Source organism: Meriones unguiculatus, chromosome 9 (assembly GCF_030254825.1).
Source record: "Meriones unguiculatus strain TT.TT164.6M chromosome 9, Bangor_MerUng_6.1, whole genome shotgun sequence".
Classification (NCBI taxonomy): domain Eukaryota; kingdom Metazoa; phylum Chordata; class Mammalia; order Rodentia; family Muridae; genus Meriones; species Meriones unguiculatus.
Genome location: NC_083357.1, coordinates 72,518,462 through 72,636,332, shown reverse-complemented (window position 1 = coordinate 72,636,332; position 117,871 = coordinate 72,518,462). Strand labels below are relative to the sequence as shown.

The 117,871-nt window shown below is 43.7% G+C and overlaps 2 protein-coding genes and 1 pseudogene across 3 annotated transcripts; 1 reads left to right on the top strand and 2 right to left on the bottom strand.

Annotated features, from left to right (window-relative positions):
- Positions 1 to 16,186: 16,186 nt before the first annotated feature.
- Nufip1 (nuclear FMR1 interacting protein 1) lies at positions 16,187 to 48,194 on the bottom strand. Of its 2 annotated transcripts, XM_060391462.1 has the most exons (11): positions 47,734 to 48,194; positions 47,123 to 47,205; positions 45,412 to 45,510; positions 44,665 to 44,727; positions 43,818 to 43,894; positions 34,497 to 34,589; positions 32,034 to 32,227; positions 24,414 to 24,530; positions 19,275 to 19,322; positions 18,023 to 18,252; positions 16,187 to 16,488 (listed from the first exon to the last, which is right to left on the bottom strand). In XM_060391462.1, exons 1-11 carry the CDS (start codon positions 48,125 to 48,127, stop codon positions 16,372 to 16,374), a joined length of 1,515 nt encoding a protein of 504 aa, XP_060247445.1. In that variant the 5' UTR covers positions 48,128 to 48,194; the 3' UTR covers positions 16,187 to 16,371. The 2 variants fall into 2 exon arrangements, with proteins under 2 accessions (XP_060247445.1, XP_021490736.1); XM_021635061.2 differs by lacking the exon at positions 19,275 to 19,322 and having other exon boundaries at positions 47,734 to 48,193.
- Positions 48,195 to 48,226: 32 nt separating this feature from the next.
- Positions 48,227 to 64,893, top strand: Gpalpp1 (GPALPP motifs containing 1). Its single transcript, XM_021635060.2, has 8 exons — positions 48,227 to 48,438; positions 51,256 to 51,367; positions 52,388 to 52,495; positions 55,943 to 56,048; positions 58,891 to 59,022; positions 59,692 to 59,856; positions 63,111 to 63,209; positions 64,539 to 64,893. Exons 1-8 carry the CDS (start codon positions 48,351 to 48,353, stop codon positions 64,755 to 64,757), a joined length of 1,029 nt encoding a protein of 342 aa, XP_021490735.1. The 5' UTR covers positions 48,227 to 48,350; the 3' UTR covers positions 64,758 to 64,893.
- Positions 64,894 to 104,377: 39,484 nt separating this feature from the next.
- On the bottom strand, positions 104,378 to 117,402 carry LOC110547473 (small ribosomal subunit protein uS8-like; annotated as a pseudogene).
- Positions 117,403 to 117,871: the final 469 nt, after the last annotated feature.

Here is a 117,871-nt window from a genome sequence, read left to right as displayed (position 1 = left end):
AGCTGTCCCTGCAAACCTACTGTGCACGGGAGACGCCTCTTCCCGTTCTCCCGTCCGCCCACCGCCGGCGGTCTGCTATTGTAGCTCTGAAGTTCTCTGTTTTCAATCCGTAAAGCAGCTGCTTTCGCTTTTGGTTAGACCCGTTTGGGAACACCCAGAACCCCGTCCAAAGCCGACCCTCCCACCTACAGAGTAGGGCTGCAGACCATTTCTGAATTTAGGGGGTGCAGCGGGCAGGGGTTTTTATGTTTACTTTCCGATTTTTTAGTCCCTTGGGATAATAATTATGACCTTCAGGTATCTTACAGTTTCAGGGATACAAATCACCAGTGCTAGCTACCCATTCACTGAGTGGGCACCATCAAATGCAAGTTTACTTTTTCTTTTTAAAAAAAAAAAAACAAAACAAAAAACAAGAGCTTCACTACACAGACCAGGCTGGCCTGTAGCACCCTAAGATTGGCTGCAACTTTTAAACAGTTTACTTTTTAAACGTTTCTATTAGTATATATTAACTGCGCACAATAACGCGTTTCCCTGTGACATGAACTCTCATTTTCATACATGCACAATGTATTTTGATCATATTCCTGAGAGCCCATCCTTGCAGGTCCTCTCCCTCTTTCCTACTAGTGTTTTGCGTGTGTGTGTGTGTGTGTGTGTGTGTACCATTGAGTTTAGGGTTAGTTGGACTGAGAAAAGATTTACAAACACGTGGTCACCTTGCCGGTGGCTCCGCCAGCAGCCATTAACCCAATAGTTCCTCTGGAGTCTCATTACTCCCTAAACTGAAACGCCATTTTCGTTTTAACCACTGAACAGAAACTACCAGAAAGCTTCAGGGCTCTGTAACTAACAAAGCACAGTCAGGATAACGCATGGTTCAGAAGCTCAGTCCTTAAGGTAGCGACCTCTCCTACCTCTCCCCCATTCCCTGCTTGGGAGCAATTGTTGGCTTATACAGCTTCTCAAGGCTTGTGTGGGTTACTCTTCCTGACTCTGAGGCGAGACATTACTTTGGTAGCTGGAGATGGCCACACTGAGACCACGGAAACCAGTAAATGTCACAACGCTGGACTCCTTTCCTGGAGGAGCAGGCGAACTATATTAAGAACTAGTGACGTGCTGGTTAAATCCCACATCAGGAGCAGGCAGCCACTTCTCACTTCTTCCCCGTGGCCTTTCTCCTTTGGGCGAGCCAGGGCATGAGGGAGAGCTGGAGAAAGGAGAGACGCAGATGCAGCCCAGACTCACTGCTCTCGAGCCTGTGCTTGCTTTAGGTCTCACCCTGCTCAGCCCGAGAGACAGGGCCTCACACGGAGGCTGGAAGACAAGACTTTCCCAGTGACTTTATTAGCAGACTGGGAATGTTAGCTTCCGTCGTGGCCTCAGAGTTTGAGACTCACCAAAGTATAGGACTAAGCTGTCTTTTGTATCTGAAAGTATGGGGCTGATGAAGGCCAGAGACTCGGGGCCCATGTCCACTTCTGGTTGCCAGTAAATTCCAAATTTCCCAACCAAGCCTTCTCGGCGTTCCATACCACCCATGCCCTGGTATAGCCAGCTCCCAACCATCCAGAGGACAGCCTGCCTGCTCCACCCTGCTGGTCCCTCTGCCAGGCAAGCCTCTGTTTTCCACCCTGAGCCAACCCTGAGGCCAGCCCGGCTCCAGGAAACCGCCTCAGGTCTCTCCATCACAAGGCACTCCCATTTTCTCTGAGTCCCAAAACACAAGCCTTTAAAAGGATTGCATAGAGGCCAATCCCTCACCACCCTTCAGTTATTCAACAAGAGGGTTCAGGAGTTAGAACCAGGTTCCCTAATACCCCTGCGAACCTAATCCTGGACTCAATCATTCCGCTCGGTAGTCTCTCCCGAGTAGTCTTTATCTAACTTAAACACTTCCTGCCATACTTCTATGTGAAAGTTTCCACCTTTTAACCAGCAGCAAGAACAAAATGTTCCCTAGGAGAAGAAAACAGACACACAGACAAAGCTTTCTTGTTGACGACACAGGAACAGTTATTTCTGTCCCCGTGAATACAAGGCTGATTCCCTCCTGGGCCCCTCTCCTGTTTTATCCCTCACTTGATCCTGGGGGGAAGCCCCACACATATTGTTCTTGCCAGATACTAAAGTAGTGGAGGGATGTGGGTGTGGTTACCGGTGGCTTAGGAGTGGAGATGGTTTTCGTGGGGGCGGAGAGTTAGCTTTTAGGAGTGCACCAGAAATAACACAGCTGTTAACCCTGCTCTGCAAGGAACGCCTCTGCCAGGGACTCAGGCTGGACTGAGCCTTAGCCTTGGAGGTCTTTGGGGTGATAGCCCCTCCCATGCCCAGCACCAGGCCTGGTTCATCTCTACAGCCCGACAGCAGGCCCAGTTTCTAAGACTGGGGTCTGATCCCAAAAGGCCGCTGAGATGACAAAGCTTCCCCAGTGACAGGTTCAGATCATGGAACTCCGCCCCTCGCCTCTGCTCTGAAATCTAGCAACTTCTCCATTGCCCCAGCTGCTCCACAATGCTTCATCTCCACAGTCCCTAACGGGTCCGTCTTCTCATCTAGATGTCTTTGAAGATTTTCCAGTAACAGCTGCTTTTCCCCAAGATCAACCATAACACACACACACACACAGACACACACACACACACACACACACACGTCTATCTCCATCCTCAGATGCACCTATGTCCACAGCGTGGCATCCTTCTTATCTATTAGGCGGGTTATCCCATCTCAAATGATCCAGTCAAGAAAATCACTCGCAGGTGTACCAGCTGCTGGGTTTGAAGTAAGTCAAGCAGTACTCACGTTGACAACCGAGGTTAGCCATCCCAAGTCCACTCCTTGGTGTCTGAGTGATCAGTCTTTTCACTTATTCACACATCAGTCTCCGAGAAACAGTCTTGGCTTTCATTCACATATGAACATCTAGAGAAGAGGTGTCCACCCCTGAGAATGCATGACTGCACAGCTTTGAATGAGACCCCGGGTAAAACAGAAACCATAAACTTAAAGGGTGAGAACAACTTTAGGTGTTTTGGGGTGGAGGGGGCAGTTCAGGTGTGTAGTTCTCTGGAGTCAACTTACAGGTGGTGTCGTGAAAAATAAGTATACAAAAACTCTTGCTGTTTACACAAAATGGTTTCAGCTTCATGGTGGGAGGGGCTTCCAATGCTCTCTCCACGGGCAGTTGAACTGGCAGCATCAGATGCCACATTTGCTGTAGGTGACTTGGCAAGACAAACATCAATTCTTAGTGAGGTTTTACCACCATATTGCAAATGACAGGAAGCTAATGTTGTTTAGAAGATGGGACAATAGTCTTATTTGATTGTTAAGGGCATCTCCACACCTCTGTGGGACCTCACACATTCTCCACTGCACTTTGCAATCAATTTTCATAATAAAAGTAAATATAGTCCTTCTATTGCTATGTCTTAATCCCAGTATGGTTTCTGCAACATCTCTTAAAAAACAAAACAGAACCCCAAATGAAGACTTTTTTTTTTTTTTTTGGTCAAGGCAAAGGATAAGATTCTCTGTTTAACCTTCAGGAATCTGTAGAAGACTGATTGAAAAGGCATTATGTAGAAAAGCATGCTGTCAGATTCCAGGCAGACCAAAAATTGTTACAAGGACAAACTGGCAGAGCTGAGAAACAATCTGTCTTTGGAACAAAACAATGTACCTGTTTTGTAAAGATTTATATGTATCTGTATCTGAATGTGCCTTTATGCTGCTGTATAGGGAGTCCAGGTTCCCTGGAGCTGTAGTTAGGGGAAATTGTGAACTGCCTGGTCTGGCCAGGCCTGGATACTGGGAACTGAACTTGAGTCCTCTGGAAAAGTGGCAATCGTTTTTAACCTCTGACCTATCACTCTACCCTCTTCACAAAAATTTTTGTAATATTAAAACTGAGATGGATTCTGGTATAAAAGTTATTTATGTAGGAGCATATTTTATGGCAAGGAAGGCCATTTATTGATAGTGAATTTATTAAGCAATATATATTAGAGAGAAGGATAGATAGATATAATATGCCTTGAATGGATAAAGGGGATGTTTTTTAAAATGAGTTGTCTCACTGGACAATAGCCAAACAAATTAAAGAATCTAGAAAATCCATTCAAAGAACTTTGGAGAACAGAACCACTAATTTTAAATTTACTCTTTGGTGATGGTTGACAGCATGGATACTACAAAAAATAGCTCCATTTGCCACCCTAATTAGTGGCATTGCTGATGAATATGATGCCACTGGAAATGGCTCCAAGAGATTTCCATGAAGAAATAAGAACGCATGCTCATGTGATTGTCTTTGCCTGCTGTCAACATACCTGGTACAGTTACTGATGGTGTCCTGGTGATGGTAGGTAAAAGAGGGGGACTTAGAAAATTAATAAAGGCAGTGCAATTGCTACCCTAAACTCAAATCATGCAAATCATCATCTCCAAGACCATGACTACCAGAGGGGGCCAAGAGACTAAACATTGCCAATCCAGGGGCTTCTTAAAAGAGCCGGTACTGACTTGAGGTCAAATGTTGAAATTCTATACTACCAACTCATTTATGGTCTCAAAACCAAAATTCATGCCAGAACTTGGTGATTAAAACTGCCTTACAGGCTTAGCATTTTAGTGGCTCTAACTGCTTATTTAAATGAGTTGGAACATGTGTCTTCAAAGTGAAAATCGTGTTAGCAATACAATGTTTCAAATCACAGCAATATTACAAACAAATATGAAATCACAGCATGCTTTGACTAAGGCAAACAGTATTACGCATTTGGACTCTTGTCTAAATCCAACCCAGCCCTGTGAACAGAGAAAAAACATAGGTTTGCTTTTCAATTTGACACAAGAATTTTAAAACATTTCTGGGAAAATAATAGCATATTTGCAACTACATTTTCTGTTTTTATAAATAACCTCCCAATTTTTAAATCTGATTTAAACTTTTTTTTTTTTTGACATCATGCTTGTAGACCATGTGCTTTGGCTACATTCTCACAGCACCGCCTTCTCATCCCCTCCACTTCCACCCAACCCCTTCTTACCAAGCTCGCCCTCCTCTTAACCCTCCTCTTTTTTCCTTCTTAGAAATGCCTGTCTCAGGTTTGCTTGTGTTTTAGCTGCATGTACGTATGTTTGTCACATGTGTGGAAGGGCCCAAGAGGTCAGAAGAGGGTATCAGATTCCCTGAAATGAGGGTTATGGATGGCTGTGAGGAAACATACTGGGAACTGAACCCTCTGGAAGGGCAACCATCTCTCCCATCTCATACTCATTCTCCCTCTCTCTGGACCCCAGGGCTAGTGATGTAGACACCCTGTTGGGGCCAGGCACTCAGCAGTCACTAATTTTCAGCACTTTAACCAGTCTTGAGCCCCTAGTGTGACCTGCCCACTGCAAAAAGAGGCTTCCCCGACCAAGGCTCCATTAGTCTCTGGATACAAACATAAATGTTTAAAAGGAGGTTTCACGACATGTCCACGCAGCTTGCTAATTTTCCAAGGGAATTCACAGAGCTACAGTCTGATGTTCAACTTAAAATTTGTTCATGACTTCTTACTCGACTTTAAACCCTGTCTTTCCAAAGAGAGAAATCCCTTGCTTACGGTCACACCTCCTTATCTCATCACTTTTTGGCAGCACCTACTATCGTGAGCAATCTTTTCTGAAAAAAAAAAAAAAAAAAAGACACAGAGAGTAAACTCTGAACCCACATATCTGAGGATGAGCCTGATAAATTACTGGAATTAAAACGCTCTTGTCAAACCAGCATTTGATGCATTCTTGTCTTTGAAGCAATGTGAAATATCCTGCTAGTTTTATCTTCAGTCTCATTCCCAGGAGCATCAGCCCAGATTCCAGTGGCTGTTCAGCGATGCACACTCCTGCCTTGACAAGAACAGGAATTTTAAATGGACTAGATGGTTGAGGGGCAGAGACCTGGAAATCAGTAGGACCAGGCATGGTCTTGGTTCTCAGGCAATTCTAGAAGGGAGTTCTGATTTCTGGTCTCCTACGTGAGCAGTTACCCAGAAGCTGTACTTGAGGGCATGACGGAAACTCCAGTCACACCTTACCTCATCACTTCTCATCTTTCTAGTGACCAGCTTTAGAACTGGATCTCTAGATTTCCTTGGTTAAAGTGAATTAGATCTATTTCCCAATTTCAGTTCCTCTCCTGTGATTGTAGCATTACCTCTTCAGGGAGAGGATGCTACAGTAGTAACCCTCATGCCTGCTCTGTGGAGGCCAATTAGGGAAAGCTATTTCTCTAGCCTGGGAATACACCTAACATTCCAAGCTACCTGGCTTGTAAATGTTAATCCAGTTGAGTAGGTCAACCGCCAGGCTAAGAGACTGTGCCTCAGGAAGACTGTTTCACCTCAGCCATGGTAAAGGCATGGGGGGTGGAAGGGATAATTACCCTTTAATGACATAATGTATTTTTCCTTCCCAGAGAACTCACCCCTGGTGCAGTTTCTGCTCCTTTTGTCTGTTGACCAGAGTCTAAGCATACTTTCTCTGGTACTTTGGGATTTTTTATGCTTTTCCTCTGAAGGGAATCTGTGTCCTCCTCATGCCTTCCCTGACATGTGGTCGCTTGTACATAGTATAGTTCTTTCTCATCATGATCCTCTGGGCAGCTGTTGAGGTTTACAGCTTGCCTGTCACGAACTTCTGATCCTGCCACCTCAGTCTCCCCAGTGCCAGTTTATGTGATGCTGGTGACTGAACCCAGGGCTTCATATATGCTAGGCCATCACTAACGAGTGAGCAGCCTCCCTAGCCTCGTGTTTATCATTCTTTATGTAACAGTTGTTCTCTTAATGTTGGGAGGTAATCCCACAAGAGACCACCCATAGACCCTCTGACTGCCAGGTGTGGTGGTGCACACCTTCAATCCCAGCGCTCTGGAGGCAGGGGCAGGCAGATGTCTGTAAGTTCAAGGCCAGCCTGGTCTAAGTTAGCTGGATCTACCTAGTGAGAACCTGTCTCCAACAAACAAACAAGCCCAAAGGAAGTCTTTATTGTTGGGCAGCAGCTGTATGAGAAACACGCCCAAATCATGCAGCACAGAACCTTACAGCTCTGTTGTTTATGCACAAAAACCATATCCCGGTTGTCACACTTCATTTAGCAAGAAGAGGAACTACAGAAGCCAAAAAGCAAGGTTTGTACATTAAGGGACTTTCCTGGAGCTATGGACTAGGTCTTTGATGGATTAGGTCTTTGTTCTCATTTTGGCAGGCATTGGGGCCGCCGTTCTGTGTTTTAAGGTCAGATTGATGCCTCTAACGTAGTCTCAGTTGTGCTAAGGTCTGGGGGCTGTTACATTCCCCACTGCTTCTATGGATATGAATCAAATCATGGACTCTCTTGAAGCAGCAGCTTGTATCATCCACTCAGCATCAAGAATGTAAAAGAATCCACTCTCTGCTTTCCATGGTTAAGTAGACAGTTCAGCAAGCAGGGCCCTACAGAGAGGGCCAGGGACAAAAGGATCAATCAATGGCCCAGCAACGGCCATGAGTACTTGGGGTGGGGTGGGGGAGCAGGGCAGGAGGACAAGGGTTGGTACCAGTTGTAGATTCTTGGCATCTTTTTCCTTAAGGTTATTTCAGACAACTTTCTCTAATTATCCCTGACTGGTTAGCTAATGGGGGTTAGTAACCATTCCCATACAGGGAGAGAGAGAGAGAGAGAGAGAGAGCGAGAGAGAGAGAGAGAGAGAGAGAGAAAGATTTGAGGAGGAAATGGTTAGTAATCCCCATCTAGTGAACACCTTTTAGCCTAGGGAGGAAGGTCTCCCAAACATAATTTCAAATGGGATGAAACCTTTTTGATATGGGGTGCACCTGGTCCATAGGATGGTAAATGGTAAGAGGTTGGCCCAACTTTCTCCAGTCTCAAGGACACATTTAAAGTTTCCTTTAAGGTCCTATTTATCCATTCTGTCTTTGTGGCCTATAGACACAATGTAGTTTCCAATCAACATTTTTTAAGACCTTTGTCAGATTTTGGTAAACTCTGAGCATGAAGGCCCAGCCACTGTTGGACCCCAGAAAGAAGGGAAATCCAAACCTAGGAGTCAACTCTTGGAGGAATTTCTTGGTGATGATGGAGGCTGTCTTCAACTGAGTAGGATAGGCTTCCAGCCATCCAGAGATGGTGTCTGTGGAAACTAATACACACTTATACCCAAGAACTATGGGTTTGATCTCTGTAAAGAAGTTAGAGGGGTGAGAGTGGGGGTGGGGGCTGAAGAGATGGCTCAGAGGTTAAGAGCACTGCTTGCTCTTCCAGAGGTCCTGAGTTCAATTCCCAGCAACCACATGGTGGCTCACAACCATCTATAATGAAATTTGGTGCCCTCTTCTGGCATTCAGGTATACATGCAGCTAGAACATTGTATACATAATTAAATAAATCTTCAAAAAAAAAAGTTAGAAGGGTTTGAGGGGTACAAATATGTCCCAATTACTGGAGACTGCTCAAAGGTTTATAATCACCATGACTCTGTAGAGACAAACAGAACAAAAAGACTGATCTGAGCAGTGGCAATAGCGCTCAGGGAGATGGAGAAGAGATCCCAGAGATGAAAGCCAGAGACACTGGAAAGGATGAGGTGGCCACCCTCTGCTGCAAAGGGCATCACACCAGGATTCCCTAGAGACCTAAGGCCACAGGGCAGTATACTCTGGGCCCAGAAGGCAACCTGAGAACCAGTGTGGCCTCTCCAGCTCTTGGTTACGCTGCCAGAACTGGATCTGGCAAAATCAAAACCACTTCCCAGTGTCCTCCAGAGGTGCCTCCTGGGCGTGGATTCCTTCTGGGTCTTTTCTTCCCCCCTTGGGGTTCACATGTGCACAGGTGGTGCACCTGGACACGATGTCTTTAACTGTGTAGCTGAGGGGTGTAACATCTGGGTGGCCCTAGGGGGGTGCCCTGGTAGAGAGTGACTGAGGAACTCACCTGAGCCCAACCTCAGGCCTCCACAAGCATGCACACACATATGCACCAGCCATAGACACATGCAGAAACAAACAAACAACAAAAAACCCCAGATAGGCAAGTAGTGTGCCACTGAGCTATACCTGTGGCTTTTCTCTCTTTTTAATCTTTTTTTTAACCTGTTTTGGTTGCATATGTGTCTGTGCTCCATTTGTATGCAGGAAGGAGGTGTCAGATCCCCTAGAACTGAGGTTACAAAAGGTTGTAAGCTGCCATGTAGGTTTAGGGAACTGTATCCAGGTCCTCTGGAAGAGTGGCCAGTGCTCTCTTAACAGCCAAGCCATCTCTCCTGCACCGACTTTTTTTCCTTCTTTTTTTTTTTTTTTTAGATTTGCTGCTCTTTAATGTGTATGACTGTTTTGCCTGTATATATGTACGCATGTATTATGTATGTATGAGCACCACGTGTCCAGTGCCAAAGGAGGCCAGAAGAGGGTGTCATATTACCTGTAATTGGCATTATATAGACAGGAGTGTAGCTGGTGTAGTGGCAAAAGTGTCGAGACCCAGCACGTGGGAGGCTTACGCTGAAAGATCCAAAGTTCTCAGGGACCAGCCTAGGCTATACAGCAGTATCCCACCTAACGAAAGCAAAAGGGAAAAGTCCTCCCATTTTAAAGGCTCTAAACAGTGGGTATAAGAACCCCAGTAGCCTTGAGAACTCCTCACTTTTCAGGATTGCTGCCCCTGACCCCCGTGGTATCAGTGTTACAAACCACTCCCCAACTCTCTGGAACAGAATTTACAGTCCCCAGCTCTGGAAGGGTGGCCCTGCAGTCTAACACACAGCTTCCTCTCCAGGGACTTCCCTGTAAGACAGTTAAAAAGCACTGTAAAGCTGAGCCCGCTGACAAGGGGCAAGAGAAAAAGCATCATCCTAGACTAGCCTGGGAGATGAAGAAGAAGCAGTTCAGAGCTGTGCTAGGATCAGTCAGCAAGATGACAGAAAACAGGGAGAGCCCTACCATTCCCTCTCCAAAGCCCAGCAGTGGATGGGTTCAGTCAAGAGCCTGGTCCTGGGGAGGAAAGGGCCCTTGTTTCATGAAAGGTACAATTCTCCAGAAGAAAGGTCTGGAGTGGTAGAATAAATCATAAACGCTCCATGTCGACAAACACATGTTGGTGAAATCTTAGGGCTCCAAACACGCCACACACAGACACACAGACACACACACACACACCCTAAAAGTTTTCATGACAGAAGAAGAGGTTATTTTTTAACCAATAAATAACTAATCAGATTGGTGTCTGACAAACAGTCAGGGTACGGTAAGCAATTAGAAGACAGAAAAATGCCTTCAAAATTCTGAAGGAAAATTATTTTAGTCTGAAACAAGATTTCAGAGCATTAGGACTCAAACTTGATTACTTGAATATAAGTTGCAATACACTAAAAAACTAGTGCTGAGATGAAAGAAAAAGCAACAAAGGCAAAGAGGAGGAGGAGGAACAGAAGGAAAAGGAGCAGGGGGTCTAGAAGATAAGGAAGTGAGGGAGAAGAGGAGAAAAAAACACAAAAGAAAAAAGGCCGATAAGAAGGAAAGATTACAACCCAGCTAATAAATATTTATGTAAATCATAACACACAAAAGGTACAAGATTACAGAGCTTGGAGGTCTACACTTTTAGTCTGATATTTTAGGAGGTGGAGGCAGGCGGATCTCTGTGAGTTCGAGACCAGCTTGGTCTACACAGTGAGTTGTAGGACAGCCAGGATTACATAGAGGAAACCCTGTCTCAAGCAAACAAAGTAACAGATTATCTTCTGAATATATCAGAAGAGGTCAAGAGAGGGAAATGAAAAAGTGTGGTTGATGGAGGAATGGATGTGGCAACTGAGTTAACACTCAGAAAAGATAACCAAGGAATTGAGTAGAATAAATACAAATTGTAATCCCAGCACTTGAAAGATGGAAGCAGGAGGATCAGGAATTCAGGACCAGACTCAACCACACAGTGAGTCTGATGCCAACCAAATCAACAATAAAAATAAGAAAAAGCACCCAGCCTGGTGACACATGCCTTTAATCCCAGCACTTGGGAGGCAGAAGCAGGAGGATCTCTGTGAGTTCAAGCCCAGCCTGGTCCTACAAAGTGAGTTCCAGGACAGCCAGGGCTACACATACAGAGAAACTTTGTCTCAAAACAAACAAACAAATAAACAAACAAAAACAAAAAAAAAAAAAGAAAGAAAAGAGAAACAAAGAAAAAGCAGTACTTCACCAATCTAAGAAAACGCTAGAATGGAAACAAGGTAACAAGGTCTTTTCCCTTTCTGTGGTGTGAGTCAGAGCCTCCTCTCAGCCTTGCACAAGGCCTGCAGGAAACGCTTCCAGGAAGCAGAGCAGGAACCAGGGCTTTTGGAAACAGAGCTACAGATCTTGAACTATGACTTTGAAAAGGACAAGGGCTTCCGGAGCACTGGAATCATTAAGTCCACAGCCTGCTGCAAGTAAGTTCTCCAATGTGTTCTGAGAACTAGCAAATGTCAAGATGAAGGCTGTGGATTATCCCCCAAGGACAGAAGGGCCTGAAGAAACTGGCCAAGAACAAAGGCAAAGAGAAGGGGCAGAATTGGAATGAATACAATTGACCCTTATTCATTCAAATGCTGATTTCTCTATCCCACTATCTGGTTTCAATCTGGACATTGCATTGAGATGCTTATTCTAAGCATCACCTGTCTCAAATTTGTGTAAACATGCCACCATTTATTCTCTCTATTATCAAACAATCAGCCCCAATGCTGAGCACTGAAGAGGATAGGGTGGGATATCCTGGTCAGAAAGGGAGAGAGGGAGGAAGAGGAGGAAGGAACAGAGAGGTCTTGTAACCACATGGAGAGATGGACCGGACCTAAGATATGATTAAAAGCAAGTATAATGGGTGAAATCTGAAACTATGCGGGCTTGGAAGTTTAGGATGGAGTAACTATTGCCCAGCATTGCGCTGCGGGTTAATTAAATAGATCCCAGTCTGTGTGGAGATTTGGGTATACAGCTGGTTTAGGACTAACTGCTGCTTAACTAAAACCCACAACAGGCGTCTTAAATAAAGCAGCTCTCACAACCCTGTGTGCAGGCCCACAGAAGGCTGCACATACTGACACATGCAGCCAAGGTGACTGAAGGCCACGCGAAGGCGGGCAGGAGAGTGTTAGGCCTGTCCAAGCACTGGCAGGATGTGCGGCTCTAAGTATCGAGTGCTGCGGGCAAGCCTCAGTGACTGAGGCAGTACATCTTAGTGCCAGCAAAAGACAAAGGGAAAAGCAAACAGGAAAGCAGAACATACAGAAAATACAAAGCAGTATGATGGGGAAACATTTCAAGAATTACAGTTAATGCTGGCAGATGGAATCCCCCCGGCTCTTAAAGCCGTTTGTGGCTCAGCAGTTAAGGGCGCTTGCTGTTCTCCTAGAGACCCAAGTTCTGTTCCCAAGCCAAGCAGCTCACAACCATCTGGAAATCCAACTCCAGGGATCCGGCGTAGATCCTTCTGGCCTCCAGACACATTGGCATATGCTCACATACACTTAAATAAAAAAGTAAAAAAACAACTCTGTTTTATTATATTAATTGGAGAAGAGGGTTTTAAAGTATTAAAGATACTGATGACAAAGAAGAGTATTTCACTTCATAGATATGGAAGGAACAATTTGCCAAGTCATACAATGCTCTCAGAAATCAAGGTTAAATGAGAAACTATAGAAATAGTTTTGAATAATTAGCAAACAAAATACCAAAATCCTTGTATACAGAAATGGACAAAGCTCAAGTACTTACAAATATTTAACATTTATTCCACAAGGAAAAATATACAGGCTGTGTTCTGTCCATTTGCAAATTTCAAGCATACTTTAAAATAGTTTTTGTTTCAAGTAAGGGCAACTGGCAGAGATGGATGGGTAGCTTAGAGTGCTGACTGTACAGCATTACAACCCAAGTTCAGATCCCCACAAAGAAGATAAAAAGCTGGACACACTCATGCCTGGAAAACCAGTGCAGTGGTGGAGCAGACACGAGGACCCCTGACCAACAGGTCTGCTCCAGGCTCAGTGTGAGATCCTGTCTCAAAGGGTGAGTCGGGAGCAGGACGCCTGAGCCCTCCTCTGGACTCTGTAAGTGCTCACAATCACACACAGCCACACACAGCCACACACACACACACACACGCACACGCGCACATGCACACACGCACGCGCACATGCACACACGCACACTCGCAGAACATAACCAATCTGTAATCCTCACTGGAACAGACAACAGATTCTACATCAAAAGCTGGACAGACACAGGTAAGTCAGAACTCAGAAGAATGGCTTCAGTCTTATACACACCTATTAAAAAAAATACAAATGAGTTGAGCACGATGGCACACACTTTTTATTCCGCACTTGGAAGGCAGGGCACATCTCTGTGAGTTCCAGATTAGATAAGGCTACACAGTGAGACCCTATTTCAAAAAAAAAAAAGAAAAGAAAAGAAAAAGAGAAAGAAGAAGAAATGGTGAAGGTAAGACGATTCAGCTCCAGTTAGAGTAATCCTTTGAAGTATGGCAATCCAGGCACTAGCGCAGGCAGCTGTGAATCCATTCATAGACTCTAAGCCTGGGGAATTTAAGTGCTAACTGGTGGTAAGCCCCTGACTCACTGTACGTAGGGATTAAGTTTGTAACGGGTTACTTCTTAGGAAGATGAACTGGGCTGAGAAGCACACCACTGAACATTTGGAAGAGCTAAGCAGCTTCTTGTTCAGGAAGGCGGGCTTGCTTCCGAACCGCACAAGCACGGTGGGCATGCAGGTAAGCACTCAGTACAATCACCTGAGTCCGGCCGGGCAGTTAGCTTTCCAAAGTAAGGTCAAGTCTTAGCCGGAGAAAGGGCTGGACAGGCTGGGGAACTGACTGATCCTCGATCTTTTTCTTTTTCTTGGTTTTTCGAGACAGAGTTCCTCTGTGTACCCTTGGCAGCCTGGAACTTGTTCAGTAGCCCAGGCTGGCACTGAACTCCTAGTCTCTGCCTCCCAAGTGCTGGGATTAAAGGCGTGCACCCCACTCTCCCCCCTGTGAACCTACAGCTTTATGTGGGATCTGTGATTTCCCCAGTGCTGCAAGTCAGACATTCTAGGGTCCTAGATTGGCCACGACCAACACAAAGGAGTCTTTCCTTCTATCTGGCAAGCGAGACCCACAAACTTCAATAACCCAATGTCAGATAAAATTAATCTTCAACTATAACAACAGACTGGTTTCTCAGAGTCCCAGCCTCTTTTAGCTCCTCATCTAAAGGTAGAAGTGGGAGCTGGAAAGATAGCTCAGTGGTTAAGAGCATTGGCTGCTCTTCCTAGAGGACCTGGGTTCAATTCCCAGCAACCACAAGATGGCTCACAACTGTCCATAACTCCAGGATGTCCAAGGACCTCGCCTGCTCTTTGCAAACACCAGACACATGCATGGGGCACAGAAATGCAGCTAGAGCACCCATGCACAGAAAATAAATAACTTTAAAAAAAATATAATGGCTCTAGCTCAATGCTAGAGTGGAAGATTCAATTAATTCCCTAATATCACATATCACAGAAGGCAAAAACTCAGTAGCCTTTGTTTACTTTAAAACATTTACAGGGAACGAGAGAGAGAGAGAGAGAGAGAGAGAGAAAGAGAGAAGGAAGACATGATATGAAAATGGGGGGAATTTGGGGGCACAGAGGGCAGGCAGAATTGGGAAAGTCAGCATGATAAAATGTCAAGTGGAAGCCAAGACTTCCTGATTATATTGATTTGATGTTTATTTTTGGATTTTTATTTATCATCATGTGTGTGTGTGTGTGTGTGTGTGTGTGTGTGTGTGTGAGAGAGAGAGAGAGAGAGAGAGAGAGAGAGAGAGAGACAGAGCAATCACGGAGGTCAAGAGGACAACTCTGTCCCTTTGATTCCCTCTCTTTTTATGTAGGCTCCAGGGCTAGAACTCAGGTATCAGGCTTGCATGGCAAGTGCTTACCCACTGAGCCATTCTGACAACCTCTGTAAAGGCAGCGACCCTTTGCCACTGTTAAAATGCAGCTCTCTTTTGCATTAAAACAAAATGTATCTCCTCACTTAAAGGTGTCTAGCTAAATGAGGAGCTTAAAAAAAGTGTTCCCCGATACTGCCCAGGACCTTCACTTCTTAATTAACCCAACCAGTCTTCCTTCCTTACATGGCAGCAATACGGGGAAATATGGAAATGAAGGTTCTCCCAGCAAATGCCACACACCCAGCTCCTTCAGCTGTGGGTGTGCACCACTGAGTGTGCCAACAGGGAAAGGTACAGATGCACAATGACCACACAAAATTCAAAATGTAATGAATCCAAAGTGTTTCTGGCTGTCCACACCAGTGTGGTGTCATGTGACTTCACTGTGGTTCTAATTCTGAACACACACTTTGCACTGTGCTTACTATCATGCCATAGAAACAAGTGTCACCTCAAACCTCAGCTCAGATTCCAGACAGCTGTTGGTTTGTGAACTGCAGTGTTTCTTCCTATGAATACAGTTTTCTGCTCTTATAGTTAGCTACAGAGAACAAAGACGTCTAAGATTTTTCTATTGTTAGGCCTCACATGTTCGTATAAAATTAGTCTATCATTAGGTTGTATGGTGTTTGATTTTAAAAACTGTTTGCATTGAGCTTCATAAAAAAAATCCTTAGGTGGATTTTAGCTTGAGATTAGGACAGAATTTCCAACAATTTCTGAAACGGCAGTCTATATAATTCTGCCACTTTGTACTACATATTTGTGCAAAACAGCGTTTCAGCATTAACAATTACAAAATCAAAATATTAATCACTCTGGAAAACGCTGAAGACTTTCTATACCCTGGAACATCAAATACTCAGCCAAGATGTAATTCTTGTATAAAACAGACACCAACCTCATTGGTATGCGAATACACTTCTCTTCAGGGAATGATGAAATTATATGCACACCACAGACCTATTTTAAAACAGTTTCCTGTATGGCTCTCTATCAGTGATATTTGAGTTGCACACCTGTCTTGTGTACTTACCTAAGTCTCGGGTCACATAAAGAGTCCTTGGGCAAAAAGCTGTCACGATGGGAAGCTTAAGAAGCCCTCTCTGTTACCCCTACACACACCCCAATAACACAGAAACACTCTTTAAAAAGACCAGCTGTGCATTTATTTGCATAAAGCCAAAAGACAGACTTAAAATCCAATGTAGCATCCCACTTGTCTTACAGTTTAATTTCTGATCCTGTCTTTAGAAGTTGTTGGTTTCCTCTGTTTACTCAAGGACGGAGCTCTCTCACAGCTTCACTTGCTGTGCAGAAACACGAGGCATTTACACATCTTCAGCTTTCACAGAATTAGTGTTAAGTCCAAAAAAGTCTTTTTTGATGATATATCGAACACACTGCAAAATCACATTTCTTTCATGTCGAATGTCTGGAGCTAGAAGCTAAAACATAAGTTAAAAAGATTAGCCGGTTAAAAAAAAATGTCCAAGAAGCACAACCTAAAATGCTACGTGTCCCACCCTAACAGGAAGAGGACAGAACTGTAGGACAGACAGATTTGTCAGAACACAATATAAACACAGTTCCCTGTCCATTTAACCAGCGAGACTGCGTCCTCTCTAAGCAGCACACATGCTCACATTTGGCTCCTCTCTAGAGAATACAGGAAAGAGCAAGAAGGCAGATTTAAAAGTCATAATCTTTCCTCTGAAAGTCACGCCATTCCCTCACTGGGTCAGGGCATTCCCGTGCACACGTGGCTCCTTGGGACAAGGGCACCACTTCAGCACAGGAAGCTTTTAAGTCAGTAAGAAATAATGAGGAGGACGTCCCAAATCTAAGTCCATAAGTGATAGAAATGAAGTGTGTTAAATACAGTAAGGGCTGAAACTAGCTCTTAAAAACACCTCCATGCCCCTCAATTTTCATATTTTCCCATTTCTGTAAGCACAACTGAAAGAAAGCTAAGATTCCCTGGAATCCAGAAAAGTATACGACCAAAGAGTACTGTTATTTGCCAAAAAGGATTTCTACTTCATTGAATGTTTTACTGGTGCGTATAATACATATTAGAAGCATCACTCAGTGACCTTTAACTTAGCATCAGGTAAACATCTCAAAAATGCAACTGGCTCTATCTAGTAATCATCACACCATAGAGTATATTCTAGATCCAATTAATGGGACAGACAGGACACTCCGGCTCCAGCAGAAACACTCACACGAGGGAAGAGACTTCCCGCCAGGCTATCACTGCTTCCCTTAGACAGGATCATTACCTCTGAACAGCACCATTCCCATCACTCAGCAGCAAGACACACCGCTCCTTTCTTACAGCTTGAAGCGCTTAGCAAATGTGTGAATACACAATGCTGGTAAAACCATTACAACCTAAGACACACACACAGGGCCAGGAGAAGGGCAAATTCAGGCTGTGCTGACAGGAAATGAGATTTAGCTCAGGCTGCTTCAGGACTTGTCTTACCATATGGGCTTTCTCAAAGGCATTTAAAGAAAGAATTATTAGTTTTATTTCATCTATCTGGGTGTTTTGCCTGCATGTATGTATGTGTACCCGGTGCCTGTGAGGCCAGAAGTGGACACTGGATCCCCTGGAATAGGAGTCACACAGTGGTGACCAACATGTTGGTGCGAGGAACTGAACCTGGGTTCTTTGGAAGAGCAGCCAAATTCTGAGCCACCTCTCCGTAGCCTTCAATAGGCATTTGTATTTTAAAATGATTTTCTTTTGCTTCAGCTTGCCATTATATTTAGCTGTGCTTCCAATGAAAATTTTAACCTCAACACATACTTCCTAATCAACAGTTAAACCTATACTTAAATGCACTGGTGTTAAGCAGTGATGAAAACTGCCGTTGTCCTGCATGTACTCAATACGAGCTATATGCCAAATGTAGTGTTAGAGGTAAGAAATCACAGAACCGAGTCTCCATGGCACCAAGAAAAACCACTCACCATTTCCAGGAGATACGGGTGGTGTGTTCTTGGCTCAAATAATGGGTGGTGATGACCCTTTTTCCGCTTCAGGACTATCTTTCTGAAACCATTCCTCTGGTGGTCCCCCCACCTGGCTCTTGAGACAGTTCTGCCAGGAGATTTGACACTTTGTCTTGGGCTCTTGGGGGGGCTGCTCTGAAGAACCTGCTGTTCTTGCAGAACATCTGCTTCAGTCTTGATGGGCGTTTCTAAGATTAAACAACAAACAAAAATAAAAAGCAGGTAAAGAATCTAAAAACAACCAGAAGAGGGACAATAACCCTCCCAGACATAATATTAGTTACCCAGGAACTCTTTTTTTCTTCTTTTAGTTTTTTGAGACAGGGTTTCTTTGTGTAGCCTGGGCTATCCTAGAACTCACTTTGTAGACCAGGCTGGCCTTGAACTCCCACTGCCTCCTGAGTGCTGGTATAAAAGTTGTATGCCTCTACCACCCAGATTAATCCTTTTTTGTTTTGTTTTGTTTTTTAATTTCCCAGTAACTTATTTTATAACAAAGTCCCCACCCCACCAATACAAAACAAAACAAAAACCCAGGAGCTTAAACTGCCAAGAATTAAGGAGATTGCATCAGCGAGTACAGAAAGTACTCACACAGGACAGAAGATTAGAGTTACTCAAAAGAATAATGAGTACCAGGGTATTGGAAATGTGTGGATAAACATAAAGACAGATGCTATCAGGTGGAATCTCCAATGAGAAAGGGAGAAAATGTAAGCGCATTGCCACACACCTCAAACTTTAGCAACAGGCAGCTATATATGAATGGTCTGAACACCTCATTTAAAAGACAGAGACGGTCAGATCAGAATGCGAACAAGACCCAGTTGTTTGACTAAGAAAATGAACCAAAATGCAGACACTCTGCCTTACAGTCTGAACTGACACTAAACCGACAGATTGTGTGTAGAAAGTAACACATTACAGGTAGAGGATGGAAGAAGATGCAACACGCATGCCCATCAGAAGAATGCTGCACAGGTTCCAGTGTCAGAAACAGACTTCAAGACAATGGCTAGTGCCCAGGGTAAAAGGACAGCTTGAAGGGCTAAGTTTGTGATGAATGTGAAACAAACCAGCCCTGGAGAAGACAGGCAGGAAACTGCTGGTTCTAGCCTTGCTTGCAAGAAGTGCTGTCTCAGAACACAAAAACAAACACACACACACCTCATAAAATATCAAGTCTTAGGCCCATTTTGGTGGCACACACCTTTAATCCCAGGCAGGCAGATCTTTGTGAGTTCGAAGCCAGCTAGATCTACAAAGAGAGTCCAGGACAGTCAGGGTTATTACACAGAGAAATCCTGTCTTGAAAAACCAAAGAAATAAATTATTATTTATAAACCTTTGGGGTGTATGTGTGTGTGTGACAGAAAGAGAGAGAGAGAGAGAGAGAGAGAGAGAGAGAGAGAGAGAGAGACCTCTCCTCTCACCGTAGGTTCCAGCAATTAAGTCAGGTCTTTAGGCTTGTTAGTGCTTTTGTCCACTGAGCCATCTCACTGGCTCCAAAAGAACTGATTTTTCTCACAACTTCATGAAACTGAAGGAAGCAATACAAGGGCCAGCAAAATGACTAGGTGTCTCTAATCCTGATATGAGCTCAGTCTCCAGGGTTGACACAGTGGAAGGAGAGAGAGGATTTCTGAAAACTGTTTTACTTACTTACTTACACTTACACACACACACACACACACACACACACACACAGAGTCGATGATGATAATAATAGTAATAATAATAAACTATACAATGCCACCTGAGAGAAGGAGGCGCCACCTCTCAGTCAGACAGATATGAAGGAAGTGGAGGTAAGAGGTCTGCCACCAACACTAAACTCTGCCAAAGGACTTTCAATCCAGTGTGTAGTCTTGTCAAGTTCACTGGCTACAGTTAAGTCGTGAGAATGCCTCACTAAACTGAAAAAACTAAATGTATTTAAGTAATAGTTTTGACTACAATAGTCAAATAAAACTAACGAACAGGAAACTAGGTAGAGACAATAATATTTGAAAACTAAACAATATTTCTAAATGAGTGCTATTATAAGACATACCCCTCCCATTTCCTGTTATGCAACAGCTACAATTCTTGAAATCTACTGTCTTCTGTACACTACTGAGCTGATTGATGGCCGGTGGCCCCTAAGCAACTTCAAGAGGGGTTTGGGGTAGAGGACTAGCTCAATGAAAAGATCAGGTCTTTCGGCCCACCCTCCATCCCCCAGGAGGAGAGGACTGAAGGCTAAGTTGATGCCTACGTAATAGAACTTCTGCAGAAAACTCAAAAGGCCAGAGATTTCTAAGAATGCAGAAAGCCACAGCTGTTAATTCCAGGGGGTGAAGAGCCTGGAGAGGGCATGGACGCACACTGTTCCTCCTCCACCCTTGCCCTGTAGAGTGCTTTATTGGCGTACATCCTGGTATTCTTTGTAATATTCTTTCTCTTACGCGAACCCTGCGTATTGCCAGTCACAATCAGATGTGCAGGTACCTAGGACTTGCCACTGGCACCAGGGAGGGGCAGTGGTGGATGGAGTCTGCAGCATGTGTTTTTGGGATTCAACACTCCCTCCAGGTAGTGTCGGAAATGAACTGAAGCTGTGCAAACTCAGTGGTCTGCTGCAGACCGCGGGCTTGCTTGTGTGGGGAATCTCTCCCTTATGATGGCTTAGTAGTCTGTTCTGGTTACCGAATAAATACACAGAACAAGCTGAGTTTGACTTTCTTTTTTCATCTTCAGAATAACCTAAATACTAAATTTCCTAAATTAGGAAGTATTTTAGAATGAAATGTAATATATTAAGTTTGTAGGATTCAGCTAAGGCAACACATGAGGGCAAATTATGGCTTTGATATTAATGTTAGAGATTGAGTCTACAGTATTTTGACAGTGACGCACAAAGGGGAAAAGAAAAAAACTGAATTTGAGTGAATACCACTGAAAAATAATGAAAAACAAACTGATGAAGCCAGAGTGAGTTCTTTGAAAAGATAAATGCAGTAAGTACCCAGCAAGACAAATAAGATAAATGGGGCATGAGGATAATCATGGACTACATGGAAAGTGAAAACATTACTATAATATCACAAAGAACACTACAAGTGACTAATTTCATATCAGTAAGTTCAACTCAGAACAAATAAGAAACCTAATAATACTCTATGAAGAAAATTTAATTCGTAAATTTAAAACCTTCCCAAAAGAAAAATGCTATGTTCAGATAGCTTCACTGCTGAATTCTTAAAAAACAAAACAAAACAAAACAAAACAAAAGTTGAAAAAGGAAGAAATCTTCCTCAAAGGAAACGTATCCCAAACCATGCCAAGTCCACTACAGTAAAGGATGGACCAGTCAGTGTCCCGTAGGAGCAGAACAAACCTCTAACGACACGTCAGAAAACCAAGACCATCAACACACTCAAAGCTCACTACACCAAAACCAAGTAGATTCTATCCCATAAACACAGGTTCACCTGACACCTGACTTCAAGATATGACCGCAACAGTGAAGGGGAAACATAAACGCTGACAATTCACAAGCTCTAACATAGAATTTCTACCCCTCCCCTCCACCCGCGACTGCATATCTATTCACTATGAATCAATATGGTGTGATACTCTCCGTACTCAAGTTTGATGCAGAACCAAACGTGCAGCTAAATCTCTCAAGCATGGACCTGGGTGTTGGAGTGTTGGGCTTAAATCAACATCACTCAGGAGTCTCCTGGCAAGCATGTATCTCTGCTTACACGTCCTCGCTTACAGTGGAAACACACAGTGGTACCTAGGTTATGAGGTAGTTGTGAGGAAAGCACACAGAACAGGCCTGGCCTGGAGCGAGCACGACATGAGTATCTGCTATGACCACACAAAGGATACTTCTTTGGTGATGAGGAAAAAGGAAAACGAGACCCACAACCGTAAAACAGAAGAGTTAAGAATCCTTGAAGGAGAGCTCAGCGCAATGGACACAGCGATCAAAGCCACAGGATCACTCTGCTGTTCCTTCACCTTCAAGTATTGATCTATCAACCAAGAAACACGAAGGTCGAACGAGTCAGAGCTTACGCAGTCAATTTCCTGATCAGGAATCAGGACATGAAGCCATTTATATTTTTCTCTTAACATCTTTCAGCTGGCTGTCATATATTAATGCGATGTTCATCCATTCAAATCAGTTTTAACTACCAACTCAAATCAGTTTTAACACTGTTTGCTTTGTGGCATTTTAAATCAGTTCTCAGTTTGGGGCTCTAATCATGGCTAAACCAGTTTTGTTTTGTTTTTTTAAGGGGGGGCAGCTAAAGGGAGCTGTACAAAGCCAGACAAAGCAGCGGAATGAGGCACTTGAAAGCCTCCTTAACCCTAATTCTAGTTGCCCCAGACCAAGCACACCCTCTGCACTGCTGGAGGGGCCCTCCTCTAGCCACGCCTGTAACATGGAGCGTTCTCTATTCTGGCAGCTGTTAAAGGTGAGTGAACTGCTTGAGGGTTGCTCTTTTAACCCATCCTAGAAGACAATTAACACTGGACATCTGGTAGCAGCTGGATGGCCTGAGGAAGCTGAATTCAAACTACACAAAATACTTGAGATCTAAGAGTACTGAACAAAGTCTTTCTCCCTAAAGCAGAGACTTTAGTTGAAATAAATTCACATAAAAATCTGACACATGCCTGCTGCTACTATAAAAAAAGCTATTCCTCCCCATCCTGTTCAGAAAGACAGCAAATGACATGCAGGCAGGGGCTACAAGGGAATGTGATATATGTGATATAGTAAGTCTCTGAACCTAGATTTTTACATAGGTTCTCTTACAGACTACTGTTAACTCACTCACTCTAAGCCTGATGCCCCAGTGAGACTTCAGAGATTCCTACTTTCTTTTTTTCCTTCCAACTTAAAAATGGTGGCAGCCTCAAACTGAAGACCTGAGCATGCAAAGCATTTTTAAGTGTTTCATATTCAGAGGCAAAGAAGAAAACATTAGTTCACCTTGCTTTTATGGGATTCAGTAATCTGTTAACAGTTTTCTTCCTTATCACATTATAAATACAGCTGAAACATAATATGTGTTTAAAGAATAATTCCATCTTCCTATCAGTATACTGGAAACAGGAGTAGAGTAAGAAATAAATACTGTTTTTCTTAAAATTACAAAAAGACAATTATCTATTAAGGTATACGCTGATAAAGCCAAAATAGCTTATATTTCAAAATTCAGGTAGCTTTTACAACTACCAGAATAGCCCATAGCCCATAAACAGCAAAAAGCACCCATGGAACACAAAGGTAAACAAACATCAAGTTTCGTATTTAAGGCCTTCTCTTCCTTGGTCTACACAAACACCAGCTAGCTCAAAGAACTGCTAACTTCATCCACCCCACCCCCTTCACTCTCCCAGCAACTACTCTGATCACACACCTTCTCCATAACAAACACATGAACTCTCTCACAGTAGGGAAATGTCTAAAGGCAATTACCATGCAGGTTCAGGTTTTGCCAATCGTGGACCACTGGCTTATTCAATAAGCGCATACATTATTGATGCAAACCCTGGAGTAAAACTATACTGTATCAGATCAACAGCTGATCCAGCTTGAGTATGTGGCCCTAAAAGAGATGCAATAGGAGGGTGAACTGGCTCATCACAGCAAAGCCACACATACATCTGTGACTCATCTTTAAAGTAAAACATATCTCCTGGGCATCACTAACTTCTCAGACAGATTCTTGAAAGGATTACATTTCTTCAGTTCTTTACAACAAACAGGCGAGGGCTGGCAAGTGGCTCAGGAGGTAAAGTGCCTGCCACACAGGCCTGAGGACCTGAGCTCTGACCTTCAGGAAACAGCTGGGTGTGGTGACATGTGCTGCCCAGCAGGGACGGGGGATTTCCTAAAGCTGACTGGCCAGCCAGCCTGGCTGAACTGCTAGGCTCTGGGTTCAGTGAGAGATCCTATCTAAAAAGTAAGGTAGAGAGCACTTTAGCAAGACAGCCAATGTGGGCCTTTGGCCTCTGCACACTCATCCATGTACATATACCCAAATGCACGCACAACACACACACACAAATATAATAATGAAAACTAAAGCAATGGGCTGATATAAGCACAAATTCAGGGCCACCATGCATTCCAAGTAAGATAACTTGCCCAGGCTGGCCACTAGCTCACTATAAACCTGAAGATGATCATAAACATTTGATCTTCCTGGGTGCTGGGATCACTATTCATTTGCCAGGTGCTTGTGACAAGGGTCCTTGAAATGGGGCATATTGCATGCCAGATGCTACCACTGCCCAGCATGAACCAAAGGCAAAAACAACAAGGAGCCGCGCCCTGCCTTACCTTCTGGTTCACTCTCTGACCCGGAAACACTGCCGTAGCTGCTCATCAGCGAACATAAGGCTGGCGTCACCTCCTTAGGCACTATAGTCCTTTGTGGTTTCTCTTCCTTATCAGACTCTACAACAGAAGGAGAGAGAAAAGTGACTCTAAGACCATAGCCCAGGACATCTGCCACAATGGAAAAGAAAGCTGATTTCTCATCTGTAAGGGAAAGAAGAAAAAGTAATTTCTGATGATTTCTTTAATCTTTCCCAAAATTCCAGGAGGGCTGATAACTTTGTCCTTCTTTTAAATCTTAAGCTAAGAAATTCTCTACTTTATGGGAGACAGACAAATTTAACATGCACAGCCTAGCTAATTTACCATCTTTGCAGGTTATAGAATTTGGCCTCTCATAAAATAACTTAATTACACAATCTCTTCAATTAACTCACAGGTAGTGGGAAAAAAGTCAAAACATTCATTCAGAGTTATTGTGCCACGATCATTAACTCTGAAAATTAGATGTAGGAATAAACATAAACATTCTACTTTTACTGTTTTGTATTTAAATAAATCAAATATTTAAAGCAGTCTATGGAGTCTGTCAAAGAGTTCATTGAAATGACTCTGCCCAGAATTTCTAAGAATCTAATTCAACAAGTCCATCTAAGAATTTGGCAAGTACTGAAGAGCCTGCCTAAGCTAAAGGGTTTGATGGTACCCAGATAGCGTCTCGGTAGCCCCAGGACACCACCTATTACACTCATTTCTGGCACTTAGCTCTGATCTAGATGAGCCATAAAAACAGGCTAGATTGAAGACAGTAAGTAACTTGTCTATTTCATGAACTAATTCAGCCCACAACCAACGTGAAGTATTTTAAGACCAAGCTTTCAATGTTCACCAGGCCAGTCTAGGGAAACCAAATATGTCACTAGGAAAGGCAGGTTTATCTTCATGTGAACACTGCCTTGCATCTTCACATGAGGTGCACATGGGGGATGAAGGCAGAGCCACCAGATGCTAACTGATGTGCTCACGATGTCTCATGATTCTTCTTGCAAGCCAGATGATCACCTCGTCTTTTTATTGATTAGAAGGAAAACATGCATTTCTATATGCACAGTGTGAGAACACTAAGCCACTCCACCACAAGGTAGTACCCAGTCTGTTCCTCCACTGTCTGAACGAGCAAGACCAGACAACAGAAACTCTTCCAGGGCCTAAAGGAAGATAGCAAACATGGAACAGTCAAATGCTATATTCTTTAAAAGCATGATCTCACTAGAAAGATGGCTCAGAGGTGAAGAGCACTGGCTGTTCTTCTGGAGGACCTGATTCAGTTCCCAGCACCCACATGGTGGCTCACCACTCTCCGTAACTCCAGTTCCAGGGGATCCAACACTCTCTTCTGACTGCCTCAGATACAGGCAGGCAGAACACATAGATGTTAGATAGATAGATAGATAGATAGATGTTTGATAGATAGATCGATAGGTATTATTTAAAAGGGTGCAGGAGATGGCTCAGTGGCTAAGAGCACTGGTTGTTCTTCCAAAGGACCTAGGTTCAATTCCCAGCACCCACATGGCAGCTCACCACTGTCTGTAACTCCAGTTCCAGGAGTTCTGATACCTCCACAGAGACGCACATATAGGCAAAACACCAATGCACACAAAATAAAAATCAATAAGTAAACTAAAAAAATAAAAGTATGATCAATCTCACTTAGGTCTTATTAACTGAGATATTATATGGCTTTTACAATTCTGCCTCAGTTTCCTAAGTTCTAGGATTCCAGGAACAGAGCCCCCTAACCACAGTTGTTTGGTTTATTGCCAACTATCAAAAAGCATAAGTCCCTTGGGGCTCACCAGAGGTCCGTGACAGCACTGACTTATCACTAATGATGTTTACTGACTGCTCAGTGATCCATCCAGTTTCTCTACTTTTAAAGCATTAGGCTTTCCTTCTTCATTACTCCATTCGTTGAAATGAGCTACTAGTCCACAAATATGAGCAGCCACTCAAGCAAAAGGTATCAAATAACTTTTGAGACATTTAAAAAGCACCGTAATAAAGAAGCACCTGAGTACCCGAGGAACAGGTGAAGCGATGTAATTCTTTTAAAACAGTAATTATGAAGGCACTGTAGTGGTTATTTTGTGTTTCTCTCATTTTTTCTCCTATATATATATACTGTCATTATTCACTTTAAAGAGCTGTCCTTTGGGCTAGAGATATGGCTCAGAGGTTGACACTTGGTTAAGAACACTTGAGATCTGGTTCCCAGTACCCATATAAGGTGGCTCACAACTGCCTGTAATTCCAGTCCCAGGGGATCCAACAACCTCTTCTGGCCTTTGTGGGCTGGGCACATGCGTCTGAATGTGTGCACACAAACACACACTTTTTAAAAAGTATCTATCCCATTTTTTCATATTTATTTATTCAAATACGTATTAAAACAGTATATTTAAATCATGGATATTTACTTTCGGGAGGGATGGACATAACTATTACTTATTTTGTCATTGTCCCAACTTCAGTCCCTGAAATCCTTTACAGCACCCTCTGTCTCGTCCCACTGAGTCCTATGCTGTCTTATTATTGAAGACAAGGCCTTACTGTATAACCCAGGCCCCAGCCTCCTGAGTGTTGGGATCACAGGGACATGCTACCACACCTGCCTGGTATACTTTCGTGTTTTCTAGAAAATGTTATGACACAATGAGCTACTCCAGGCTGACCCTGTGCCTTTTGGCCTTGGACTGCCATTTCTCTAGAAGATTCTGGTTTCAGGAGAAAAGTATTTGAAATTCACAACTTGAGTGTTGGATGAACCAGGAAGGCCACAAAGCTCACCACACCTGACCACTCCCCGGAAGAATAGGGGTGGAAGCTGTTGTGCAGACAACTCCTGTTCCCTCTCACTCATTTAAGGTGCACACTACTAGTAACAGCACAGGAAAGTATACCAGGCATAGTGGTGCATGTGTGTGAGTCCAGCACTCAGGAGGCTGAGGCAGGAGAACTGTGAGTTCAAGGACACCCTGGACTACAGAATAGGAAACACTCTCTCAAAAAACAAACTACCCCTCCCAATCTTCTACAATGACATTATCTCAAAAATAAGACATCGAGGGCTTGCGAGGTGCTATTCCCCAAAGCCATGGGACCTGCTAATCAGTTCTCATAGAAATCTTTAGCACCCAACCTGAAGACTGTCAAGGCACCGCACCAACAGATAAAATGCTCAAGAAATAATGACCTGCCCTAGAAACATATAAAGCAGCTAACCTCTGTTCTTGAAATAAAAAATACAGGAAAAACACATTACCAACCAAGATCATGAAATCACATTGCAGGGTTAGCACACAATACTGACTGAAACAATCTTATTGTTAAAGCATTAATACCTTTTTGGAGTAAAACATATTCTCACTGACAAAAAAAGAAAAAAAAAATTTTTTGAATACAATTAGACCAGTAGTCCGTCATCAATGCCTGCCTGATTCTCTCTCACACACCAGCTTATTATCAGACACACAGTCGAAGGGACATGAAACACCCATGCTCTTTCCTGACACTCTTTCTGAAACTGCCACATGTTCAGCTCTCTGCACTCTGTCCTATTAGATGTTCAGGCTCTGTTGTACAAGCATGGGTCACGGACTGACTACTGGGGAGTAACTCAACTTTCAGCATCTCTCCCCTCCCTGGAGGTCAAGGTGAGCAGCTCCCATTCTGAAGCTACTCTGGGCTGCTGGCACCTCAAACTCAGAAAGCACTTTCCTGAAAACATGGACAGGGTTCTTTAAGATCCCTACTTTTGTGTCTTCAACTATAGTGCTGGCAAGCAAAGGCCCCACAGGCCCCTCTCTCCCTTTAAAGATAACCTGTCTTGTCTTCATATATATATGTACGCCACATGCACGGCTGGTGCCCAGGCGCCTGAAAACAAACTTGGGCTGCCTGCAAGAGCAGCAATCACTTTTATGCATGTTTACTAAGCACCTCTCCAGCCTCCCGTAAATCCCCTTTGACATGAAAATAGAAACATTTTTCTTGACTAGTATGTCATAATTTCACCTCGCAGATCCCATCTGGTTTCTTTCTACAGCTCCTTTCTATGCATGGTGCTCAGCATCCTACTTGACATTGCTTCTAGAAGCAAAACTACCACTCTCTAGCCCCAAGATTTATAATTAAGTTGGCTAAGGAAAATGAAAGGATGTAGCTCAGTGGTAGATTATGCATGCACGCGTAAGGCCTTGAGTTGATCACCATAGAGGGAAAAAGCATTATATTAAAAAAAAAAAAAAGCCCGCACATAGCACTTCATGTGGGAACTTTGCTTCACTTGCATATTCTCAAGAAAGAAATTTAAGAATGAGCCCTGCATTAGTTACTTTTCTGTTGCTGTACTAAAACACCATGACAAATCAAACTTATGAAAGGAAGCATTTAATTGGGCTTACAGAGGATTAGAGTCCATGATGGTGGAATGAAGGCATGGCTGCAGGAAAGGCTGAGAGCACAAATTTCAAACCACGAGCATAAGGCAGAAAGAACTGGGAATGGGAGAAAGAGAAAGTTTGAAACCTCAAAGCCCACACCCAGCAGTATACCACCTCCAATAAGGCCATATCCAGTCCTTCCCAAACAGTCCCACCAACCGGAGACCAAGTACTGAAACAAATGAGCCTCAGGGACCTCAGGGACCATTCTCATTCAAACCTTATGACTTTAACATCTACCTTTTACAGAACGAAGTCAACCTAATTTATGCCAGTGGCAGGATTGCTGTCCCAGCACTCTATGGTAATAGTTGTATCTGTAAAACAAAAGACAGGTTAGGGTGTCTGTGTTTTAGACAACACGTTTTCTGGGTACAGAAGTTGAAGACCACTTTACTGACAGCTACTTTCACACAATGTATAAATAAATAAAACTATGTATTTTACAAAACTTAAAACAAATTGGGTCCTAACTAGTGGATTAAATGAGATGTCCCCATAAGTCTCAGAAATTTGAATACTTAATCCCCAGTTGTTGGTTGTTTGGGGATGATGAGGTAATTGACCTTGCTGCGAAGGGCTTGAGGTTTCAAAAGATTCATGGCATTTGAAATAAGTTAGGTCTTCCTGCCTCGTGTTTGTTCCAAATGTGAGCTCTCAGCTGCTGCTCCTGCCACCTACTACCTCCACTCTGGACCTATCCATTCGGAACTGTAAGTGCGCATGCGCAGACGCAGACACACAGACACAAAAACCCTTCCTTCTGTAAGTTGCCTTGGATGTGCTGTTTTACCACAACAGAAAAGTAAATAATACAAACGTTGGTAGCAGGCAATGGGCCACCACTGCGAAAGACCTAACCATATGGCTTTCCGGAGGAATGCAGAAGGCTTTGCAGCTCTGGACTGGAAAGCAGCTGAAGAGTGTAAACAGAGGTTAGTAGGCCATCCTGGGAGGAGCTTGAAGGACAGCAATGCTGAGACTGAATGTCTTTGGGAACTTCTAAAGTTGGACTCCATAAATTTTGTATTATGTGGCCACAGTAAACTGTGGCCAGGCAGTAGAATGATGGTTTGAATGAGATGTTCTTAAGTCTTGGGCATCTGAATTCTTGGTCCTTAGCTGGCTGGAGAATTAGGAGGTATTGCTTTGCTGAGGGTGGCCTCTGAAGTTTCAAAAGACTCTTGCCATTATTGAGTTAAGTCTCCTTGACTCATGCCTGTGATCTGAGATATGAGCTTTCAGTGGCTTCTCTTGCCACCTGCTATCTCTGCTCTGGAATCATGAACCCTAATTCTGTGGAGCTGTAGGCCCCAAATCTCCTTCCTTCTATAAGTTGCCTTGGTCATGGCATTTTATCACAGCAAAAGAAATATGAATACCACAAAGAGACTGAAATAAGAACAGGACCTCAAGTAGACTAGTAAGTGGAATATACAAGGAAATCAGAGAGCATGGAGTTGACATAGTAAAAGCTGATAAATCTGGAGACCCCAATGACTGAAATAATGCTGTCACCTAGTCCAGAACAGCTACCGAGAGCACACACAGCACTGGTGAATTAGGCAGTGATTCCCCAGGCAAGATCTGAGACCAGAACTACCACCTTGTTTAAAATATGAGCAATGATGTTCAGATTACGTTCCCATGCAGAAAAAGGAAAAGATGGAAGAAAGTGGGTGAACCTTATTCTCACTTTTCTGTTGTTGTTCAACATTAAGGTTATTTTTTTAAAGATTTATTTACTTATTATGTATACAATGTTCTGTCTGCATGTACACCTGCACACCAGAAGAGGGTGCCAGATCTCATTATACATTGTTGTGAGCTACCATGTGGTTGCTGGGAATTGAACTCAAGACCTCTGGAAGAGCAGCCTGTGCTCTTAACCTCTAAGCCATCTCTCCTGCCCCATTAAGGTTATTTTTATAAAACTGTGTTCATTTCTCAGTTTTTCTCTTAACCCAGCTATCACAGAAATAACTGAGACTCTATTATATTTGTTTAATAAGCTTCACAACACAATAACTGAGCTGATAAATCTGGAGACTCCAATGACTGAAACGATGCTTTCAAGTGCAAGTGTCTCTGGGATGTACGCTGGGAGGAAGCCAAATTAGCCTTCTCAGCACAAGGCTTGCAACCAGATACAGAGGACACAGAAATCAGTATTTGAATTACACAATAACCTGAGGCCTACAATTTAAAAATGTTCTTTCTATTTCTGTTTTTGGAGACGGGGTCCCACTGGGTAGTTCTAATTGGCCTGGAACTCCCTATATGGACCAGGCTAGTCAAGACCCACCTGCCTCTGCTTCCTGAGTCAGGATTAAAGGCATGTGCCACCCTGAGTGGCTCTGGACTGTGCTATCTCCATGTCAACACCACTGACAACTGGAACAGTCAGATACCAAAGCTGGGCTGCTCCCACATAGGTGGAGGGGCTCTCCCTGTAATCTCAGCTCTTAAAAGCTAAGGAAGAGGATCACTCCAAATTCTGAGGCCATTCTGGTCCACACAGTTAAGAGCCTGCCTTAAATAAAAACGAAACAAAATCAAACAAACAAAAAACTGCCTTCCTTTTGTCTTATCAAAGATGAGAAAGAGTGTTTGTTTTACTTTTATCTGGGTTGGAAGGGCTGACCCAGGCCTTTGCACAAGAGAAACAAACAAGCACTCCTCCCCCGAGCTACAGCCAACCCCCCCCATCTTCACCCACCTACACTCACAGCGTTCTTCAGATAAACTCAGCCCTTACACCTCGAGTACAAGTACAATAATAGTGCTGAGCTAGGAGTCAGACTCCTAGGGGCAAGTTCTGGCTCTGCACCAGCTGGCAGTGTGACAACAAACTGTTTAGTGTCTGTGTTCTCATCTCCAGATGGAAGTCATAACACCACGTGCACCAAAGGTCCTTGCACAGGAAAGAGTTAATATACACAAAGCTCATGGAGCATGGCAAGTGCCTTACTCAGTAAGTATTAGTTGGGCTTAAATTTATAATAACCATTCTTCCTAAATTTTATCCCATTATAGTTAACCCAATACTGCAAGATCTTTTTCCAATCTAGCTCAACACACAAACGTATGTGTTTATGCTATTTCCTATTTAGCTTACCAGAGTCACTGTGTATCAAAGCACTGAGAGGGTCTACAATAACCTTGGATGGAGCTTCAGGCTTTGACTCTCTGGCACGATTGCCTAGTCCAATGACTGCTCTCTGTCTAGCCCCAGCACTTTTCCATTTATGATGTTTACCAGGACTTCTGATCTTGGCCATCTGTGAATGCCTGGACATGCCCTTCATTTTGCTGGAGTAAGAAGAAAAAAAAAAATGGAACAAAAGAAACAAATGTTAATTTGGCCAGTTAGACCCTAAGACATTAAAGGAACCATAAAAGAAATACCCAAAGATAAGAGACATCTACAGTGGAACTTTAAAGGCCCACACTGCTCAGCATAAATCTCATTCATTTCCAGCTGTGAGTGTCCACGAGTATTCTGAGCCCTGAAACAGGGTTGTGTTGTGCCATCATTGGCAGGTCAACTCAGCTGGCGGCATTCTCATACTGCACACAAAGCACAGTTCTTAGTAATTAAAAAGCACTCATTTTTAAGGTGCTTCAAGGTTTGCAAAAACATTTACAAGTATGAGCCTCCTTCAGCAGACCCTCTGCTGGAAACATTCAAGGACGCCCTGTGAGCAGGAAGAAAATGGCGTCTGAGGAATGGATACAAAAGTGCAGAGCACCTAAATAGCAAGCATTTAGGGACTGCAGCCATTAGCACCCAGTCCTGAACCATACTGAGCAGATGTGCCTGACACCAACCTGACCCCCAAACGCTGGTGACAAGTACTTCCTGTTTTTTTCTTTTTAAAGGGCACCATTAAGAACACAAAGGCAAGAAAAATTAAGAAGTGCCTCTATAATGCATACAAGCCACTCCAAGACAATATGCGTGCAACCGAGTATATAATCCCTGAAAATCAAGGACAGCAAGCCTTCGAGACTGGAGAGGAGGCTTAGTGGTTAGGAGCACCTGCTCCCCTTCCTGAGGACTGGGCTTCAGTTCCCACTACCCACACTGGGATCTTATACCCTCTTATAGCCTCCTCAGGCACTACACTTATATACACAATTCAGCCCTCCCCCCATAAATTAGAAAAAAATAATAAAACAAAAACAAACACACACACACACACACAAAAAACAATTAGAAATAGTCAAACACTTGAGGTGGTATTTCAATGAAAGAATAGCCACCTTAATAAGATGATCAATATTGTCAGTGACTTTACCACGCACCGTGGGACAGAGAAATCAGAAGCAATGAGCAGAATCAGTTCAACATTTGTTAAACTATTAAGCTAATCATATAGAGAACCTATAATGTACCATGTTAAGAAAATGAACATTAATGTTCACAAGAGACACGTGCAAGAAATGTTTATAGGAATTTGAACCATAACACCCAAACTGAAAAGAAGCCTTTATTTACCAATAGAATACCTATGTCTTGCCACAATCGATTTCTATGTAATAGTATGAATGAATTTACAACTGTATATAACATGGATGTATCTCACAAAATAATTCTGAGACACAGAAATCAAATTTATTCAACAATGCAAAGTGTATCATTTCATTTACATAATTTTAAGAACAGAAATAATTTATGATAATAAAAACCCAAAACAGGGTTAACATTTATGGGGAAAAACTGAACAGGATAGGACTTAAGGGAGCCTGGTGAAATAAAGGCTTCCTGTGTATCAAACCATGTGGTAGCATGTGGATATGAATAGTGTGTGTGTGTTTATGAGAGAGAGAGAGAGAGAGATTGATTTGTATAACTGAACTGTAAGGCCAGTAAAAATAAAATAGAAAATTCTGAGCAAAAAGTGAGAGTAGGGGGAAAGGAGAGCCCAGCTTGCAGACAGGAGAGCACGGGTCAGCGTGTATGCAGATCCACTCTTCATTAGTAAGCAACTGGCTAGCTGCTTGAATGCCGACAGGGAACTGACTGAACAAGCCTGTGGGACATCCTTGACTATGCTTCCTACACATCCACAAAACGAGCAATCTCCAGGTAAGATTTCGGTTGTCTGAAGAAGCAGAGGGCAGCCCCGTGTGACCCATGGTGGACACTGTCCTCTCATCCCTGTGCTGTAAAGAAGGATCTTAGGGAAAACTGCATGAAGACAAGGACTGGAAGGGCTTGTTCAGAACAGGTCACATGTGTAGAAGGTAACAGTATTTTAAGACACAACTTAAACTTTTTTTTTTTTTGAGACAAGAATTTTCTGTGTAGCCCTGGCTGTCTTGGAATCCACTCTGTAGATCAGGCTGGGTTTAAACTCAGAGATGCACCTTCCTCTGCCTCCAGAGTGTTGGGATTACAGGCAAGCACCACCACACCTGGCCTTAAAATTTTTTTTAAGGTAAAAATTCTAGAAGGAGATTTGAGAATGGGTGATACAGGAATCTGAAGACACTAGCATGTCTCCTTTCTTACCCGGAAGCACGTGCTTTTAAAGAGCACTGAGAATGCCTACGCAAACAACTTCAAGGAACTCACCCATACTGTGTCGTTGTCAACACTTCTCCTCTTTTCTCCTTTTCGAGTTGTAACTTTTTCTTCCTTTCAATATTGGCCAAAGTTGGGTAGTTTCTAGGAAAAAAACAAAAAACAAAAATTATTAGAAACTTTCAACTACTTCTCTAATTTGAGAAAAATTCAGTTTATGAGTCAATGTTACAGCTGTCAACACAAGTTTGCAATCAGGTTTCATACAGCACCTGCAAACTTCTCTCCATCTCTTTATTGTGTACCACACATAAAGAAACAACCTTCCCAGCCAATTACTTTTGCAGATATATGCCATGCACACACAAGGTCACCAGGGTAAGAGAGAGTTCTCAAACAACAGTCTACTGAGGAGGCTAGAGAAAGCTTAAGGAATAGCTGTACCTAAGACAAAAGAGAGTTAAGTACCCAGGAGAGTGCATTTTTTTCTTGGGTGGGACAAGATATTTCAACATGAAATCCACAAAGAAAGGGACCTGAAACCAAGTGGTCTGAAATGGTGCTAGCAGACAGCACTCAGGTGGAAGCTTTGGAGTTTGCTCTAAGTAAACCAAGTAATACCAACAACTCAAGTTCACAGAAAGATGCGGGGATTATTCTGTATGGAACATAATTTAACTACAGGAAACTGAACTACTAGAGGAGGCTCAACCCAAGATGTGCCTACAAAGTTTGTACACAATCCAATAGGTGAAAGCAAACCACAGAAAAGTTCTAGAGGGCTGGAGAGACTGCTTAGTAGTTAAGAGCACTGACTGTTCTTCAAAGGACCCAGGTTCAATTCCCAGTATTCACCTAGAGGCTCACAACTATCAAACTCTATTTTTCAAAAGACCTAACACCCTCTTCTGACCTCCCTGGGCAAAAGGTACACACATGGTACAGAGACATACATGCAAGCAAGACATTCAAGCACATGAAATAAATCAATTTGCTGGATACAGTGGCACACACCTTTAATCCCAGCATTCAGGAGGCAGAGGCAGACAGATCTCTGAGTTTGAGGCAAGCTTGGTTTACATAGTGAGCTCCAAACACAGCCAGGGCTATACAGAGATACCCTGTCTGAAAAAAAGAAAGAAAGAAAAAAGAAAAAAAAAGTTCCAGACATGCACATGGCTATGAGTAAGATTATATCAGTTTCTTGGCACATGACGTACAGAGATGCCAGTCCTAAAATCAGGCAATGAGAGACACAAACCTTTATAGCATACAAAACATGAAAGGGGAACACGGCTCTCGCCACTCAGGCTGGGACTCACCAGGAGTAGGAAAAAAAAGTCCTGCCACGTTTTCCAAGGTACTTCTTTCTCTACTGGACTGGGGCTATCGCTCGGAGGGAGAACGCACATGCCCTAGGTTCAACCGCTAGCATCACTAACCTAACGAACCTATCTGCATTATTAACTCAAAGAGCATGCGAAGGGACGCCCACGGGTCAGTCACACTGGAGAGAAGAATGGAAATGGCTTTGGTTAATGGTGAAAGAATCAGGGGGGAAAGGCAATGAATTTCAGTAAGGACAGCGCAAAGCATGTACCAGCCATAAATAACATCTGTAAATAAGAGATGACGGCTGCACGTGCTATAAATAAGCGTAACAGGAAAAGAGCAAGGTCATACAAGATGAGAATCTGATAGCAGTCAGCAACACATACTTGCAAAAGGCACACATGACCTAAGGCTACGCAAAGTATCCTCTTGGCCCTTGGATGAGTGTGAGCTCTCCCCTGATGCTCAGACACGGTTCAACACTGTCAGGGCGTGTGTCAGATCGGTGGAAAAGCAATGTCGAGGAAAATAAAATTGGAAAGGGGCTCAGAGAGACTCAGAGATGATTAAGAGGATAAAAACTGAAACCTCTGTAGAAAGCTGGCAGCCTGTAAAAGAGGAGGTGATAATAAAACAGCCTGAAGCGAGGGTGGTCGGCAGCTGGCCTCCATCTGCAGACAGGACACAGTGAAGCAGGAATGGCAAGAAGTGGGTGAGGATGCCCACAGGCGCTGGGGAGGCTAGGCGCCAACCTCAGCGCTACGCAAAGGGGACAGTTCAGCTTCCTAGAGACAACGTGACAAACACAAACGTTACTGTGAAAAAATCAGTTCCAAGAGTGCGCAGCTCCATGCACGGGTGGCTCAGTGCACTGTCTCCAGCTGGAAGACAGCACTGGGGAGCTACACGGAGAACGGCGAGGCTTTCCGCACCCTTCTGTGCCTGTTTAAATATAGGTTTTGTTTTTATTTTAGGTACACTGGTATTCTGCCTGCATGCAGACAGTTGTTGGGAATTGAACCTGGATCCTCTGCAAGAGCAGCCAGTACTCCCAACTGCTAAGCCATCTCTCCAGCCCTGTGTGTGTGGGTTTTTTTTTTAATTTTTTTTTTTTTTTGTATTTCTTTCTTTCTCTCTCTCTTTCAAAAAGATTTATTTATTTATTATTTATACGTTCTACCTGTTGACCAGGAGAGGGCACCAGATCTCACTAGAGATGTTGTAAGCCACCATGTGGTTGCTGGGAATTGAACTCAGGACCTTTGGAAGGACAACCAGTGTTCTTAACCTGTGAGCCATCTCTTCAGCCTGTGTGTGTGTGTGTGTGTGTGTGTGTGTGTGTGTGTGTGTGTGTGTGTGTTTAATCTATAATCATCCTTTCTCCTTGAACTTTTTCTCTATTTCCCAAGTGGATTAGTCCTGACATTAGTCATTTCTGTCTCCTGTCCTTGTGTTTCTCACCTCTGACTTGTCCCTGCCTATGCCTTGGGTTTCCAGTGATGTCCTTACAGGTACAGACCACTACGGGGTGACACAATGCCAACCATTACCTCTGCATGCATGATCCAACTTCTTCCTAGTACTCAAATTACTATTCTTTATTGACTTTTTCTCCTAGGCCTATTCCCTATGGAGCACAATCCCTCTTTTCTCTCAATACAAAACTTCTCTGACACAAACCTCTGCAACTGTATTTTAATTTCAAAGTCTTTCTGAACGTCAGAAAGATACACCATTATTGAGAGGCAGACATGAAGTTTGCATGAGCTGGGAGCACAGGAGGGAGCAATGAAAGAAACAGTGCCACCTACTGGACTTTTGCCCTGGGGCAGGGCATCACAGCCCAGGGTTGAAGAATCACCTTTTTTTGCTATCTTCAGGGAAGTATTAGTTTTTAAACACATTGGACCCCTCCAACTTTGACTAATCTGAAAAAAATAAATAAAGACGAAGGAATAAAGGCAAAAATGTATTTTTTTTTCTGTCTTTAAATCCCGAATCTGGGGACTCTTTCACGGGTTGTCTAGCAGAAAGGCTACACTGATATTAGCACTCTAGAATTTCTCCAGAACAGCTTTCACAAGAACAGTAACGTTCAGCATAAAAGCATTTTGTTGTACCAATGGGGAACTCACTGCTTTTAGGGTACACTCTTCAAAAGCTGAGACTGAAGCAATGTAAAACACATACTTGTACATGTAACCCAGTGTCATGTACTATGAACGTATATGATGGAAATTTCAAGATAAGCGAGTTGGGGCTGGAGAGACGGCTCAGCAGCGCTCCTCTAGACAACCCAGATCTAATTCTCAATGTTCACCTAGTGGCTCCCAACCTACTGCAACTCCAGGTCCAGGGGATTCAACACCCTCATCTGATCCGGCCTCTGTGGACACTAGGCATGCAAGTGATCCACAATGTGCGTGCAGGCCAAACGCCACACACATAAAACAAAATAAACACTAAAATCTTTCAGTTCTCTAAAAATACACATTAAAAAAATATATGGAAAGTAGGTTCCTAGAACTATATAATTCTAAATTTTTAAGAACTGCTTAATGATAGACTGTGTGTCTTAGAAATCTATTAAATGAACCAAAATACACAATACTTCCCACATTCCTTCTTTCCTGACAACCCACGCCACTTCCCCCTTTCTAGAAAAGGTCTGCTTTATTTACAGGCAGACCAGCACACGGTCAGAGATCCCACCTCAGCCTCCTGCATGCCAGGTCTACAGACATACACCCCCACACCCAGCTCCCATACCCTGCTAATGAAAATATCACCAACACTTGAGTACGTGAAGGGACAAGAACGCGAGAAATAAGATGTGAAAGAACCACAGATGAATTAAAAGGTGCTAAAGATACTTCCAGAACACTTACAAATAAGGCAACTTCACAGGCACAAATAAACTTCACCCAAAATTGCCTCTCCAATGTCCTCTCTCTTGGCATCTCTCAGGCTCACAAGTCTGTGATTCCACCTCATCACTCAACATCTGTGCCTGTTCCTTTTCAGCACTTCTGACGATGGTCACCGAGTACTTGCACCCTACACTCTGGAAACCAGAACCAGATACACCTGTTCTATATGAGGAAAATCACCAGTAAGGACAGGAAATCTCGCTCCAGCGATCCTTTACTCAAGAGGATGGGGCCACCTCCAAACTCCACTCACAGTTTTGAAACAACCAGCTTAAAACTGTGCCATTAAGCACAGTCACAAACAGCTGCAGATTCTTCCTCTTGGCAATTCTGTTTGGGGGACATTCCAACTCCACTACCACTAAAGGTGACCAAGCAACCTGCTTCAAGACAAAGTCTGTGTGGAAACCTAAAACTGAAACACAACTATTGCTTTCCTAATGAAAAACTGAAAACTAGGTTGTTTTCTTTGCCTGTCTGTCTAGAATGAGGGAGTGAGATGAGGACAGATGCCAACCTTCTCTCAGGCAAAATCAGAGCAAGGCACTGAAGAGCAGTAACAAACAGCTTGCTCAATGGTGCCAACGGCAGTAAGAGTGTTTCGAACTTATTCTTTACCAGGAATGGAGGGCCACTTTGCAGTAAGCCGTGGAGGCATGGCTACTATTCTCTGGAGTACATGAACTGATGAAACTCCTTCAGCCAGATCCTTCCCCTGGTCAACCAGGACAGCTTGAGCTCAAACCTCTTCCCAGTTGGGTTTGGCAGTTTCCTTTGAAGTGAACACTCACTACATGACCACATGACACCACCCCCAGACCCTTATCCAATGCAAATAAAAGCTTATATTCAAGGCACAAACTCATCCATGAATGGTTATGGAGGTTTCAGGTATGTCAAATACTGGACTCCACTCTCAACTTGGAAATGAAGAAACAACTGTGCTTTATATAGCCATACAATGGAACAGTAAAGTACTCGGAAATGAGAATTAGCTATTACCACACCCAACATGTGTGACTTCCGCACCTCAGAAGTCTACACGTGGCATGATGCCACTTATGTGACTTGAAACAACAAATGAGCGAATGCTAAGCAGTAGAGGACACCAGTCATGAATATAAGGCACGATTCAACTGGGCGAGGCAGGATGGAACACCGGTCTATGCCTACTTGTGACAGGGTTCATTAACTGTTAAAAAGAATCACTTGCCATGTGTATTATACCGTAAGTGTGGGGTGGAAAGTGGGTCACTTTTCATAGCAAGCCTTTCCAAACAAACTGATGGCACTGCTTTTCAAGGACCCCCTCGATAAGAAAAGCAGCCTTTGGCTAAGCATTATGATGCCCATTTGCATTTGCTAAAGTTAGTGTTCCAACTGAACACGGCTTTCTAGGCAACTATTTATTCACTATTTTCCATTAGAGTGAAAGTCTCTGGTTTTGGTGATGTCAGCCATAAACAGCAAAATGTTTAACTTTTTAATTACAAAATGCTGGCTTATGAGAAGGGCGAGTTGATGACAGCACTTGTGGCCAGGTCTCATGACCTGATCTCAATTCCTGGAGCACATATGGTGGAAGGAAAGAACTAAACCCCCTCAAGGTGCCCTCTGACCTCCACACACTTGCCATGGTATGTGCACACCCACATACATACATACAAATAAATAAAAGTGTAAAACAAGTTTAAAAAGAAATGTTTTCTTCTAGTTTCAAGATAAACTATTACCAAGAAATTAGTAAAAAAACACAGTTGAAATGAACACATGGTCTAAGACCTTGTGTTAGCACCTGAAAATCACTGGTTCCACCAGAGACTCTTTTTCCTTGAATCACTTGCTGTGTAGACCACAAGGGGGCAAAGTTCACCGGCATAGTGAGAAAAGCCACTTAAAGATGCAGGCGTTTAAACAGGTTGATGGTTCATCTTGATGAGAATCTGATATTGAAAACCACAGCAGTGAGCCAACAGGATGGCTCAGAGGGTAAAGGCACTTGCCACCGGGCCTGACGACCTGAGTTCAATCCCAGGAACCCACATGGTGGAAGGGGAGAAAGCACACACACACCTTTTAAAAAGAACAATATCACTTAGTTTAAGTATGAGATAGATGACTGATTTCAAATCACGACTATGAATCAGTGCAACACATTTTGAACAAACTTCTCTGAAATGTAGGTATTGTTCAAAACATGCCTTACACATAAGACTACAAGGTTTCTCCAAGTGCTTTCTCATGTACTGAAAGACTTATATCTGTAATAAAATAATTCAAACCCCATTTACATTTATCACATGCACCACTTCTATCTGTGGCACCATGTGACATAAACGGCCATGCAAAAGATGTCCTTAGCTCTCCAATACTTAACCTAAAATGCAAAACAGTTCTCTAGTAGGATAACACTGGACACAGCACCATATTTAAAGACAGGCAAGGCTTTCCTGTAGACTCAAGGATGAGTAAAAAGACCCCAAAAGGGCCAGGAGCACTGATGGAAGTCAGGGATGCAGAAGGCCCACCTCTGTGACAGGAGCATCATCATGACAAAATTAACAAGTCAGGAGTTTAGCTGGGCCTGCTGACACAAGCTTGTGATCCCAACAGCTGGGAAGCTGAGGCAGGAGGATTGCCACAAGTTGGGAGACTAGCCAGGTCTACATAGTGAGTTCCAGAAGCCAGGCTATTTATTTATTTAGTAAGAGAGTCATCTTGAAACAGAAAAACAGAAAGGAAAAAAAAAAAGCAACAACCCCCCCCACCACAAAGTAATCAACAGGTCTAAAAACATTTATGAAACAAAGTCTACCTGATTCCAAAAGCTCTGAAATAATGTAGAAATAACATGAATCAAGCCCACACTTAGAATCCTGACTACCAATTGTAAGAGTTTCAGCACTTTAGCTAAAAGAAGATGAGCTTGACAAATGTTAATTGTACAGAACAGGTCACTGGTATAACTGAGTAACAACTACAAAATGAACATCTCCCTCTCTACCACAGGGGAACCAAATAAAGAAAACACTGACATTCTCACTAATCAAGCAGTCTCTCCAGTCAGTGAGCACCACCTGTTCACCTGCAGAGTATAACACAGGTGTTGGGCTTTCTGAAAAGGACTTAGTGACCAAGCCAGAACTGAGGTCCTGCAGGTGAGAGACGGACAATGGAACAAGAGAGCTCAGATACTGCTGAGGCTGATGTGAAGGGAGATGGGAGTTCACCGCACAGGTCGGTTATGGACAGGAAGCCATTTTCAAAAAAATTAAACATTATAAAGGAAATTAGCACCACTGAACTAACTGGACTAGCAACTCCCAGGTGACCAGACTACAGCAGAGGAAAAGCTAGTGCCTACAGGTCCTTTCCATCCCAGCAAGCAGGGAATCACCTTCAGTATCGCTGCAGTGAGCTTTCCAACCCTGAGTGTCAGACAGCAGTCAATACTGTTTACCCTTCTATATAAAATAATAAGGGCCTAACCAGCACATAACAACAAAAACAAGCAAAGACAAAACAAATCCCACATATTTGAAGAGTGATGTCATAAGAAAAGAAAAATAAAATGTAGCTGTATAAAAGCCACACAGTGGATACAAGATGTGCTCTACAGGTAAGAGTTTCAAGTATCTCTCTCAGAGTCTAAGACTAACTTCTCTTCAGGCTGGCTGGTCGGATGAGAAAGGAGGATCAGGATTTCAAACACAGCCTGAGCTGTCAGGATGAAGAGATGGTTAGGAACACCGGCTGCTCTTCCAGAGGGCCCAGGTTCATCAATTCCCAACAAATACAAGGTGGCTCACAACCATGGGTAACTCCAGTTCCAGAGGATCCAAGGCCTTTTTCTGGCCTCCTCAGACACTGAGCACACATGTGGTACACAGGCAGACATACCAGCAAAACACTCAGACACATGAAATAATTGAAAAAATCTTAATTGGGTTCGGCTAGGGACCGCAGCATAGTGGCAGAACATTTGTCTGGTAAGAGCAACCCCCAGGCTACAAGATAAAGTTTAAAACGAACGACCTCTTGTTCTATCTGACTCTCCTTACTTTGTTAATCCTAGGAAAACAGCACTGTGGTGGTCTGATTGGGAATGTCCTCCCAAAAGTAGTAAGTAAACCCTTGGCCCAACTGCGGCACTGTTGAAGAGGTCATGGAGCGGGTGCACTACGGAGCCTTCCTCACTGGACAGCTGACTTTCAAGGCTGACAGCCTCGCCCCACTCACACTGTTTCCAGGTTATCAACAAATCAGCCAGCTTCCTGCTGCAGCTGCCTGCCACCATACACTTCCTGCTCTCTGGAGCCATCAGCCAAACTGAACTTTCCTCCAGCAGAAAACAAACTAAGACAAGTAACTGATTCTCAAAGCGTGTCTTATTCTAGCAGCTTCTCAGCCTTCTGCTGCGTGACCAAGTGTGTGAGAACACAGGAAAAGAGAACTCCAGGCAGATTTTTCACAGACACATTTGCAGGCAGACACCAACTCTTACGCCATCTGGGCTGGTAGATGCAAAGCCACGAGTTACACAGTCAGGCTCACATTAAACATTAGTCACAGGCAAGGACACGAACATGTGTGTCTTGTTCATTTCTGTACCCACCATGCCTAACTATGAACAGGCATTCGGCTGTGTGCTCAAACAGAAGTAAACATAGCAATGTATTAAACATTTTAAGTATCAATTCAAGCCCATCGTCTCCCCAGCCACTGAACATCTACCGTGTATACAGTCCCTCTGGGCCACATCTGTGTTTAAATGGAAAGTTCCATGACTCTCCCCTAACTACAGTCAATAGCTTCGTACAATGTAGGTCACAGTTCTTTCTTTGTGTTAACATTACAAAATAACTCAATGAACTTCACTAACTAATAAAGATGTTTATTTTTAAACCATCGACTAACACTACTCTCAGTCCCAATGTAGCACTATTGAAGAACACAAAATCAAGCTCAGTCACCTTCAGTGGAATGCCTACAATGTCATAAAAGATATTTTTCCTTTCATATTCATCAGAGCCGGGCTGGCCATTATGCTGCAACACCCAGTCCTGCCACAGGAAAAGAAAAATTTATCAGTTCACAGCTCCTTACTCACTTTCTTCTTTCTTCCCTCCACCTTGCAATCTCCTCTGGAGTGTCCAGCTTGATCTTCTTCATACCAGGAGCATGCATCTAGGGGCAGAAAGCCTGCTGAACATCAGGGAGCACACTGTAGGCATTTAACTAAACGTGACATTGTGTCCAACATTAAACTTACAAGCAGAAAGTAACTTAAGCTATCATTCCCACTCTAACTTATCTTTAAAGGAAAAGCAGCCATAGCTCATGTAGCCACATTAGTGCTTTATGGGGGAAAGCAGCCTAATTTTTATTACATAGATGTATAACCCATTTTCTCAACTGACAATAAGTACCCAAGCAACCAACTTACTAAAAAAAAAAAAACAAAAAAAAACTGACTGACAGTTAAAGAAACAAGTAGCCATGATCATTTTTGCCCAAGTCCTTTCGAGTGCCGCGCGTGCACACACACGCATGTGCCCTCAGTCACCCTGAATCCCCGAAGCAGGAGTTACAGGCAGTTGTATACTGTCCAATGTGGGTACTGGGAACAGAACTTGAGTCTTCTGGAAGGGCAGTACAAGCTCTTGACTGCTAAGCCATCTCGTCAAAAGCCATAGACAGGACCATTTTAAGAGTCATGGTATGGTAAAACCAGCATACAACTTGCAAGTGTAAGAAAGGGTTCTGAGCGGGTCATTCGTTCAGTCTGTTAGGAGGAGCTAATACTAAGCTATTTCGCATGGTTTGAGACTGTATAATATAGAGTAGGAGATGTAAAACTCCCTTAAAAAGCACCAAACACTGCATAAATATTACTTATTATTAGCATACACAGAGAACACATTTAAAAAGGGTTGTAAAAGGCCGGAAGAACTTACATTTTTCCAGTGGAACTGGACAATCTTCTCATGCGCACTAAAAGAGCAATCTACTTCCGGGCACTGAAAAGTTTAACAACAGAAGGACAATTTAATGATCTACACCACCAGGTCTACAGACGCCGGTCTGCTAACAATGCTCAGGCCAGCAGCAAGACAGAGAACACTCTGAAGCAGAGCTGTATTCAGGAAGGAATGGCATCCTCCACAGGAGTGGCACAGCCACTCTCCCCATTTCCATTTCCTCCTCCATCTGAGTGAAACTAAAACTTTAGTTCCTAATTCTTAATGGTGAGAGGCATGCCTGCAAACCAATGTTTCCAAAACAAGAATTTTCCTAAAAAAAAAAAAAAAAAAAAAAAAAAAAGAAAACCTCTCAAGCATTCTAAATGGCTTAGCATTTTAGAAATCATTTATTATCTGGATTATACTCAGAGGGCAGCAAGCTATGACACGTCATAGCCAAAGGTCAAGACAGCTCTAGACAGAAAGCACCCAGGTGCCCAGAGCAACTGCAGGGGCAGCACAGCTGTCTTCTCTCATGCACCCACGGAGGAGCAAAGACTGCCACTTCTCCATGAAGCCCACCCCCAAACTCCAAATTCCACACATTGTGCCCATGTGTCAAGTCATCAAACATTTCTTTCTGTAACAACTAACTTATGAGGAAAATAGGCTTGGTGCTTTCACCCAAAATACATATAAAGGCCATTTCTACATCAGGTCAAAATAACCAGGAAAACCTACTTTTGTATGTTCAGACATGTGTATGTCATACTTTTCTTGATTTTTAAAGCCACGATCACAGGTATCACAGAAAAAGTGGAAAACCGGTTCCTTTTTTTTCTGCAAAGAAAAAGAAGCTATAAGACTGTGGTGGGAAATATGTTTTACCAAACGCAACTATTCCAGGAATACGTATTTGATTTGTTTTGAAACATATTCGTGGGGTGGGAGTGGGTTCCTTAATTTTTTTCTATCAATATAGCAAAAGTCAAGCACAACAAACAAAATCTAAATATAAAAAGGGCTCATACAAACTACAAATAGATTTCAAGTAGGAGACCTAATGAAGATTTGGTACGGCATCTGTCAAGATCTAAAAGTACCTCACCTGTCACAAAGGATATTACCAGACTAGAAAATGACATAGGAAATAATCTCCATCTTTTAAATATTACGTAACTGTTAACATTAAATGGACTGTTAATAGGTATATGCTAATAGTGCAAGTTACGTACTTTCCACAGTAAGAGGACACTAATCTCATGTTTTAGACAGTACCTGATTTACTCTAGACTAACTGTGTGACTTATACAAAGAAGAAACCTGACCTGTAGGTTAGGTTCAAACCAGAATAAAGAAAACCCATTTTAACACACTACTTGGATTGGGAAGTATAACCAGGCATTATTCCACTTGAAAAACTGGCATCCAGGCCAGAGATGTCTCAGTAGGTAAAAGCACCCGCTGCCAAGCCTTAGGACCTGCGGTCAATCCCTAGAACCCACATGGCAGATAGCACCGACACCTGCAAGCTGTTCTCTTACCTCCACACGTATGAACCCACCCCCGACAAAAAGAAAGCAAGCAAGGAAAAGGCTTTCGTAGCAACGACAAATACCCACCTCTGAAAAGATGGAATGCTTACAACCAGGACAAACAACTTAACAACACAGTAAATCCTATCTGAATTTAAGGCAGTAAGCGCATTGCTTGGGTGATTATAAACTATCCTGAATTTGAAACATTAGATTGTAGCTTAACTGAGTTTAACAAGAAAAAAAAAAAAAGAGGATCTGCTTTTATATCACAGAATGATTCTTCTAGGCTAAAAAGCAGCAAGATTATGAAAAATAAAAGATGTGTCACTACAATTTGTTTCTGCTTCCAACTCAATAAGAAAAACCTGGGACTTCCAGTCTTCTCCTAAAATTCCAACTGTCAGTCTCAATCTTCATAATTTTTTGAACAGTGTTTCTGAACCTTCCTAATGCTGAGACACGTTAGCATTGGAGCTCTTGTCGTGGTGACATTCCCAGCCATAAAATTATTTTTGTTGCTGCTTCATAACTGTAATTTTGCTACTGTTCTGAATCGTAAAATAAATATCTCATACTCAGGATAGCTGATATGTAACCCGTGAAAGGGTCATTCGACCCCTAGGTTGAGAACAACTGTTTTAAGTTTTACCAACATTTCGTATTTACATTTATTTGTAAGCATAATTCTCAACTGCGTTTGTGTAGTGAGACAGTTTTAATGTTCTTTTTTCTATAATTTCATCATCATTTTTCAAAATGAGGTTGCTTTCCACTTTTTATTTACAGCTTCTTAAAAATCCTACCGTACTAAAGCTACACATGCCCCAAACAGACGCGAAACACTGACAGTTAAAAGGTTCAAAGCAGTACTATATATAAGGATTCAAACGCGGCGTTCAGCATCTCAGAAATACCTTCTTTCTCTGTTTTCTGTTTTGAAGAAAACTGAAGTCACTGAATTTTGCATTATGTGTTCGTGGATAATAAGAATGTGTAACTAAAAAAAGAAAAGATAGATTCATGTAAGATTCAAATGTACATTCATTTATTAACCACTTTTTTTTTCTTCCTTAAAGCAAAAGAAAAAAATGTGTAGGTAGCATCTGAGTGCAGGTCCCCAGGGAGCGCATTAAGGTAGGCGGTTGAAAGCTGCCTAATGTGGGTGTTGAGAACTGAGCGCTGTCCTCGCCGCCAAGCCATTTCTCCAGCCCCTACCGAGACCGTCCTAATGCATACATACAATCATCACTTTCTAACTCAGTTTTCTTCCCTGTACTCTGTCCTCCTACACTGGGAAGAAAGGCAGCCCCCAAAAGGTAAGGATTTTTTTGTATGTTCTGCTGATTGCTATGTAAGTACACACCAGCAAATAGCTGGGTTGAACTAATAAACTCTGAATAAACAGGTAGAGGAAAACCTTCTAGTGGGACACACTTTGAATACTCATTACCGGCCTCCCAAAAACACAGGACAGAGCAGAAAGATGCAAAGGGAAAGCTGGGAGAGGGAAGGAAGAGCAGCTTACCGGGAGGGTGGTAGGGCGTGTGGTACGTGGGAAAACCATTAGGAGACAGCCCCCAGTACCAGGGCGTCGAGCTTGGATAATTCCAGACCGGCTGGCCGCCGAACTGAGGCTGGACATCCTGCGGGGCCTGGGCATCGAAAGGGGGCTGCGCCGCGGGGAGAATCTGAGCATCGAACGGGGGAAGCGTTCCGGGGAGAGGCTGTGTCTGCACGTGGGGCTGTCCCGGCTGGCTCGGCTCGGACCGCGCGGCCAGCAACGACAGAGGAGGTGGCGGCGGCGGCAGCATGGCCCAGAACACCCAGTTGTCCCGCGCAGGAGCAGCCTCGCTCGGGGTCCCCAGCGCCGGAGTCAGCTCCGGGGCTGAAGGCCACGCCGCGGGGGTCGGCTCTGCCATCGCAGCTAGCGCGCAGGGTGCCCCAAAAGTGCAATTGTGGAACTAACATTAAGCGTCACTTCCGTTCCGGCAGTCGGGCCCAGAGAGCCGAGCGCGGGCTTGCGTCATCAGACGGGGCCGGAAAAACTGGCGGCTGCGGGGCTCGGCCCGCCGTCCCCGCTGGGTTTAACTGAACTGCGTGTGCAGGTCGGCTTGGGCTCCGAGCGACCGTGCGTCGCAGCGAATGGCCAGGGACCTGATTGGGCCGGCACTGCCGCCAGGCTTCAAGGAGCACGCGACCGCCGAGGACGAGGAGCGGGACCCGAGCCCGGGTAAGCCGCAGCGGGCGCTCGCCGTCCCGGGAAGGGCTGGCGGCCACGGCGGAGGGGGCGCGGCCAGCCCTGCGGGGCACGCCGGAGTGTTAGGGGCTTGACACGTCCTTAAAACGGCGATGCAGCCCCAGTGTGCAGTGGGTATGAGCCCGAAGGTGCTGACTGGCCAGTCTTCGTCCCGTCGTCTGTTTAGCCCCCTCCTGATCAATAAGAAAATCCCACCCTCCGTGGGAAAAGAGGATGGCTAGTCTGATGAAGCCCAAACCTGAGCTTCGTGTCTGGGTACCTTCGAACTTAGAAGACGCCTGCCGAAGATCGAGTGCCTCTCTCGTCCCCGGCCTGACTTCCTGGCCTTTTATTCTATCGTTCCGTCTCACACACACACTCCAGTGGCTCACAAGGTCCAGGTTTATGCTTCCTTGAAGACAGGCTTCTTTTTGGCTGAGAGATTATAGTTTAGAAAAAACAAAAGTGAAGGAATAGTGCAACTATTTCTAAATCTGATTTTCTGGCTACCCAGAGACCGAGCCTCCACCAGAGTCTTCTTTCCAGCCCTTGTTTCTAATGTAGCCATTTTTTTTTTTAAATCCCCTTTATTCTTTGTTAGCAAGAAAGTTTCCATGCAATTAAGGTTGAAAACATATGAGTTAATGAATTCTGTTGGGTAAATCCCCTGCAATTCATTTACCCATTTTACTGACGACAGACATTTGAATAGATTCCGGTTTTTAACTTACAAAGAGTTCACTACATTATATGTAATATTACCTATTAACAATACAAGTAATATATAAGCAATAATATATTACAAAATATTAATAATGTATATTAACAACATATTAATGTATTAGTTATATATATATATACACAGACACATACATACACCCTCAGCTTCAGAATTAAACCAGTTTACCAAGGTCCTCAGCAAGTATGGGAATTCTGATTGTTCTGTGCCTTCCCTAATCATTTCTCTCTGTCTTTGCCATCTAGTGTTTTGAAGCCATATTTTCATCGTAGTTTTAATTTGCATTTCCTTGTGGGAAATGAAATTGACCACTTTTCTTATTCTTTGGTTATTTTTTACCACTGTGCTCTGATAAAGTCTTGCTCATTTCCTATTAAATTGTTTGTCTTACTGTCTTGTAGAGTTTTTAAAATTAGCATACAAAGCATTAGGTTGCATTATTTATATTCGTGGGGGGGGCGTGTACATGTGAATGCAGGTACCTGAGGAGGCTAGAGGTTGTGGAATATCTTGAAACTGTAGTTACAGGCAGTTGTGAGCCTCCTGATGTGGGTACTGAGATCCAAACTTGGGGGCTCTGCAGTGTACATTCTTAACTGTTGGTTGAGCCATCTGTCAAGACTCCTCATTATGGCATTTTCTAAATAAATAAAATTTTTGTTAATTTTTCTTTCCACCCCCCCCACCCCAACCCTCTTAGAGCTTTCACTCATCTCCCGTAACCTCCTTTCCCCTTTGTTTTGCCTGTATGTCCCCGATCCCTCAACACCACTTTTAACCCCTTGTGGTCTCCTCTCTAGTTTCATGGCCTATGTCCATACTCGCCCCGCGAACATTATAAGCTAGAGTGCAACTATCAGAGAGGACACACAGCATTTGCCTCTGAAACTGGGTTACCTCACTGTAGAATGTTTTCTAGTTACAACCATTTTCCTGAAACTTTCCTGATTTCATTCTTTACAGCTGAATCCACGATAATCCACAATAATACAGTTGAATATACAATAATCCCATTGTATATTTTATACCATATTTCTGCTGTCCATTTATCTGCTGATGGACATTTAGGCTAGCTTCATTTCCTCTCTCCTGTGACTAAGGTATCAACAAACACAGATGTACAGATGTTGCTATGCTGGTTGGTGCTCTTTTTTGTCATCTTGACACAAGCTTTTGGTCATGGTGTTTCATCACGGCAGTAGACACCCCAACTGAGACACTAGTATTTTTTCTTACATGTTCTCATGAAATGTTCATTGGCTGTACTACATTAGCCATTTGAAAGCATGCTTTTCAGCGGCATTCACACTGTTTGCATAGCCACCACTGTCCATCCATCTCTAAAGCTCTTCTCCTGAACTGAAGTATGTTGAACAAAACCCCCCTCCCCTCCCAGCCCACAGCTCCTAGCATAGTGTGGTGAATGAGCTGTTCTAAGTATCCTTGGGGGAGGGGCTCAAACAGTCGGGAGTTTCTGTAACTGTGGCACTTTTCATAATGTCCTCAGGGCTTATCAGTATAGAATTCTTGAGTGTTTCCTTCTTGTCAGGACTCATGGTTAGGGGCTTAAACAAAGTAACACAGGCAGGTTAAGCTAACTCTCACAACTCCCGTAGAAGTACAAATTCAAAGCCAAAGAATTCATCTCCAAAGCTTACAGCCCTGCCCTCCTTTGTGTTAGACGTACTAACCTCTTCAGCCTCAAGCATCAGGTGGTTCAGGAGAGCGCATAGCTTGTTCTTTTCTGCTGACTCTTTCCTCTGTCTAGCATGTTCTTGTGGATTGCTGTATGGCCCCTGTGTCACCCAAATGCCTTGTCAGAGCGACCTTTCTTGGCCAGTCCACACAGACAAGTTTTAACTGTTTCAGTAGCAGAACTTTGTCTGAACTGATTTTTTCATGTTTGTTTCTTTAGAAGTATTTACTCTGTCCCTGGTGGGTGGAGAGTTGGTAGATGAATATTTAGAAAATAAAAGTCCATAGTAAATGCTAGCCAGCTGTGTCTGGAAAGAAAATTCCAGCTAGGAGGACTTGGTGAAAGAGCTATAACACATCTATCCGACCTTGTACAGTTGCAGGGCCAGCTTTGCCTCCTGACTACAGAAGCAGCAGTTCGGACTCCTCAGACAGTGACGAGGACAGTAGTTCTTTGTCTGAAGAAGATGACACTGGTCCAACTGCAAGGTAAGTCACTAAATTAGACAGCGAACCAAGCTTCACACCTCTCCTAAGTTGGCTGGAACCCGTGGCTACTAGAACACTGTATTTGGATTTGTGCAGCACAGGAAAGAGGTCACCTCCTATGGCTTTCACAAAATCTTCTATGAAGAAGCTTATTGTAATTGGTGAGGTGGTACCCACCTTTAATCTCAGCTGGCTCTGCCGCTGATCCATGTGAGTTAGAGGCTAGCCAGGGCTACATAGTGAGAGCCTGTCTCCAAAATAATAAAATAAAAATAAAAAACAGCGTATTCTAGTAGTGTGTGGATATAGAGATGCCTAAAGTAAATGGATGAATTAATGAATTAATAGTCTGTGTGCATGGTGCTAGGGAATCAAACCTATGGCCTTGAGCAGGACAGGCAGGCTGTCTACCATTGAGCTACATCTCTAGCCCAGTAAGATTATATATAAGAGGGTTTCCTTAACATATCATTGAAATAACTAAATGCTATAAGTAATTGCATAGACGTTCTTTTTTAAATTGATACACAGCGGGATGTTCTGTTTAAATAAATGATTCCCTTCTAATCTAGCCTTACAAACCATGGGTCAGGTAGATTAAGTTGAACCTTTTTTTTTTTTTACAGATTAATAAGGTTTTTGATGTCCTTTCAAGATTCTGAGACAGAAAAGGCAACTTACAGTGCTTCTGAGAGGGAAAATAAAAGCTGAACTCATGCATTTCACTAAGAAAGGGCCACACAGACTGCTGAGATCTTTCACTTAGTGGAATCTTGAATTCTCCACAAGATACAGAATACTGATCTAGTCCTGGTAAATAAGAAACTGAGGATAAACTCCAGGAAAATATTAAGAACTGTTGTAATGCACTGCCATCGAGGGCTTGCTGTTGTTTTGTTTTGACAGGATGACTTTAGTGTTTAGATATCTACTTAAAGTTAGTCTTTTCTTTCAAAATTAAAGCTTTTTATAAAAATTTAACATATCTTTAACTTATGTAATGATACATTTTGTTTTCAGAAAGCAGAGAAGAAACCAAGAAAGAGATGATGATGATGATGATGATGATGGGTTTTTCGGGCCAGCCCTTCCTCCTGGGTTTAAGAAGCAGGATGACTCTCCTCCAAGGTGATAATGTGTAATGTTTCAACTATTTTGTTTTTGTTTTTTGAGACAGGCTTTCTCTGTGTAGCATTGGCTGTCCTGGGCTCACTTTGTAGATAGACCAGGCTGGTCTTGAACTCATAGTAATCCACCTGCCTCTGCCTCCCTGAGTTCTGGGACTAAAGGTGTGCACCACCACACTCAGCTTGAGCCAAAGTTCATAATATTATATTGTTTTATACAGAGACTGACCCATGATAGCCATCCTTTTAGTTTTGAATGAACAAATTTATTAGGATGAAGCAACAGAGACTAGAAGACTCAAACAGCAGATACACAGTAGAACATCAAGGCAGGCACTCACTTCATCCAGCAGAAATGACTGGAGAAGCACTGGGAAAACAGCTAGAGCCCCTGACGGACAAAGAGAAACAGAATGTCTGCTCCTGGGTAAGACTTCAACTAGCCATTACCCTGGCAAACAGTAGCAGGGTCTTCTGCTCTGGGAAGGTGCTGGGCAGGCCTCACTGTGAAGCTGTGTTCTAGAGCCGTGTTTCTACCCAGCTGATTTGCTCTCCTGGACTCAGGCTCGTGCCTTTTTTGGGGGGTTGAGGGAGAGGCATATTTTCTGTTCTCCTTTCCCTGTTTCATAGGGCTGGGAGCCAGCCTGTTCCTGAACAAGGGGTCTTGGAGACAAACACGCTTGGTTTTGAAGTGGGACCCACATCCAGAACCCCTTCTCAGGGAGCTTAAGGAGCACATGACAATTTACTAATATAATACATATCCCATGCATGCCTGTATGTAAGAGTACATAGAAGAGGTGGCTGTTTCTTTTTATATTCAGTTTAGGACTTTATGTGCCAATACCTAATTTCCATGTAACTCTGTTTCTTTTAGGTACAGCAGGGCCACGCAGTCTACTGCCATTTTTGTGGCATCCCTAAACAAATAATGCTTTTTACATTTTGAAAGTAGCACAGATGATCCAGGTACACAGATGTTGGTCTCAAAGCATAAAAGTTAGGACCTGTTTCTAGCCTTTTATAGATAAGCTACTGTCCCCTGGGATATAACATTTCTTCAGAAGAACCCATTATAGATAAACCATCTCTCACCTCAAAATCTACAATCCAGAATGCTTCCAAATCCTAGACTTTGAGTGAAGCCAGCATGATACCACAAGTCTGCTATTCAGTGTATACAAACCTTGTTTTATGTATATAGTTATCACGTAGAATATCATCTGCAATTGCCTTTAGGCTATTTGCAGAAGGTGTATATGAAATGCAATGAATTTTATATTTAGGCTTGAGACCCCTTCCCCAAGGCTTCTCACCATGCATCTATAAATAGTTCAGAATCTGAAGTTTGAAATGCTCATGTCCAGGCATTTTGGACAAGCTGTACTCATAGTGTATTTAATCTGTTGCAGCTCCTTTCTTGAAAAGTACATTTTGGTCTGGGCGTTCTCTTTACCTTACAGGCCTTCTGCTCATACATGATGTTTTCTGATCTTGTGTTTTTATGAGAATTCTGTGAGCAAATCTATATCCAGATGTGTTTCTTGTGCTTTCTCTGTGACTTTTTTTTTCTATTTGTTTTATCCTGTTCTGCTTTGTTTGTTTTATTTTATTTTTAAATGCCTGTTTTCTAACGAGAGAGAAAGATGTACTGTAGATTTTGGTGAGTAGAGAGGCCGGAAGGATCTAAGTGGAATTGAGGGAATGAAAACCGTAATCAGAATATATTATAAGGGAAAAAAATCTATTTTCAGTTTTAAAAAGTGAAGAAAAAAAAAGAAAAGAATATTTTGGACAATGAAGTCCATGTGTGAAATAAATACTAGCATACACTGAAGTAAAAAATCTCTGATACAACTGTAGAATGCCATGGCTGTCTTACATTTTATATATATTTATATTTATATAATTCTATTTAAATCTTTATTATTTTTTTTGTCCATGGGGGACACACATATGACACCACTGCACAGGTGGCAGTCACAGGACTACTTGTGGGACTTGATTCTCCCCTTTCACTCTGTGAGTCCCAGGGATTGAACTCAGGTCCTCAGCTTGCCGGCAAGAGCCTTTACCCACTGAGCTTTCTCATTGGCCCAATATATTTACTGTCTTCTAAGCTTATACCACAGATTTTATCTCCACAAATTCTAAAGTCATAAAATCGAACAATTAATGTCTGTGTAGCCCTGGGAAGAAATATACTTAGAAAAAAGAAAACTTCTAACATTTCCTTGTAGCTTGTAAATGGCAGTTAATTGGATCTTTCTGACAGTCTGTAACTGCATGCATTCATATACAAAACTGTTACACTCATCTTGGTTCCTGAAGCAAGAGGAGATTATTAAGCGGTCAGATCCATCGACTCTCAGTACTGTTTCCCCTCTGCCAGGAAGCCTGCCAGGGAGGCTCTAAGTCAACAAGACACCACGTGGAAATCCAGCTTAGGGCTTCAGTGGCACCTGGGTAGGTGACACTGACCAGGGAGAACCATGAGGAAAACACTGGATAAAGGAACTGAAGGTATGACGTGAGAGGAAAGTAGGTTTTCCTTTCTACAAAAGGCTCAGGAGTGAGGCAGTTCTCTCGTATTGATGACAGTTGCCTGAGAATGCAACTCTTAAAAATCATGAAATTTGACACCAAATGGTCCAGGGCTTAGACGCCAGCTTAGCTTCTACTGGTTGTGTTGATGTTGGCTATTAATTCTTCGCAAAGTACAGTGGCGTATGTGGAACTAGAAACATGCACCCGGTGAACTGTGATTGGCCCCTCGCCGTCTCCTTCGTCTGCAGGGCACGGTGGACCGGCTGCATTCCTCGCCGCCCCTGCATCATCACCGGATTTTTAGCAAGGACTGTGTACAGGCTTGCACTGCTGTGGTGCACTGCCCCTGACTGCTGGCATCTGTCATATGTACCTGCTGTAGGGGTCCTTAGAAAAACACACTTCCTACTTAAGTAGCTCTGACTGTAATTACAAGGCCCAGTGGAATTCTTCAGTGGATAGCAAATACCAAAACAGAATGGAAGTCAGAGCACAAGATGGAAAATATCCTCATGAGTACAGGCCTATCAAAAACATTTTACTGTAGAATCTGGTTGGCGAGTCGCCAGCCGTGTCCTGCAGCCTGAGAGACTGAGTTCAATCCCCAGGTACACAAAGAGAACCCATTTCCTAAAGGTGTCCTCTGACCTCCATAAGCACACACATTCCTATAAAGAAATGAAATATTTTTCATTTGAAGTGAAGTAGAAAATAACAGGTGCAAAAAATTAAGTTTTTAAACAGTAAAAAAACTATTAATACTAGTGAATATAATGCTACAAAAATTTCTTACTCTCAATATTTGTTATTGGCTGGCTTTCTTTAATGATTGTGAGCTTTTATTCTGAAAACAGCCTTTTAAAGTCATGAGAGAATGATGATAGGTATATTTTCTTTTCAGGCCTATGATAGGTCCTGCATTACCACCTGGTTTCATTAAGTCTACACAGAAAAGTGACAGAAGCAGAGAGGATCCAGGACAAGTGTCATCATTCTTCAACTCAGAGGTTTGGAAAGTTTTCACTTAAAGACTAAAATGTATAACAAACACAGAACTTGAATGGTATCTGTAATCATGAGATTCACACGAGAGAGGAGACTCCAAATGATTCTCTTAACACACTGTTGCTTATTCTGAGAGTAGAACACCTGGAGATGAAACAGAAGCTATTCTCGCACCTTATAACTCTTAGCAAAACAGGACTGTCAGGTGTTATGGTTTGTGCTCCTTGCCTTTGAAGGGTGGTATTTTCAATTCTTTTTACTCCCTGTCTTAAGTTTCCCGATAAGGTGGAAGGTTTTAACTTTGGAGGAAACTGCTACACAATAAAGATCCTCTGCCTAGGGAATGGTGCCACCCACAGTGGGTATCTCTTCCTGCCTCAGTTAACATCATCTAGATAACCCTTCCTTCACAGAAGTGCCCACAGGCCAGCCTGATTTTGCCAGTTCCTGGCTAAGACTCTTCCCAGGTGATTCTACATTATGTCACGTTGACAGTGACAGTCAAAGCTAACCACCACAGTGGTGCACACTTTGCTTTCTAAAAGCAAAAAAAAGTGTGTGTTTGATACATAAGAGGTCTAGAAGTAAGACCAGTCTGAGATTGGGTAATTTAACAATATAATCTCCATTTTTTCCATCTTTTTTTTTCCTGTCTTCTTAGGCATGGTAATCCCCTTCAGATGATTGCTTTCCTTATACCCCTTACACAAAGTCTTCACATTGACATGCAGTTCCCAGTGTCCAGGCGCTGAAGGTGAATGGATGCCTTCACCTCTGATAGAGGAAGGGAAGCCTTCCTGAAAGTTTCCTGTAGGCTCTCTATCCATGTTTGACCAAAATTGTATTAAATGCTCATGCCTGAGCCTGTCAAGTTAGTACTAGTCAGACCAAACTGAATGGCTTTGAATTATCCAAGTTTTCCCCTAGTTTCATGGTTCCAAAGAGGGCAAATGGTAAAGGTTCTTCTAACAATAGAGTGGTACGAATTACTACCACAAAAATAAAACAAAAAGAGCAAGGGCTGTGGAAAATGGCCTAGAATGGTGCCTAACTTCTATCATATTTTCAAATAAAGTTGCTATCATAGATACTAGGGCTCAGTAGACGTCGCCAGAGGAGTTGCAGGTCCTTGTGATCCCAGACAAGGAATTGAGCATAGACACAGGTGCATCAGGAGCAGAAACAGTTTATTAAGAAGAGATACACTGCCAACCAAGAGAGCAATCAGCATCTCAAGCAACCCTGCTGCACAGAAGGTCAGCCGTTTACGTCGCTTAGTGGAGACGCTGGCTTGTGCGCATAGCGTAGACGTGGTTCCCAGCCAACTTCAGAACAAGATGCAGTTCTAGCCCATCTCCACTCCTTCATGGCCGCTACCACCTACTGTGGCCCTTAGTGGCCACATTGGGCTGGGATTTGGTGATTTTCACTGTCCTCCATAAGGATCTCTCCAGACCTGCTGTTCGTTCTGTAGGTAGCAGCCTGCTTCAGGAGCCCCTCTGCTACCCACCTACATTCCCTGTGGATTCTGTCTCTTCGTGTGGACCCCAATCCCCCTTGCTCTTGACCACAGACCCTCACGGCCTTTCCTCCTAGCCCAATTACATTCTTTTCTTCACCCATCAACATACAGAGGCATGTGTACCAGGGACCTACAGCCCCCTCGCTTGTTTTTGCAACAGGAAGGGCAACAGCAGCCAGAGAACAGAAAACCCACCCAACAATGACCTGAGACAGACACCAAGAAATACCTCAAACTCGATGCCTAGATCTCAGTACAAAAACACAAACTTGAACAGCCAAGACAACTCGCCTCCTCCAGAAGCCAGTAACCTTATTACAGTAGGCACTGAAAAATGCAGTGTAGCTGACGCACAAGACAAGGCCCTTAAGATAGCAATTGTGGATAGACTCAAGGACCTTAAAAAGGGTGTGAATAAATCCCTCAATGAAGTTTGAAAATACAAATAGTTGAATGAAATAGTGAAAACAATTCAAGACTTGGAAGCCGAATTTAACGAAGAAATAGAATTACTCTAAAGAAAGTTCAAAGTGAAATAAAACTGGAAATGAAAAATTTAGGATGTCAAACAAAAACCTCAGAGTTAAGCCTCACCGACAGAGTACAAGACATGGGAAAGAGAATCTCGAGTGTTGAAGACAAGGTAGGAGAAAGGGATAGCTCACTCAAATTGTTAAATCAGAGAAAGACAGAGAGAGAACAAGAGGTGTCACAGCAGTGTTTTGTCTGTGCAATCTGTCAGCAATGCTGGGAACTGTATTAACACATCTCGGTCATGTTAGGGGAGCTGTCACAGGATTCTTGTTTCATACAAGCTGATAGTAACACCCTGACTCACTTGCCATATTCCAAAAGGCACTTCATGAACAGAGAGCAAAGCAGGTTTCAAACATGTCATTTCTGACCAATTGGTAATACCAGGAATGCCATATCAGAAGGGATTCGAAGGCCAGATCTCCATACATCAATCAGAGGGTTGAAAGCTTGGACAAGTGACTCAGTAGGAGAGCCCTTGCATACAAAACCTGGTTCCTACCAGCAACACAAAGGAGGGAGAGAAGAGAGGGGGGGAAGAGAGAGAACAGAAACAAATAGGAATGATAGAATGAGGTCTCCTGTGACACAGGAAGAAACATGAGGTAGTCCATAGCTGTGAAGCTATCCTCTCCAAGGGAACCAAGAGAAAGCTCACTGTTGATGATGTGCTAGCAGTGTATTTTTGTTTGCTCTATTGTTTGTGTGTAATCCATTTCAGCTCAATTCCAAGTAGTTTAAGATAATCGGTCTCTTCTTAGATTAAAGATGCTGTCTTGTTTTAAAAGGAAGCAGAGAGCAGTGAAGATGAGGGTATTGTTGGACCAATGCCTGCAAAAGGACCTAGCAACTATAGTGTAACGGCAGAGTTCGAAAAAAGGGCCCAGAGAATGAAGGAAAAATTGACCAAAGGAAATGATGTAAGTTTTCAAAGGCTTTTCTAAAAATTGATTTATTTTATGTGTATGAGTGTTTTGCCTGTCTGTATGCATGTGCACCAAGTATATACCTGGTGTCTGAGGAGGCTAGAAGAGGGAGTCAGATCACCTGGAACTAGAGTTACAAACGGTTGTGAGCCACCATGTGGGTGCTAAGAACTGAACCTGCATCCTCTGCAAGAACGGCGAGAGCTCTTAACCTCTGAGCCAACTCTCCACCCCCGGGGAAGTAGCAAAGAACGTGCAGAGAGAGACAGAGAGATAGGAGAAATTGAGGGAAAGTGTGTATTATACATACATACATTTATGTTTATGTATAGCTTTGTTTGTGTGGAGATTTTGTTTTGAGACAGTCTCATTTGTAGTGCTGGCTTACTATGTAGCCAGCGCTACCCTTGAACACAGAAATCTGCTTGCCTCTGTGTGCCACCGTGCACAGCTACTACTTTGGCCTTTTTGTCCTTTTGGTTTGTCTATTTTTCAAGACAGGGTTTCTCTGTGTAGCCTTCGCTGTCCTGGACTCGCTCTGTAGACCATCCTGGCCTGGAACTCACAGAGATTCCCCTGCCTCCGCCTCCTGAGTTCTGGGATTAAAGGTGTGTGCACCACACTCGACTTACTGCTTTGTATCTAACTTTACTTCTCATACAGGATTCATCTAAACTCATCACAAGAGAGTCATGGATGACTGAGCTTCCTCCGGAAATGAAAGACTTTGGTCTTGGACCAAGAACCTTTAAGAGAAGAGCTGATGACAAATCCGGAGACCGGTCTGCCTGGACAGACACTCCAGCCGACCGGGAAAGGAAAGCTAAGGTAACAGGGTGTTTTTCTTTCCTTGCTTTTTATTGATGTATTCGGTCCAGTTTTGCTTGAACTTGCAACGGTACAATACAAAATTATTTAAGGATACTGCTGATGTAGAGTGTTGGGGGCAACAGAACAGTTGTACATGATCCAAAAGGCCTGGGATGGTGGCTCTGAGTTCCTTGTCTCACACTAGTGAAGACTGAAGACATGGTACCATGAGCATCATGCAAAGTGGAAGCAAGCTTTATTCAGGAGGATTACAGAGATGTGAGAAATTGAGGACAAGTGTGAAATTTAGGAAAATTGGAACTCTTGAGAGCAGTGGGAGTTTCCAAGAACTCTCTTGTGTCCTATTTTTACAGGTCTGTGGCAAAGACTAGACAAGGGCTGAGTAACTACTGTGATGTGGGTTAGTTCTCTGGACCATCAGGAAAGTAATGGAGAGCCCAGATGCTCTATGCATGTTCCATGGTCAACCAGAGAAATGTCCTGGTTATGTGCCCACCTAGCTAGGGATAGTCAGAGCCTCCCCCTGTCCCTCTCTGACTTAAGCTTTATTAGCTGCTGACCTTGACAGTCTGCTAGCTGTTAGTCATGAGCTGCTGTTTCTCACTCCAACTTGGCCACTGTTTCAGGTGGTCTTAACTACACCAAGTTCTGTCTGTTCTCAGAGCCAGCGAAGGCTGTGTCTGTTCCTGGTTACTTCAAGTCTAAGCCTTTGTTTGTGGGGTGGCGGTCTGGGTGGAAGTTTCTTGGTGGAAGCCATCCTTACTTCCTGCCCAGCTTGTGCAGTTGCCTGAAGGATAGGAGAAAGGGCAGTAGTACCTCAGCAGCCTGGAGCCGGGACAGCCAGTCGGCTGGTGCTGGTCCATGCCCTGCTCTCTCCTTTGTCTGGTCTGCTTGTTCCCTCCCACCCTGCCGCGAGTTTCTCTTCTCTGTTTCTCATTCCTAGTGTTCTTGCCTCACTCATGTCACCCGAAACTTTCTTTGAATCCGCGAGTCCTCCCACCGCCGCCTCTCCGAGCCAGTTGCAGTTTTTACCCTGGGTCCGTGTTCCCTAACTTCCTGTGGAGTGCTAGCCCCCGCAGCGCTACTTTTTGAGATTGTGATTCTGAAAGAAATGTATGAATCATCCTCACAGTCCTTGATTCCATCTTCCATTCTGCTGCCATTCTTAAAACTAAGCGAAGCTGCAAGACTGGGTTACACACCCTTATTTTATGGACAGGAAACCCCCCTTCCTGAGGACACCCTTCACAGATTGTCACAGAGCTAGGAAATGACCACCAGAAAAAAATCATTTTTAAGCTTCTAACTCCAAATCCCCTGGTCTTTATACCATATATGAAATGATATACTGTTCTATATACCATTATACTATACATGAAATGGTAAATTTCTTTGAAAGAAAACTAACCTTGCAGTCTAACCTAGCAAATGAAGTGAGCCGTAGATAACCTCTCAGAATGACTGTAGCAGGTGTATATGCTTAGGTACTGCCAGCATGGGCAAAAGTGTCTCCACTGCTGTGTTAAACAGATTACAAAGGTACAAAAGGCTGTGTACACAAAGTGTATTAGCTTTTACATTTTTGTTTACTAAGAAACACTCTGTTGGGTGTTAGAAACTGAACCAGTGTCTCTGGCACTACTCATTAAACTTACTCCATCTAACTGGTTTAAATTGCTATAAAGTGTTTGTCACCTTGTGATGATAGCTTTATCAGTTCTGATCTAAAAAGCTCTACATTTGATTTATTCTCTCTTGTTGAAATCTAAGGATTTCCATTTGCCACATGTAGCTATGAGTTGAATTCTTGCGTTTGGTTGCAGGTGATAGAAAGAAAAAGATAAGATGAAAGCTGTCTGAGCTTTTGTTTTGTGGAGAGTTGGTTCTGAGTTAGAAGTGGTAAGGTGGGGAGCAGTGGCCTGGCCCAGTGGGTAAAGGTGCTTTCTCCCAGGCATGATAGCCTAGGTTCAGTCCCCAGGACCCACTTGGAGGAAGGAGAGATGACTCTCTCGTGCTGTCCCAACCTCCACGTGCATGCCATGGCATGTGTTTGCCCCCTCAAAATGTAAATGATATTTTTTAAAAAGAGGTGTCAAGGGGTGGGTGTTGTGTTGAGTTCTCCACATTTTAGCATCCTTCCTGATAGACTTTGCAACCTCATAACTCCTCGGTGGTCCCAAAGATTAAAAGAAATTTAAGTATGGGAATAGGTGAGGTGATCCAGTATGCATAGGAGAAGTAAAAAAACAACACATGATGCCAGGTCTAAATAGTCCAGAAGCTAGTGGCTCCGGGATGCCTGTCGTGGTTTTGTTGAGACAAAGTTTTACTGTAGCTCAGTAACCTCTAACTCAACAGTCTCCCTGCCTTAGTTTCCCAGGGCTGGGATTACAGGCGTGAACTGCCCACTTCTCTTAGCTGCTTTTTAAAGTTTTTATTTTATTTTATTTCTTAATGTGTACAAGGATTTTTCCTGCTTGTGTGTCTGTGCACCACATGCACACATGATGCCCACTGAGGCTGGAAGAGGTTGTTAGATCTCCCTGAGACTAGCGTTACAGACAGCTGTGAGCCTTCTCCATGAGGATGCTGGGAATTATATGAGGTTTGCCTAAACAAAAGCAATTTTGAAATATGCCTTCAGAATGATGTCCAGTCATGTTTGTGTAGCTTCCTCACTCCAGTGTTCTCTAGAGTATCACTGTAACCCTTCTCTAGTTACAGGATCCTACAGGGCACTGTAAGGAGTGTGTGTGTGCATGTGTGTGTGTTTCTACTGTGGTACATCCTCTGACTTTGTGTCACACGCCTTTGCTATCCCAGCTTCTGTTAGCTCTAGTGTGTTGGTAGGTTTCATGGGTTTTCTACATAGACCACTCATACCATCGTTGAATGATGACAATGTCATTTTCTTATTCTTTCTCTCTCGTCAATATGTATATACTTTTTATTTTTACTATTTTTGAAAACAGTAGAAGATTTCTTGTATCATTGTTAGTCCAGACTCATCGTGAGTTTCTTCCAGTTGGGTGATTGAAGAGGGGTTTGGTTTGGACTGCACTGTTCTCCTTTCTCAGGACGTCACACACTCCTGCGCTAACTGATCCCGTCTCAAGTGTGTAGCAGTTCTGACTGGGAGGAATTCAACCACCCTGGCTTTAGTTCAGTATTTTGTCATTTAATCTAAGTAAAATGAATAGTGTTTCTTTTAAATTCTGTTTTTAAATGATGTTATTTTGTTCATTCTTCAGGAAATACAAGAAGCAAAGAAGTCATTCAGTAAGAAAGATGAAGAGAACAGACTGTCAGAAAGGGATAAGAGACTGGCTGAGCAAGTGTCTTCATACAATGTAAGTAAGAAAAGAAAATACATAAAACTATAAATAATCTCTTTCTCCTTCTCTCTCTTCCTCTCTTTTCCATTTTGTTTTGTACTGGGATTTCACTACATAGTCCAGGCTGCCTTCTGACTTGTACTCCAGAGTTTGCTGGTTTTCTGTGTTTTTGTCCTATTTCTCTCTCTCTGATTACTTAAAATCAACTGTACCCTGCTTCTAAATGAAAAGAATAGGAATGACAAAAACAAGCTCTTACCACCAAATATCAATTGTGATGTGAGGTAGCCGTCTTATCTTTGAAATCCATAGCTGTAAGGAAAGCCACCTTTACAGATGACTTACAGGAAAAGTCAGTGTTGAGAAAGACGACATGAGGGGCTGGAGAGCCAGCTCGGTAGTTGAGAGTGTTTACTAATCTTGCAGAGAACCTGAGCTCAGTTCCCAGCACCCCTGGGGTGCCTTACAACTGCCTGTAACTCCAGTTCCGGGACACCAATCCTTCTTCTGGCCTCTCTGGGCTCTTGCACACATGTGGTACAAAGAAACTCATGCAAGATCACATACATGCACATTTTTTTTTTTAAAGACTTAAGTAAAGGACAGTCATGGTGAATGCCTGAAAATGCCTCACACTGTCCCTGGTCATGGACGCCATTCTCTGCAGCCCTGGGTGTGTGCACACCCACCCAGCTTTGAGGTGCCCACGCTAATCCTTGCATCCCCGGCTCATCTACTCAGAGGTCCACAGCCGAGCCCTAAACTTATTAAATCAGTTGCCCTTGCACAGACCTTGTCTGAAAATGGTACCTATTTAGACCTGGAAATTGAGCACCCACACAAGCTTAGAGGAGATGGAAAGTGAGGGAGGTTCGGGGAAAGAGTACTAGCAGAGCAGTGGGTGATAACGCCTTTCCGCTCTGGCCTGTGCCGTTGCACAAGCTTGGAGTTGGGCCGCTCCTTATTTTCATCTTTCACTTCTGTTTTGGCTTCCACCTGTCAGCACCTTCACCTCCTTCTACCCGAATGGCTTCAGGGACCAGTTCATCTGTGAGGTGGGAATAAAACTGTCCATTCTCTCACACCCCTGCTCTTGGCTTATATTCTTGTTAGGACTTCTGTAACCATAACGACTGCACGCCCTTCCTTTCTTACTCTTTTGCTGCATGGAGTTAGCAAAATCTGAATCATATTTGCCACCCGTGCCCATTTTCTTCATAGATGCCATCTTGGATCCAGAAACCCCCATCAGGGTTTGCAAATATCTCTTAATTTCATGGTTATAGACTCTTCGTAACCTATGTGAGCTCAGGTTGCTATTTCTGTTCTCCTTACTTTCCACAGGAATCAAAAAGATCAGAATCCCTCATGGACATTCATCATAAAAAGTTAAAGAATAAGGCTGCTGAAGATAGAAACAAGCACCAAGAGAGAATACCATTTGACCGTGATAAAGACCTCAAGGTTAATCGGTTTGATGAATCTCAGAAAAAAGCCCTCATAAAGAAATCCAGGGAACTAAATACCCGCTTTTCACACGGCAAAGGCAACATGTTTTTATAAGTAAGTGTGCTTCAGTGAGGTGCACACAGACTGATGAGTCTGAGCCCCTCAGAAGATCCCTGTGTCTATAGTAATTATGTGCACAAATATATTTCCTTTTGTAATAAAGTAGATGCAGAGTCTGCATTTTTATAAATGTGACTGTTGAGAAGTTGGGGGTGTGGTTTATGGAACAAATTGCTTTATCTTCACAATAGCCAAATAAGGGCATTGCTTATTAGAAAAGCTAAGGGTTCCAGTGAAGAGCAATGGCGCATGAGACTAGGACATACAGCTTGAGGGTCATGTGCTCCTTAGAAAAAAAAAGGGGGGGGAGTTGTTTTGTTTGTTCACTTGCTTGTTTTTTTTTGGGGGGGAGGGTCTCACTGTGTAACCTTGGCTGGCCTAGAACTTACTGTGTGTAGCAGCAGGGTCCATCTGCCTCTGTCTCCCAAGTGCTGGGACTGAGTGCCAGCACGCCCAGGCCCAGCTCTTTGAACAAGATTACAATTAGGGAAGATTCGTTGCTTCAAAGGCCTCTCTGAGTTGAGCTGACAGCTACTATGTCAGCTAGCCATAGTCCCATCCGAGAGTCTTTGATGTTGGTTAAGGGAACGTGTGGGAGCCGAGGGTGATTCTTAAATTAAGTTCCTCATGATTTGTAGCACTGGGAAATGGACACTGGTATTCAGCTGGATTTTTAAAGTCAATATAAACTTTAAAGTGTTTTCTAGTTTACTGAACTGTTGCCTCAGAGGGGTTTCCCTACACGAGGTCTGTCTGTCCGCCATTATTTGTTAGACAATGATCTTTGAAACATACAAATTTACCCTGATCTGTGTTTCTTCTTGAAGTAATATGGGAACAGGCAATCAATGTTTCTTACATAGTATAGAATATTTTGGGTTTTCTTAGTTTTTCTTCATATAACTAAGAGACCATCCCCACAACACCCCAGTCCCTAATTTTTTCTGGTGGCTAACAAGTTTCTTCTTAGTTTTGGGTGGGCCTGTATGCTGAGTCTCTACCACAGCCTGGACCTTTTTCCCCAAATATATGTAATCTGCTTCAGAGTCGTTGTGTGGGGCCCTTGCAAATCTATGAATTTTAAATTACACAGTTCATCCTCCAAACTGCACCTAGTGAATGCACACCTGCTAGAAAATACAAAACATGGAGTTTTGTCCTTCCCCCTTCTGCATGTTTTTATGCTTGGAACTTTTTATTCACTGTCTGCTAAGTTGTTTTTACTGGTTTTAAGGTAAAGAAGGCTGTTTGGATTGTCTCATATTAAGGAAATATTCTTGTGAAATTTTAAACCTTAATAGTAAGTATTTGTAGGAGAGGCAGTCTGAACATCGTTACATCTGTTGTCATCCATGGGAAGTCTATGTAACTCTGCCTTCATGGTCTCCAGCTGGCTGCATCTTGGAATTTGACATGGGCTCGTCTGACTCATATATGCATGTAGCACTTTGTAGCTGGTGTTCTGGAACATTAATTCTGAGTGGCTTTTTAAAATAACCAAATAATCACTGGAGATGGAAAATCTGGACTCACAATCACACTCGAGGGAACATTACATGGTTAAAGCTGTAAACAATTCCTCTTAGGCTGTTAAAAGCTCCTAAAGGAGGAGATAAAACCTAAATTTAAATTCTGTGTATTTCCTGCAGATTTTCTTGTTCTGCTAACTCTGTATTCTAGTTCTCATGAAGCAGAGAGTTTTAATGGGAAAACATTCTGATTCTCAGTTCATGTGAACTTTATAAAACTTGTACAAACTGCTCATATATATTACAATATAAAGTATTTCTTAATAGTGTTACACTTTTTCTACTGGTATAAACAGTCTATTCAAGGACTGTAGCTTTTAAAAACCTGAATTATTTTGAGTAAATTGAAGAAGTTTCTTGTCTAGAATTGGACAAATCTACCCTTTGACTAAAATGAGTGAGTTTCTGCACATAAAACTTGATACAAGAATATTAATTCTGGCTAGGCTTGGTGGTGGATGCCTTTAATCTCAGCACTTTGGAGGCAGAGGTAGACAGATCTCTATGAGCTCAAGGCCAGCATGGTCTACAGAGCAAGTTCCAGGACAGCCAGGGCTACGGAGAGAGACCCTGTCTCCAAAATCCAAGAAAACAAGAATATTTATTCTGTACTTTTCATTTTTTGATTTCCCCCCCCATAAGAGGAAAAAAAGTGTTTTTTAGATATATATATATATATATATTAAGAAAACTTAATATATTTTGTGAAATTTGGTACTTTTCAAAGTAAAAATAGTAAAAAGTAAATCTTTTTAAAAGGAGGTGATGGTCTGGAGAGATGGCTCCAAAGATAAGAGCACTAGCTGCTCTCGTGTCCACAGTTCCTTTGACTCCAGCTTCAGGGATCTCACTCCCTCTTTTGGCCTCCATAGTCAGCTGTACTCAATGTACACAAATCCACACTCAGATGCCTAACTTTAACAATAAATCTTAAAAGTAAAATTACTTCTGGACACTCAGTGGCCTTACTTTCTCAAAGGAAGGGGAGTGCTCCTGGGGTCATGGTTTCCTCTAACCTCAGATAAGGGACGGACCACCGCACTGCTACTTTCTGGCACCCTGGAGCCACTGCTCTTTTCTGTCACTCAGATAACTGCAACAAAGTGTAAGCCACTCCCAGTGGGGTTTAGCCACATGGAGACACAAATTTCAATTTAACATTTCCAGTAACAAAATTAGGTAGCCCTGTGTGCCTTACAAGAAGGTGTTCCTCCTGTCATTCCCTGTCTTCCAAGCAGCAGAAGGCCTGTTGGAATCCACTCCCCCATCTGTCACCATTTTCTGATAACAGCAGTCTACCTTTCTCGGCCACATTTTACATGATGCCTTCTGCAGTGCAGAAACGAAGAGGAAAAGAGCAGGGCTAGGTGCAGACTCTGGAGAGGACCGACCGGATGTCACCACTGACGTCAGCCTTCCAGTTAACAGGATGGCCTTGTCCAGCTCTGACATCTCAGCCAGGGTAGATCACAAGCCTCAAACAGTAAGCGCATTGCTGGTGAGCAGATGGTGGAGTCGTTGGTTTTGGTAGCTTGGGAAACAGGATGAGGGAATAAACAGGAGAGAGGGTGGCCCAACCATGGTGAGACTTTGAGATTAGCCTCAGCACAGAAAATGGAGCCCTGCTGGTGGGGGGAGGGGCATAGTCTACGTAGTTTATCCATTTGTTTAGATGTAGCCTCACATGTATTACTTTAGTAGTTAATGATCCTTTGTTAGGGGTGAGAAGGAGATGTGTGTGGAATGGCCTTATGTGTTCCAGTTACATAAATGACTCGATGTTACATGTCACTTTTTGGGTTTTACGAAGGCTAGTAACATGGAGGCTGTTCCAAAATGCATGATGGTGGGGCATAGCTCTTAATCCTGAGGCTCTTGCCCACCTCCACTCTTCCATGGTGTTACGGGTATTTCTAGAAAAGCCCCTCCCGTGCGTTATACCTAAAAGGAGGTGTGAACACTGAGGGAGGTACTCCTGAAGCATCAGCAGGGTCCATCCTCCTGTCTCGGGGTGTTAGTTCACCTGACTTCTGATGCCGCCCTGAGGCTCCAGGCTGCACTGGCAGAGCCTCATGCTGCTGTGGAAGAGCTAGTCATGTGCTTGGGTTTGTTTGGGGTTTGGTTTTATTTTGTTGTTGTTTTGGTTTTGATTCTTTTTACAGCTTAAAAAAAAAAGAAAGAAAAAGAAAACTATTTACCAGAGCCTGGGCATGTGGGTGAGTGCGAAGCTCTGGGCTCGGTCCCCAGCACACACCACCACCACTCAGAAATTGTTTAACTGTGTGTACAGGATAAAGTATTGTTCACTCCCTCTCAGAGCCTTTTCATTTGGAGGATTACAGTTAAAAGACTGTTTTTAGAGAAGGAGAATTCTGAAGTATAGTTTTATATACATGAATAAAATACCCTCTATATCTGAAAAGTCGCAGTCTCCCCCCCCCGTTGTGTTGATACCCGTAGCTTCCCTGAAGCAGGCAGCACTGGCAGTCTCCTCCCCTTGTTGTTTGATACCCGTGGCTTCCCTGAAGCAGGCAGCACTGGCAGCAAGAGTACCTTGTAGCGGTTTCTTTTGGTCAGCCAGTACTGTGGGCCATTATGAAGAGAGGGCAAAAAATAAAAATAAAAAATCAGGGGGAGGGGGAGGAGAGAGGGGTGAAGATTTGGTGGCACAGACTGGTAATCCCAGCATTCAGGAGACTAAAGCAGGAGAACCACAAATTCAAGGCCTGCTTGGACTGCATTGTGAAGTCAAGTCGAGCTGAGAGAGAGGATGTGCTGTCATCGAACACTAACTGCACAGTGAAAGCGTGTGCTGGCATTAGCCTCCCTCTCGTCTTTGACTCCCGCCCGGGTCTAATGAGAATCCCAGTATTTCTCATCATCAACCCCCAGTTCACCCCAGATGTGCCGGCCTCTGCTTCCGGCCATTGTGAGTCCCCTTCTCAGTAGGCAACTGCCAACCCAGGTCTCAGAATCCACGGTGAGCGGCACTGGGAGAAGAGCTGGCACACTGGCACACGTGGCTGGTGTGGCTGGGTCGGTGCTGTCCGGTCAGATGGACTGTTCCTTAAAAGCCTGCTCGTCCCCCCCTCACTCACTGCCCTCAAGCCTCTAACATCAGGAAGTACATCTACCACAAACAAGGAAGATGAGAAATGAGGCTATTACAGTTTGTTCACCACGGTCGGCTGTCATTTTATAAATCACAGTACAGTCAAAATGATATATTTAGACTTTCCATCAGCAAGTAAGAAAGAAAAATGAAAGAAATAAGATTCCTAACTCCAACTTAATCAACAGCCAGAAAGCCCCCTGGCTGGTGACTAATCACACGTCCTAGACAGAAGGTCTAAGGTGGCCCTGGATACAGTTTAGTCAAAGCAGGACACAGATTGGCCCTTACTCCTTCAACCCTGAAACAGGCTACTGTTAGCTGCCCTTAGCTAGCTGCCATCATGGGGCAGAGTGACTTGGACAGGGTGTCTTTGGCTCCCCTCAGTGCTGTGTGCATTTCTTGACTCTGAACCGCAGGGTCCCTCAGAGGACGTGAAGGCATACTTATAAAAGCGATGGCATATAAGCAAGCAAGCAAGATTTGTAAGAGGAGAAGGAGGAAACTACCATTGGCGAAAGGCCGACGTGGAGTCGTTAGACATGGCTTTTTAGTGTTTTTGGGTAGAGGCCATTTTTAATTCACAGTTGCATATCATTAGCAATTACATGTGTTGCCATGGTGCTTCCAGGCCCTCATACACAGCAATTAGATAATTTCTAAATGTATAATTTCAGAGCCGGTGAGATGGGGGCGGGTTACACAGGAAACTGTTCCAAAGTGGGCTTTGCTTATGTTCCTAGCAAGCTACCAATCTCCAATGTGGGCAGTAACTGTAGCAATTTAAGCGTTAATGATACAAATTATGCCCTTTCTAGAATGAGCTCCGAGCTCTCTGTTAGAATGCAGGAAAAGGTCCTGGGGCCATTTAAACCAACGCAGTGATTAGCTACAGCCAAAAATCTAGCAGAATATTGAGAGGAGGAGGGGAAAACGTCCTGGGCTTGGACAGTTGAAGCCTCTGCCTGGAAACTGTTTTCTGCTCTAGACAAATGTCTAGGAAAGAAAACTAAATCAGTTCCTGGTGACATGTATTTACTGAGCCTACACAATATTCAAGACAGGGATCGGAGAATACAAAAACAAATAAGACATGATCTTCAACACCCGTGGGGCAGACAGTATGTGCAGAAACGGCTAGAAGGCTGTGTGGTGATCGTGTGCCAGACGCATGCACACGTATTGACTGTGACCAAAGAGCGGGCCTGGGGACGAGCTGAGAAGAAAGGGCTGCAGCGGATCTCAGTGGGTGCTGTTCCTGGGGTATGCACATCAAGGAGTGAAAGACACCAGCTGGGAAAGAAGGGCCAGTGCAGGGGTACAGACTACAGAGCTGAAGGATGGCAGACAGCCTGGAGCCAGCGACAGTGCGGGCTGGCATAGGAAAAGGAGGGACCAGGGCCCTGTAAGTAAACCCCATGATAAGCATTCAAAACCCGAGTCTACAGTGCAAACCCGTCTGTAACCCAGCTCTGAGAGCACGATGCGGACTGGCAGATCTTAGAGCAGTGGTTCTCAACTAGTGGCTTGGGTTGCATATCAGATGTTTAGATTGTGATTCAGAACAGTAGCAAAATCACAGCTATGAAGCAGCAGAGAAATAATTTTGCCGGGGGGGGGGGGTGTCACTACAACATGAAGGACTGTATTAAAGGGCTGCAGCATTAGGAAGGCTGAGAACCGCTGCCCTACAGGTTTCTGGATAGCCAGCCAGCAACCAGTAGTGAGTTACAGGCTCAGTGAGAGATAGATGGCTCAGCAGTTAAGTGCGCTTGCTGCTTTTGCAGAACACTTGGGTTTGGGTCCCAGCACCAAAATCAGACCACTCACAACCACCCGTAACTGCAATGCCTGGGGGTCAAACATCCCCCACCAGCAGCCGCACATGCGTGACACACAGGCATGCACTCGGGCACTGACACACACACAAAATAAGGCGGAGTGATGGAGTGGGGCACCCAGCATTGACCTCTGACACACAACACCTGAGACTAGAAACCAAGAGTCCAGAATGGCTACTAGCCCTGCTCAGTCAGTGGGTAGAGGGTCTTGAAGTATACCTGACGTAAGTAGACATTCTGTAACTGGAGCGTTGAGGGACTCCATCAAACGCATGGAGACATTCTTCTCAAAAAGACCTTAGCCAAGGCCAGTGAGAACGTTCAGGGCCATGAAGCTTCACCACCTGAGCTCAGTTCCTAGAACCCATATGGTAGAAGGAGAAAACAGAAGGCTGTCACCAGGCTAACACACACACACACAAGCACAGATTGTATATTTTTCATTTTTCTAATCTACCAGATTTTTTTTTTTAACAACAACTTGACTTTTAACCTTTGGGCCAGACTGTATGGTACTGTGATATGTAAAAATAAGCATAGTTCCTGTCATTGAACTGTCACATAATTATTGTTCTTTGTTTGTTTGTTTGAGACAGGGTTTCTCTGTGTAGCCTTGGCTGTCCTGAACTCACTTTATAGACCACATTGGCCTGGAACTCACAGAAATCTGCCTGTCTCAGCCTCCCAAGTACTGGGATTAAAGGCTTGTACTACCACGCCTGGCAGAATTATTGTTCTAACGTATATTGTGGAAGTGTCTGTCCCCATAGAGTATATCAAGTGTGTGCATCCTGTCCAATCATTTCTATTCTCAGACAGTCCGAGTCTCATGACTTACTTCATCTTTTATAGATGGGTACTATCTTGCCAGTCCCATATGGTTCTGGGGACTCAGTTTTCCCAGGCTTGCACAGACGCACTTTACCCACAGAGCCATCTTCCCAAGCCCCTAATCTACCAGTCTTAACAATGAACACCAGCTAGAGAGTCTGCACTTTACCTGGATGAGCATCCGAGCTCACTTGCTAAGAATGGGTTTGAGCTTCAAGGTTTGGAATAAGCGCCAAAGGCCAGGGAGAGAAAACTGAACAAAGACAAGCAGAAAGCTAGGCTAAGAGGCTAGAAGGGGTTAGAAGTCATGGTGGAGGATGTTTGTGGGTGCAGCCATGCCAAGGCAGGGCTTTGCTGACCCACGTAGAGATGGAAGAATGCCTGTGAGGGCAGAGGGAGGAAGAGGACAAACTAGGAGGGATGTTGCCTATGAGAGCCAATCTGTTCAATTGTTTGAATCACCATCCATTATCCATATACAGTGCTGGCTTTCGTTATGACATTTCATACAGTTAATGCAATCTGATCGTATTCACCTCATCATCCCACCCAGCCTGCTGCTGATCCATTTCCTCTCCACAGAAACCTCTACTTTTTTTTTCTTTGTAGTGACCCAGTGAATTAAATTAGAGTTGCTTACATGAGCAAGAATGTGTTGTGGGTGTTTTGGTTTATGGTATGTAAACATGTTTTTGTTAAAATTCCAAGTTGAGGGGCTGGAGAGATGGCTCAGGTGAAGAGCACTGGCTGCTCTTCCATAGGTCCTGAGTTCAGTTCCCAGCAACCACATGGTGGCTCCCAGCCACCTATAATAAGATCTGGTGCCTGCACCTGGCGTGCAGGTGTACATGCAGGCAGAATATTGTATACATAATAAATACATTTTAAAAAATTCCAAGTTGGGGACTTTAGTTTGTCCACACCTGTTAAGTGTCTCATTCGGAGCGTGGTCTTTGCCAGGTGGAATTAGTTGAATTTTGCTGCCTTTGAGGGGTATAAACATGACAGCCCAGAGGAAGAAGTCGCAGCTGCTTGGAGGAGGACTGCTTGCTGCTAGTTCGTCCTGCTGCTGCATTTGCTGCTTGCTGATCTGCTGGCTACCTGGACTTCTGGATTTCTGGGCACCTGATATTGGTATTGCTTCCAAAGGAATCCTACGACCCCACCCAGCAGGAAGTAGCAGAGAGAACTCTGCTCCTGTCTTTACTAACCTTTCCCTCCTACGTGGTGGTGGGATTAGAAAGGAGGTAGAAGCGTTTAATAACCCTAAATAAAGCAGGTTTGTTAAAAAATGATGGTCAACATGGGTGAGGGGTTATCTACAGGGATGTCATCAACTTCCCATTGGCTGCATCACTAAAAGAAATGTCTCCCCTTACCTCAGCAACCATTAACTGCCAATAGCTCTCTGGAAGAGCTAGGACCTCATGGGTCCTCCAACCAGGATGGTGATCTTGTCAACTTGACTGGAGTGAGGAATGCCTAGATGAGTAAAGCATCTCCACATGGGATTGAGGGGGGGAGGGGAATCTCAGGAGACAGATCAAGCAGGTTCTGATCTATGGATGGATTAATATCTTGAGAGAGTTAATATGATTTATTAGTGGGAGAAGATGTAAGATGGAGAGTAGGGCCTACTTAGCAGTAGGCCACTAAGCAGGTATGTTTGGGAGAGGAGTGCTACTTCATGGCCTAACCTCTTTGTGTACTCCTCCTTCTCTCCTTCCTGTCCTTCATGAGGTAGAAGTGCCTCTGTTCCATGCCACCACCATGATGCCCAGGCTAAGGGCATGAGGCTACCAACCAAAGACTGAGGCCCTGCAACCAGGAATCAAAATAAATCTTTGCTCCTTTCCATCGTTTCTGTGGGGCATTCTGTCACAATGACAAAAGAATAATCGTACCTCTCATTATAACCTTGAAAAATTCAGAGCACACATTTCCTTGCTCAGATAGACAAGCCAAATTGCTCCTCGAGTCTGTCACTGATTGCTGGCCCCATCTCATCCTCATCTGTCCTTCACCAATTGCTGTTCTCTCTCTGCAGTTATGCATGTTCAGGACTCTCCCATTTAAAAATAAAATGACAGCAATAGTGACCCTCCTTCAAGGACAAGGTCAGGACAGAATTTAAAGCTCATCCGTTAGGCTAAGTTCTGAAACAGACACAAGTGCAAGTCAACGGTGCCATTTCAAATCCATGAGAGGAGAAATCACTCACTCCATAAAGGGTGTTGACACTATTGGATAGACATGTGGGAAAATAGGTTGGTTTCTGTCTTGCAAAGTAAATAAAAATAAATCCCAGGTAGATTAAATGTTATTAAGGTGAAAAATAAAACCATAAAAATTCTAGAAGAAAAAAAATGGGAGAATTTTTTATTTTATATACTTTGTATAAAGACATGTAATTATATATATATATATAATTTTATATACTTTATATAAAATGAAATAGTGTTGTTGTTGCCATGGAGTTACAGGGATTTTCTAACACTAGCATAATATCCAAAATTTCAAAAATAAAAACTGATAAACTGATAAAAAAAATCCACATATAAACATAGTCCAGAGGTAAGTGAATATTTATTACTCATAACAGACGAAAGCTCAATTCCCTTTGAATTTGAATGATAAAAAAATCATTTAGAAAAATTCAACGAGAACAAAATTAGCTATCCATTAGGTAAAAGTATGAAAAGATAGTCACAAAAAACAGAGCAGATTAAATACAATTTGGAGCCCAGAGGGATGGCACGGACCTGTGACTCTAGCCCTCAGGAATCTGAGGCCGAAGGATCACCCCATCTTTGAAGGTCACCTGATCTGCATCGTAAGTTCCAGGTCAGCCAGGGGTGCCTAGCAAGACCCTGCCTCAGGACAGAAATAATAACAACACGACTTGGGACCCTGCTCCTAGAGAGTCAGACACAGTGAGGTGCTTCTGGAGTAAGTAGCCTTAACTGATCCATGCACAGACACTGCCCTGCCTTCCCCCCTCCTCCTCCCGTCCAGCTTCCAGCCCTTGGTCCTTTCTGAGCACCAACACAAGCTTTCAACTAAGCTGCAGAATTCTGATGAAGAAATGTTTACAGTTGGTGTAGAGATTGCAAAACACTGAGCCCTTGTTGGAAGGTCTGGGAATGGTGATAAAGGAAAGGTCCCTCCAGGACATGCTGATCACCAGGACGGCCCTCCGGATTCCTCCCAAGGTAAGTGAGAACAAACGATCAAAAAGGCAAGCAGCGAAGGACTCAGAGCTGACCGAGGACACTTCTCCAACTTGTTCCAGCCACAAACAACTTAGACACCAAAGGGTGGCTTGGTGTTCCTAGACTTTCCGCTACACTTAACGGGAAAATTCTTGAGGAGACACACAGAACATTCGGTGTCGAAAAAATGTCTGCTCTGGGGCCATCAGAATGACTCAGCAGCTGAAAGCACTTGCTGCCCAAGCCGGATGACCTGAGTTTGATGCCCAGAACCCACAAGACGGAAGGAAGAGAACTCAACTGCCCAAATTTGTCATCTGACCTCCAGATGCGTAGTAGCTCAAGCAGCCACAGACACTACTTAAATAAATTATGTGTGAAAGTAACATCTAATAAATATATTGAAAAATGTATGTGCATGCATATATACACATATATGTGTGTATTTATACACACACTCTCAAGAGGACAAACCGGTGCTCAAAAGGCAACAGTAGGATGAAAAGCAGAGTGGCCTTGAACTCGACACGGTAGCAACGTAAAGAGTGTTCCCATCGTTGGCCGCACAGCTCTTTGGGTAGCTGTGGCGGAGAGACAAGTTACAGAGGGACGAAGCCAGTCATCGCGTCAGCACGGCGCTGTCCTCATTACACAAGCAGCTCCTGTGGATTCCAGGACGTAGCAGCTTGCTTCTGAGACCCCATCTCTGCCTCTAGGGTGCTGGGGTTACAGGTGGGCCACCATGTGCACCTAGTTCAGGTCCTAGCACCAACAACACCCGGGCTGGTGACCCAGCGGTAAGTAACCTTAAGCCCCAGGATTCTAGAGGCGAGTATCGGATTCCTAAAGGAAGCCCACCCCACCCAGGCCGCTGCCGAGTCCCCTCACTTTTCACAAGTCCTTTTCTAGGTGAGGAAAAGCTGGAAGTGTTAGAATCACCACAGGGGGGCGCTTGGATTCTATGTAGACTATCTGTTCCAAGCCAAGCCACATCCAACTTGGAATCTTTACCTGGGCTGGCAACCTTCAAACAGAGGTTTGCTTGAATGAGCTGAGAGAGGAGGTTTGGAATGGAGATGGTGGGAGAAGTGAGTGCAGGCTGGCAGCCACACTGATCGGCACAGACCTGGACGATGGCTTTGAAGGAAATCTAATCTAAAAGAGTCCAGTGCTGGACGACATCCCAGCTCTGTCCCCAGAACCAATCATCCCACACATCCAAACAATGATATATTGGTGCCTCATCCTGGACAGCCCCCGCCTCTAGTTCAGCAAAATACTCAGGTTCATAATATTGAGTTATCAATCCACCTGCAATATTGTTCCCCGCTGATTCTGCTCCTCATTCTAGGGAGATTCAGCTGTCATAAATATTATTACCCTCTCCCCCTTTCCTCCCAAGAGGTCACTAAAACTTTCATCCTAGACCTTTGGACCCTAGATATCTGTGTAGGCAGGCAAGAAAGAAAGAAAGGAAAAAAAAGCCTTTTAAATTTCAAATATATATCTAACTCCAGCAAGGGACCAGGAAAGGTAACCATGGAAACAGGAGCATGAGTGTAACCATGGAGACCCATTTAAACCAGCTGGGCTATTATAATCTAGAATCTGGTGGGCTCTGGATGCTGCGAGGACAGCTAGCCCTGGTTAAGATGGTCAAGTGATAGCAATTGTTCATGTCAGTGCTTTGTGGGCACATACCGTAAGTGCTGTCTGAATGCTTGCCAACATTTTAAAATGTTAGCAAGAAAACCTTTCCTAGACCCCCCTCTGTTACATCAATTTCTTTCTTTTCTTTCTCTCAGTTTTCTGAGAGTCTCACGTACCCAGCCCGGCTTTGAACTTGCTAAATAACCCAGGACTTCCCTCATCTCCCGATCCTACCGCCGATGCTTCCCGAGGCCGAGTTACCGGTGTGTGCCACCACACCACGCCCAGTTTTGCTATAGCGATTATTTTATTTTTATTTTTTTATTTTTTTTGAAACAAGGGTCTTATTACGTATCCCTGGCTGGCCCGGAACTCACTATGTAGACCAGTCTGGCCTGAAACTCACAGGTATCTCCCTGCCTCTGCCTCCCAAATACTAGGATTCTATGTGTGCGCCACCACGCCTGGCTGTTTTCTGTTTTTGTTTTAGAGAGGGTCTCCCACCAAGGCTGACCTGTCAGTTACTGTCTCACTAGGTAAACTTTAACTCCTGACTCTCCTGCTTCTAGCTCTCCAGTGCCCAGTCATGAGCAACCACATCCAGTTTACACAGTGCTGGGGCTGGAACGCAGAGCTCTGTACATTCCAGGCAAGCACTCACAAGATCCCTCAGGCTTTCTCTCCTGCCGTCTTGCCATACCTCTTACCTCCATGATGCACTGTGACCTGGAAGTACAAGGCAAACAAACTCTTTCATCCTCCAAGTTGATTTTGGTGTCTTATCACAGCAACAAAATAAAACTAGAACAGTCCCTTTGCCCAGAGAGACCAGAGCAGTCCAACATCAGTACATAAAGGTGAGGGAGAGGACCTGAGGATGGTTCTGTCAGTAAAGCACAAAGGCCCGAGGTCCATCCTTAGAAGCCATGTAGAAAGCTGAGCATGGTATGGTGGCTGTAGCTTTGGCATAGTCCCAGCATAGAGACAGGCTGATCCCTAGGGCTCTCCAGCCAGCCGGCCTCACCTACGTGACAAACTCCAAGCCAGCAACCTACCTGGTCTGAGATGCTAAGTGGATGGCATGCCTGAGGAACAACACCCTAGGTTAGTCTCCACACACATGCACACCACTCCTAGCACAGAAGTACATTTCAAAAGGTCAAGGGAAGAGTGTGGGTGCCGCCTGCCCAGAGAGGGTGAATAGAAGGGGTGTGCCTCTCTGTGGATTTTCCAGTGGCAATGTTTCTTTTGGCTTTTGGGAGGACTAACAGGCTTTTCAAGAGCAGAAGAGAGGGTTCCACAACCACGCAGCAGCGGCATAAACAGACGTGCCCGGGGCTTAAAGCCGAGGTACCTAGGAGACCATTGACTTTCTTTTCCCCCAGATCACAAACATCAGCAGCAGAGCTCCACCTGGGACTAAAGAATCCAGCTTCTGGCTAGTAGTGAGCCGCTCTGAATGCCTGGGGCAAAAGGGAAGACGGTTGGAAGTGAGAGGAGAAAGCTGTCCTGCTCTGCCAGCCCTCTCTGCCCCGCCCACACGTCCATCAACTGTTACAGCCATTTACAACGGTCCATGTAGGTGATGATACCCACAGGCCTTGCTCAGGCAGCCCACCTGGCACTCTGCTTCTATTCCTAGGGTTAGCCAGGAGGAGCCCAATTTTATATGTGAGGAAGAACTCTATTGCTGAGCTACATCCAAGCAGAGACTGAGATTTGTGTAACTTCACGATGGCCACAAAGAATCGGGGCCCCTGTGAACCTGGTTGGTTCCTTTTCCTCACCCCCTGCTTGTTTGCTGACATCCTTAGAAGCTGCCGGTGATGTGCACAGCTGCCCTGTCTTAACCAGGCTGCCCCTCTCAGTGTCACTCTCTACACACCTTCACTGGGTCCCCTGAGGCGGGGCAATCTTTCCCTCTAGATGGACCGGCCTGAGGGCTTTCCGCTTTAGAGGTTACTCGCCACTATGTCCGGCTTTTCATCTTGGTGCTGGCTTTTCTCTGTACCTCACCAGAGCTGGGGAAGGCTTTGGACAGCTAAGCCTCAGAGACTCCCTCTGCCTGTTCAAGATGAAAATGATATGAACCGAGTGACTGAAAAGCTAGGAGAACCCAGGCACCAATGAACACAGATAGAAACTGGGTCTTGTGAGGCCCAGCTGGCTGCCAAGGGTGGCTGTGATGGCCCGGGGTGGCCCCAAGGTCAGCCTGATCCAGTTTCCCTCACGTTTATACACTGCCAGGCACCATTCCATAGCTGGTTGCGTCCTTCTCGCCACAGCTCCACACTTGAGTGCATTTCCATCTTCTCACCCGTGGGTTCTTTTCATTGTTTTTATTGTGGGGTTTTGTTTGGTTTTTTTGAGGCAGGTTTCTTTATGTAACTTCGGCTGTCCTGGACTCGTTTTGTAGACCAGGCTGCCCTCAAACTAACAGAGATCCTCCTGTTCTCCGCCTCCCGAGTGCTGGGACGAAAGGCGTGTGCCGCCGCTGCCACCACCACTACCCGGCTCACACATGGGTTCTAAACCTGCAAAAGTGGCTGTCAGAATCAAGGAACAAAGGAATCCATCAGAAGTGATGTCTTGTGGTAGGGCAGGGGGCCCTGGGGCCTGGGGAACCCAGCCAAGCGCTGAGGCCCCGAAGCCAGGAGTAGGCTATGACGAGGTCTTAGGAACACTGCTGCTGCCATGGGCTCTGGACCCGGGTTCTAACAACACTGCGCTCTGGATGTGGCCACAACCACAGTCACACACCAGAATGGGCTGGGCAGAGCACTTGAGTCTTTCAAACAGCTGCCTGCTGCTCATAGTCGGGATGCCTGTGGGCATCCCGGGTGCCCTTGCCTTTGTGCAAGGCGGCAGTGAAAGCAAGGATCTGGTACTGTCATCCCATAGGATGGGCATGAGCAGACGGTGCTCAGATAGAGAAGGTCCAAAGGTTGGATGTGTGCTGAGCATGCTCTCCCCTGCCCTGTGCCCAGATTGTTATCTTACTACAAGTGTCCCTCTGGGTCAGATAGGATCCCATGGGGTTCCCCAAATCTGCCAGTGTTCATATCAGCCACATAAAATGGCGTTACATATAATCTACCTACAGTCTCCCATATACCTTACATCATCTCTGTATTACACATAACACTAGTCGTATGTAAATGCTATGTAAATGTGTGTCATACTGTACTGTTCAGAGACTATTGACACCCTAAGTAAGGCGTTTGATACAGATACGATTCTTTTCTGAGCACTTTCTCTCGGAGGTAGAGTGACTCTGTAAATATGAAACTCCTGTGTATATGGCTAATCGGTGGTGGCGTATGCCTTTGATCCCCAGCACTCAGAAGGCAGAAGCAGGCTTATTTCTGAGTCTGAGGCCAGGCTGATTGATCTACAGAGTGAGTCTAGGACAGCCAGGGCTGTTTTTTGTTTCAAACAAAAAAAAAAAAAAAAAAAAAAAAAGGAAAGAAAGAAAGAAAAAGAAAAAAGAGAGAGAAAAAGAAAAAAAAGAATAAGAAAAAAGAAGCTTCTTTGTGGTTAGGTTTCAAAGAAACCCTGGACAACTGGCTAACTGAGGTGCCTATTAACAGATCAAGCAGAAGCCAAGTGCTCATAAAGTCACAAGTGGCCTAGCTCCTCTTATCACTACACACACACACACACACACACACACACACACACACACACACGCCTCCCTCAAACCTCTCCAGCCACTGAGCTTTCCTTTCCTTCCCTTAGCTTCTCCTTTTTCCTATATGACTTTTTGGCATTTTGGCAACATGCACTCCTGGTCCTCTTTAGGTTCTTCTCTTGGTTCTAGGCTCTCTCCGCCCCCTCTCTTGTCTCTCTTCTCTCCCTCTCTCTCTCTCCCCCACCCTCCTCAACTGGCCCAGTCTATTCTGCCATGTTCAGTCTGAACTCTTCTAGATGCCTCTGGCTGTTGTCTTTCTCATACCTACAGTAGAAACCTCCTCAACCATACCTAGGAGGGGCCATGTCCTCATTTTCATTCACTATGTATAAAAGGACAACTATGTTTAGTGATTCTTGAATGGGTGTCCTACCCTTAGTGGTAAAGTTACTGGGAAAAATTTTGAATCTACAGAACACCAAGTTACACTCAAATTTTTAGAAAAATAATGATTTTTTAAAATATAAATATATCACATGCAATATAGCAACGTACAAAAAAATTGCATCATTGATCTAAACTTCAAATGTAATTGGTTGCCCTGTATCGTGTCTGAAAGCCCTCCATAAGGATCTTTTCCTGTGGTTTTGTGTGTATACGTGTGTGTCTGTTTATTTTTATTTGTTTTATTTATTTATTTTGTCTCCTGTAGCTCAGGCTGGCCTTGAACACACTGTAGCAGAGGATGACCTCAAACTGGTCTTTCTGCCACCGTTGGGTAACTGGGGGCAGAGCCACGCCCAGCTAATGTGCTGCTGGGCATCAAATCCAGGGCTTGGTGCATGCTAGGTCAACACTCTACCAACTGAGCTACATCTGCAACCCTTTAAGGGGGTATTTCTCAACCTGTGGGTCATGGCTCCTCAGGTGTCTAATGACCTTTTCACGGGACCACATATCAGACTTCCCGCATTTCAGATATTTAACTATGGTTCATAACCGCGCCAAAAGTACAGTTATGAAGTAGCAACAAAAATAATCTTATGGTTGGGGGTCACCGCATCAGGAGAAACTGTATTAAAGGCTGGAGCATTCGGAAGGTTGGGAGCCACAGCTCTCAGGCATTTCTCTGTTCTCTACTTCACTGGTATGCATGGTCCCAGGTCCTGTTTTCTGAGCATGTTAGAGATTCCCGATGCAGAGCCTGCATTTTTGGCACCAGCGTGGCTGTCTGATCCTGGGTTTGAGTGCCCCGACCTGGAGCTTATCCAGCCTTTCTCTCTGCTTCCTCCCACACCAAAGGTTTCATCTCCACCAGTCAGGCACATGCCTAGAGCCGTCCAAGGTAAAGGTTGTGTCCTTGAGAAAGCAAAGGAGAGAAAGCACATTAAAATTTAAAACCGATTACCCAGATGTGATAGGAGAAGGGAGCATAAGCAGGGCAAAAAGATTTGATGAATTTTTTATGCTTGGCTCTCCAAATTCTAGGGCCTCAAGTTTGCTATGACTCACACTTACCAGGGCTCTCACAGGAGGCGAAATGATAAAGTAACGAGAATGATTTTCATGTGTGTTATATGGAAACGAGGCTCCGTGACTCAACCGTTACTGCTGCACTCAGCTTCCACACCCCAGGTCAGGCCTATTACCTGATTGATTGCTGCTCTGTTCTTTTAATGCAAAAACAGCGAGCAGCTTTCAAAGTGCCCATCTCAATATATGCAAAATAGAAAGCGATTTGCAAAGCCACCCATCTCGATACATCACAGGCAAAAAGTGACTGGACCATTTCCTCCGCTTTTCTTACCATCATAAATGACACAAAAGAGACACTCAGCTTTGCCAAATTGTCATTACATGACACACACAAAGACTTATTCACCCAAGTCTTATGCTAGGAATAATTAGGTCTTCCCAAACCAGGCTCAGCTTTCTCTGGGGCTGCCACATAAACCACAGTGGGATATTTCCAAGCCATAAAAAATAATTGGTATCTTTTAGAGTTAGTGCACATGGTGGAATGGCTTTCATTAGTCAGCCCCAAGTCTTTGGAAAGATTATTGATTTACATTTCGAACTTTGAAAAAGATTCCTCAGACCTGCCTTTGTCCCTCCCCTCTTGGGTGCTTTGTGGTTTGTTTATCTTTCTTTTAGAACCCTCGCCTTTGCTTCATCTTGTCAGTTCCTTCTGCTTACAACTGTCCCCTCTAGAAAAAGTTGCTTCTGTGACCCTTGACTACCTACCCTCCGTGGACCTTCACTATCTACCCTCCATGGACCTTGACTACTCACCCTCTATAACCAGATTATGGGTCCTTCCTTCAAACTCTGAGCATTCATTTCATCATTCTTAGGTTTATAAGGATATGGCGGCAAAGTCTAGTGACTAATGTCTATCAGTGTTTATCTCTCCTCTTTTTCAACAATGGATGTTTGAGCTAAGCACATGACCAATCAGAAATCACATTTCTGAGCACTTCTTGCAGCTACATGATCCAGATGAGCGCCTGCCTCATCCTGGTTCACCCTCCTCAAAGTGGTCTCTTCCATTCTATGACATTTGCTGTAACCTGTAGTAATAGACAAGAGGCTCACAATGTTGAAAAGCCGTGGTTATGGGGGTTCAGAGCTGGGTAGTGCAGAGATCCTGGGGTCCAATCTGCATTCCTTTAATATTGGCGTCTTTGCTCATACACTCAGTACAGACAGTGGCTTAAACAAAAGTAGTATCATTCATTTTGAAAGTCACAATCTGCATAACGAATGAGGGCTAGTTTGGTGAAGATGGTGGTGGACACCAGAGCTCCGATCTCCCACCCTGCCCTCTCCACCCCCCTCCCCTTCTCAACTGCCATCCCTTCAGAAGTTTCACCATTACACATTCACTTTCCAGGATGCTGTGGAGGGGGTCAGGGGTTAAACGTTCTGCATTGGCCATATGACATCAATTAGTTACATGACACCATTTACCTGCTAGGAAGGCTGGGAAATGTGGTTTCCAATTGTCATGCACCCATGTAGAAATTGTATCCTTAGGAAAAAAAGACAGCAGCACTCAGGAGGCACAGGAAGGCAGATGTCTGTGAATTTGAATCCAGCCTGGTCTATAGAGCAAGTTCCAGGACAGCAACGACGACACAGAGAAACCATATCTCAAACAACAATAACAACAAAGACAGACATTGACAGGCCATGAGCAGTAGAGCCCAGACAAGGGCATCAAACGCTCTGGAGCTAGCGTGTACAAGGAACCAAACTGCCATCTTCTGCAAGAGCAGTATGCACTCTTAACCAACGAGCCATCTCTCCAGACATCAGTTTTGTTTTTAATGTAACTTCTTAGCATTGTTTTCAGGGCTGTGTTGTAGTCCATTAATAGACTCATATCTTTATGGTGGGGATGGAGCTCAGGGATCCAGGCAAGCTAGGCAAGCACTCCAGCAGCTGAGCTAACCTAGCCCTGGGAACGCCATATGCACTTGCTGTTTGCGTGCAATGCTTTTCTTTTCTCCTGCCCAAGAAGTCATCTCCTCACTGACATCCAGTGGGTGGCACCAGCCAAGGGCTCTTCCTCTCAACTTTTTCTCCATGATCACAAAATTATGTGTCGAGATTTGAAAGGTCGTTTAGCAGTTTGGGTTTTGGTGCCTTTTGTGGCCTTTAGAAAAGTGAAACATCAACCACATTTAGATACACATTCTCATGTCCTGCTCTCCCCACTTAACAACACCTCATGGAATTCTCTTCAAGTCAATTGGTTTTGATGTAATCTGTTCATTTTAATGGATGGGTAATAATTCATGGGGTTGATATATCTAAAGTATTCAGCCAGGGGCTTTGTTTCATAATAAATAGTGCCGTAATAACATCTATGTACATGTGCCTATGAGAATTAACGGCTTTATTTCCTTGGGACAGATTCCCAGAAGTGAGCTCGCTGGGGCAAAAGCCACATGAATTTTTAATTTTTAATAAATATTATCCCTAGAGCCATCCTCTTTTTTTTCTCTCTTTTCCACTACATCTTTTTCCTCTTCCAGTTTCTGTAATTAAAAGGCTAAAATGTTTTAGATCAAATTTCATAAGCTTATGTTGATCTGTAAAATCTGGATGAATTTAAGGGAAATGCAAATCAAAACAACCCTCAGATTTCACCTTACACCCATCAGAATGGCTAAGATCAAAGTGACTCAAGTGACAACACATGCTGGAGAGGTTGTGGAGAAAGGGGAACCCTCCTCCACTGCTGGTGGGAATGTAAACTTGTACAACCACTCTGGAAAGCAATCTGGAGCTTCCTCAGACAACTAGGACTAGCGCTTCCTCAAGATCCAGCTATACCACTCCTAGGCATATACCCAAAAGAGGCTCAAGTACACAATAAGGACATTTGCTCAACCCTGTTTGTAGCAGCCTTATTTGTAATAGCCAGAAGCTGGAAACAGCCCAGATACCCCTCAGTGGAGGAATGGATACAGAAATTGTGCTACATCTACACAATGGAATATTACTCAGCAATAAAAAACAAGGAAATCATGAAATTTGCAGGTAAATGGTGGGATCTGGAAAAGATCATTCTGAGTGAGCTATCCCAGAAGCAGAAAGATGCACATGGTATATACTCACTCATATAGACATAAAATATAGGATAAACCTATTGAAATCTGTATGCCTAAAGAAACTAATCAAGAGGGAAGACTCTTGCTAAAATGCTCAATCCCTATCCAGAAAGGTAAAGAGGATGGACATCAGAAGAAGGAGAAAAGAGGAACAAATCAGGAGCCTGACACAGAGGACCTCTGAAAGGCTCTGCCCTGCAGACTATCAATACAGATGCTGAGACTTACGGGCAACCTTTGGGCATAGTACAGGGAATCTTATGAAAGAAGTGGGAAACAGTAAGATCTGGGGAGGACAGGAACGCCACAAGGAGAGCAACAGAACCAAAAAATCTGGGCACAGGCATCTTTCCTGAGACTGATACTCTAACCAAGGACCATGCATGGAGATAACCTAAGGCCCCTGCACAGATGTAACCCATGGCAGTTCAGTATCCAAGCGGGTTCCATTGTAATAGGAACAGGGACTGTCTCTGACATGAACTGATTGGCCTGCTCTTTAATTACCTCCCCCTGAGGGGGAAGCAGCATTACCAGGCCACAGAAGAAGACAATACAGCCACTCCTGATGAGACCTAATTGACTAGGATCAGGAGGGAAAAGAAGACCTCCCCTATCAGTGGACTTGGGGAGGGGCATGCATGCAGAGGGTGGAGGAAGGGAGGGATTGGGATGGGAGGAGGGAGGGGAACCACAGGGGGGATACAAAGTGAATAAAGTGTAATTAATAAAGAATTAAAAAAACTCTGGATGAATTATAACATAGAGAAGTCGGCATTTGTTTTCAGAGGCTCATCTGAAAGAAGCCCCCTTCTACAAACGACTAAGTGAAGACTATGATTGCAGGTGTGAAAGATGATACCAACTTTTCTTGTTTCTGCATTTAATCAAGATGTGTGTTCAAAAAACACCCCAGCACTATGGCAACTGAATATTATCAGCAGTGAATTACATAACTCTCTGCCGATGTTTCCCAGGCAATTCACTACATGAGATCCCGAATTCCTAGGGCATACTCTGTCCCCAAATCCCACGCTGAGGATGCTGCATTCATTTCACAATGTCTGTAAAGCCACTGCCATTGGTTGATACTGAACTGGATGGAGGACATAGGGGAAGTAAATAAGACCTCCAAGGCCCCACTCACAGAGCTGATCTTCTGGATGAAGGGGGAAATATTAAAGAGTTAATCACACATGTGTTTGTATGATAATTCATTTGTTTATTGTGCTGGAAATTCAACTCAGGGCCTTGGACACATGCTCTTCCATTAAGATACACCTCCATCTCATAATATATTCTTGTTGCGCCAAACTATGCAAAACATAACAGTTGCTTTCTTTGCCATTTTATGTAAGTAACACTGATGAACCCTGTGGACACTGTGCTAAGCGAAAGAAACTGGTTCCAACAGCAAAGGCTGTAAGATTCCATTTATGTTACCCAGAGGGATTGAGCTCACAGAGGCAGAAAGCAAACTGGAGTTGCCAAGAGGCAATGGGGGAGAGCAATGAAAAGCTATATTAATGAGTACAGAGGTTCAATTTTGTAGACCAGAAAAGTCTGAAGATGGAGAAACAGACAGTAGTGGTAATTTTACAATGTGCAGGATAGCTTTATGTCAACATGACATGAGCTTAAGTCATCAGAAAGGAGGGAACCTCAACTGAGAAAATGCTTTCATAAGATTAGACTGCAGGAGCCAGGTGTGATGGCACACACTTTTAATTCTAGCACTTGGGAGGTAGAGGCAGGTGGATTTCTGTGGGTTTGAGGCTAGCCTGGTCTACAAATCGAGTCAAGGACATCCAGGGCTGCACAGAGAAAAACCCTGTCTTGAAAAACAAAACAAACAAAGATTAGACTGTAGGCAAACCTATAGGGCATTATCTTAATTACTGATGGATGTGAGCGGGCCCAACCTATTGTGGGGAGAAGGGAGGTTGTTCATGGGCTGGCGGTCCTGTGTTATATAAGAAAGCAGGCTGAGCAAGCACCCTTCCATGGCCAGCACCCTTCCAGTAAGCAGCACCCTTCCATGGCCTCTGCATCAGCTCCTGACATCAGGATCTTGCCCTGTTTGAGTTTCTGTCCTGACTTCCTTCCATGATGAACAGTGATAGTGATACGGAAGTGTAAGCCAAATAACAGTAGTCACCAAGTTGCTTTTTATCATAGTGTTTCATCACAGCAACAGTAACCCTAAGACAACTAAGATCATGGGGATCTGCTGTGACAGAGCTGGCCATATTGTTCTGGGGAGGAATGTGAAGAGCCGTTGAGTCTTCAAAGCTTGTGAACCATTCTGGGGGAGTTTGGAAGATAAGAATGTTGAAACAGTGCAGCCAATCAAGGCCTGGCTTGTAAAGTCTTAGAGGGGAGTTTGGGAGACTTAAAGACTACCAGGGACTTTTGCTATTTTGAGTTGAGAATCTGTGGTTCTGGTTAGCTGGGCCTGAAAAATCAGCTGTGATTAACAAGAGACCAGAACCATCAAAGTAAAAGCCTTTGCTCCACTGGGACAATTGATGCTGGTCAGGTGGAGCTAAGAAATTTAGGGTGATTAACAAGAGCTCAGCATCACTGAGGTGAGATCTTTTGGGAAGTGTTTTCTGAGGGCGAATAGAAGCTGTGGTCCAAGGTTGCATACATCATGCTGGCAGCTAAATTTGGTAGTGTAAGAATTACTAGGTGGTACTGATTTTGAAGGCATGAGACGGTTATGGTGAGCAGCTGAGGCTTAGCATTGTGAGAGGCCAAAGAGGCCATTGATGAAGATGCTGCCTCAGTAGAAGTTGAAGGCCCAAAGTGGGGGCCTGGTCCTGTGAAGTGAGCCTGGGTGAGGCTCTTGGTGAAAGTACAGCCCAGTTTCAGTAGAGACCCCAGAGTTTTGGAGGTGCCAGTATCACGAAAGACAACCAAGAACAGCAGCAGTGGTGGAGTGGAGCCTTCCAGAACTTAGAAGACAAGCTGTGTGTGCTGCAGAGGGCGGGGCAGAGAAGTGAGCCACACTCTTTGGAGGAGTCCAGAAGATGGTGAGTGGATTCCAGACAGTGGACACCGAGTTATTTACACAGGCGAAGTTTGGTTTTGCTTTGATTTTTATCATGGCTGTGCCCTGGCTCTTCCCGCTTAATGTGGGGAAGCATTTAACTTACTTTTGATTTTATAAGAGCCCACAGTTGAGAGACTGAAATTTAAAAGAGATTTTTTTTTTTTTTTTTTGGTTTTGAAAGAGACTTTGGATTCTTAAAGAGATTGAATTTTAAAGTGTTTGAAGTTGTAAAGGCTTTGGTATTTCTTAAGTTTATAAAATGTCTTATGTTCCGATACTAGTGTATGATCTTGGGGGGCGGTGATGAACAAGAAATAAAAGTTTGTGGCTTAACAATGGTGTGTTTGTGTGTCAAGCTGACAAGGGGTCAACTGTGCTGGTTATTTTTATGTCAACTTGACACAAGCTAAGAGGAGACAGCCTCAATGGAGAAAATGCCTCCAGAAGATCAGGCTGTAGGCAAGCCTGTAGGGCATTTTTCTAATTAGTAACTAATGTGGGAGGGCCCAGTCCATTGGGGAAGGTGCTTTTCCTGGGCTGGTGGTCTTAGATTCTGTAAGAAAGCAGGCTGAGCAAGCCATGAGGAGCAAGCAGCACCCTTCCATGGCCTCTGCGTCAGCTCCTGCCTTCAGGATCCTGCCCTGTTTGAGTTCCTATCCTGACTTCCTGGGGTGATGAAGAGTGATGAAGATATGTAAGCCATAAACCCTCTTCTTCTCCCCAAGTTGCTTTTGATCATGGTGTTCCGTCACAGCCGATAGTAACTCTAAGACACAGAACAATGGGACAGTACTGAATGCCACTGAACTGTACGCATAAGAATGGTGCAGAAGTGGCTGGAGAGATGGCTCAGTGGTTAGGAGCGCTTCTTGCTCTTTCAAAGGATCTGGGGTCAATTTCCAGCACCCAAAATGGCAGCTCACAGCCACCTGTAACCCCAGTTCTGGGATGTCTGATGCCCTCTTTTGGCCTCCATGGGGACTTGACAGACACACATGCATGCAAAACACCCATATACATTAAAAAAAAAAAATCTTAAAAAAAAATCTTATGAAAAACAAAGCAGCCAGGCCTCATGTCAGCCTCCTGATCCTCGCGAGTAGTCTTCTCCTGAGCAAGTTGCTTTAGCACTTGAAAAACTCGCCTAACCAGTCATCCTGCAGGAACCCTGGGTTCCCAATTATTAGCTTTGTTCAGATGCCCAGAGGCTCTTGTGGACATCATTTTTTTTCTCTTGCTATTTCATAATGGAAAGCCTGGAGTGCTTGAAGATACTATCTTGATGTCTGCAGCTTATCTGCTAACCCTCAGAACATTTTTCATAGACGTGTCAACTCACAAACCTTTATCTTCTGAAATGATCATAATCAGCTCTAACACTCCATCTTTCTCCATAAAAATCTATCATGCTTCAAAGGAAATAAAGGGAAAATGTTTCCCCACATCACTGATTGCCCCTGTTTTTTTTTTTTAAGGAGAATAAGCACTTTTCTTTTTTTTTCTTTGGACCAGCAACTCTGGCTTCCAGATGGAACTCCTAGGGGATTTATGAGCATCTGTCACCAGAACAGGCTTTGTTCTTTTACAAGAAAAATAAGTCTCAATTTAAGGCACAAATTTCTCCTGGTTACAACAGGCAAGAGACTTAGGGATTAATTTTTCAATTACCATTAATGATTTTTTTTTCAGTTGTTGTAAACATAGTAAATTTTTATTGAAGTATGAGTAAAGTCTAATTTAACTCTTTATTTGGCACGTAGTTTCTGAGTCTCAGACTCATGTGTCTGATTACCCATGGATCTTGCCTGAAAACACAGTTTGTTATGAGTGGTTCAGAGTTGCCCAAAACTGAATTCTTGGTGTGTGTATTCCTGGGAACTGACTCCTGGACTTGAAAATTCTAGAGCCAAACTGAATTCTATAGTTGTTGTTATTTGAGACAGGGTCTCACTCTGTATCTCACAATAACTTCAAACTCATGGCAATCCTCTTGGTTCAGCCTCCCAAATACTGGGATTATAGGTGTAAGGCATCTTACCTGGGTCCAAAATGAAATGCATGATCTTTTTTTTTTTTTCAAATTCACTTTACCACCTCCCATACATATAAATACCCACACAAACACATACACCACACACACACACACACACACACACACACACACACACACACACCTAACACAGAAAGGAGGCCACCCCTGACTCTCTCATCTTCTTCTCATTACATTTATGGTGTTAGCATTTGTAGATAGTTGGCTCCTACCATCTCTCTCATCATCATGGACCGAAAACGAACAGTTATTTAACATTGCCAAACACTCAATGTTTAGATTTTTATCAACAGAATCATACAAGTTTAGATTTAAAGATCTTTAAGGAGATAGATTCCCAATCACTCTCCTTATTACTCAGTACTTTTTTACTTATTTAAAAACGGAACCACCTGTCCTTTACCATTCCCCTTGTTATGCCTTTGGATGATTTTACTCCTTTCTTGAAAAGATGGCTTACCCTGTTAAAATACACACCGTGATCCTCATCTGATGGTTATTTACATGTTATTTCAGGACCTTGTGTTTGAAAATAACAAGAGCAAACTTAAACCAGCTGTCTTAGTTAGAGTTTCTATGAAAACAACAACAACAACAACAAATTACTATAGTCTGGGTGGTTTGGATAATACACATATAATTTGGAGTCCTGGAAGTCCAGAACCAAGGAGCTGGCAGATTTCTAGCTAGTGAGGACACTTTCTGGTTTGAAGAGAAGAGAAAGCAAACCCTGCCCCACTTCCCTTCATGAGGGGACTAATCCCACTACAAAAGCTCCACCCTCATGACAACCTTCCCCCAACACACACACACATGCACACATGCACGCACGCAGAGAGAGAGAGGATCCTGCTAATGCCATCACATCTTCAAGTGCCACCAACATGTGACTTTAAGGGACAGAAATGCTCAGTGCACAGCACTAGCCTCCACAGGAAGAGGGTCATTTTGAAGGTGGCCTCACTGACAGAACTCATATTAACCTACATGGTAGAGTTCAGTTACCCGGTGTGGTCTCTCCATGCCAAGAGTGTATAAAATTGAGACGTGTGGGCTGTAGCTGGCTGAATTACTTTACAGCAAACATTATCACACGTAAGTGAAACTGTGAACTCTGAAATAATGTTAAAAAGAGTAATGGTGTGATGTTTAATATTCATCGACAGCTTAACTGGGTTTAGAAGGACCGTGAGAACACTTCTCTGCCTGTGAAAGCATTTAAAATGTTTAATGTCAGAATAAAGATCTGCCCTGAATGTGACCAGCAGTGGAGTCCTATCCTGATTAAAAGGAGGAGGACAGCTGAGCTCCAGTGTTCGTCTCTCTCTGCTTCCTGATTGTAGACATAATGTGAGTGTCTGCATTCTGCCTCCTGGTCCGCACCATGATGGGCTCTTCAAGCCAACATTCCCACAGACTCATTCATAATACGCTGGGCTACATAATGATGGTTAAGGTGTGACTTGGTTTTCAGTTCTGTTATGACAGTTAAAATGTCACTTGGTTTTTTCAATTGGGTTACAGTTTTCATTCTTTTATTGGTTTATTCAGTTCCTGTTGTATGTAAATGCTTTCTAGACACACAACATGTAGCAGTGAATGGAAGTTAAGATTCCTATTGGGCACTAAGGTTGTAGCTCAGTGGTAAAATGCTAGTTCTTGTGCATGAAGGCCTGGTTTCCATCCCCAACCCTAGCGGAGGAATTTTGAAAGTGTATAGAGACATAAGCAGACTGATGTTTGTATAGAATTGGAATGTAACAGAAATTAATGGGGGGGGGAAGTCATAGGAGATATCTTGGGAGTGATAAAAATGTTCTAAATATGAACGGAATTGAACAACCCTACTCCTTTGCCAAAATTAAAAGAACTCTCATTTTAGTCAAGGTACCACTCAATAAACATTAAGTAAAATGTATGCTATGTTTAATGGCAATAATGCTACAGAGAAAACAAATCAGGGTGAAGACACAGAAGACAACAGGGCAGGTTTTAGGGGAGCTAGCAAGGAAAACTGGGCTGAGTAGGTATCATTTAAAGGACATTGGAAGTGTCAGAGTGAGCCTTGTGGAGTATCATGGGGAGAACGTTCTGAGCAGAAAAATCAGAAAACAAACAAATAGGCTAAAACCAAGCACTAAAAACAAATGAGCTTAGGAAATCACGGAACAGATAGGCCACACTCAGAGGACCCAGAAGGAAAAAAAAGCCAATAAAAATAAAGACACAAATTAAACAGAACACTGACAATAATTACACATCAGAGACTATCAATGAAACCACAGCTTTTCTTTTTTAATTTTCATTTTAAAGATCTGGCAAAACAAATCAAGAACACAATAGACCAAACGGGACAAGGGGCAAAAAGCAAGAAAACTGCAGAACAGGAAAGCAAAGAAAGGGACAATCACAGCAGGGCTTCAAAGAATGAAATAAGCAATGGTTTGGCAACCTGCATACATATACACACTTTTTCTGGGAAAGCATTAAAAAAAAAAAAAAAACCCAAAATCAAATTATTACAAGAAAGAAAAGACACTTGAAACCGGCAATCATTTTTGTAATTGACAGGATTAGCAACCTGGATCCCCAACAAAAATGGCTCCAATGGTCTTACTGTTGGGTTTTGACCATTTCCAAAGTATAGCAAATAAACAACCATTTTAGAAAAAAGAAGAAAGTGTAAAACAGCCTCATTTTTTCAACCTTAATTTTTACTTTATGTGTTTTACCTGCTTGTAGGTCTGTGCACCTCGTGAATATACCACATGAATGCCCGCATAGTGCAGAAGAGGGTGTTGGATTCCCCTGGCACTGGCATTATGGATGATTGTGAGCCACCATGTGGGCGCTGGGAATTGAATCTAGATCCCCTGGAAGAGCAGCCAGTGCTCTTAACCACTGAGCCATCTCTCCAGTTTCCAATCAACCAGCCGTTAGTGTCTGATTATGAAATGTACCCCAAAGGCTCACTCATCGGGGACAGTGTTGCCAGCTGGTGGGTTGTCAGGAAGAGAATGGATCCTAAGGTTGTGGCTTAACAAACAGATGAATCCCTTGATGGATTCATACTATGATGGGCTTATTGGGGAGGAGTGACAAGCAGGAGCTGGGGCCTAGTTGGAGAAATAGGATGCTAAGGGAGCGTCCCCAAGAGCCGTCTCTTGTCTTGGTTCTTTGCACACTGTATTTACTCTGCTTTCCCCGTGAGGTAACATGTGCCGTGTGCTTGCTCCTGTCACCATAATAGCTTGCCTCAAAGAAGGCTCAGAATCAACCAGGAGAGCCACAGACTATGGGCAGAGACCTCTGAAATCGTAAGCACACACCCTTCCTCTCCTTAGCTTGGTTTTTCTCAGCTATTTTTACTCAAAGCAATGCAACTAGCACTCATCTGAATCTAAAACCACATTACAAATAAAGAGCACTGTAATCAAGTAGTGATCTCCCGAGGAATCCGAGGAGCCACCAACATTGAAGCTCCACCAGTGTGTGGAATGTGCTCAGTAAATACTGGCTGTTACTATTGATTACTAATGATGACTGCGGTAAAACACCGACAACAACTTTTACAAATAAGTTCACAATAATTTGATGTTATCTCACTGAGCTGCACCTTGCATGACCTCCAAATCATCTCTTCTCCTACAGATGTGTCCTACAATTATTCACTTCTATGGGATAGAGTTGTGTGTCATAGGACAAAGATGTGTTCAGCAGCTTTCTCTGAAAGATTAAAACAAAAGAAGAAGTCCAAGCACCCATCTATAAGAATATGAATAATGACTTGCATTAGATCCACATGGTCGGGCTGGAGATATGGCCCAGTGGTTAAGAGCCAGGGGATCCAACACCCTCACACAAACATACATGCAATCAAAACACCAAAGTACATAAGATAAAAATAAATAAATTATTAGATCTACACAGTCAGTTGCTATGCAGTGGGGTTGCAGGAGAGAAAAGTAGGGTTGAAGAGGAAAGAAGAAAAGTTGTTAAGAAACCAAGAGGTTAATTTGTATGATCACAGGAACACAGTGCTCTGTAGACTACACATAAAGTAAAAGGCAAGATGGATGACGCCTGAGACAAGGCGTCTAAATTAATGACAGTCGAGGTTGCCCCCACAGCATCCACACACATATTTTGCCCTCACACATACACAGGAACACTCACACACATTCACACATAAAGACTCCTGGGTTATCCGGGGAAGTCTAGATAGGGAAAGGGACAGGGCTAGAAAAAGGAATAAAAATGAGCACACTGGGATCCCGAACAGAGGAGAGGAAAGCATATGAGGCCGACAGGGTCGGAGCGAGAGAAGTTTTAGATACCAGACACGTGAACCACATTTTTAAAATGGGTTTTGAAGACCGAGTGTTCTGGAGCCAGGAAATGTCACAAAACCACGTACGGTTTAGAAAACTGAACCCCACAGCAATGGGGAGAAAACTTCGGCGCCATTGATCACATTAAACATCTGAACCAGCCGCAGTCGGTGACAGAGATCGCTTTTGAGTTTATTCTGGTCTCCAGCTTCGTTTGGATTTTCCGGCAAACATCTCTCGGAGAGTTGAGAGAACCTGTTTAGCAGGCCCTGCCCTTGGCTAGTAAATGTGCAGTTTATTCACAGACTCCTCCTCACCTCTGCAGCACAGAAGACAAATACTGCCCTGTGCCCCCAGCACACTGAGGGCATCAGAGTTAGAATGAACAGACAGGGCTCACTCCACCTCCTGGGGAGAGTTTGCACGTTGCCAGACCAATGCCATTCGCTCGCACATTGTGGATGAGTGTGAAAAAGCCAAGCCATGCTCTAAGCGAGAAGGTCTAAGCAAGCGGTACTCACCTGTGAGTGCCAGGATTTCACGCTGCTGGTTTACTGAAGTTTCTCACATACTCTTCTCTTTGCTCTTACAAAATCTACCAACACCTGCCTTCAGGAACTGACTTTTGATCAGCCGATAACACACACTCATGGTAAGAGGACTTTCTCGGCTTATATGAACTCCTCTTCTACCCTGATTCTACTTTAGCTAATGCAACAATTCACTGCAGACCTTTGTTGGACCGGAATTTTATGAAAGTAAATGAAGCACGGTGAAATGAAGTGCATGAAAGGAAAAATAGCCAGGGCAACAATAGCGCATTCATGGTAGGTATTAAGAATTAAGTAATTCAGCTGGGCACAGTGGCACACACCTGTAATTCCAGCACTCTGGGAGGCAGAAGCAGGCAGATCTCTGTGAGTTCAAGTCCAGCTTGGTCTACAAAGGAAGTCCAGGACAGCCAAGGCTGCACAGAAAAACCCTGTCTTGAAAAAACAAAGAAAGGAAGAAAGAAAGGAAGGAAGGGGGGGAGAGAGAGAGAGAGAGAGAGAGAGAGAGAGAGAGAGAGAGAAAGAAAGAAAGAAAGAAAGAAAGAAAGAAAGAAAGAAAAGAAAGAAAGAAAGAAAAAGAAGTAATTCAGGGGACCAAGGTCATAAGGCCTTGGAAACTGTCTCTTCTCCTCTTACTAGGGAACCCACATGGAGACAGAGCTCTCTATGGGCTACATCTGAGCAGGGGGTCTAGGGCCTCTCTATGCATGATTTTTTTTCCCCAGTATCAGCCTCCTCCCTAGATGATAATTAGGCAATTAAGATGCTTTTTGTCCAGCTTTGTCCTCCTGCACATGGACAACCAGAGCATATCTATTCTGTTCTCCGTCCTCTGCTCTTTCCTCCTGTTGTAGGCAGAAGGGGAGTTTATGTCCCTGTGTAGAGTGAGAAAAGTGCAAGCTTGAGCAATATAATAAATTGTGGTTTCTCTACTTTCCTCAGTTTTGAAGAACTACTGAGAAGCATTTGCAATCCACTTCTAAACTGTAAAGAGAAACTGTACACTGTAAAGAGAAGGTTGTGTCTACCACAGCCTTGTTTAAAGCCTACTGCTTTCCCTAGGATGAAGCCCAGAGCTTGTGTGTTCCTTACAGAGGCATCCTGATGTGGCCCACCCTGCAGCTGTCTGTCTCTTGGCCACGTTTCCTTGGCCTTCAGCCTCCAATGTTCTGGCTTATCCCCAGTGGCCAGCTTTCACTCCTGCCTGCCCCTCTGCTTGCCCCTGACTTCCCTATTCTTCCTGCTATCCTCACCTGACACCTTCTCCTTGATGTGCCCTGGGCAACTCATGCTTTACCTAGAACAGTATCTCTCAGCAGCCGGCCACATCGTGGATAGTCTGGAGAGGACAGCCTTCCTGTGATGAGTTATATTAGCTGCATTTGCCTCGCTGACCAAAATAACTTCCAAACAGTTAACCTCGGCTGAAAGTCCCACAGGGACTTCCATCCATCTGGTCAGGAGGAGCAGGCAGAGAAACTCCAGCTAAGGCCGCAGGAGCATGAAATAGAGACTCTTCACATGGCTCGGGACCAGGACCAGGGCATGAGCAAGTAGCCCTCAAAGCTTGTTCCTAGTTATGAGTTCCCCTAACCAGATCCCCGCTGCAGTAAGGGCTTCTCAGCCTTCAAAATAGTACCACAAGCTGGGCACTCAACTTAAAACAAACCTGTGGGACATTTCTAGATCAAATCATAGACACTTACCCTGTACATTGTATATGGTCTATGGGGCATTAGTGGCCACTGAATACTAGATGCCAGTAGATAACACTACTACTCAACAGTCTGAAACGTCACCAGTCATTATCTTCTGTTTCCATGGAAGCAAAACTGCATCTGAGAACCGTTGTTGTAGGGTACCTCTTAACAGTGAGGCCAGTTGCAATTTCATCTATGGTCGGGTACACACAAACCATAGAATAAAGCAAGGCACAGCTTTATTTGATAACATTGGGGCTGATCTTGCTTTCAACCCTCCATCCCATCGTAAGAGAAAACACTTTATCTGGCTCCTTAGATGTAGCTCCCCATCTTTCTGCTTTCAAAACCTTTCACTGTGTAGAATCTGAAGAATGCCCTCTCAACTTTGCTGTCCTGTTTGTTCTGGACTCATACCTGCTCTTGGAAGTTGTTCCCCTTTGAGTAAATTCGGGTTTGTTTCTGAGCACATACATAGCCAAAAGGGTTTGCATCTCAGGGGAAGTGGGGACTTAATAACTCGCATGTTTACTAGGTTATAGAGTCAAAGCCTGAGCAAGCAGGCCAGGAGGAGGACATGCGGCTGGCCACCTCTGTTCTTCTTCAGCTTACTATCCCAGTAGGGATGATGGTTGGGGGTATTGTCTCTGTGTTGTTTTATGTTCAATACCTTTCAAAGGACACTTGAACATTTCCTTGATATTTATCCAAAGAACCCCTGGACAAGAGCTTCCCAAAATATTTCTGGCTTTTCTTTTTTATTTGTTTTGGTTTTGTTTTGTTTCAAGACAGGGTTTCTTTGTGTGGCCTTGGCTGTTCTGGAACTAACTCTGTAGACAGGGCTGGCCTTGACCTCACAGAGATCTGCTTCCCTCTGCCTGCTGAGTGCTGATATTAAAGGTGTGCACCACCACCACCCGGCCCTTTTCTGGCTTTTCAAATCTCTTTGCTCAGGTTTGGAGCTGAAAAGAGTTGGGGACACAAGCCCCGATGGGTTTCCCTCCACTCCCTTTTCTACATGTTGTTGTTAGAGCCACATGGACTTGGTTTCCCTTTTCTTGCTTTCCTGGAAGGGACTCCCTTATACATGACCTCTAAGCCCTTCAGTGTGAAGTCTTCTTGTCCCCTTCTCGGCAGCCAGTGGTGCAAGGAGGCTTTGAGGAAGAAACTAGGCTTTCTGATGCGATGCCATTTTTATCAGCTAACATTTAGTCATTTTTGTGCTTGTTTGAATTCCTAGAACAGGACTGTGCTTACCTTTTGGATAGTCGTATTCACAGCACTTGGCATGATGAGGCATCTCATATTCCAGGAATGTGGCAGCTTGGAATAACAGATACTCACTATGTTATTATTTTCATGGCTCTGGAGTCCAGGCATGGCAACACAGGTTTCTCTGCTTAGGCCTCACAGATCTGTAATCAAGGTGACAACCACCATGGAATGGGGTCTTGTTTGAGGTCCAAGTTGCTTACATAGCTGTTGACAGAATTCTTCTTCTTCTTTTTTTTTTCTTATTTTCCTCCAGATAAAAGAGCTTGCTACAAGGCCAGCAGGAGAATTGATGTTTTCAAAACATCCATTGGACAGGCATGTCCAGCCTGCATTCCAGGATAGCTGTGCTAATATATTTGTAGGCCAGAACAACATGTCACAATGTCAAAACGCTGGATTCCTCTGAATTTCAACTGAGTATGATTTTGCTTTGATTAACTCAAATTCGACTGTTTAAAGCCTTTGAACTTTTGCTGTAATGTCCAACCTAATCACAGAAGTGGCACCCACCGTTTTATAGATCCTGCCCATAGCCAAAGGGTGGTAATTGATCATACAAAGGTCCAATTCACTGGGGATCGTCTCAGAGTTCTGCCTACTCCTACTCTGGCATACTTAATGCATGCACACACACACACACACATACACACACCTTCACACCTTTGTTGAGAATGTCTGTGAACTGGGGCATCTGTATTATACCCTCAACCCCAAGACTCAGGAAACATTACAGAAGAGGGTGTGAAAAAAAAATTGTAAGAGCCTGAGGTCAGGGAGGACTGGCTGAAACAGCATCTCTTAGACAATTACAGGGCATCGCCCTCATGAACTCATGGCAGCAGTAGTTGCCTGTACAAGCCTGTGCGAGACCAAGACGGTCAACATTCCATCATGGATTTGGAAGGGACCCATAAGTCCCAACCCATAGCTAAGGGGCTGTTAACAGTTGACGGTTCTCAGAGGACGGAGCACATGTTTTTCCGTAGGGATATTTTTTAACTCTGTAGACCAGGCTGGCCTTGACCTCACAGAGATATGCTTCCCTCTGCCTCTTGAGCGCTGATATTAAAGGTGTGTACCACCACCACCCTACCCTTTTTGGCTTTTCAAATCTCTTCTCTTTGCCCAGATTTGGAACTGGAAAGAGTTGGGGACACAAGCCCTGATGGGTTTCCCTCTGCTCCTTCTCTACCTGTTGTTACACTCTCCCAAGGACTTGGTTCCCTTTTTCTTGCTTTCCTGGGACTCCTTTGTATGTGACTTCTAAACCCTCCAGAGCGCAGTCTCTCTGTTCTGCTTTCCAGCAGCCATTGCTCCATTGGAGCAAGGAGGCTTCAGGGAAGGATCTAGGCTTGCTGGTAAGTTGGCTATGTCCCACACCCATGAGCATATGATAGCACTGAATGGACTAGGTGGCCTACTTAAAGGGGGGACATGAAGTTGAGAAGGGTTAGGGTAGAACTGGGGAGTGAACATGATCAAAATGATACATTGTATGCAGGTACAAAATTTTCAAAGAATCAATAAAGATATTAAATAATGTTTGTTCAATGACTAAATAAGAACCAGAATGAAGGTATGCATTTCAACTGTCTCCACCCAGTCTTTGGGGGCAATGTTGGTATCACTTTAATTAATAGCGAAAGGCAGAGCAGAAAAGAATTCACTTTTGTTCAAAGAGGTAGAGGATGATGCTCCAGGTGGAATCCTTAGGCCTTTAGCCAAGAAGATACTCCCTCTTAAAACTCAGTCTTCGATGGCCTGTAATCCCAGCACTCCAGGAGACAGAGGGAGGCGGATCCCTGTGAGTTGTAAGCTAGCCTGGCCTACAAAGTAAGTCTAGGACAGCCAAGGCTGCTGTTGAGAAATCCTGTCTCAAAAAAAAAAAAAAAAAAAAAAAAAAAAATCCTGGGATGGAGAGATAATGGTTCAGAGGTTGAGAGCACTGGCTGTCTTTCCAGGAGTCCTGAGTTCAATTCCCAGCAACCACCTGTTGGCTCACAACCATCTATGCTTGGATCTAATGCCCTCTTCTGTCGTGCAGGCAGAGCATTGTAAAATCAATCAGTCACTCAATCGATCAAGAACTCAGTCCACTTCCTGTGAGTACCCTGATAGACAGCTTTAGCAGCTCTGCTTCTCAGCCACAGGGCAGGCAGTTGCTCCCTCAGTGGTCACTGGGCTGTCCCACGGGACTCTGGAGACCCACCCTGGGTACATGCCCCAGGCTTCTGAGCCCTGACCGCTAAGGGAGAGCAAAGATCAGTGTGCTCAGGAGGTTTCCCTTAAGAACAGGTCTCTCCAGGGATGGAAAACTAGAAACCAATCAACCATTTCATTTCTATCTTGTCAACTGGGACCCCTCTATGGTTGGACTGTGTGGGAGGCGGTGACAATAATCCACAGACACTGAGAAGTGAAAACCCTAGTAATCCTTACAGGAGATTTCTGAGCCTGTTTAGACAGAACTTGTGGGAGAAAAGCAACGGACTTCCGTTTTCCACACTTCCCCCGTGACGTGAATCTAGGCCTAAGTTATTCTCCGTTTTCAATGCGTCTGGCAAACAATGTCTGCTTTGGCCTCTCTGCCTCTTAATCTCTCTTAGTTACTCCCAGTGTTTAAAAAGCAATATTCTTCTCTCTGCCTTTGTGTGACAGTTAGATTTTTATCACTCTAAATTACCTATTAAAGTCCCCCCATTAGAGCGTAACATGCAAAACACCAGTCAGAGCCCCCACAACTTCCCAGCATGCCAGGCATAAATCCAAGGTGGGAGATATTTGTTTGTGTATGTTCATAATCCACTTTGAGCCTTAATTGCAATGTGGCAATAAGAGAAAACTATAAATATATTAATCTTATGGCTGGTGTCTTCATCATCAGCTCCATGTCGACTCTCCCCACGGAAAATTAGGCATGTATCCTCATCCACTGCTGTTTATCTGTCTTCTGAGAGGATCCAAAACAAGTTATCTGGAACCTTATGAACATCCAGCTTGTTCTGTCCCAATCCCTTCTCCTGAGTCAGGGAACAACAAACTAACAAAATCACGGGGCTATTTTTGTGCCAAGAGACACCATTTATCATTTGCTTAGGATCAACAGCATTTCATGAGTAGAGATGACATAAAAATTTCAAAGGAACTTTTGATACATCCTACAAAGAAACGCAACTGCTTCAAGCATAAAATCGGGTAGAATAACAAGAGTTCTCCAGGGTCTATCTAAATTTCCCAAAAGAAGCTTTTATTAACTGTGAACATTTGGCCAAAGAGCATGTGCCGTCACTAACCCTCCTCTTAGCAATCTCAGCATCCTTTGGACGTCCCTTCCAGTGCCTGACTGGATTGATACTGAAGTGGGGAAGAGCCAGTGAAATCTCTCAGTGGTTAAAAGATGTGTGCTGCCAGGCCAAAAATCCGAGTTCAGTTCCTGCGACCTACATGGTTGAAGGAAAGAACCAGCTCTCACATGCTGCCCTCTGACCTCCACACTTGTGCCATCTTTTGCATGTGTTTGCTTTCCAGATGAATAAATAAAATGTGATAAAGATATATATTACTAAAACCATAGAATTGGCCTTCCACTCCCTGACACTTGCTTACACTGTTGTGATATGAGGTAAAAAAAACAGATTCAGGTTTGTCCCCTCCACAGGACCCAGAGCAGGACTTCCCATGTGCCTTCTTAACTCAGCAGCAGCAGCCGCTCTGCCCTTCCTGGCTCTCCTGGCTCATCCCTACCCTGTTGAAACAACTCATGAGTGCTGCACAGCTGCCTTCCTGGGAGGAAGGCCAGCATTCATCATCTCACTGAATCCGTAATAAGAGGTTAAGTTAAATACACATGTGAGGCAGAGCTGACGCAGGGAGAGTAGAATTCAACAAGCTGTAGGAAATGGTGTGTTCCCTTCCAGATCCTTTCCCATCCACTGTGACTTGGGGTCCCTGTAGGTTTAGTGCCATCAACTCCTGGAGCTTTCCTTCCAGAGTCCCCTTGCTTCCAACTCCTACTTCTTTCTGTTCCAGGACTGACTCTAAAATGTAAGCTCAGTGAAACAAGAATACTCTCCTGTTCTGGTTTGGATCATCAGTGATTTCCTGAAGACCTGTGTACTGAAAGCATATCTCAACTTTCGCACTGTTGGGAGGCATTGGAATCTTTAGGAAATGAGGACTTCTGGGTGGGAAGTTGTATCATTGGAAGGCATGTCCTTGAAGAGAATACTAGGACTCTGGCCACTCCTCCTTCTTCTCTTTGCTTCCCAGCTAATGTGAAATTAGCAACTTCCTCCACCACATCTCAGTCACTTCCACCAAGAACAGGACAATGTAGATTCATTAAAGGCCCCAAAGCAGCAAACCAAACTGTCCAAGGACTGAAACTTCTCAGACAATAACAGGCCCCCAGACCTTAGCACAGCTGACTCCATGATGGATTGTACCACTTAGGCCATAAAACTCAATACATAGATAGCACCACCTGCAAAAACAAGAACAGAGACCTAATCTATCAAAGTCCATAGTTCTGGAGCATTCCCTAAATGTACTAACCTTGCTTTTCATCTTCTGTAGTTCCTCTTCTGACTAACTGTTCTTGCTAACTGAAGTGTGTGTGTCAACCCAGGATATGGTCGCTGTGCTTAAAAGCTCACCCCAAGAAAGGCTTGGAGTTACACTGGGATCCCAAACACCCAATGTAGTTGGAGGCCAGCTAATAAGGACTTTTTATTGGCTTAAATCCATGTCTGAGTAGTCTTCTCCAGCAGACAGCCCACAACAAAATGGTAAGCCAAAAGAAACCTCTCTTGTTTTTAAGTTGGTTGGCTCAAATGTTTTGTTCCAGTAGTGAAAGCCTAGCATGCCTAACTCTTTCCAGGTGGTAATCACACTCAGCTCATCCATGCATAGTTCTTGCTTTGATAAGCCAAGGAAAAGTACTTTTATCCATCACCTGAAATAGAATAAAAAATGTATTCAAATTAAAAAAAAATTTGAGATAGAGTCTTTTTATGTAGCTCTGGCTGGTCTGGAATTCACAATGTAGAACAGGCTTTCTTGGAAATCACAGAGATCTGTCTGTTTGTGCCTTCCACGGGCTGAGACAAAAGGTCTGTACCACCCCGTCCCAATATAAACAGTTCTTTAAATGAGACAGAAATACATGAGGCCAAGATATTGCCTAGCTGTTGATAGACATATGCATTAAAACAATCTTTTAGGAAGGTGGTTTATGAGGCTCTGTCAGCATCAACTGTTTCCTCTTAGATCTGGAAATCAGTCTGGAAAGACTGTTCCTAGAAAAATCTCTCCAAAGTGCCCACAGATATACGTACAAGGTACTGGAGTGGTAGCGAAATACCAAAAATCTGGCAATAGATCGGCAAATGGTTAGATAATAATACACAAGGAACACTTCAGGCATTGCAATGCATTCTCAGAAAATGCACCTTCTGGCCAGACAAATGCTGATGATAGGCTCTTGAGTGTTGTCTGTATCAGTTTATAAGTTCTATCACCCTACATGCAAATATATAAGTAACACGATATTCTAGTGGAAGGCAGTGTGGGCCCGACCTGATGAACTCCCATCACTTGAGATGCTAAAGACCTAACTTTACCCTGTAAAAACAGACCTTTATCCCCAAACCCCATTCTTGACAGAATCCAATGATCTCAGTAATCACTTTAGTTAACCAAAGTAGAACAGTGTAGAAAAGACCAATTATTAGAACCTGATCCATTGATTTGCTTAAAGCACGGACTGCACTGCTTGTTGCCAAGCAGGACTTCACCTTACCACCTGGAACTGAATGACCTGGAGAAAGAGCCGAAAGGATAAGTCGTTGCCCTTAGCAACCTGACTACAAAAGCTTACACCAGTCAACTATAACATATACCTTTCAAAAACAAAAGCCACCAAACTAACTGCCATGTATGCTTCTGGAAAAAGTCCCAGTTGCTTGCTTGCTCACCCTACCTTGAGGTTTAAAGCATAAAACGAGATTGAAAACTGGACCAAAGTCCTTCAGGAGTTGTCGTGGCTTTGGGCCAGCAGGGACGTTCCCTCTCTTCCACTCTTGTTGGTGTCAGAGAGATTATTCCAGAGAGATTCAGATCCAGAGGGACTACAGGGTTCCTGAATGGAGCGCTGCAAGAGCTGTCAAAGCAGTGGCCGCTGCCACCAAAAGGTACCACCACAGGACTTGTCAAAGTGGCGGCATCTGTTAGGACAGCGACAACTCCTCAGCCTGCTGCTGAGGCGCCAACTCCGAGGAGCTGCTCAGGCAGGCTCGAGAGGAGATGCCGCCACCGTGGACAGCACATGCAAAGCCTCCCGGAGGGACCTTGTGTGCAGGCTGGATTGTGGGAAGTACAGCGGTAATTAAAAACACTTACTGCTATTGCACTAAGTTTCCGTTTCCAGCACCTACAAGGCAGCTCACAGACACCTGTAACTCCATTCTAGGAGATCCGCTGCCCTCTTCTGATCTTCATGGGCTCTTGTATGCATGTAATGCGTATACATAACATGCAGGCACACACACATATACATAAAATAAATAAATAATTTAAAAGATAAAGTCCTTATCCAATTGTAGGTTTAAGTGTTTTTGTGACGTATACAATAGTGAAATAAATGCTTGGAAAATATTAGTTTCTATTCTCCTTTTTGGCTTATCATTTAGGTCTACATATCAGGCTACTGGTCCCTGAGGGAATGTTTGTTACCTCGCCAGAATTTCCTACAATGCAGTAATAATTTAAAGTTGATAAAGCAGTTGGACTCTGTTGCCTAAAATGAGTTGGTTCCCCAAAGCCTAGTTGCACGAGATTGCAATGTTGAATTGGTTTCTGGAGGCCACCAGAACAAATTGCTGTAAACTTAGGAGGTCAAAATAAATTATTCTCTTACATTTCCAGAGGCCAGATGGCCCAAATCAGTGTGTTGGCTGGGCACACTTCCTCTGAAGTCTTTAAGAGAGGGTCCTTCTTTACTTCTTCCTAACATCTGGGGACTGCTGGCAGTGTTCGGTGCTCCTCAGCTTGAAAGCACGGTACTACTGTCTACTCAGCATCTATGTCTAAAAATTTCTCTCTTCTAAAGACACAAATCTTGGGGTTAGAGAGATGGCTCAGCAGTTAAAAGTGCTGGTTCTCTTCCAGAGGACCCAGGTTCAATTCCAAGCACCCACATAACAACTCATCACCCTCTATAACTCCAGTTTCAGGGGATCCAGTGCCATCTTCTGACCTCCTCAGGCACCAGGCATGTACATGTGATACACAGACATACAAGCAGGCAAGACACTCATACACATAAAACAACAACAGCGACAACACAACAACAACAATAAAAAGAAAACAGTCTTCTATTATTCTATTATTTTAGCCTAACTAATTATGTAAAGCTCTTATTTCCAAAATAAGGTAATATTCTGAGGGTCCAGGTGATAGGGATTCTGGAGGGACACTATGCCACACGGTACAGCTGTCCATTACTCACCATAAATGTGCTGAAGTTCTAGGCTTTTAAAGATACCTATGCCCAAAGAAGAGACAAAGAATTTGTTTCTTTATTAGCAGAGCATGAGGTAGGAAGTAATGGTCCTCGTGGAAATCATCCCTAAAATCATGCAGAAGCACATGCATGTAATCCACCCCCAACACATGCACAAACACATACAGAAACTCCAATACTAAGCAGAAAGGGCAACCCTGAAAGCATCTCAGTATCTGACCTCAAACAATACTATAGAGCCATAGTAACGGATTGTAAATTAGCATTGAACTGGCACAGAAACAGACATGTGGACCAACGGAATAAAGTAGAAGTCCCAGACCTAAACCCACACAGCCAGATTTACCTAATTTTTGACAAAGGTCAAAAGTACACTAGAGAACAGACAGCCTTTCAGCAAATGGCGCTGGGAAAGTTGATTGTCAATAGGATAGACTGAAGCGGGGTCCCTGTCTTTCACCAAATAGTAATTCAAAATGGATCAATGACCTGAAAGTAAGACCTGAAACTCTGAAAATGTTTGGGGAAACATGATATAGGCAGAGGCAAGGACCTTCTTTTTCATAGTCCATGAAGGCTTTTTATTTATGTTTTACATCTCTAGGAAAAAAAAAAAAATCCCAGGACTTTCTCTCCTGTATGTTTTCATTTTGCTTCTTCATGGTCCATGATACCAGCTGAGGTTGTCAGTACAATGAAGCCAAACTGACGGGATGGGAGCAGCTTGTTCTGTCATTTTTGTAGGTCTTTGAGTTGCACACCAAATCTAGGGCTGATCACTCGACACTTGTTCAAGCTGCCTGTGAGGTTCACAGCAATTTTCTCAGCTCTGTGATCATCAACGACCTCAAATTCACCAATGTGACCATGCTTCCTCATCACAGTTAGGAACCGAACGATGACTTTGGAGCATGGCCTGAGGAGGACCTGGCGTTTGCCTCTCTCTCTTCTCAGCATTGCCGATAGTCTTGAGAGCATCCGCCAGGACATTCACGTGCACCGTGGTGATGGCACAGAAAGATGGCGGGAAGAGCGGCAAGGGCTGTCTGAAAAGGACTCCAGAAGCCTAAGAAATAATGCAAAGGATTGATAAGTGGAATATACGGAATTAATAAGCTTCTGCATAGCAAAAGAAATAATTGTTGCACATGCACACACATGAATGACAGGAAGACAGAAGGGGGAACCTTTATGGAACAGGAGCAGAAGGGAAGGGAAAAGGTGGGGCATGAATATGGTTCAAGTACTTGCTGTATTGATAAAAATCTCATTAGGAAGCCCATCACTCTGTACACTGAACATAAAAAAAAAAAAAAATAACATCTTCAAACCAGGGACTTTTTCTTCTGTGACTAGAATATCCACTACCAGATTCCCTCATGTCAGCACTGCTTCTTGAAGCCTCAAATGCAATATTTGAATATTTCTATACTAATATTTGTATTTGACATTTTATATCCCATTAGTAAAGAAGTTTCACTTTTAACAAATTCCAGCCGTTAGGGATGGCCCTGTTCGCGGCACAGAAGAGAAAGCTCTGATTAGAGGCAGTGCTGAGGGGATGAGGCAATTAAACAAGCCCCCAGAGACTGGTCCAAGCAGCCCGATCATGAGTCACCTCCAAGCCTGCCCTGTGCCACGAGAACGACCTCTGACCCATTGGTATCTCCAGCAAACGTGTCTTCTTGGCAGAATTTCAGCTTCAGCGTTGGATTGGTGATACTAGGGGGCTAGTGCACTGTTTCTTTCCATTCCTCACAAGGACTTTTGGGGGGATAAACAAGGTTCATGGCACACAATGGCTGGTTGCAAATTTCAGAATCTACATTAAGCCCTGGTTTGGAAAAAATAACTGTCAAAGAAAATATCTGGAACAATTAGGCGAGCTGAGTTTGGATCTGGAATGTCCTCCAAGGCCATGAAAAGGCTTGGTCCCTGTGATGGCTATTCTTGGCTGTCAAGTTGACTGCACCTGAAACCATCAACTAAAATCATTTGACGTGGAAGGACTCACTTTTAATCCAGGTCTTTTGAGGTGAGAAGGTCCACCTTTAACCTGGACCACACCTTCTGGTGACAGAGTATATAAAGGACACGGAAGAAGGAAGCTTGCTCTCTTTGTCTGCTTGCTCTCACTCTTACTGGCAAATTCATCCCTTCCCTGGCTTTGGAGCCTAGCCCTTCAGGATTCTGGCATATACTGACCAGCTGAGGCATCCAGCCTCTTGGGATGAACAGCTGCTGGGTTCTTGCACTTTCCATTGGTAGACAGCCATTGTTGGACTGACTGGACCACAGCCTGTAAACCATTCTAAAAAAAACCGCCTATATCTAAATGTAGATTCATTCTATCAGTTCTGTTCCTCTGAAGACCCTGACTGTGACAGTCCCTAAGGTTGGTTCTACTGTGAGGCAGAGAAACCTCGAGGAGATGGTGTTTACTGGGTGGTGTTCAGGTCACTGGGGATATGCCCTTGAAAGGGTTGTGAAACCCTGATCCTCTCCTCCTCTTTTGTTTCCTGGCCTTGCAGAGAGTGGTTCTGCTTCGCCATGCTCTCCCACTACAAGATCAAAGCAGCACCGCCAACCACCACAGGCTGAAATCTCTAAAACAATCTACACGAACAAACCCTTTCTCTTTATAAATTGACTCTCCGAGGTTATTTGTTACAGTGACAGAAAACCAATAAATACAGCATTAGAGAATTATTAACTTTAAGGTGATCATTTTAACCAGGTAGGAAAAGGTTTAAAAAATTTAGCAGGGCAAACTGAAATTAAAATACTATCTTTGAACGGCATTTAGCAGTTCTAAAAATTCAAATTATTGATAATTGTTTATGGCGAAGGGGTTAGAAGAGACAATTGTTTACCATTTAGTAAGCCTTCTTACCTATTGTTGGGATTCTTTGGAAAAGAAGTGAAAGACACGTGCTTCTGTTTTTAATTTGTCTTGTTTTTATCTGTGTACGTGTGTGCACGTGTGTACGTGTGTGCACGTGTGTTCGTATGTGTGTGCATGTGCACACAGGTACCAGTAGAGGCTAGAAGAGGATGTCACATCTCTAGGAGCTGGAGTAACAGGCAGTTGTAAGCAACATGACATGGACACTGGGAACAAAACCTGGGTCGTCTGCAAGGACAGGAAGTGCTCTTAAACCCTGTGCCATCTCCAGCCTGAAACACGCTTCTTTTGTACTACTTGATCACTATTTGATTATATATCTACAGATAAACATACTACATCTATATGATTAAACTATATATATATATATATGCATATGTGTATTTACATAGGTGCTTCGATATATTATTGTTAGATTATAGCTAGCTAGCTAGATAAATAGATGGATGATAGGTAGATTGAGAGATACTAAGAAATAGATAAATAATAGAGAATAATACAAATGTGCTATGATACTAGTTTTTAGAAACTATGAGCAAATAGTATATAATAATACTTTCTTGTATGATTGCTGTAACTTTCCATCCTAAAGAGGAGGTTTGTTGTTTGTTTGTTTTTTGTTTTTTGTTTTCTTATCCCAAAGCCCTTCCCCATCTTCTGGAAAGGTTATGAAAGTGGCATGAACAAAATGCCTGTCTCTGGACCCTGTTGTGATTGAAACAGATATTGCAGTTAAAGGACTCACCATGGTACAAGGTAAAAACTATATTGCTCAGGGTGTAAATTACTGAAAGTAGAACCTGCTAGCTGGTTTAAGTAGGAAGACATCTATTAAAGACCATAAAGAACTCACAGATATTCAGAGAGTTGCAAAGGCGTGCAACAAAATCTATGCTCACAAACAAGAGCGAACTGTGCCAGCTGAAGAAGTGGCCTGTGAAATAGCAGCCTGTGGGAAGGCTGCCTCTCTCCTGGGGAGCCTCTTTCCAGAGCCCTCAGGTCAAATCAAAGTTCCGCATGAGTCCATCTAAAAAGGGAAGTTTATAGAGCCTCTCAGCCCCAAGCAGAGTAGGCTTTGGCAAGGGGAAGCCATGCCAGCAGGTGCTTGGATTTGGGTGGAAGGGCTCTACAGTCACCTCTCAGTCTCTAAGCGGCTTCTCACGCTTGAGTTCCAAACAGCAAAATCCCTACTTGATAGAAAACAAGTGTCTTCTGTAGAGACAAAAACTGTCTCTATTTCCCTAAAATGGGAAGCTGGAAGCCACCAGACTCCCTCTGTCCATGCCTGTGTCTGGCGGATTCACTCCTCTTCTAGATTAGTCTTATCTTGATGTCTTGAAACCTGTGGCCTAAATTAAAATCTAATCAAAACCACCACATAAAAAAATGTGGAGGTGGGAGTGGGAGGGAAGGAGAGTAAAGAGAGAGGAGAAATATATACCCAACAGATGGAAGCAACAGATGGAGACACTGGTGGAATGTTTATTGCCCAAGAGTTGAAACAAGACTTTGACATAGGCGAGGTCAAAGCTAAACATTAACAGCATAGAATTTCTAAACCATAACAACGCACCAGAAACATCACAAAAGGCTTCAATTATCATCTGTGTATTTAACACTTGGGCTGTGTATTTAAGCCTTAGAGTTCTGAGCAGCACTGGCCCCTGAGTCGCCTCTGTGGTCACCCTAACTGCATGTTGCTGTCCCCAGATGACTCAGTTGTCACTGTTCAATGTAAAAGAGTAACAAGGGCTTTGGCTGGAGCGGCTGTCATTTCTGAAGCCCCAATCTTTTCTTCTCCAGCTGCAACAGACTGCAGTAAAGGATTGCTTTCAGTTCCTGGTCTTGAAAGCTCCTAGATCATGATCATGCAATTTTGCCAAAGCAATCTCACAAATGGAAGCACTGTGCACTGCCTGTAAGTGCTCTCTGCATATTTCCAGAAGCTAGCTCAAGGCTGTTAGTGATTTGTGCTTCTTCATTCCTGATGTCTCCCTGTGCGCTTGCTGCTCTACATACTCAGTTGACAAAAATTTTAATCTTTAAATCTTAGAACCGTGAATCTTGGGGCAGTACAATCCACTTGATTAGTAACGGGAAAAATGTTTGGATATTTTGTTTTTCTCTACCATGTTCTGTTCTTCATCTATTTTCTGTCCTTCCTAGCGTGTGGGTCGTAAGTGGTGGCTGTGTTCCGTGTGATTTGGGAGGCTTGTTTTCGCTCTCTTTCATAAAGCTTTGACTGTCCAGGTGGGAAGCACACAGTCTTCCATGGGCCCTGCTGTGGCAGGGTAATGTGACCTTGCAGCAAAGACTGGAGGGAGAGAGCGCCTGGTGAATTGGAGTTTGGTAGAGACTGGGGAGTCTGCATAGGATGAACAAAAGCAGAAGTCAGACCAAAGCTCCCCCCAAACGCCATTTGTTCTTGGATATTTTCCCCTAGCTGCCTTTCATCCTGCCCCAAAATAAATCATTTTCAATAGCCACCAATGCTGTCATCATTTTCAGGCCTTTTTTGCTTTTTGTGTTAGGGGGTAGACAGAGGGGGGTCCCCGTTTCTTGATCTCATGTTTCCCCCTTATTTGTTTGTTACTAGACAATTTTGAAGCAAATTCTCCATAACATAACCTTCCTGAGGAAGTGTGCCTATATGGTTGATTCTGGAGTCTTTATGTGGCTGAAACATATTTCTTTTTTTTTTTAAGGCTATCTTTTTATTGTTTGTTTTTATTTTATGTGCATTGGCGTTTTGCTGGCCTGTGTATCTGTGCAAGGCTGTCATATCTGCTGGAGCTGGAGTTACAGACAGCAGTGGGCTGCCACTGTGGGTGCTGGGAATTGAACCCGAGTCCTCTGGAAGGACAGCTCTTAACTCCTGAGCCATCACTCCAGCCCACACTGAAACATAATTTCATCACCAAATCATTGATAGTTAGGCTAGGACTAGATCCCTGGGTCGGAAGCTGCATTTGAAGAATGTTGGAAGCAGTGGACTGTTATCTCCTGCCTCCAATGTGGTTGTTACAAACTGAAATAACATTTTTTTTTACTTCTCATCCTTTGCTGTGGTTTGTTTCTCAGCCCTTGGCCTTCCCCATAATCTCAGCATTTACTGTGGTAGATATCATCTTTCTGTATTTACTGTGCTATGTAAACTCACAATAGCAATAAAGACACCTGGAGCTTTCCCTTGAATCCCCCATATTCTATTTGTTTAGGCCTCTATCTTCATGCCGAAAGCTTGAGCACACCGCACGGCTATTCCCAGTTGTTCATGCACATTACAGAGAGAGCCGCTAAAAGTCTCAGTGGTTTTTCCCACGGGCAATGCAAAGATATAACAGAGGTCAGATTTTCCTTTTTGCCAATACAAATACAAGCCAAAGAAACATAAAAGCAGAGACAACTGTTAGAGAACGTTGTTTAAACGTTCAGCATGGAGATCACTAGGCAACATTCTCTGAGCATAGAGACAAATGAGAGATGTACTTCCAGCGGCCCAGCTTGCGGAGGCTAGCAGTGCCTGCGGGGCACATGATCAATCCTTAAAAAAGAAAATCATTTCATTCACACCAGCTATAAACAGAAGAAGAAGTAAGTGTCAAAGTATGTTCAAGACCTTTATATCAAAAAATGAAAAAAGAAAACATAAATACATGAAAGGTCTGCTTATTGATTGGAAGGGTTAGTATTGTCAGGAAAACGATTCCTAAAAAATTCATTTGTAGAGTCAACATAACTAAAATCTAAGCATGGTGGTTTTGTTTTTTGTTGTTTTTGCAGAAATTGACAAGCTGTTTCTAAAAATTTTTATGCACTACAAAAGTTTGAACCAGTTTTACAAAAGAACAAAGTTGGAAGACACATTTTTTGACCTTAAACAAGTTATCTGATAGTGAGGAAAATAAGCATGTTTGTCAATGAGACAAATAAGCTATTGACTATATATGTCATATGTGAATTTTGGTGTTTAGTGATTCTTCTAACATTTCATATGAACATTTTAAAGCTGTTTCTGTAGGTATGAAAGATATATTATTGTGGGGTTTTGTTATTGTTTTTGTTATGACGGATCCTGCTACATAGCCCAGGCTAGCCTTGAATTCCTGATCCTCCTGCCTCTGTTTCCCGAGTGCAGAGATCAAAGGTGTGGGAAATCACATCTAGATCATAGGAGAAAATGTTAATGACCCTTTGAAGATACGTTTAAGAGACAAAGCACAAGATTTAACATAAGGCTTTGGAAAAATTGACCTCATATAAATTAAAGACCCTTGTATCTTCAATTTCTTATTCTATTTATTTATTTTGTGTGTGGAGACATAACTTTCAGGAATTGAATCTCACAGTGGATTTGAACTCAGGTCGTCAAGCACGGCAGCAAGTACTTTCACGAGCTGAGCCATCTCACTGGGCCAAGGCCTTTTTGTTCTCAAAAGACACTGGTAAGAAAATGAAAAGCAAGCCACAGACAGAAATATTTTTAAAGCCCATACTTGATGAAGATTTGTATCTGGAATCTATCAAGAACACCAAAACTCTATACAAGACACTCAAATAATAATAATAATAAAAAGTAAAAGACTTGAACAAGTGCTTCACAAAACAAGATATATAAATAGCAAATAAGTACCTGAAAATATATTTAGCATTATCAGTCATTAGGGAAGTCAGTGCTAGCATACCTGTAATTCCAGCACTCAAGAGGCTGAGGTAGGAAACTCTAGAATTTGAGGCCATCCTGGCCTATATAGCAGGATCCTGTTACAACAAAAGACAAATAAACACACCTTTAGGAATGTCTTAAAATGGTAAGAGTGATCATACCAAGCGTTAGATGAATTGCATCTTGTAAACCAGCAGGGTTTGGCTTGCTCAAAACTTAAGCGTTTCGCCAAGGTATTTCACCAAAACAAGTTTTCTTTTTCATTAACCTTAAACATAAAAATGAGCTGGACGCGGTGGCGCACGCCTGTGATCCCAGCACTCGGGGAGGCAGAGCCAGGTGGATCACTGTGAGTTCGAGGCCAGGCTGGTCTATAAATCAAGTCCAGGACAGCCAAGGCTACACAGAGAAACCCTGTCTTGAAAAAGCAAAACAAAACAAATGAATGAATGAACGGAAAACAAATGACAGTGAGCAATGTGAGTCACTTGGATGTTCTCTTTCTCCAGAAAGGGGCCTTTTAGTCTCCTGTCCGGATGGTACACATGATTGCTGGTGTGCTGGGATGCTGGGAACTGTGCAATCTATGTGGGGCACCTCAGTTGCATATACCACAACCCCCTTCATTCCAACCTGAATATTCTCTCCTGTCCTATGTGAAATCTGATGTTCCAGGTGAAGAGCTTCTTTTCCACCTAAAGAAAGAGGGGGCAAGGCTGAGCTGACAGAACGGATTGGGAGACAAGACAGTTACTGAGTAGTCACTGGTGGTTTGGTGACAGGTTTTTTTTTTTTTTTGTTTGTTCTGTTTTGTTTTAAATTGCAGTCCTGGGGGGCTGGCTCTGGAGGTAAATTGCTTACACTGAAAGCATAAGGACCAGAATTCGGTTTTCCAGAACTCATGTTAAAAAACAAAAATAGGAATGGCGCTGTGTGCTTGTAAAGGCAGAGACAGGTGGCTCACTGACCAGCCAGTCTATACTGGAAACTCCACACACACAGCACAAATATGCAAACACACACACACACACACACACACAATTGCAAAAGAGTCCAGTGTTCTCCCCTCCACACAATCCCTTCCTCTCTCTGCAAATCACTTTCTAGCAAATTACTTCCCTTAAAAAAAAGAAATTTCTTCTGTTATGGGGGCGGGGTATCTGTGGCCACCGCTGTCAGACACCCCTACATCAACTGCTCCCTGGTTCCATGTTGGCTGGACATCAGTTGTCTTTAAGACAGTCAGGTGCTCTGCCTCAGTTATGGTACCTGTTGGTGCAGTCACGGGATCCCTAACTATTTCTGTCCCCTGAGTTTTAAGCAGAAGTCTCCCGGAGACATGCAGAAACTTGCTTATTTTCCTAATAGTCACGTAAAGAGTGAGCTGGTGCCTAGCTCGGTTGGTAGAGCACTTGCCTGGCATGCTCAGGGCTGGATTTCATCTCCAGCACCGCATAAACTGGACACGGTAGTAGGTGCTTGATATCCCAGTTCTTAGAAAGTGGAGACAAGAGGGTCGCTAGGAAACGGACATGCTTGGCTAAGTAGTATGTTCATGGCTGGCTGGGGATACATTAGACCCCGTCTCAGAAACGCAGACTGCCACAAGGCTTCTCTTTTGCTTATTGCTTCTCTGATGCAGAGACAATATACGGCACAAAGATCCAATGCGTGACCATAAGACAAACAAAATCTCTAATGCGACGGTTGACTTCCTGATGCTGTGACACTTCCTGATGTTGTGCTGACCCCAGCCAGAACATTATTTTGTTGCTACTTCATAACTGTAACTCTGCTACTGCTGTGAATCATAATGTAAATATCTGACCTGCAACCCCTGTGAAAGGGTCATTTGACCCCCAATGGGGTCACGACCCCCACAGGTTGAGAACCTCTGCGTTAATGTAAGATAAGGACTTCTGAGTAGAAAAGCATTCTTGTGCATATCTGAATTGAAGCCAGCAATCATGTTCTGCTGCAACCAAAACCGAAGCAGTGCATGCTGAAGCCTCTACTTGCTCCGTTGCATTCCTTGCAGCTGAAGACTTCTCTAACTGATGCATGCCTTTGTCTGCACGCACTGAAACTGTCCATAATCCCTTTATCTCTCTCTCTCTCTTTCTCTCTCTCTCTCTCTGTCTGCTTCCCATTATCCACGACAGCCTCTGCCACAGGCTCTTGCTGCCATGGGGTATGGCTTCATCATGAGCCCAGAATCCGTGAAGCCAGACCCTCTGGGCTGAGACCCCTGAAACTGTGAGCCAATGCAAAAAGCTGGCTATATCAGGTATCTTGTTATGGTGGTGAGAAACGTCAGATGATGTCCCAGGCGATGCGGTGAGACCATGTTTCCAAAGAAGGACAACCACAGAGAGAAAGCAGAAAGAATAGAAGTGGGCTTTACTGGTGCAATTTCAAAGGCCGGTGACCTTGATCTTGATCCCAGTGACCTACTTCTTCCAGCTAAGCCTCCATTCCTGAAGTTCCCACCCAAAGCAGCACCCATAGCCAGAGTGCACAGGTTCAACATAGGTGCCTGTGGGGGACATCCTGTGTCCAAACCATGATGCCCAGGGTGATCTCAGAGTCAAGGGCAAGACTCACACTCAGACCCCCCAATTCTCAGCGTTCTGGACATGTGTCCTGTCCCCCACCAGGCCTACCCTCCTCTACTATCAGCATCTAAAACAGTGCTGGACTCTTTCTTCGACTGTTTCCTCTATTACTGCCTTTGTATTTCTCTATACACGTGGAGTCCTTCCAGTGGAAATCTGGAAGAAGAGGAAGTAAATATGCAACAGATCTGCTATGCTTAACTAGCAACCCTCGACTGTCATCCTGTGTCTAGTCTTGGCTACTTAATCCCCATTTAAGTGTGAGGAATGTTTGTAAAAATGCACACCTCCTTACCATGATGCTCCTCTCCTTAAACGTGGTTTTGTTACATCAGGGGAAGAGTGGAGGCTCCCAAGGACTTGAAAGAGACCAGCTTTCCATGGAATGAGTGTGATCACGGAATGAGGCCCATTACCTCACCACTCACCATTTCCCTGGCACTCCCTGGTACGAAGGCCGTCAAGGCTAATATATGTGGACTGTAGCTCTGTGTATCTTGCAAGTGAAAAACAAATTATGAAGCATTGTTTGAGCCTGGAGAGATGGCTCTGTCGGACCCAAATTGAGACCTTTAGCATCCATGTAAAAGCCAGGCATGGAGGCACGGATCTATGACCCCAGAACTGGGCAGAGGGGTGGGGCTATACAGAGACAGATGGATCCCAGGAGCTTGCTAAGCAGGCAGCTTAGAACAAAAAGGGTTTGGTGAGAGACTGACTGAAGACGTTATTGAGAAAGACATCCGACGTCAACTCTGGCCTCTAATATATCTGCACAAGTGCGCACACACTGAAAGAGAAGAAAGAGAGACAGAGAGAGAGAGAGGTAGCCGTTTGTGCAGAGTAGGAAAGAGAGATGAAGTAAGTCAATACTGAGCATGTTACATAAGATGTACGGTTTTGTTTTGTTTTGTTTTGGCTAGGGAGGATTCTGATCTATGCTGTAATATTATCCACCTATTGCCTTCAGTTTATCAGGCTTTTCTGACATAAAGTTCAAGCCCCTTCCTAGAGCAAGGCACACCTGATATTGATGAGGGTGTTATATCTTAGATCAGGTGCTATAATAAAATACCATTAGGCCAGATCTTTATCCAATCGACACTTTCCCACAATTCTCGAGGCTGAATTCAGAGGTCCGCATGCCAATATGGTCAGCTTCTCTCTCTCTCTCTCTCTCTCTCTCTCTCTCTCTTTCCTCAATTGTATGAGTGTTTTGCCTTCACGTGTGTCTGTCCATCATGTGTATGCCATGCCTGCAGAAACCAGAAGAGGGTGATCGATCCCCTGGAGCTGGAGTTACAGATGTTTCTGAGCCACCACGTGGGTGCTGGGAACAAAACCCAAGTCCTCCAGAAGAGCAGCCAGTGCTCTTAACCATTCAGCCACTGCTGCAGCTCATGGTCAGATTCTTAGTGTAGCCCTCTTCCTTGCTTGCAGACAGCTGCCTTCTCAGCGGGTCCTCTTGGAAAGGACCTAAAGCAAGGCTCTTCCTCTCCTTGAGAAGACATGAGTCTCGTCTCTCATTCTGGCCTCACCGTCATGACCCCATCTAAATCTATTTCCCAAAGTCTCATCTCCAGACACATTCTATTGGTACAGTGTATAGAATCCCCAACATACGCATTATGGGATTCATTGGCCACCAACATTCAGTCAGAGAAAGGACTGTCTCACACAGGACAATAGAGGAGACACTTCAGAGTTCACTGCGAGGCTGTCTGAGGCTCTTGTATCCATTCACAGCTCCATTTCTCCCCTTATCTATCCACCATCCTCTGCTATCTTTCCTGGAGGGCCGGTCCTCAGGGATCCTTTAACAAGTGTACAGATTGCTAGACTAGATTCCTTAAAGTTTGTCACATGGAAGAGCCGTGTCAGAAATAATGCCGAACACCACATTGCAATTTACAAGTTGCTTTTGACAGCCATTTTCATTATCTTCTTTAAGCCTCATTAAAACAAAAATGTCATGAGACACTTCTAGTTTTCTACTTTCAGGATAAGAAAAGC

Excerpts from the sequence above, each read along its gene's own strand:
- Nufip1 (XM_060391462.1), bottom strand. The coding sequence starts at position 48,127 with ATGGCAGAGCCGACCCCCGCGGCGTGGCCTTCAGCCCCGGAGCTGACT. Across the intron at positions 45,511-47,122 it reads ACAGAAAACAGAGAAAGAAG|AAAAAAAAGGAACCGGTTTT; the intron begins GTATTTCTGAGA and ends TTTTCTTTGCAG. Across the intron at positions 32,228-34,496 it reads TTGACAACGACACAGTATGG|CAAAATGAAGGGCATGTCCA; the intron begins GTGAGTTCCTTG and ends TTCTTACTCCAG.
- Gpalpp1 (XM_021635060.2), top strand. The coding sequence starts at position 48,351 with ATGGCCAGGGACCTGATTGGGCCGGCACTGCCGCCAGGCTTCAAGGAG. Across the intron at positions 56,049-58,890 it reads CATCATTCTTCAACTCAGAG|GAAGCAGAGAGCAGTGAAGA; the intron begins GTTTGGAAAGTT and ends TTGTTTTAAAAG. Across the intron at positions 59,023-59,691 it reads AATTGACCAAAGGAAATGAT|GATTCATCTAAACTCATCAC; the intron begins GTAAGTTTTCAA and ends CTTCTCATACAG.